This window comes from Colletes gigas, unplaced genomic scaffold, assembly GCF_013123115.1.
Source record: "Colletes gigas isolate AHSC1104 unplaced genomic scaffold, ASM1312311v1 Colletes_gigas_Sc00003, whole genome shotgun sequence".
Lineage (NCBI taxonomy): Eukaryota > Metazoa > Arthropoda > Insecta > Hymenoptera > Colletidae > Colletes > Colletes gigas.
In genome coordinates, this window is record NW_025106632.1 from 7,661,085 (window position 1) to 7,799,282 (window position 138,198).

The following is a 138,198-nucleotide window of genomic DNA, read 5'->3' on the forward strand; positions in this document are numbered from 1 at the left end:
ATGAAGCGTTATTTATAATTGTTTAGTATCTGCCCTTGTTCTGTATGCGTTCGATAATAAATCCTGTTTTCCTGAGATGTAGTATATGTATATAAACCTATTTTAAAAATATAGTACTGAGTTTTTAAACACTAAATTGATCTTCCCATTTTCTCTATGAACGCCTCCACTTACAAAAAAGCTATTAACATCAGAGTAACATCCCCCAAATACTAAGTGATGAGGCCTACTTTGAATGCTTCACTTGTTACGCTTATGAGGATTAATGTATTTTATTCTATATACCTTATTATTGCGAATTCCGATCGGGATCGCTAGATTTCGTACAAAGAGGGTGAGACTTTGCACTCGAAACTGGTTAGACTCAATCTGGCTGTTCAAACGGGTTTTTAATCACACAGCTGCTGTTCACTTGCGTCGACGCAACGGTCATTTGCGCTAAAGAAACATAAACAGTGGGGGTTGTAATTCCGTCCCAAGTGTTCCTAACACATATCGATTAACTAACTTTGAACCAACGATTGAAGAACTACAAGATAATTTGAAATTATAGACAAGATAATGAGCTGAATTATTGTATAATACCGAAGTTTAAACACGTCAGTCACCGAGTTGCTCTTGATTACTGGCCGTGTTGGATCAACGAATAGCTGGATTATAAAGACTGTACCGTATAAGATAAAATATCGAAATCGGTAAATTTCTGGCTACTTTCCCCTATTACAGATTTAATCCTATTCGTAATCAAAATATATAAATCAATAAATGTATACGTCGAGAAGGATTCCCAGAAAAGCGTCGATGCCAGACTCTGAAGGGGCGTTGCATAACTAGACTTCCGGTCTAAAGAAACAAACATGCACAATTTTCAGAATTAGTATGCGTATTATTACCAAATAAGGAATATTAACGATCAACGATACTAACGCTCATCGAAGCAATAATTTAAGCGAAACTATAATATGAGATGAAATATTTATCGATAGTTACTTTTTACTGAAATGTTTGTTACAATTAACAATTAACTACGTTTAAAAATAAATCGAAAAGAGGAATGAGAAATTGTTTTCAAGATAATAGAATTTAAAAATTTGTGGGATACGCGTGGAATCGAGTACGATTTGCCTGGCGCGTCTGTTCATTACCTACAGTTTCTACTTGTGCTGAAATCCAAGTCGTACTTTACTATTGTACGCGTACACGATGAATTTTCAAAGTCGATCGTCTCGTGCAACAAGAATTCGAACAAAAACGTGTTATTCTATTTCTTTAACTTATTTTTACACTTTGGATATAACCATCAAACGAGGTCCATTCACAGCATTCCAAATGTATTCAAATGCCATACGCAGTTAAATTAATTACAGATGATGTATGTATTATATTTCGAATTTTTTATATTTTTCTCTTTGTCTTTTCATTTGTCGCTTAAGTGACCACAATTGCTCGCATATGCATTAGCCAACAAAAGCAAACATTAAATATTTAAACCAAATATATTTATATTAAATGTAAATCCGTTCTTTATAATATAATTTACCACGCTGTACACCGGTTAAGTATCGGCTGCTGAACGCTCGAGTGCCGATGGTTGCATCGTTTGCGTACGGAAAATGACCATTTGAAAAAAAAATGCATCACATATGGACTTTACACATTTCCGCAAAACAGTATCTCATAAATGATGAAACATTGAGCGTGTAAAACATAACACTGGCAACATCTAAAAACATATGCCATGTTTTCCTCGGTTGTCTAGCAACGGAGGCCGGTTCGAGACTGCGGTTAACAATGCTACATGCCGTTTTACAATATTAACAATCATCGTCATTAGACTATTCCGCTTTGCTAGAGGATTCGTTCATAAGCGAAACGAATAAATCAATAAATCAGACAGTGAATAGGATGTTTGGAAGAATGTTTGTGGCAGTCAGTGACGGAGCGTCGCATAGCTGGACTTCCGGTCGGAAGAGGCGAGCATAGGATCGCGGAGGCGCGTATCCCGAGCGAGGCGGCGAAGGATGCCGGCTCGTCGCGTATCGAATAAGCGCGAGTCAGCGTGGTGCGCGAAGCGGCTGGCGTCCAGGCACGTCTATCATCCCCGCAGCTACGCCGTAAGGTGGCAACGTTGCTCTCGCGAGAGAGGTTTAGAGTAGGCGCAAGGGGCAATGCTACCGCTCGCGCGCCAACAACGCGCCGGGAGGGGAGGGTGTGGAGCGTTCTAGTAGCGTGTCAGCGCGTGGTGGGGGCGAGCCGCCAGCGCTAGACAGAGCTGCTCGTCACCGGTGGTGGGGAGACGAGTGATTCGGTCGAGGGTGGGGGTAACGACGGCGTGGAGCGAGCGGGAGAGCAACGGGTCGGAGCAGGAGAGACGTAGATGGCGGGGAGGGAGCGAGAGGCCGCCGAAAGCGCATAGCGGCCCATAATTCGGTGCGCCGCCCCGCAATCAGGTTCGTGCTCGATGTTTCTAACCGCCTCGCTCGTCGCAGCCGGGAGAGAGAGACGGTAGTGCACGTTTTTACGTTTGCTCGCGAGCTACATTGCCTAAGTACGGTCCCGGTTATCGGAACGCTGGTGCTCGCACGATCGCGCGCGCGGCCTCTTTTATTCGTATCTCGATCTCCTCGGCTGCCTCGCGCGTCCCGTTGTTGTTTATCTTCGGCAGCTGGCCGACAGACACCCCGGTCCGCGCGTCGCCACGTAAAAAGTTTCGTATACGCGCGGCCCGCGTACGAACCGGAAGGACCATCGGTGTCGACGTTACGGAAGGCACAAGAGTGTGAGGGAACAGCCTGAAACGGAAGCGGAGAAAATAAAAAGAAGGGAACGCCGCGGTGCCTCTTGACCGGCAGACTCGCGACAGGAGCGCGCGTCTGCCTAGTCGGTTAACCAGCCGACCATTCAGTCAGTCGGTCGATCGTTCGGTCAGTGCCGGCTTATACGCCACGGACCGCGCCGCACGTTTTCTGTTTACTCGCCACGAGTATTGTAATTCGACTCACGGTCCCGATGATCGTACCCGATCCAGTAAGTGAAGAGAATACTACGCCGGGCGTCCGATCTGGTGCTGTTACACGATTTGTGATCCACCTACGAGGCGAAATAGTCGCTCGTTCCTCGTGCAGGCCCAAGGGAAATGTGCTGCCACGGACACGGCCCCAGTGATTGATGAATTCGTGATACTTGCGTTGAATTCTTTACTATCTTTATTTTTTTTTTTTGTTGGTGATGATTGTGCTGGTTCGCTAATGTATATCTCGTCGCCATCGATAAGAGGGACCTCTCATCCGCTGTCGTACGTCGATCGTTAGAGCATCGTCGTTCTACCTCCCCGCTTGGTCCACGTCGTCACGTAAATATGAAATAAAACATGCATGCATGCCCGAAACCCGCGTCCCTCACACACGTGTGCGCACGTGCACGAACGGGAGAGCGCGTAGTCGCCGCCGTTACACGGCTCTGATTACCAACGAGTTATTACCGCGATACTAATTAAGTTTAATCGCAAGGCCGCCGTTCATTAAAGTTAATTGCACGATCGACCACGGCCCACGTCGTTAACTACGTCGTCGCCGCTCGCTTCGTGGCCGTGCTTTTATAGAAAATACGTGGGCTTGATCGAGAGGACGCGCGCGGTTAACCGTGATTCCTACGCGTTCGATTTTTCACCTGGCGTCGCCTGTCCGTTTCTGGTGGCTGAAAATTTCTCGATCGAGCGAATCGCGTGGAAATTCTTCGTCGGTTCACCGAATACTGCCCACCGTTCGTCCGGCTCTCGTAATTGCACATAGCCGTACGCCGGGTATTCGCAATTCGCGAGTCAATGGCGCGTTATTCGATTAGCAAAAAGACATCCACCCAAGACCAGAGACGAGCAAAATTTTATTCGAATAATAAGATCAACGATAATGGTTTCCTGACGTTGAACAGTTAAATTCTATTTCCTCGTTTTGAAATATTTCATTCAGCAATTGAAACGCGTATTTTTACTTCTCGGGTAACAAATACAGTGGTTTATCTTTCATTCATGATTCGAAATGTTTATCTCGATAAGGATTTTGCCCATCTCTCTGCCCAGGAAGAATAAGTTTCTTTCGTAGTTATATAAACATAGGTTTAAGTGTTTATTAAACGTTTCCACTTAAGAGGACGGAGAGGACTTAAATGTAACTGGTTGAAACATTTACTGAACGAATTAAACTATACTTGTATAGCTGTGAATTGTTTAGGCGCATTAACGAGCATTATTTATTACAAATATTAATATTATCGAATGAAAAATTTTGGAATACATCTGCGTACCTAGTATGTTTTTTAATTGGTATATTTACAAATTAAATTCGATCGATTGATTAGACCTTCGTGACTGGTAATTTAGCAAGTCGTTAACGATATCGCGATCGTCCGTAGTCAAGAGGTTAATTGGTATAAGAAACCTAAAAGTTAGAAAAGATTGTGAATAACATGAAAGAATGCTTCTCGTCTCGAAGAATATGACGAGAAAAACAATAGAAATGTACAATTGACATGCAAACGATAATTCCTTGTAAATTGTTAATAGAAATTGACAGCAAACCATAGGAGAATGTTTGAAATTATATGGCTACGTTTACAAATATCAGTAACAGAATGTGTCAACTGTGTTATCTATTTAGTAGATACTTAGATACTGACATTAACGTTTGCAAAGCAGAATTACTCGGTTTTACGCTTAGAAGGCTCAAAAGTTGTAAAATGAGACTGGATTTAAAAATGTTTTCCCATTTCCATTTTGTCTTGGAATCCATGTTAATATAGCGCGTCACTGTTTACGATAGCTTTAGGCTAGTGCTCTTTGCATCCTGATCGTTCCGTTGCTTCGCAGATACGTACGTTTCACTATACCATAATATTATAGCGACGAGTCGGATTCGATGTTCCGTGATGATCTTCGCGGCCGATCGCGATTGTAACGCTCGAACGATTTGACTGTTAATTTGTTCGTCGCCTCGAATTACTAGTCTCCATGCTCGCCGTGTCATTACACATAGTAATGTCCCCGTACGTCTGTGACTAATCTTGTTATTGATTAAATTAGTATTGGATACGAACTATTCGTTAAATTTAAATTCTATTGATCTTTGCTCGAGGATTGAATTCAGAGGCGCGTCAGGAAAGTATGAAAAATTTAATTGGTTTCGCGTTTGAAATTTCGATCTATCGACGGGGTCACGTTTGGGCGATAAATATACAAGTGAGAGTAATAGTATGGAAATAATGAAGTAGTTCCTTAACATTTACGTAAGTAGGCCTAATCTTACTTTACAAGAATGTGTCGTTAAAGAAATAAGTATGTAACTCGAAACATTGTTGACTAATTTACAATTATCTAGAGTACTTTACTATGTTATTATTATTAGTATATTGTTATATGTTACAAACTAGATAAAGTCATAATGTAGGAAATTCTAAAAGTAAACTGAAATTGTCGCAAAACGTTCTTAAAACGTTGATGCGCGACAGTGTATAACGTGTAGTCTTTCAACGATGGTAATGGAGTGTCGATTGAATCTGTGATTGAGAATATTTTCCAAGAGGTAAGATGGTTGAGAGGTATTTAGTGTACTATATGTGAAACATTCGAACAATACGAGTCTTCTATTTTTAGTGAGCAGCCATTCCAGATTTATTCTGTATTGAGAAATATGCACGTCCTTTGTACGGTCAGAAATAAACTGTGTGTACAGATACTGTATGCTCCTTCTAATTAAATACCTAATACCATTGCTGGATGATTTGTACAAACAAAATTGATACGCCATTCTTCAAATTTTGAAACCATCCAAAATCCAAGTGAAATGGTAATAATACTTTTTACATTAGATACGAGTATATATGTACATTATTTCTGAATTAGTGATATTATTATTTATGAAACAAACAAACGTAGAATTGCAATATAAGAATTAGTGGAAAAGCTGCGTTGATTCTTGTTAAGTTAGAAACCGAATTATGTCATTCTCATTCTCAGAAGCTCGATCGACGAATTCAGTTGATTCATACTTTCATAGATCCGTCTTTTCGCCAACTTTCGAATTGCTAATTGCTAATAAATTTTTCTTTCGCAATAATTTCTCTGTAGTTGATATTTTCGCGCATACGTTATTCCATTTTAGGATAGTTCAGTTATAATTACGCCATTTTTCGAACGTAACTGCCTACAGTGAAAATATTTCAATCGTGTTAGCCAGTTTTTCGTGTCTATAGCTTTTGGGATTTATTGTACGAGAAATATACGACAAGAAAAAAAATTTTTATTTCATTTGTATGCACTTGTATCTTTGATATGTATCGTACGCTGAATTGCTATGAAAATCAGAATCCTTGACGGGCGCCGCCAGAACTTGTGATAGGATCACCTAAACTGAAAAAATGAAAAAATTCTATCATTTTAGACGGATGGTTTCCGCCTTGTGCGCAACCATGTATTTTCAAATGCTCAATTTCATTTTATGGACATTTATTTTTTCACATTAAAAAAGCGAATAAAGCGATAGCCGACTACGTATACAAAATGAAAAAATTTTTGCGACGGATGAAAACTGAATTTTTATACTCTTCATTTTTAAGAGTAATTTATGAGTTTTAGATTAAGGTATCTGTGCAAAATTTTATCAAAATTCACACTTAATAATTCGTAGTTCTCTTGTCAGTTACGCGTTTATCCATACAGGAAGCCTTTGTGGATAGTGTAATCAGTATTGCGTATGTTTTGCAGTTGATAATTTCATTCTATAATTCGGAGTTTATACTTTTCATAACGGCCGGAAATTTATATTTGAAAAATAGTAAAATAGTATTCTTACACGTATTTTTAGAAGGAAACTGGTATAGTTCTGTTCATTATTTTCGTATCATAAATACTTTGCACATATTTCTAGAACTATTTAGAACAAATTCAAATATTTTGAAAAAAATTAATAGATAGAAGAAAGGATTAGAACTTAATTATTTGCGTGTTTAATAACACGTGTATATTATTTTTATCGGGTAAGCTAAATATGAAACATAAGATATAAAAAATATTTCTTCATTATCTTCTCCAGAATCGACATCGTTAATTAATTCCTTCGGAGTTATAGATGTATGCATACGCGAATGGTTCTGGTTTAATAGATAGAGAACGTAATGATAAAACCTCGGGAAGCAATTTAATTTTTTGCATCATCTTTCTTAAACTTTTGTTTGATGTAAGCGAATCCGTCGTTGCCATATTAATGTTAATCATAGCTTTTATTGTTCCGAGTATTACGTTCATTTTATTTTTCTCCCTACTTTACCCAATCTTCATACTCTACTCAAGGTTGTGTGCAATTCACTCGTGCACATAATCACAAAACGAGTAATTAAAACAAATCTCTATTACCTGGTGACACGTTGCAAAATCATTTACAGCGAAAGATACTTAATATCTGTGAAATTTCGAATAACCACTCGTATCAGGACGCTCTGAACCAATAGGCACCCTTGAACTATCGAATTTCTCTATTGTTAGAGTTATAATTTAAATATAACGTCTTCGATTGCAAAATTTAAAGTAGTTTCTATCAGTTTGGAGCAGAAATTTGTTAATGTTGTAGTCGAAAGAGCGTGTTTTGGTTACGAAACGTCGCTCTCCACCGTGAGTGGAAGAGGTATAGGCGAGCCCGTTTTCGATTCGACGTCGAGTCCTAGCTCCCTTCGATTTTATGGTAATGCTGGGTCGACTCTATGCACATGTCACTCCGAATCGTAGACGGAATTTGTTAAAGTTCGTAGGCCGTTGCGACACACACGCACGTACGCGTACTGCGTGCGACGCGTGTGATCAATAAATCGGGCTGTGCAGCTCGCACACGGTCTCACGATTCCCTGTACGCACGTGGGCTTCCAACACCATAGCAGGACGGCCTAAAACCGTAAGATCATTCCCCCGATGTGTACGAGCTGTGCAACATTGCATAGCAGGACGCGGGTCCCGCAGTTCGGGGCCGTTTCACGGTGCATAAAATTTCTACCGACAAAATCGACTTCGCTGACGCACGAATCCTACGTGCGACATTCACCGCGTAAAAGTTTCGACGATCGGGGGGCACGTTCAAGGCGAAAATTTCAATTGTTATCGCGTCAATTTTTTCGTCTCCCCGCGTCCTTGACATTTGAAATTATAACGCGGAAAAACATTAATATTCGCGATTTACCGACGCGTTTCGAAGATTTGAAGAATTTTACGCGAACTACAAATGATTTTTGGGAATTTCTTTAATCCAGATTAAAATTGCAATTTTTTTGTAATTTAATAGGGCGTTCAAGTCGCGTGACTGTCTTCGGATACATTTGCTTGCCTCTTGGCTTTTTCGAAGTGTACGAAAAACGAATAGCTTTCATTTCTGACCGTGAAGGTTTTATGTGGGTTACATAAGTATTTTTACTTTTTCTAAATTTCATATGATACAACTTATCTCGCGTTACGTAACCAAATCTACCACGTGTTCTGTTACGGACGGATTAACGCATTATTATGTTCAATCTATTGACTTCTTTCAAATTTGTTCTTCTATCTGATAGAGGAAATTATTTTGCGAAAGAAGAATTATTTTTATATTTATAACGTATTCCGTAAATAGAACATTGGCACAAAGAAATATTCATGAGTCCTCGAGTTACGCAGATTCGTAGATACGCGGTTATGCTCTCACTTATGTCCTTGCACATATTTTGTATGCATGTATTCGTATATTAACTGTTAATTAAATCTGTTTATCTTGAGTTAATTTTTAGTCTTCGAGAGGTTCGAAATTAAGAATGGATTTTTTTAATTCACCGTGCAAGTGGAGGATTTACCGTACATTGTAATAGTCAGATTTTTAGTTTCGAATTTTAAACGTGATATAACAATGTATGACCGTTACATTGTATTAAGAAAATTGTCGAAGAAAGCAAAACAAGCTACGGAATAATCTCAGAATATTGGAGTGTCGATCGAAACCCCGGAAGTCTTGGGGTTAAGGACGATTAGAAACGGCATTGTTCGGGTTATGGAGAATTTTTTGTGGAGATAACTAGTTGCCAGCTCGCTCACTTTCTCCTTGGCCTATCATCCTACAGGCTTCCCGTCGTGTTTTTGATAAACTCGATACGAAGCTTCCTGGACGCGAGAGACCGTGCGATGTCGGATACGTAATGAATGTATTACGCGCGTACATTATCTTGCATAATAATACGCGTGCACGCGCATCGGAAGGTCAAACAAGTTAACTTTTGCATTAAAACGGCGATACCCGTTTTGAAAATGTTCCATAGGTCGATGACACGTAAATGTCGAGGAGCTCCATGGGAATGGAGCTCGGAGCCGAAGAACTTCGCCATTTTGTCGAACGATCGAGGTGGTAGTCCGGTCTGGAGAGAGCAAATTTAAACTACCGTCGCGGGTTAACTATTTTGTAGCACAGTGATTCAAAGAACACACCTTTTACGACCCCTATTATGCAGGGGGGGGGGGGGACATTTAGTCTACATCGACAAATTAAAATAACCAGAAATACAGTTTAAGTTGCGACAGATGTTGATGTGAAACTTTCTACTGCAAAATTTTTGCCTCGAAGGGTCAACCATAAGCTTCTATTCGTTCAATGTGAAATATAATTTCGTATCCGGATAAAAAGTTTTCCCTTCTCGTTGAAATGTGGGAGTAAAATTCGAAATATGCATATTTTTGAAATATTATAGACATTTGTAAGAAAAAGGGATTGTCGGGCAAAATATGGGGTTTTCTCCAAATTGTAGAGAAAACTACCCCCGTCTGAGCGCGCGTCATGAGGATCCCTCGAGCCCGTGTCTTTCCACATGGCGGCCTATGGTTATTTGATCGATACGAGCCCTCTGCTCTTCGCTTCTCACCCTGAGCATCGCGACCCTTTTATTAATGACCGACTCGCACGCATCTCGATAAGCTGATAGTCATGAGGCAGTCGGGGATAGTCGGTAGGGCGGCATTTACGCACGCACGAAGGTCGTATCTTTCCGGGCGATTTATTAACGACAGTCGTCCCGGTGTCCCTTTTGATTCGCGCGATTCGATCGACCGGATTTCATGGCCAGCCGTATCAACCGAGCCAAGCAAAATTACTCCAAGCGAGAACGTCGCGGTAATAACTCAAGAAAACGAAGCCTCGAAAATGTTGGAAATTTGCACTTAAACCTATAACTTTACTCAAGCATATCTACATTCGCCACTTTGTATTCGCCATTTACTTTCGAAAGTATACGGTAGGGTGAATTATCGGTAGATAAAATAGAATTTACAAATCAACGTTCCGTCCCACATTTTACGGTAATGTCGTTGGAAGTATTTTTTTAAACCCTTTTAATTTTTACGTAAGCAAATTGTATCGAGTGTTCTATTTTTCTTTTTTTATCAATTCTCACGTGACACTAACAAACATTGTAGCATTTTATATTCCCCCCCGCTTCTTGGTTAAACTGTTCGGGTAAAAGTGGCATCACGGCCTTTTAGTTGAACACTCGAAAGTTATCAACTCGCTTCGAGATAAAAAATATCGCACAATATTAGTAACACTGGATGTCGAGTAATTGCTATTACCAAAATAGACTTTTTATCTCACAGAAAACAATTTCAGCACATTAGAGACCAATGATTCATGAACAACATCTTGTTCGTTTAACCCATGACGCACCGTGTAGGTCAGAACAGAATTGAGAAAATATTGACTAATGAAAATGGTAGATTTTACTAGAAAAATGTATGAAAAGTATGTACTGTAATAAAATGTACACTATGGATATGATACATATCAGCGTTGGACAAAATGTAACCTGATTTGTGATTACCGTGTAATCGAACCAATGATTAATGATTATGATTACTGGGTAATCGATAACCAGATTAATAAAAAATAACCGAAAGAAAAGTGGGAACTGGATAGCGTTTAATAAACATACACTATTTACAGCGTAATATTTACGTTGTAAATAGTGTATATTTATTAAACGCGGGAATGATCGAACGAATTAATTATAAAATGGAAACTAATGAATTATGAAACGGACGCAGAAGTATAATTTGCATTTAGTATAATTCTCATTTCGAACACTTCATCGGGCGAAAATATACCCGATATTATTAATATAAATATTAATATACTATCGAATACATACATTATTAATATTAATTTGTATCATTTATTTTTTTATTTGGTTTATTTTAATAGATAACTATCCGAATAAAAATTTAATTGAAAATGTAGATTTCATGTAGGTAAAAGTATAAGAATAAGTATTAATCATTTTTTTTTTTAATTCGTGAATGAGAAAGTTAATAGAAGAAATACTTATATCTAACTTGTTGTTGTTCTAATCTAATCTCAAAGGAGAAATGTGACGGAATCTTTTATTTCTAGATTTCTATATAAATATATATATACGGAACGGAATAAATGCTCGTTCGAGATTTTCAAATATTCGCTTATCACTCTCGATTATCGATCCACTAATTCACGCGCTTCGTAATCCTATCGTTATCGAGCCGATGGAACAAAAGAGTCACGCACCGAATGGAATGACGCGACCCGGGAATTAACGCCGCGGATCGTAATTGGAAATCTCGAGAATCTCGAAGAAATCGTCTCGCAGCTGCGATAACACGTAAATAAATTTGATCCACCGTGATCCATCTGTCGCAAATTTTTATCGTTCCCACGATCCGTGACAGATATTAATTGTCTGGCTTTTTCATTCATTCGAAACGGAACAACAATGACCGTAAAAATTCTTTCTTCTTTTTACCAAGGAACCACCCCTTTGCGTTACGCCAGTCCCGCGACGATTCCAACAATACTAACGAATAATGAGTACTTCAATTCAGGAATAGCGATACCGACAGAATTTTTCATTTTATTAAGTTATCAATCTCGATACTTCATTTTTTTCTAAAAATATTAAGACAATTAATCGCAAAAAATGATTGAATTTAGTTCAAATTTTAAAAAATTATTGTCAGAGGAGGAGCGCATTTTTTAAAAAATTTGCTTGAGGTTTGCGTCAATGGGCCGAATAACGAGAAAATACTATACATGTACGTGTGTTAGTCACGCGAATTAACCTCAAGTAATAATGAAGCTATACGTCGGATTATAAAAAAATATTATCAGCATGTTCCTTGAACCATTATCCGCAAAATGTATACTTCGAGGAAGTAGGGTAACTTGGAGAACTTCCGGAAGAGCATAATTTGATATGCGCGCTGCAAAGTATGTAGAATCAAAAGCCGAGTTTCCAACATCAAACATTCATTTTAACATTGTATAATATATTTGGTTGTATTTAGTTTTTTCTCAAATATAATTGAAGAAATATACATTTAATTGGTGATAGATCTCGTAAAATAAATATGTCGGGTTTTAATATTGAAGTCACCTGTCTTTGTACCGAATTTGCAAGTTTTATTTCTGCCCCCGATGTTCGTGAAGTCGTTTCACTCTCCCGAAGCACACACTTCGCGCAGAAATGTCCAAGGAATAGCGTGATATTTTTTACGGTACCGTGACATATTGTTTCACTTTTGTGCAATTGCGGTAACCGAACGATACATCTTAATTCACTTGGTAAACGCAGAATAAGAACGAACTTTTAAAATTTTTAGTAATTTAGAAACCCTTGGTATTCCTAGTATTTAGTATTATTTTTAGCAAGTCCTTTAATAATTCTTATTGCACACGCATTTATATTATGCACACGGTGTATCACAATTATTAGAAAAGTCTTGATCGTCTAATAATACTCACAAATACGAACAAAAGTATAAGTAAACATAGTTCAGCGAGGTAATTGTTTCCAAGGTTTTTAGCTTTTCATTTTCTTAGCTAAGTTCTTTGTACCATTACGTGTAGCGTAGAATGACGACCGTATTTGAAGTGTATGTTCAAACTGGCGACCATTCATTTTGCTTCATGCTTCAGTAAAGCATCTCGAGGTCTCCTATAATGAGTAACTCACACTCGAACACATCAAATATCAGGCATTGTACGGTACGTCTAACGGTACAAAGAACGTAGCATGGAAAATGAAAATCTAAAAAACGTGAAAACAGTTTGCAATTCATGTTTACATCAATTTTTTTGTTATTTCCGTGTTTTTCCATATGCCTGTCAGAATGTTGCAATAAGCTGGCGGTCTGTTAAACTACAAATCTATACAATTTCATTATAAAAATTTGATTCATATAAAAGATATGACAATGATAAAGAGAAGGAAGTTTTATAATTTGCATCGAATATTAAATTTCTTAATTTCGAAAAGTTGTTTTTAAATAAAGAGACCAGAGTCGTTCCACTCGAAAAATATTATACTCAAATTTAGTAAATTTAAAAAAATATTACCAATGCTACTCTATTTTTCATACCGTCTGTCATAATCCATTTTGACTATACTTTCAGTTTCGATACCCCCGTGCAAACGAATAGAAATAGATGAATATTACAAAACAAGGTGGATTCAGAAAATTGTATCCGTGTCTTAATTTGCATTTTCCAAACCGGACAAGCAGGTGTCCAGTGACTTACAAGGGTATTGTAGTCTAGACACGAAAAAAGCTGCGGCATTTTTGGAATGTTACAACATAAAAACTAGTTAAGATATTAGTTCGAAACTCAAGTTGCATATACTTTTTAACGCGACAGTACAGCGTAATAATTTATTCAGAAATAAAATACAACTCTGAACTTCGCTGATCGAGTTTCTACGAAGGAGAAACCGTGTTTCGGCGCGGGGGCGTGCGACTCGAGGATCACGCTGCGCTGCGTCGATCTACGCCTAATGCGCGCCTAGCGTACCCGCTATACCGTGTGATTACAGGGACAAAGAAAATCTAAATGTTTAGGAATCGCACGTACGCCGCGACAAAAACAGCGTAAATTATCCGAATTATGGAAGCGTCACGTTTGCTAATGATTTATGCGCGGCAATGGGTAGGTAATTGGCAGCGTGCACGCAGAGCGCAACGCGAGGGACCTGTCCGCCGATTAATTAATAAATTGACGAGCACGAGATTGCGGGCCCGAAATGATGTACATACATACATTCGTCACTGGGAGATGGTCAATTGTCGGCGACGTGCAAACATCGTCAAGTTACACGTGTATGATGAATCATAGAGTTACTTGAATTCGCTAAACAAAGCTTTTCTTTTCGTGAAACAGAACACAGTGGCGGCCATATACTTGAGATTAATAATTCCACTTTGGAAGATTAAATGAATTTCAGTAACTGGTAAACCTTCACTTTTCTATGTATGTTTAATGTATGGATAAAAAAAAAATATTAAGTTCGATTAAGTGTTCTTAAGTCTACGATCGCCATTGTGTATTGCAAGAGTGATTCGCGAACAAAATAAACAAAAAGGAAACTTGAAAAGGTTTTATTTGTAAAAGGTAAAAGAATCATATATACCTGAAATAATAATAGACATCATAATTTTTGCGTGCTTGTGTTCTTCTTCTGGCACAAAAAAGTGTTAATAATCGAGTATCGTAGAAATTCCAAATCGGTGGTCCCAATCATTATACACAGATTTAAAAATCTAATAATATTTTTAAACGTGTAACCATCGTTGCTGCAGAGAAATGAAAGGGTTGAAGCTTCTATGAGCTGATTGTACTTATACCGCGAGTTGTGACTTGCACGCGCGGGCATGAATTTCACAGTTTGCGATCGACGTGTTAATCGCCGCGAGTCTACTTGCCGGCACAGAGTGGGAATCGACGCGGAGAAATATCTAGCTCCGAGAACAGGAAGCGTATCCCGACCCGATATATCCGCCCGATCGAGCAGCGTGCCTTTCGATATAGAAAAAGGGAGAACAACAACGCGCGGTCGAACGGAGGCCAATAAACAAAGAGCCGTAACCGCGGCGATGATCGAACGACGCAGTAAAAACGTAATTACCGGAAAATGGAAACCGATAATAGGCCGGGGTATAAAATTTTGAACGATGCGCCCCGAACTCTGCGTGCCCCGGGTTTCCAGCGTCGCGGTGAAAATCGGTTTTTCGTTTGTTACAATCTTTGTCGTAATTTAAAACGAGCATCGAGGTTAACAGGAAAGGCGAAATTCCAGTGTGTAAAGATATTTTATTTCTAATTTACTTGAGCACCATTATGTATCTTTATGTGTAAAAAAATTGATTCAAAATAAAAAAAAAATTTCGCTCATCCTTTGCGGAGTTGAACTCGTGTCCTCCAAACCATTACATGGTAAAAATTCTGAACAGAATTGAATTTAAGAAATATCTCAAAAAAAAAAGGGGGCAAAATTCACCGTTTCGCAATGTTTGAATTAAGTCGGTGACCCCCAAGGTTTTGAAGTTTCTTTGCGAGATAAAAATGTTCGATTTAGGAATCACGTTCGGGTGTTCGTTTTAAAAATCGTTTGGAGCGAGTAGTGGAATTGTCTTAGAGCGTTCAAACGGCGAACCGCAACGAGATAAGAGAAATTAAGGGTTCCTGGGCCCGTGGTTACGTACCTGCGTGGAAATCATGCACGCGTACAACCACCCAGAGGGTTTCTAGCCCGCTTACGTGCATACCTGGCGAAAGAGAGGCCGGCGGGGCCTCCAGGGAACGTAGCAGCTGGCCCGATAATTGCGCCGGCGATATTATTAATGGTCCCAAGATTTGCTTCGGCCGGGACCCAGGTAGACGAGCGCATACACCGACGGATTGGTGCTGTACTTGTACGCCGTGCGTCCGCCTTAATCCTCGGCCACGTGAAAAAAGTGCAGGATGTAACGGGCCGGCACAATGATACTACGGGGATTGAAAGGAAACGCGCCGACCGAGCGTGCCTCGAAAATGCAATCTCTCTGCCCGGCACAAATCCTCCCTGGTTTTCCGGATCGACGGTCCACGTCTCTCAGATTTGCCCGAATTTTATTCCCAACTTTCTCGAAATCAAGTTTTTCCTCCTTTTAATCCATTTATTAACCGGTATATATTTTTAAGGTAATACGCTTTTCAATTTTGTTATTTAAAAGCGACCAGTTTTTTTACAACAGAAATATTCGATTATTAACGTAAATAACTTAGCTTCCCCTGAAATTTGATTTTACCTTCTGAGGAAACACAACAATATTATTGCTTTAAAGTGATTACGTAGGACAAGATACATAAGTAAATAATGTAAAAAAATACACGTTTGCTTGGAGTATTTGCTATCTATTTCGTAAAAAAACTGCGCTTGAATTAGTAGTAAGTGATACAAGAAAAGTCTTCTAGTCCAAAATGTCATTTAAAATGTGCAACTTCTAGGACGGGGCTGGAACTCAGTCTATTTTTAGTTAACGCTCTAGACGATAAATATATTAGTTTTAAGATAACAATTTCAATATTTTTAATAGCTCGGAAATTATCAGTTTGGGGATGGATAATCTTAATACTTCAATAGGCGTACCTTTTACATAATCTGTTGTTTCGGATATAATTCGTCGATGTTTCTTCCATGAAAATAATTTTACTGATAGTTTGTACAACGAAATATATATATGTACAGACATTTAATATTTGGATAGCGAATTTTAGTTTAGTGCTCTCTTCATGTTTGTTTTACAATCAACGAGGCTAGGTGTACGCAAGACAATCTTCGATAAATTTTTGTATCTTCAAAATTATTTATAATTTTTGATAATTGACTTTCAAAGTCACTAGATTCATGCGAAAATCCGTAACAGTAGTACTCCAATATAGAGATCAAAATATAGTTATAGAAATAACATGTGATTGCAGATAATAATATATGAATCGTGAGTTGCATTAAAATTAAACGCGATGAATGTGTTTGTGACTATTCTTATGAAATATGTATAAGATTAGATATGTTCCAGATAATCTTTGGCGAAGTTGAAAATATTATCAAATATTAAAAATAATTTTAAACTTCTACGATATATTAATATCGCTACAGTAACTTATGAAATATTTACCTCGTACGGTCGCGTTATTTTTCTAATCGACGATAAACTCCTAGAGCGTTCCCTATAATCGAGTTCAACTGTATTATCGTATTAACCGAATAAGTCGTATTAATTTCTCAATTTTACGATTCCCAAGCTGTTCTCGGAGATTTTTTCGCGTCTACTAAATCGTACATTCACGAAACGACACGTGCGAATTTTTAGATTTCAGGGATTTAGATGGAGAAAGGAAGACGAATTTCTCGGTCGGTTTTCTAAGAAGGGTCGGACGCGAGGGGCTGTGTGCGCGAGGGTGTTTATTTTCGGGTACGGACGGAATGGCTGCCGGGTGCTGCACACTTTCATTGCAGCCACGTGAAAAACTTTACGTTCTCGGGTCCTCTCTGTAACTCGAGCATGAGCTCTTCTCGTTGTATCTACAGGGTGAACCATACAACTTGCTCACCCCTATTGTTTTTCTCGTTAATGAACCGATTTAAATTTCGTATTTCATGATACGGCTATCCACCCCCTTTGTGAAGATTACGTTAGAATTTTTATGGGGCTTTGCAAGCCCTCGAGATCACATTTAATTCTGTTGTTCCCTAGAAAAATAATACATTAAATTGAGATACGCTTGTTTTGAAAGAAAAGACAAATAATTCAACATTAATAATTTATATAATACAGATATTTAAGATACATTCACCGCGTATATTGTTTCGCGATTCAAGGAATTTGTTCCATAGATTTTATTTTCGATACTGAATTTTTTCCCCGTTGCATGGTTGGTAATTTAACATTCACCCTGTATATTTTCTCGCTTTTGAAGCGGTCCTGAGCGCGTACGGGAGGCCTCGGTGAAAAGACGTCCGTAACAGGAGCCGCGTTATGGGATTTTCCCGCGTGGAACACGTGCGTTCGCGAACCGCGTTTACGACGGCACACCCGTCACGTGAAAATCCGTTTTCACTCTCGCGGCGTTCTCGGCAACAACTTTCACCGATAAATTCCAGCGACGGAAACGGAACGTCACCTCGGGAACACGAAATCAAGGACCTTCGTTGGCGGTTCATTCATCGCGCGTCCCCGTCGCTTCGTCCACCGATATTCCTCTTTAATATTTAAGATCTGACGTCAGATCGTTCACGAAGAAAATTGTAAGGCTCCTCCGTTCGCTTTTTCTTTTTTTCTCCCTCCAGTCGCGAATACATTTCAATATTTAGGGACGCGATGTCTTCCGACTGCAAAGTCTCGAGAGCGGAGGGCGCTTTGAATATTCTCGCGGGAAAATTCTACCCGACTTTATCCCCCGCGGAATCAATTTCGTATCGCGCGTATTCTTTTTTTCATACCGAATAATACTCTGGGTATTAAGTTGGACCAGTGTTTCTCAACGTTCGCCTTCCTGCGGACCCTCTACCGACAAAGAGACATTCTTTCGGAACCCCTCTAAGCACGCTGACTGCCAGACCAAACCCCTCGAATTGTCGACAGAAACGAGACTTTGCTTTTAGACGATTGGAAACGTAGATTGGGACGAAATTTTACTTTGGGATTTAAAACATATACACACGATATAATATATTGAAACAATAATACGTGAAATGATGTAATACCTCGCGGTGACTCACTTTTCTCACTTAGAATTAGTTCTTTCTCTTTACACAAAATACATACCCTATCATCTAGATACTCTAATTATCTAGAAACGAAATTTCTGGATTTGAAAAATATAACAAAAAATAAAATTTGTAGCTTACTACCTACATCTTAAAAAGTTATTTTCACCTTCAAATTCTTTTTCATTCGCCTTCCAAGAAAAACTGATCGTCGTCCCTTCGGTGACCTCCGGCATAAATCATTTCGCCGTTTGCTTTCTCTTGTTCTCTAGGCGGTACTTTCTTAGGTCGTCCTTGAACATCTCGTTGAACAATGAACTTGTCGAGCGAGGAAATGACTGTCGGCGATCGGGAGACGGGGATATCGAAAATGTCGTCGACGTCTCCCGTGGAATCGCTTCCACGACAGTCACACACGGTAGCGAGTAGGTCGTTGGGTGGAAGGTGGAGGAGGAAGCGCGTAGTATCCTTCGGAAGAGCGGGGCCTGGGGACTCGACTGCCACACCTCGAATTCGCGGCATTCCTGCAACGTATCCGATCTCTCGGCTCGTCTTGGTCCGTTCCCGTGACTATCGACGTCTCGTCTCGCGCGTATCGATATATCGATACGGACGGCGGGCACGCGCGCGCATCTCCGGTAAGCGAGCGTAAAAAGCGCGATGCGGTTTACATCCGGTCGGTCGTTGGCTCGTCGCGATCGGAGTTATCGATTCGAAGCTTCGATCGTTCGTATCAGACGTCCAAAAACAACAGTTTTTCGAAAACAAATCATAACACAAAATTTCTGTCGGTATTTATTTTTCTAACATTGCTAAAATACGCAGATCTTATTCACATTTATCTCTTTGAACATCTCAACTTTGGAATTCATTTTTTTAAGTTTTTGGACAATGATTTTATTGTAGACAATTTTCGGTAAATAATTTTTTTTTTTTAGAAAATGCGTTGAATTTCGAGGGTATGTTTATTCACCCAAAATGATTGAAATTGACCACCGCAACTAAAAATAATTTTTTCAGAACGATTTGAAATATTTTAATTTCGCCGAAATATTTCGTCGGTAGAAATAATTTTATCGTTTCTGTTTTGTCCTCATATTCGCAATCGGAGGATTAGGAGCAAATAGCAACCTTATAATTTAAGAATCAAAATAATATTCGATTGTTTTAATTAGTAATAATATAATACTTGCAAGGTGTTGAAGTACATATTTATTTTATTTGACTTTTTTGAAACATTTGAATTGAATTTGCTTTGAGCCTCTGCTCAAGTTGATAACGAAGAACAGTTAATGCAGTGTCATTTCGCCTAACCTTGAGAATAATAAAAAAAAAAGAAAACGTGAGAGATAAAATAAAATAAGAAGCTATTAGTCGCTAAGGTTATTACTTTTATATTTTTTCTTGCATCGAGCGTCGCTAATCCATGAATATTCACGAATTTTTGAATCAAAAGGCAAAGGTGGCCGCATTGTCGGCTTGCCTCTTCTTTGTGCGTCTCTTATTATATGGACGCGCCTGTACGCTTTTTCTCGTTGTTTTGTAAAAAGCAAAAAAAAAAACTGCTGCTTCAATAATCACGAACGATTACGTTTTACGAGATTACTCTTCGAGCCGGTCGCTATCGTATCAATGACGACCGCGCGTTTAATTGCGTTTTAGGTGGAACGTAGTTTACGCGAAGCCGGGCGCAATATTAACTCTTAATAAAAACAATTTTTTTTTTTCCCCAACGGGAAAAGGATTTCCTGGGAATTATGAGGCCGATGATTACGCGGTCGCGCGCACCGCGTCGCGAACCGAGAATTGCTCAACCGACGAAATTAGCCAGTCGCCTCACCTTGAAAATCGTAGCAAGTGCGATAAATTAAGGCGGGGAGGCGGGTTGGACGGACCAAAAGAAGGGAAAGAAAACGAATTTCGATCGTCGAAGGTGAACGTATTCGACGAGACGGCCAGCGCTTTTCTCACACACGCTGGCGATCGATCACGATTTCGGTTATCGTTTATCTGAGAGATTCGTTAATCCGTCGATAAACGCGCGCAGAGCTGGGCAAGTGGGGGGAAAGGCAATTATCTTCGCCGTTTATTAACGACGTATCGTCGTTTTATCCGGGCTTGGCTTTGCTTTTAGCTTATTTCCTCTAAAAAGTGTTCCTGGATTAACGCTCTCGGTATTCAGCGAGATTGTTATTAACCACCAATGTTATTTGAATGTTTTGCAGTGTTTCCATTCCATTTTTGAAACATTCGTATATCAGAAGAATTTGAAACGGAGATTGTAAAATGTTGTATTCAGGAAAACCTAAAAATAAGATGGAAAAGTCGATATAACATTGTACTTGCGTCGTTGAAAATTAAACAACTATAATGTAACGTATGAAGTATGCAATAGCTAACAAAGCAGACGACCATTGTTTAAATTACTCTATTAATTTAAAATGAATTTGGTAATTCTTGCACGCGATAGTGACGTTAAGCCGGAAATGTGTGGAGTTAACCACGGAAACAAAACATGCGATACGAAGTAGATAAATAGCCAAGTGACGAATACATTGTAAAATTAATAAAAATATACAGTATCGAGAAAATCGTTTGTATTATCCGAAGTAACGAAGAGTCTAATATATTGGGGTTCGTTTCTGGCAAATATGGCCGAAGTTTTATTCAAATAATAGATAACGAATCATAACATCGTAATGTGATTTATGGACGATGTTTATATGATCGAACAGTCGTATAGGTAAGGTTCGTTCGTTCAATGTGAAACGTACTTGTGTTCTGTTCCTTGAATTTTAATTTTCAACGAATTATTCGATCCCCGAAATTTCTATATAGATCACTGGCGTAGTAAATGAAACAAAAATGTATAGAAAACCCTCGTGGCACTCGAAACCGTGGTACAAGGAAAACTTCCAAGGATGAAACTTCATTGATCCAACAGACGCGTCGTTAGAAAGTTACAAAACTTTTTAGTCGTAAATAACAAGTACATTTTCATTCGAATAAACATCTTAAACGTGGCTTTCCCTCGTAAAATAATTGAAAACCATTAAATAGAATTAGTCATTGTCTTTGTATACGAAGTACCTGCATTACAACCGAGTCGATATTTAATTTCTTTCTAAGTAACGTCGTTGAAAATAAAACACCGTGTGCAATGCATTGTTTGCACCCGAATTCATATTTATCGTTATTCTCGGAATATTAGTAAAGCTCGTTCAGATAAAAAACCATTATCTATCAAATAAGGCATTATTCCCGCAAATATGTAATTCCTCGGGCGCAAACAATATTGTTAATTATTTCTATTCGTTATCAGTCCGGTTCGAACAATATTTCGTCCGCGTCTTTACTTTTGGTTCTCGTCTCGGCGCGATAAAGCTATGCTTTGCAGGTAAACACGAAAAAAGAAAACAAATAATCGAAATTTCCGTCTTAATTCCATCGCGTTAACGCGTATCTCACGTCTCGATGAAAAATCTTCGTAGGTGCTCTCGACGCGATGCGTAATCGATCTTAATCCCAATCTCTGGGGTATCTGCTACCACTACTCTTGCTCCTCGCCTCCTCTGCGCCCCTACCGCAACGAATCCCGTCGTTTCGTGATAAAAACGCAATATTCTGCAGTCGACGGCAAGATAACGCGTTCCATATTGCAGAGAGCCGACGAGATAACAACACTCGCGTTATTTACGTACGCGCGCGGAGCATTGTGCTGCATCACCGGCTTTTTCTGTTTTGCCCGGCTCTTCCGACTATTTGCGATTCTTTTTCTCTCTCCTTTCTCTCTCTCTGCACATACCTTTGCAGTCGATTCCACCATGAATCTAGGCGTGATTTATGCTCCCGATTAAATTCGAGTCGAACCTGTTTTAGTTTAAACACGAAATGCCAACGCGATGTCCTATGTTTCGTTGTTCTTCTGGAAACAGTGACCCTCTCATAACCGAGGAAATTTCATTTGCTAATAACGAATAGAAATTTTGGGTTTGTTCGTATGTTAATTATCCATGGTTGATATCTTTGGGTCACGGATGACTCTTTGCTTCTTTGACTTCAACACCTATACATGGGCGATAAAACTAGAAGAATTCATTCTCCAATTTAAATATTAACACTAGAACTACCGACAATTGTAGTGTATTTATTTGTACCAAAGTAATTAAAACGATAGATACGCGAAGAAATGTATAATGCGAAGGAAATAACTGTTTATTCATTCCTTTGTAGAAAATTGTGGTAAACTTTCAGAAATTCGGTCGAGTAAATTTTTTACAAATTTTATTGAAAAATATTAATGGGTCATTTTGACTGCTTTGGTAGATAAGTTTGGATAGAAATTGGTTACAAAAATAAGCACCAAAATAAATTTTCGATTATACAGAATAAAATGGTAATTTTGCTAAATATCGTAGGGTTTTGGTCCGGCCAGTTTACGAACGAATTTAAAATTTGCACTTGTCGTTCGTGAATAATATTCTTTGGAATGAATTTTGAAATTCGAAATTCGAAATATGACATTCCATGTAATTAACGTTTCGGTTACTAAATGTTTTCTGATTAGACGAGATCGGCGTCCAACCGCACAGTTATCGAAGGGTCATCAACCTGACTTGTAGAATGATCGAGGTAATACTTATAAACGCGACTCTATACACGCGTGCACGCGATTTGTTCGTGCTTTGTGTACAGATACGAATTCATCGATAGATAAGTCTGATCGTCTTGTGCGATTCCTCCTTTATTGCTACAATTTTTAGGAATGTGCTCAATTATTCGAACACTCTAATAGCTATTAGTCAGAAGTTTTTAAAATCACACAAAACATTGTTCAGTGTTTAACAGAAAAATTACTGTACTGCTCTTCCAAATACATAGGTCAATCTAAAAATCAAAGTAAGCGAACTAGCATAGCAGGTAGCTCATTGTTGTAAATTACCTCATACATTTCGACGCGTCGTTTAAATTTTCATGAGAATAGTGTATTTATAGATCGAGGAAGTTTACAAGAATCGAACTGAAACACAAGAATGGAACAGAAAGGAAGGAATTGCAATTTTCATTTTCATAAAGATGTAATGATAATTGTACAACGTTTGATGGTAAAAATGCGATACAAAAAATCGCGTGTTATGTCGCGAAAATGAAACGCTTGTTGAAGTAGCTAATTCCATACGAGCGACGCGCTCGCATTTCATCCTTTAAGCCACGTTCCCACGCACTGATTGTCAAGCAAATTCTGTAAAAAATTCCATCCCGAGTTTCTTAATGTTGTTCGTAAGATAATGTTTTGAATCGAAATATGCAATTGGACATATGTTCATATCTCTGTGTATTTAAATTTGTTATATATTATGAAATTCCACAATTAGCAATTTTCTGAAGTGACGTTATTCAATTTACGTTGCAGTGTCGAAGATTGATGATACGTTGCAGTCGTTCAACGACAATCGTGACTTTGTAACTAATTGCGCTATATTATTCATAAAGCGGATCAGGTCGATTCGTTCAAGGCCTAAGGCATTAATAAGGTTTTCTTTTTTTTGTCTCTTTATGCAAAATAACGACAGACAAACGGACCGCCGTTACTTCGTCAATTTTTTAAATTTCCACGTAGACTTTAAATTATTCCCAAAAATTTGAGTTTTGTAAATATTCTATAAAATCACTTCTTGGGTAAAATTTCATTCGAATAATAAATTTGTATATTTATCACTAGATCTACGGTACCCTTAAAGTTCCAGAACTCGTAAATATTATTAGGAAATTACGTTGACTTTGATCGATGCAACGATACGAGCCAATATTCTAATTAAAAGAGATTTTAGTCTCAACGTGTCGGCTTTCGATAAAAATAATATGCAATTACCGTCTGTAGATCTGGCGTTAACGATTATCGGTCCAAGCAGTTGTTTATCTCGCGTTCGTTGTCGGACATTTTTGTCCAGATAATAATTTTGCCGGTGTCTGTCCAAGGGTATTAGTCAGCTAAAAATTCACCGTGTCGCGCGCACGAAAACGCGGCTTTGCGCGTTGTGTGCATCGCCTTAGAATAATCAGCGTACGCGTTAAATTTCACGCGTCGCGGTAAAGCGGGGGTCCACCGTTTCGCGCGTTGGGCGCAATTACGTCGCTAGAAGCACGGGCCATCGATGTAATAATTGAACGACGATCGCCCGGATGGCATAATAATCAGCCCACCGTCGTCGAATAACACTTTCACCCGTTGTGGACGCGTACGCGCGAAACCGACGTTCATGGCGTCGGCGAACACGGCCGTGTAACCGATGTAAACTCGTGTTCGTCGGGTCTCGTAGGTATTTAGCGGCTTTCAGCGATGACACTTTCTTAAGACAACCGTTGTCGTACACTTTCTACGTGCACGATACACACGTTGTCGCCAAAGTACTTTCGCCCGTTAGGAAGCAACACGCGCGTTCCTCACTGCCATTCAGACAGACTTCCGTCTGAGAACGCGACAAAATTTATTGCAAAGTCTTTTACACGTAAAATTACAGTACAGTTCTCGATACAGACTGCAGTTCACTTGATCAAACGCAACAGTGTTTTTTCAATATTACCCCTGAACTCGATCTCGTATTAATATACACAGTTATTCGTATTCGTACAATGATTCACTATAAATGAAAATAAACTTGTTTTTTTATGAATTTTTTATTTTTAGCAAATGTTTTTATTACATGCTTTAACTTCTATTTATGAAGTAGTTCTTTTTGTCGATATTAACACAAGATTTACGGAAACCGTCAATTTGACGGGTGGTTGATTCTATATTTAAAATTGTAGAACGTGTAAATATTATTTTTTAACAACTTATGTTGAATTTGATGCACTGGCATGAATACGTATTCTAATTAAAAGAGAAATCGTATTGTAAGGTAATCGTCAACAGGAAAGGTATCAATAAATATACATGCGATCAATGCCCGTAAATAATCAATTACGAAACCGATAAAGAGATAAATAACAACAAATACGTGGTGTTTCAAATGCAGCTTCATTTTGGTGATCTGATGAGAATCGGTGTTTCTAAAGCGACAAAGTTGTTTTCTTTTTAATTTATTCAGTGGGAGTAACTGTATTCCATGTTTCTACGATGAGAGGCCCTCCATTTAATGAATCTACGCGCATTTGTTGTGGGTAATTATTTATTCAGGCGTATTCACGTTTTATAGACGAAGATACGAATGTGTTTGCGACACTCGAATAAACGCATAGTAAATAAAACAGAGAAAAGCAATATATTAATAACGAATATGCTTTGTTAATACTTCGTACGACAACCGTTTTTGTTTACTACTTGAAAAATAGGATTTGGCATTGATTTATACATTGCGTAAAGATAAGATTGTGGTACTTTTTTCTACTCAGCTTCAATAGCATTCGTAAGATCTTCCGGACAAGATTTTTTTTTTTTAGCAGCGATTATATCTGCTTTCGATGATCTCTATTATCTTCAGGCAGCCATTTTTTATACGTCAAGTTCGTTCGCTTATGTGCATCCTTCCTATTCGTTTAATACTATGTAATTAGTAAACAGAAGACTGGATAATCGAGATCTTTCTGTATTATTGTACAAATGATAGTTAGATCCGATAGAAAGTTGAAACATTACGATCAGGTTTTAGAGATCGATTTACGTAGCTTTTTATACATTTTCGTACCACTTTATTTACTTTTATATTCGTATCTTTGCATTTGAATAGAGGGCAGAGTGTATGCTCTTGTATCGTTTAACAGTTTTAAAAAATTGAACATTCTCATCATGGTTTCATATCTGATCTGGCATGGCATTGAATATTATTGTGTGCCATGTACTAGAAAAATTATGGCCTTCGTGCTCCTTATAAAAATACTCGTGCAATATTTTCACGGTTAAGTTTAAAAAATATATTAAGTTTAATATATAAAACAAAATTACACGTACATTTAGAACTATTTTTACGTTTGCCTCTATCGCGTAAAAATAATTGACGATCAACATTGGAAATATTTAGAAACGATACGATACAGTAACAAATATTTTAAGCGTACCGATAAAATTTGTCGCGTTTCGTAGCGCCGTATCGCGATCGACAAATCGAGAAACAGATCGCGACGTACGAGATACAGGAACAGTATAAAGAATTTCGAGGATACAGCTTGGCGTGTAGCTGAAGAAATAAAGAATTGCAAAATACTCTACGTGGCTGGAGTAACGCGATAGGCGTTGTTGGCCAGCGAAATTTAACGCGTATGCAAATCATTTCGTGATGTTAACGGGGAACCTTTCGAATCGATTTCTACATTTGCATACGTTCGAGAAAAGATTATCGGCCGTATTCTCTCGGAGATTAGACGGCGAATGTTTTTTTTAACGTCGACGGTTAACGATGCTTTGATTCTCGTTTCGATCGAGCGACGTTCGTAAACGCACGATAGGAACGTAAAAGGCTCTGTGGCGGTTATCAGAAATTGTTCGCGCGATTAAAAACAGTTTGATCGGTTCTGCAAGTGTGCGGCTCGGCGCGAACTCGACTCGAAAAACGCAATAGCGCAGCGGAATGGTGGTACCGCGAGGTTGAAACAATGCGATAGGCGTTGTTGATTCGCGATTATAACGCGTTGCGCCGCACTGCAATGAGGTTTGATGGATTGACGCGCGGAATACGTAACGATCCACCGATTCGAGGAAGTTGTGCACCGACGTCCTTGATATTCGGCGCGGCGAAATTTTTCGCGAATGAAATATTTAACGTGTATCTCCCGATCGTTGCGTCACGCGGCGAACACTCGAGAAAGAGAGACGGAGAGAAATTGCACGGTAGATTTGACCAATGTTGGGCGGAATGTAATCTAATTACATTTCCCACGATTACTGGTACAAAGGAATTGCACCGGTAATTGGATTGTAATTATACGGTAATTCCGGCGTAATTACGAAGTAATTATATTGTAATTACAATGTTAAAAAACAGTGTAATTGCGACGCGATTCCTTTGTGGAAGTAATCGTTGCGAATGTAATCTGATTACTTTTTAACCAATATTTGGTCGCTTTCGTGTGGCTTTTGGCGTTTCATTGTTGGCGAAACAAAAGAGAGTCAATAACGTTTTTCGATAGGCGTACAGATCCGGACAAAAGTCGTGGCACGGTACGATCGTTGCGATACAAATGCGTGTAACTGTTAATAAATTGGTTTAAAGAAAAGAAGAAGAAGTATTCTTATAATGGTAATTGACTATAAATGACAGAAAGCTTGTTGAAACTGGTGTGAGTGTATTTTTTCATACATTGAGACATTTGAGGGTTTGTGTTTAAATAAATTAAATGGGAGCAACTGTACTCCATGTATTATTTATTCTAGTTCACCACATAACAGAAGCAATAATATAATTAAAGTAATAGACAAAATAATGTCGAACAATATTATTTTAGAATACTATTCGTCTTTTGGAAATGGTAAACAGGAACCTTTCATCGATCATTTGTCACGAGCTCTCGATCAGCGAAAGAGTAAGGATGACTAATAACGCGAGAGAAACTACAACCGAAAAGAAAGCAATATTAAATTTATGCAACACGGATAATTAAAGTATCGAAAATCAGATTAAAACTGCTGGTTACCATTCAAGTCAACATTTGCATGTTCTAAAATTCTAATCGCGTCGATAATTTCAATTCTACGAAACTTGGGATAAGAAGTAAACGACGATACTTCTGATTTCTGGTTCGTTGAGTTAAGATTACTTCCAATCAAATAAATCGAATGAATGTCCTGATAAAATCGATAGAAAAATGTCTCGTTCGAATAAAAATCTTCCTGTCTGCGAGGTATTGGGTCGCGCCAATACTTTTGCCCCGCGTGTGCGGTTCGTTTTGTTTTTTCGTAATTAAAACGAGCAACGCGCGTAGCCAATCGCTAACCAGCGTGCATCGTGAAAAGATCGAAGTTATTCGAGCCGCTGGCACAAAAGCAACGATCGCTAATGATGTCGAGTTACAGCCGGTTCGGTCTCGTCGATCTCGCGGCTTCATAAATCACCGCCGCGGCAGATCTATGCAGATCGACGGTGCTTTTTGCGCCGAGCGAAACTTCTTTGTGCATATACAGCTTCTGGACCATAAAAATGACACCTCCTCGTCGAAGACGCGCGGTTTCCCAGGTGTAGATCGTCGAACGAGAACACCTGCGCGTCCTCGATCGTCGCGTTTTGGTATTCGACGGGGGATCGAGGGAAACGTTCGCATTGTTCGCGATACCGACGAACGCGAAAGTCGTTTCCAACGGGGAGAAAAGCGCGAACTTGGTCGATCGATCGTTCGTCAAAATATATTCAGGGACGCGTGCGACTCATTTATACGATATGTAATGAAACGCGTGTGCGGACAGCGTGCACGTGGAACGCGCGACGCTCTTCCATCGCGAGTTTGCGTGGACGAAAACCGCTCCCGGAACACCTGATCCGACAGATACAGGTCGTTTCAAAGTATACACTTGTCCCTCGGAGCACGCGATCTCTTCTGCCGCTACGAACGATGATTTTTTGCGACGTAGATCTTTGAAATCACTCGTTAAAAGGGGAAACCGTGATGGGTGAAAATAAAGGCAATATTCAAGAATTTTTTCAGAGTATCTATGAAACTTTTTCTGATAAATGTTTCATTTTCTCGAAAGTACATTTCTTGGACTACTACTTGGAAAAATTTCGTATAAAAATATTCATTATTATAGCCATATAGAGTAAATCTTCTGTAACTTTGTCATTTTTACGAATTTTAATATTTTAGGGGGTCATTCGTAAAGCCCCAAGCATTGAAAGGAGATATAAAAAAAAATATTTCAATTTTTTCAATCCGTTTCAGTGGTTTCTCCCGTTAAGGGGTGATACTCATGCAAAATGGTAAAACGAGAAGCGATATTTGACAATTTTTTTACAGTATAAGGGTTTGATGAAACTTCTCGCCACTTTTCACATATATTCTTTAACATTTCAAGATACAAATATATTTTTTTCGTTACGTTTTATCGACTTTGAATGAAATAATAAATGTTGTTCCATATGTCGATGACGTTGATCGGTGTACAGTCTAGCGTAGTTTCTTTATAAAAAAAATACCAAATAGAACATAACAAAATTGAAACAAACCGTGGAGTAAGAATTTTGAAAGAAATTGAAAAATATTATTTAAGAACTTGAATAATTAAATGCGAAATAAAATAAATGAAAAATTGGCCATCGGTGTTGAATTTCATTCGATAACGTAGAATTTAATTTTTAATATTTATCATTATATCTTTACAGCCGTATTATCGTTGGATTAGCATCTTTTCGCGGAAAATGAGAACAAAGGCGATCGTATTCGGATTATTTTTAATTATATATGTACATATGTGTTTGTTTTCCTTTCCTTGAAACATATAATTGTATATTTATAACGTTAATGTCCCGAGGACCGTCAATGTATAGTGAAACAGAGAACCACCCGAGGGGTTAATTATATCAATTTACTGTAAGAAAATTAGATACAGAATTTTCATCGACACACGGGGTGGATTGAGCGTGCAAAGGGTTTGGCCACTTCGCCGACGGGAAAATACGTATTTAATGTCGGTATTGAAATCGAGATAACTCGTGCTCGCGCTCTCCACGCCTCGTAACGCTTTCTAGGTATGTGCTTGCGAAATCCTCTTCTGGTCATTATGTCAGTTTCATATTGCGCGAGCAGTCCACACGGAGGCGTATGCATTCGTCGATCCCCGTCGCGCCGTGTATCATTTGCTCTCCAAGTTTTTCTTATTCCCTCTAGAATCGACGCCGAGGATCAATGGGTGAGAATTCACAGCGATAAGCAGACCTTGTGTAACATTCAATAATTAATTTCCTTAATTTAACCGCGAGTCGCGAGCATTGTTTTCATCCGTCTTGCTTAAACTGTCATGCTGATAATTTGTTACGAGATAAATTTCATCGTTATATTGTACTACAATTGGAGACGTTATTTTTCATTTGTTGTATAATTTAATCGCTCGCGTCGGCGATTCGAAGAAAAAGAATCCGCCTTGCTCAAGAATTGTAATCAATATCGCGCAAACAAAATAAAATACACCTTTTGGAAGCTAATTGGTCATGATTCTTGAGAACTATTACGATTCGTACGAATCATTAACATTTGGTTGACAAATTACTGTCCTCCCCTTGCAGTTTCTTTTTCTTTATTAGTCTTCGATTAATAAATACTTAACCACTTGTTATTAAAGTTTTCCTTTAATAGCAACCGCGGATTATTTGGAGGTGTTTCGCGGTTGTTTACAAAGCGTTGGCCCGAGGTGGGACACGATGAATCGGGTCCCCTCTCTTCGTTCGAGGCAAAAAACTTAATTACAGTCCGGCGAGATGGCTCGATATCTCGCCGCGTTCTCTAATATTTGCCGTGCACGCTGGAAGGTAAATTCGCGGAATCGTAAACAAGAACGATAGTCTTATCGTCGGGCGTCCTGATATTCGCACGCTCACGATTTCTTTTCGCTGGAATTGTTGTTTCGTTCCGCATCTATGTCTGCTCCGGATGACAAACGTGAAACGCATTACGTCTGATATCGAATCAAATCGAGACGCGAATGCCTCTTGTTGACAGACGACGTAAAAGATTTCGCGAGAGAATAGATTTCTGACTCACCGCGATCGACGTGTCTATTTCGAGGATAAATTATTCTGTCGTGGAAAATCGCGCTGATAAAAAGCTCACGATGCGTTGAATTCTCTCTCGAGTCTCCTGCGCTCGTTCGATGTTTGTGTATATATTTCTTTTTTTACAAGGTATAATTTCGTATACTGAATTTTCTGGTACTTTTGTTTCAGACGCTTTCGCGTGCAATAATGTCTCGATAAATTATATTTTGTATTAATTTGTCGACTATTTTTAGATCTCGATTTAAGTTCAAGGAAACAGAAAAAATTATAATCCCTGCAAATGGAAGATTAATTATTGGTAAACGACACCGCTAAATTACTTCGAAGCTGTTGGTCGTTCGTATAAAAAGATTCTCTCCGAGGGCAGGTAATGTCCAGCCTCGAATCGATTAGCTTCAGGCCCCGATAAGTCTGGATCCGCCTCTGAGTTCATTGTTAACTCCTATGATTCATAGCTCGAACGAGCGTAGAAAACTTCGTACGATGCCAGCAAGCAAATGGCCACGCTTTCTTCAGAGTGTCATTCAAGGTTTTCCCGCCTATAATGCGCATCGTTACGCGGAAGTAAACTCGTAACGATTTCTCGAAACTGCTCGTTTGAGCATTCACGAGCACCAGGAGAACGATGTGTAAGCCTCCTCGTTACTTCTTGCGTAGTTACAGGTTTCTGGTTTGATACTCGTTCAGGTATTCCGTTCGTTCTCTCTGAAAAATCTACGACTCTCGTATAATTTACTCGCAGATTGATCGACTTCGGTTACATTTTTTTTCTTTTTGACGTTACTTTAACGCCATTCGTAATGATCGAACGCTAGAAAAAACTTGAATTCTAGAACGATCCCATTAAACCATTTGCATTATTTAACGCCGTAACCTCAATTTCAGATATCACGGATGCGCCGAGATACAACAATCTAACGTTCAGATATCATATTCAGCAAGAATTCATTTAATATAAATATTTAGATATTCTTTCGAGTATAGGCGTGCCAGAATAAAATGTAAAGGTTATGTTAATTGCTCGTGTCACCTTGCGGCCGCATCGAATGGTAGTATAACTTCACCATGACACGAGTCGTAACATCCTCAGCGAAGAAAAGATCGTACCGATCTTTCTTTGCACTCGCATATAATGTCTCGCGTTTAAAATGGTGCCTAGTCGAGAAGATCGATCGAAACTCTCCTTGCGTTCGGCGCAGAGTTTTTTCAATTCCACGATTTCCCGCGACTCTTGGAGAATTCCTTGTCGATGGAACGAGGGACCGACTGACCGATCGTTAGTAATTACTCGCGAGGCACCGGCGTTCTCGCCGCGACTGTGGCGATATATAAATAAACGAGTAAAATCGTTGGAATGTCTCGATAAACGAGCGCCGTTACTCGTTTCATTTATAATCTCGTCCATTACCGTAGCCGCGACGAATCGCATATGCGAGCGCGTATTAACCTGGCCTTTTTGTCCGTTTCGCAGGAGAGGAGAGATCAAGGCGGCTGAAGCAGGAGGTGGAAGGAGAGGTCAGTGAAAAAGGAGCGAACAAGTGGGTAGCAGAGGTCGGGAAGGGCATGATAAGCAAGGACACGCGTGTTTCGCGAAAATCAGCTGACTTGGTGGACGATTCCCGACAGCCGGTCGTCCAAACACCGAGAAAGTATCGACAGACTTGTCGCCGCGCTTCTTCTCGACAACGGATGTCGGAATAACGCGTCCATCGAGCCGTGGCAGGGCAGAGGGTGCAAGGACTTCGTTAAACGGGTGAAAGTAATACACGTCGTGGTTTGTGCCCGAAGAAGTGGAAGAAGCGTGGACGGTGAAGGGAGAGACGAAAGGAACAAACACACGGGGATCGTTGAATTTTCTGCGCACCAGGTACGTCGATAACCTCTGAGACACTCGATGTTCGAAAATCGCCATTTTGGTACTCGTTGGGAGGTCCCCTAATATTGGACAATTAAGGTCTTTTTTAAATCATTAAAAAAATATAATATTTTATGCCTTCTATACTGTTTTATTTATAATATAACAATATTAGAAATTAATACACAAAACAAGTAATATTATTATAATAGTTAACTGAAACTTTGGTTGAACTTTGGTATAGAATTTGAACAGATTATTAGTTGTGTATATATTAGGGATTCTTATCGAATTAACAAAAACAATTATTATTTTGAACCTGCGGCCTCAGTAATCTGATTATGGGTCAAGTCTGACAAGGCGTCAGTTACAGCGTTGGCATCGTAAACATTTGTCCTACAATGTTCTACAGTGTCCTGCGTTCTGCAGTGTCCTAATGCGAATAACTTTATCAAGAAATTGCAGATTTAAAGCAGGTCGATGACCGTGTTATAAACGTTAGAAGCCACCGTCTTAGAACGGTACCAATTACCAAGAATACCAAAAATGGCTATTCTCGCACTCACGGTATCAAATCTTTATCTGTCGAGACGCGTTCGATGACGAAGTCGCAGAGTCCAGACGTTCCCGAACGCGTCAGATCCACCACGTGGAAATCTTCCGGGTGTTTTATCGATCGGTCTTAAAAAATGCCCGATAGGCCGTCACGTGTTGGCGAGCACGCGCTCACAATAGACATCGCATTGTTTTCAGAACCGATCGCGGGCTCGTCGTGTCAGCATTCTACCGACAACGGCGGATAACGTCCTCTCGTCGTTATCGCGATGTCGTCGTTACGAGATCCACCGTGCCGGTAAACACGAAATTTCCTTACGCCTGATCAGGCTAGCCGGGACCCCGGTTCGACGCGACGTTCATTCACGCCTGGACCCTAGGATCGATCGGACCAAAACTAAACGGAATCGAGAAACAGCACTGACGAGGGAGAACGAGACTACCAAAGAATTTTTCGTTCGAGAAACGTTTGAAAACTAGATCGAGGGAAGGTGGAAGGGTAACGAAAAATCGAACCTCGAGGAGACACGGTCGAACTTACGAGATCGTTTCGAGCGAGTCGGGTCAGAACAGTTGCACGAGGACGCGGTTCAGGCTGTGTTGACTAGCACGTGGTTGATAAGGATAGAGGGGTGCGTGGTGAAACGCGACGAGAGGGTGAAGTGAAGGTGTCCTCGTGGGGTGCCAGAGTGAGCACGATAGCACCTCTGGTGCCCTCGGCCGTGGGTCCCGAGGGGACGGACGCCATGGCGGCCTCTTCGTCCTCGTCGAGCGGCGAGCAACAGTACTCACTCAGGTGGAACGACTTCCACTCGAGCATCCTCAGCTCATTTCGTCATCTGAGGGACGAGGAGGATTTTGTGGACGTGACCCTGGCTTGCGACAGTAGCAGCTTCACCGCGCACAAGGTCGTCCTCTCTGCGTGCAGTCCTTATTTCCGGAGTCTTCTCAAGGTCAGTGTTTTTCACATCTCTACTACTTCCGCCTCGAATTTCGCCGCTTTCCCTTCGCTGTTCCCGTCGTTCTTTTCGCTGGCACTTTTTTTACCGTACGGTGGGTAGATTCGTTGGGATGGAACGGCGCTACCTTTTTCGGAAAATCGATCGATCGCGTATCTTTCGTAGAAAATTTAACGAGCGATCCACTCTTTTACTATACATCGACGGTCTTTAAAAAGGAAAATACAGTTTTGTCCATAATTGCATTCGTTCCTAAATAAATAAGAATGCTCTTGGGTAGAACAAGACCCGAACAGTGAATTCAGAAGCAGAACGCGTAGGAAAAACAGAGACTCGACTTCCTGATGTAAATCATGGTTGTAATTACTCGAGAATTATTGTACCTTAGGGATAATTACGGCTACGATATAAAAGCTACATTAATAGACTCTAACAAAATGTTAACTGTGATATACTTGTTGAATAGACATTCGGGAATATTTTACAATAAAATATTTCCTCTATTTTAGATCATGTACAAAATCGAAATATTTTCGAGTCAATATTACAGCAAGAGTTATTAGAATAACATGAAAAATATTACCTCTATTCTCATAGAATAATATCGACGTTTTTAAAATATTTGTCGCGCCGTAGGTGAGATGATTAATTTATGTATAAAATTCTTCTTATTTAGTTATTTTCTGAACTAAATTTTGTTCGAATGTATAAAATGCAAGCAATTTATCTACATACTACTATTTTATATTTATAAAAATATCAATAAATATAAATTTCAATAAGATATTATACATAAATTAAATGCATCTTTATACATGCTTTACACATCATAAATATTATTCTAGAAACTTTCGAGAATAGTTATTCGCGTTATTTTTTCGTCAACGTCCACGCGAGTGTCAATGCTTTCAGCCATGTGCAAGTATAACGTATTAAATAGGCCAATTGACTATTCTAAATAATGTGTCGCTGATATGCGACACTGGTCTATAGTTCACGCTTGATTGGCGTATACGGACACAAAATAAGAATCATCGCTGTCACGAACACGCGACGTTAGTTTCCAACGGGAATTAAGGGCATATCAAACTAAACAATAATAGTAAAGCAATTTCTACGTAGAAGGCCAAGTAACGCTCGTATCGAAATAAAACATAAACGTAGCTCGTTGTACTTTTTAATATTCACGATAACGCTGTCTTCCCTCGCGTGAATTTTCTCTTATCAAAAAATATTTACATTTCTCTTAGATCGCCGTTGGAATCTTTTGAGCAAACACGTTCGATTTCTATCGCAGATATTTTTGTTTTTTCTTTTCAATTTACAGCGAAGTGAAATCGATCTCGCAGCGTTCGCGCGCGAAATTTTTTACCGGTTCACCGTACACGGAATTTATTGCAAAAATATATCCCGTAATTTAATGCAACCGGTAGATTTTAATTATCCTTTGTCCGCGACGCTGGGCGCACGACAGTTACAAACATTTAACGTTCGTTTGAAGTTTGGTTTATTTAAAATTATGACTAAGAAATTATAACGAACGGTAGCTCGTTATATAGAGTATCATGTATAAATACATGCTGTTCGTTTGCCGATCACAGATGCTTCTTGTATCGTGTATCGAGGTATTTATTATTTATTCGCACTAGCTGCCATTCAAAGGGATTTAGGTTTAAATCCCGTGGCAATTGTAGTGCCTCTAAATCTGGCTTTAAATGGTTTAAACATACTAAACTATGCCATCTGTTATTTGACACAGATTTTTATTTATTTACTTATCGATTTATTTAACGACCTCGTCGCTCCGGATAAAATACTAATCGCTCCAAATATATAGCGTACGAATAGAGAGGAAAAAGTATACGTGTTCGAAGATAAAAATATTGTCGAGCATGTTGCCCAGATCAATATTGCCCACCTCTTTAAAGCGATAATGTATCGCGCGAGTGATTTCGTACGTCGGTAATATTATCCAAATAATTCGCCGCGAAATATAAAAGACGAGTTCGCGTTCGTGCACTTAATGCAAGTATAAAATTCGGACGAACGATCCCCGCGGCGGTTCGAGGAACGGAAGCGGGTAATTACCGGTCTGCAGCAGGAGTAAGAATCAGAAAGGACTTCCGGTTCGATTTGCATAACAACGTGCCGCCGACCAACCGTGGTCCTCCGCGGCCAAAGGACGATCGATCACTTCGATGTGTCGTCGCGATGTCGTCGATCGCGTCCACCTATCTCTTTTCACAAACCCGTTTCCTCGAGTTCCCCCTCGATCGACCCTCTCATCACCGCCTCCCGAGACGGAGGTTACGCTCTATAAATCGTCCTCCTAGATGAAACATTCTGGCGAGGTCAGTAGGATCAATAGATGGCGAGAAAAAGATTCGCCCGATCGTCGCTTCGTAAGCTTTTCGCTTTGGCGAACCGGTTGGTAACTGGGCCTCTTGTTTTCTGCGCGTTCGTGAGTTTCGATTGTTTTGCGGCTTGCAACGCGAGACAGACAAAATAGCACGCTTCGAAATTAATCGAATTTTTCTGCATTAAAAGTTTCCAGAACGTTTTTGTCGACATGTGTACGAAACGAGACTTTTTATTTAAAGAAATGGAATTATTAACATTCTGTGCTCAATACATTTGATAACTGGAATCATTTTTTTTCTGTTAAAATATTTTTATAAACATTTTCTTACTCCAGATTATCCCAGTTATCCTGAATGTACTGTTTTAAGTCGATGATGTTTTCAAATTATTTGCTACTTTGGTATACGTACATTTATTATTTTAAAATGTTTACCATTCGTGCGCCCTGTTCTAAATTTTATTTCCGTTTTAAGCCGAATCCAAATTAAAAAAGTATTATTTTTGTTTTGTACTATTATAACCGAAAATAGTTATATAACAATATTTATCTAACGTTAACGTAAATAAAGAATAAAATTCAGCGAGCTTCTTAAGTTTGGTATTTTTGAATAAAGAGAAAAGTCGAACGCGAGCGTTGCATCTTTCACGTATGTAATCTTTCGCAGAATCTGTTCCGCTGCATAATGCATATGCTTAAAAACCACATCCACCGCACCTGTGCCGCTATTCCCTATTATGCCTGAATTCACCACGGATGAAGCAATCATTTTTATTTTCGTTTTTGAGAATACCATCAATCTCGTCGCGCGTCGTTGGAAAGTTTTCGCATATCGATGCGTTCGTATTCAGGTTCAGAGTCTATATACATATACTTTAACATATTCTTCCCGCGATATTGTTGCTAGAATTTCGAAACGTTGTTTTCTACTCTAGTCTTGCGTTCCAAGATGGTTCGAAGCAAAGCAGCGTTCATAATTTCTGGGCGAATATCATTTCTCTTCCCTCTGCTAGCTATGGCAATTACACAATAATAATTCAGAATCATTACACGCTACGAGTATGCAAAATTAATTAAAATTGAAAAGTATGGAGCAGTTGACCATATCGCGTGAAACACAGTTCGATAGACACTGGACCATCGTTTAATTTCGTAGTGACGCGATTCTATTGTTTTCTAAGTAAAGTCTGAATGCTGCTCAAGTGAGTCTTATAACCTACATTGTGTACAGCGAGGTCAGGGATCAGTACGTAGATAGATAAATAGACTTTTATTGGCCTGGGATAATAATATCCCTTAAGGACATGGATGGTATTACTATACGATACAATAGCGTCAGCTAAAGCGCAAACTTAACAAAGATATTACTTAATAAAACTTACCGCGAGCATTGTTCTGAGCTTTTTACAAAATGTACGCTTTCAATACATACTTTTATGGGTGTGCAGTAAAATACACGGCAGTTTACGTTTGACATAATTCATAGTAGAACAAAAATTTAAAAACTTACTTTTATATACCTAGGTTTTACTCAAATGTAAATAATTAAATTTGATGAAAGAAACATTCTAATCTGCTCAACTTCACACGTCAATATTAATCAGTTGAATATTGTAACAACCAATAACAATTTGTTCTACGTCAAATAGTCGAAATGTACAAATTCTTGAATATACTATTGATGGAGTGGTGTTTGAAGTGTCTGGGCCAAGGTTGCCCAAGAAGCTAACCTCGCCATGGGCGTACCCAAAGCCATGGGAGGCAGCATCGGTCTTAGATCGGTAAAAAATTGCTAATATACTGGTCAATCAGTTTGGAGGCGGCATGTAACGGTTATTTTTAATAATTTTCCCTCGTTTGGGTTTTTCCGCGAGATTGCTACTGGCCCAGGTCAACGCTTGGTGCCCAGGTGTTTATGCGATACCTGACTCGCCATAAAACATGTGGCACTGGTTTTCGATGTTATTGCAGATAGTAAAGTCATAGAACGCTTGGATTTGAATCAATTTAACAATTAAATAGCCGCCTTAATGGCACTTGGTTATAGGCAAAACTTGATTGTACGAAAGGTCTGACTCTACATCCGCTGGTTTTATGAATTTACTGTTACACTGTCTATATCTGTATTTTTATACTAATGAGGTACAGTAATGATTCTTAAGATAATCATCGTTCCGGGGTTGGCACGTTCAACTTTCGTACAGCTCAATTGTGAAATGTTCAATTTACGAATCAGAGTAATGGTTTTTTCCCCCGGCTGAAAAGGGCCTAACGCGTTTGCTGTCATCATCATCGTACAATATAACAGTAAAATTAGATTTATACCAGCGTCTATTAAATCGTAATCCTATGTAAATAGAAATCTGGCATATATTTGCACAAATTTGAAAACTAAAGCTAGACCAGTAGTCTTTTTTGTTCTCCGTCGGCGTGTCAGCGAACGCGTTAACCCGTGTCTGCCGATATGTCACTGTCGTCGCCACTATAGTGAATCGCATCGAATGCATTTTCATCAATCCGTTGCGTTGGCCTCGTAGATAAAAGTTCTCTCGGTCGTCGTAGAAACGACGGGAGCGATTGTCCCGCTGCCAGCGAGAAATTGACGTTGGAAGATGCGACCGACTTTCTAATTGACGCGTAACGCTAATTGATTTTAAGTGTCGGGCACGGTATATAGGGTGTCCCGGTGAGCATAGTACGACCGAAAAGAGAGGTGATAAAATAAAAATTTTGTCTTTGAATATTGATTGATTACTGACGTGCAACAGGAGTACGATTCGGATATCGGTGTAAGTAGAAGAAGCAAGTAACAAACAGACATGCTAGATCGTATTCGATTGCATACGCGAACCACGAATGTTCGAAGAATAAATTTTATTTTACATTTTCGATTTACTTTATCACGTAGAGTGAGCCACGGTTACTGGGACACCCTGTGTATTCTAGTCGGGTTAATAACGCGCGAACGACGGACGATTCGTTCCCGTGCTTGCGTCACGACGCCATGCCAGACGACGCGGGTCCATCGGTGCCGTTTAAATATAAGTCACGTGGTCGACGCAATAAAAAGCGAGCATTTCGTGGCCAGGAAGGTGGAGTCTTCTGTACTCGTTAATATTCATGCCTTCTGCACTTTCACCGGCGTCCCAGCGACGCTGGAACGTTTCGTTTAATGCCCGTAGACGTCGCGGAGTTATTATTGCACTGTTTGCCCCGGACTGGTCGCGACGAGTCAACCGAGAAGGGTTGAAACGTTGAATTATCGCCTGCGCAATTGGCGAGGATTAATGGCAGAGACACGCGTTAAGCAGCGGGCCTGCAGTTTTTACCTTGCATATCGGCCCATTTTGTTGTACAATGCAAGCGCGTGTGAACGTACAACCGCACGTATTGGAAGTCGTTCACCTAACTTGCGTATCGGTGTATGTTAAATGTGAGTCACTTGAAGTTAGAATAGAAAATGTCTTCCTTTTAGCGTCACTGGACAATATTCTTCCGACAAAAGAATTATACACACATAGATGTTTGACTCGTCGCAACGTTGAATGTTTTAGCTTTCTTTCTTAGTTCAATATATATTTTTATACCTTTCTTAAAATAAAGAAATAGATATTCTCTACTCGTTACGTAACTTTAACATCCGTAGAGTGAAACTTATTAGCTTGCCTCTGTTTCAGATAGTCTCATTTGAACTTAGCGTTTTGCAGAATGTAGTATTCTCTGCTATTCTAGGTTCGGGTCAGTCGTTAATCGATGTGTCTAAATACTCTGTATAGTCACTGGGAATTCGCATCCATTTTGTGACACCTATTTTAACACGTTGATGATCATGTGTATCCAACTGAATACGCACCTATGTGGATCCAGGGCATCGCGTATATCCGTTTGAACACAACGCACACATGTACACACGTTTCCTATTTGTGTATGAAACGAGGACATTGCATTGACTTTGCATGCCATGTTACAAACTCTGACAAAATCTATAAACTTGGTCGAAGATTTTTCTTAAAAGAATATTCGATATTTCAAAATTTATTTTATGAAAGTTAGGCATACAATTATTGTGACGCCTTGACAAAACTGTTTGTCACAGGCTACGTTACAATCCTGGATATTTTTTTTTAGGTGCATAATTTAGGTGCAAAATGTATCTCTTATATCTTGAGATATATTGGTTTACACATTAAAATGCGACACTTTTAATAACACTTAAAAGATGTTAGTCTCTAAATTTAAACGAGTACCAAACAAACGAAATATTTTAAGAATTATTGAAATAACTTTATACTTATACGTTACATTTTATGATCAATAAAATGGAAAGGCAATAATAGTGGTCGATTATGAGTCTGAGTCACTGGCACGTCGAACCATTCAAATTGCAAAGCGGTCGTTAATTGTTTATATTTAAATTTCCACCATTCGTCGAATCGAGTTTCGGGCGAGCCAGTCGATATTGTCTGGCTAAAAACGAACCAACGGATAATTCACGTTAGACCTACTGTTTTAAATTAATTAAGGAGCCTATACTATGTAGATTAATGAACAAATCGATTAAGTTGACAATAGGCTAGGTCTAAAAGTTGGGTTTTCTACCATGTCATGATGTATCAATTTGAACAGTTCTGGCGCGATATAGCGGACTAAAATCTTTAATGAAAACACAGTTATCTTTTTATAAACATGTTTCATTTCAAACCAATTACTAGTAACGAGTTAATAATTTGTTATAATGACAGTACGTATCATCCCAATTTACCGTTACAAGATTAACAATAATTTTATTTATCAATTGGATTAATTTCAACTTGAATAATATTACCGTTACACAACCTAATTAATAATAATACCAGTAATCGTAGTTTAACGAGTTCGATTTCCATGAAATGTTTATTAACGATTCTCCCGTGCGTGGGAAAGAATGGTACAAGATGGCCGTTATGGATTGCGTTGCGTATCTACGCGTATTTGTATTACTACGATAACATTTTCTTTAAAAAAATAAAGCCAAAGGTTTATGAAATGATCCGATATTTTCGCGTGTTCGATATCACGCGCGTGACGTAACGATAACTGGTCTGCCTCGAACACCTGACAGCCGTGCACGCTTTGATTTATTCGTTAGTTGCACGGGTGTAACGATTTACGGCAACCCCGTTCATTCGACTATCGACCACGGGAGTCGATGACGAATCACAGAGTTATCGACTACGTCCGCAATGATATTCGCCAAAATACGAACCGGTGGGTTCTGTACACGGCGTTCCAGCAATAATAAATTTCGCTTCCGGATCGGTAATAAATCGGCCGCGGGCAATATGAAATTCACGAAAAAAGAAACAAAAAAAAATAAATCAAATCGAAACGGATCACCGGTGCTCGAATTAGATTATTTCGCGATTCTTTTTACCAACCTAATCTACGAATACCATTCTCGGCGCTGGCGATCGATACTTTCAACGGTTGCGGTAATTTCGATATATCGTGGCGCAAGCGTTACGCGGTTAATTGCGAGAAAGTCGAAATGCTAAACGCAATAAGTTCAATTTATGGTTTCGCGGCAGTTCTTTTTTTTTTCACGTTGACTTCAGAATTTACAGTTTTGCAACAATTTGGGAAATTTTTTATATTCCCGTGGACGAGGTAAAGTTTAATTCGCGCATCCATCACTGTAAATAACGCCCGGAATGGGCGATGTCGGTGGCTCTGAACGTCCAATGGTTTTTGTTCGGTCGATGGGCAAGAGTCATTAGACTAATCACCGATACAAAAATTCCGTGAAAGTAAGGGACAAGCCATGGACGAAGTAAGGTTGCGAAATGGGAATATTTATAAGCGACGGTTCCAAAAAGAAATTCGCTGGCATGTTAATAGCGTGCTCTGATTAAGCAATTGAATTAGTTACACAACGTGGTTGTTGACAGTTAATCGATAAATTAAAGATGAATGCGTTTCAGCGAAAGGTCGAGAAATATGAATATTCGAAAGGAAACATATCATGGAAAAAATGCAGGAAAGCGTCGGAAAATTACACTGCAAGCTTGAAGTGGCGCGATAATTGTTGTTGACTCGAGAGTACAACGCATTGCATGAAACTTAACGTGTATGCAAATGTACCTCGAGGTGTCGTTGAACGCCTTTCCAATCGATTTTGCATTTGCATACATTCTGGGAAACATTATCGCGCAGAGTTTTCGTACAACTTTCCTACGGACTTCATATTTATTAGATTGAATTTCTGTCGCTAAATGTTGGTTCACATTTTAACAGAATCTTAATAGTATTCAAATACAACCGTTAACGTAATTTTAAAAACTCAGTGTTGGATGGGCTGGATAAGTAAACGGTTACATTTTTTATACCACATAGGAGAAGTAATGGAAAATCAGCGACCAATTTAACAGAGTTAGAAAGTCAATGCTACCGCAGAGATCATTAGCATTATTGCATATTCAATAACAGTTGTTCTATTCGGTTTTCTATGGAGCTACAGTGAAAAGTTTAGTTTCCTTCTAACGTCAAACGAGCGTATAAAATATCTGCTAAAGTTTCGTGTTATATAGTTGTATTTAAACGGTCGACGTTTACGCAAGCAAGGTTACGGCGATTTTAATCGAATTTGTCGCGAGTCAAATCTTAGACGTACGCGATGTTGCTCTTCGCGAGGTATAATATGAAACGTTATAGCGGAAAGCTGCAATCTCCAGCGCGAAAGGGCGAGATTAAAACGCGCGTGTAATCGGCGTGTCACTCAAGCTCGCGCGGAATAAGCACAAGGTATGGCGACGACGTTAGGGTAATAGGAATGAAACTCCGCGGAGATTAATTCCTCTCAAGTGGTCATCACGTACTGGGACATTAATGCAGTTATCTCCGGGACCGTGACAGCCTCTGAAAGGCGTGTCCCGCCGATCGGCAGCAGCATCGATACCTGGAATATTACAGGGAACAGGCTCAACGAGTTCTCGTGGTTTATCAAGCGAGTTGCGTTCCGCTCGACGCCGATCGCGGCGATCGCGGCGATCGCTCAACGAAAATTCATTGATACGAGAAAACGTCGTGCAATCGAACCGGGACTATCACGCTTTAAATTGCTCTGATCCTTTCCGCCCGACGGCTCCGCGTAATCGCCGAGTTCGAATAAAAATGCTGAGATAAGGTACAAACAACCAGCTATTATACGAGCTGTACTTAAAAGATACGATCAAACATTTGGGGAAACAATACTTGCAACTATTGGGTTGTGCAATGAGTAATAAGTCTGTTCGCGTTTAATAAAAATATTAAATACTGGCAATTTCATATAAAATTTATTTCATCTCAAAACCGATATTCTAAAAATACTTTTGCAATAGCAATAAATTTTTTATAGTATATTAACTGTTTATTCCATTAAATTCGTAATTAAAAAATAAAATGGAAATTGAACATATTGAAATAGGTATGACTTGAAAAATGCTGGACACATCGAATACCGATACTTCTCGTTTAATTTAAAAAAAAAAGTAGTCATGACCGGAATTAAGAATTAGTAAAAGAAATCCATAGAAAGCCATGGCCTGTGTATGTTTGATTAGCTGTTCGTAAAAACATTTTATTCCGGAAATACTTTGAGAGAACGACTTTTTCCCGGTTTTTGAGTACAAATACTCCGCCGTGCGCTACCAGCGTTAATCGTGGATAATCTACGACGAAAACGCACCATGTGTCGCGAGAAAATAATACGTACGATGCGATGTAGGCACGAAAGTGGAGCGACGACTTATTTCGATGGCGGTAAAACAATATCGCTGCGACGTAAATTACAACGAGGCGAAGCGATGCGCCGCGGAGATCGGAGCTCGGCCAATCGGGGAAGTTAAAATAGAATGTACGATAATTTTTTTTTTAAAGTCCCATGATTTTTCGAAGTGGACAATGTTATTTATTTTTTCGTTCGCGATATCGAATAATAAAGTAGACATTATTATCGTCGATCTTAGAATAACAAAATAATTCGTTCTCGAAAGGTCGGAGTTTTTAGAAGAAAAGGATGTTATTTTTAGGTCAAAATATTGGATAATTACTATTAATGTTTCCCACAAAATTCTCAAAACGTACAGGATTCAATTCAAAGTCTAGGTTCCAGAGTCGCGATTAATTATTTATATTCGTTGAACGATATTATTCGCGAAATAAAAAAAGAAAAATGTATATACGAGAAGCTGCACCGTACGAGAGCCGTTATGCAACCTAAATCGAAATGATTGCCGTCGAAAAGCAAATAAAAGGAAGGTTTGCTTTGTTTCGAAAGAAAACAGGAAAATTGAAGAAAAAGGCACCGATACGAAACAACGAAAACATACGGGCGTCGATGATGCGACACGTGCTGAGTGCAGGGAACAGAAAATCACGCTTGCACAATACAACACACCCGCGTACGTCGCACCGTGTGGCGGGCAAAAGGTGCTCCATATTCTATATTTAAAGGCGCGTGCAGGGCAGTCGAGAGAGAGACACCACGTGCGTGTGCGTGAGTAACCACGCGCTCTCTTATCCTCGCATACAATATCGCTCAAAAGTTTGGGATCGTTCGTTCGATGCAAAGAAATCTTAGATTTCTCGTTAAAATATCAATTATCAGGCCATATATTTACTTCAAACTAATTTGCGTCCCTCGATTATTCACACCCCATTTTTTGAACAATTGGAAGAGGTGTTACCAAATAGAACGTTGTCGTCGTTTTTTAAATATCGTCTTTCGTGCTTCGTTCATTTTGAGAATCATCACTGCACTCGTATCGGAGTCGTATCCCCAACGCTTCGATTCTCGACACAAAAAGTTGGAAATCCCACTAAAAGTTAGTTATCTAATGGAAAGATTTATTATGGACCTTACGATACGATAAAATAACGTTAAAAAAGCAATAAAACATGATTGTTCGCTGGATTAATGGTCAGGCTTGACCATACGATGGGAAAAACCTCTAATAAATAGCTCGAGACAAGAATCTGTGAATCATACCAATCTTTATTTGTTTTTTTATCCATAAATCATACATATTATTAGCGATCCCATACTTTTGTGCGGTAGTGTATCGTATGTATTCGCGCGGTACTTGCGTTTCTCGTCACGACCGGTCGCATTTAAATTTATCAACGAGGCGCTCCGGCCAAAGCTCCGATTTTTTCTCCGATTCTTCGATTCATAAGGAAAAACAAGTTCCTCTTCACTCACAGTGAATCACCATTACAGTGTGCGAATACGCGTGGGAGTAACCGTATAGTATAAATATAGATTTTGTTGTATCTTTCCGCGTATATCCTTTCGTCGAGCAACTATCAAATGCTCAAATATTAAATTGGTTTAATTAAACGTTAGATCGTTTGACAGTGCCAACGTGGTCTCGATCTTCGTGCGTGCAATACTCCAGAGATACGTGTATATTTGGTGAGAGAAGTGGGAGGGAGAAAGCGCTGGAAATATACGGGACGACGCTTGATCTCGTTTGTTTCCGGCTGCGTGATTCGAAGCGCCGCTCTACGGTGAAGCTTCGCGCCGATGAGGGCTACAGGAGGCAGGGGGCGTGGGGGGAGGCGAGCCTCTACGGAAGAGATCGGTGGCGTCTATTTTCTACTCGAAGAACTCCGTGTCGTTCGGTTCAACCATAATACAGTCGAAATTTGACTCATTTCGAAATCCACGAGATAATTTATGAGCCAGTCAGCCGGGTTTAGTAGGAGGATGCGATGAGGTATGTCGGTGATATCCGTTTCTGTCCATGGACTGGCACAGCCAGCTGATACGTCCATTATTTCTGACGAGGCATCCGATATTTACTGGGTCGCGGTGAATTGTAATGGAAGGTTTTTTTAAAACGTCTTTTTAGACTCGATACCGAGCATTGCCCGGAGCGATGTTTTTGTAACTTTTACGACCTCCGCTTATTTGGACAAAGCACGTAATTTAGCGGGCGCGTATATTTCATTGTCGGATGAGAAACCACAAATACCGTGTAGAATTGCGGATTAACGGGCCACGCCGGTTATCGATAGCCTGGAACCGAGTCCAACTAAAAATTAAGTCCAATTAAAGTTGAATTCATGGCGTATTATTGTTCTACGCTCGTATTTGCCTGCAAGCAGAATTTGATCCGATCCGTGCGTGTCGTGTACCTGAATTCGAATAGACATTGTCGTTCGTGTCAAATAGTCGTTGCAGTTGACACGTTCCGACCTTTCGATTACTGTGAAAATGTCAAATAAATCAATTCAAATAACTTTTCCGTTGTTCTAACAATGGAAGGATGCGAATATTAAACAGTGATCGATAAGTTATTCTTGTGTTGTTTACTTACGTGTTATGAAAATGAAGCAAAATGTAATTCGTAATTTGAAGCTATACAGTCGTCGTAAGTATATTTGTAGGCCATTTACGATTGTTGGAAGATTCTGGACCTCTCCAGCTACGTAGGGGAACACGTTTGGGTTCGCGAAGTTTTAACAAACTCTATATCTATTGTTGGAGCCGCAAATCGCCACCCATGATGCTCGGTTGCGCTTTTAACGCGGCGGGTTCTCGGAACACGACCGATGCGGCGGATACACGTTCGCAAAAAACCAAAGACGCGAAGAACCAGCTCATGCTTCAACTCGCCCAGAAGCTTGACACGCAACGCTTAATAAATTGAAGCGCGTATATTACTATGTCACAATTATTAATTGCTGATACTCATCTTGACGGAGGAACCTTTCGCGTATTTTGTTTTTACGCGCTGAAATATCGAGGACCTCGTTATTTTGCCAATAACTCGTTAATACTCGCCGTTTTAGCATGCAAGGATTTAAATAGCTATTACTTTTACAACTATTTTTATTCTAACGTGCTGACAATATTATTTTTTTTAATAAGTAATATGAATCGACAGATTAATATAAATTTTTGCCTAAAAGAGTCCCAATTCGTATAACTGATCAAACCTCAACGAGATTCCAAACACAGACAGATTGCTCTGTGCTCGAGTAATTTGCAACGAAGTTTTTAGCATCGTCCAGTATCGCGAGATCTTGACAAAGTTGAAGCGCTGTGACTCAATGGACCTTTTCATTATGACACGATGAATTCGTCGAAAGCATCGGAAACAGATATCGCGTATCGATTACACGATAGCGATCTTTCGATAGAGTAATACGTGGAGTAAAATTGAAATGGACCGTACGGCACAAACTGTCAACAAATAAGTTTTTAACGTCAACGAGCTGCGAAATCAGCTTTCTATTCGGATGAAAATTTCGAGCAACAAATGAAACATTTATAAATAAACTTTAAAATTTTACAACGAATTTTATCTATTATTCCATCCAGCGGAATACCAGACGAGCAATCTACAAATCGTGCATAGTCACGAGCTGATTACGGGTAGGTTTCGTGAAATGTTAATATTTAAAGATCGATACTCGACTACCTCTTTTCCAAAACGAACGGTTTGCCTCCGTCGAAGTTGTTCGCGACGAAGCATCCGATATCTCGATCGGAGCTGAATGGCTACGGTTGAATGGAACTTTTTTGAATACCGTACGGTATCAAAGAAATTCTAACGAAGACCGGAAAAACACGTCGCTCGCGGGTTTATCGATGACGATCTGGCGATTGGAGACAATCGGTGTTGGTGGGGTCTCGTATCGCTCGATACGCCCGAAATGTTTTCCTCCTTTCCGTATTATTCTTGGAATCGACCGAGATAACCGAACGCACCAACGTCCAATCAAAGCTACGTTCTTCCGCCTCGTAACGTCACGGCTGTTTACGATTACGTGCGTCATGGCGTAGCGCACCCACGTACCGCCAGGCAAAAACCGAGTCGCATAATGGGAGAGGAGTAACGATTCGACGGAAACTTACGACCGCACGGTCCCCGCCTTAGCAGTCGAATATAACCGCGTAATTGTACGGTTCAACTGTTTCCACGCGTACACCATCTGTCGCTCGTTTAAAAAAGAAAAAACGCCTCGTTACTTATTGCGATCTACTTCGAACTTCCCCGCGTCTACCATCTCTCGTCGCTACCATATTCAGACCATGGCGATGAATCACGGGCGCGCGTCATTTAGCGCCGAACGTTTTGCTACCAGACGCGGCAAAATTTTGCTCGAGCAATACGCGATCTACAAAAACAACGTGGAGCAATTTATCTGCGACGATCGATCGAAATTTTTATTTTTATTCGACGAGCAACGGACCAACGGCAGAATCGATTAATACGTTCGTTCGGTTCGTTATTCCTCCGCATCATGATTGAATAATAATTGAAAATCGTTCGTAGTGATCTTGTAAATACGAGTAGATATAAAAGAAATTGATCCCTCGAGCGGTCAGCCTGCGACTGTCTTGTAGAAGCATGTTTTAGAGAAAGTTGTATATAAAGGATTCGAGATTATGTATTCTGCGTTTTAAAATATACGTAGTTTTCCTCGACTTTTAATCAGTGACCATTTACCCCTGGTATTTACGTGTTTTGCTTTAAGAATCTATCCAACGAATTTAGTCTCAAAAAAATTTTGTCAAAGTCGCGATTAAAGCGTTAAAACGCGACGACTCGAAAGATAAAAGAACGACGCGGAGGTGGCACGAGTAACGGTCGGAAATAAATTTGTTTACTGGCCGTCGAAAGGATCGCCGGAGAGAGAGAGAATTAAAGTACAAGGGTACTTCGATTATCCAATAATCGAGGACTCGTTGTTCGAACGATTCAACGGGTACGTGTACGTATCGCGAAGAACGATGGGTTCGTTATGTCGATAAACCTAGGAGCTACGAAAGCGGCCATTTGTAACTGCGCGATGGAAGGTCGACGTCTCTCGAACTTGCGTCGAGTGATTTCGTTTCTCGAACGCTCGAGAAACGTATCGATACGGTTCGAGACCCTGGTGGGGGATTGGCCCCCCATTCCCCCCTCATTGGCTGAACTCGTAAGAAACGCAAATGCGCCACGCATTAAGAGCGCGCGTGCCTTAATGTACGCGTACGTGCCGGGTAAGTGGTTCCGTACGAACGGCTGTAAAGGAAAACAAGCCACGATTTCATGACGTTGCCACGGATATACGGAGTCATTTAACCCCTCTAACCCGCGTACTTCCTTCGACGGAGAGTCCATTAATGGGCCGCGCCTAAGGCTCGACTCGACGTTCGGATTAGAAAGACGATAGACCTGGCTCTTGTCCTAATTTCTTGTCGTTCAGTTTTTTTTTTCTTCTTCTTCTCCTCCTCTCTTTCTTTTCTAGTCTGTTCGAATCAGCTCCACCTCTCGCGAGCCAGCGACGTGTTTGACGTACGGTCGGGTATCGAGATATACCGTTGCTGGAATTAATTAGAAATACGTGTAATCCGGTAACGAGTGGCTTTTTTTTAGTCGCGGTTAGATGTTGCGTGCGCGCGGTCGCGTCGGGATAACTGGAAATCGCGCGCGGTTCGTTAAGACGTCCGGCTGCATTCGATGATGAATAACTAGAATTTCTTTTCCCCCCGTCGGGCGTTCGGAGGCATTAAACGATTGTAAATTTTATGCGCGACCTTTGCTCGGCCGCCTTGGCTTCGCATTAAAAGTAAATTAAAGAAGCGAGATATCGAGAATGATATCGGATACGTGCCTTTCTATTCCGGTCCCGCGGAACGTGTAATTAGCAGTCGAAAAGAACTTTTACACGCGATTCCGTCGGTTTTAGCGTCGATATTATCGATATTGCTGGGAGTAATTGTTCGGTAACCGGATACTTAGCAAATAACATTGGAGCGTACAAATAGCTCGAATACCCGTACTTCGCATATTTCCATTCCCCACTCGACTATCGATTATTCGAGGTCAGGTTTAAAAGCGGCTTTTAGGGTGTATCGCGCATTTACGTAGTTACGCAATTATTCTGGTATGGCGTGCACGCCTTCTTCTGATTTACGTAATAAAATGTGTTGGGAATAAATATATTTTGAATTTCTCAATTACGATTTTTCTCTGCTCGACGTCGGTCCAGGACGGGTCTGTTGACCATTTGGCGAGGATTTAACCGAGCTTTTCTCCGTTTGGAGTCAGTTGTGCGACAACCCTGACCGCAGAGAAAGTCCTTCACATAGTTTTTCGCATCCGTGTCTTGTTATATATACTTTTTCAATAAACTATTCATTTCTTTTGCACGTAAGCGATTGAGTTCCATTTGTCATAACAATAGATCCTCAATAAAATAATCATAACACACGCATTTAACGGTAAACCAATCCTAAGGTATAGAGTTTGGTGTTAGGGTAGTTAATTCTACGTAAAAGAAAGAAAAAAAATTGTGCACCACATTTTTTTCATTTTTTTTTTTACGAATTACGCAGTGTTTTTCACGACCAGATAAGTTAAAAATGTACGATAACGTTTTTTATGCGATCCTTCGTTTACGAGGAAAACGATTTTAAACGTGTACAGGTGTAATTAACAAACTGTCCTCGGTGGCTATTTCTACGAATCATTTTTACGTTCTGATATAACAACTGTTGTATATATTACATTTGAGAAAGCAATTTAACACATACCAAGAATTTGCATCGTTGACTAAAATGTTAATGGAAACGTTCTTTTGCACGTCGACGCGTACGAAGTTTCGCTGGTATTATTCGACCTAATAGAGAAACATACCATTTCGCGATTAAGACAATTATTTGTTAACAGAAATATTTACTTTTCACACATTTTAATTCTCCGATCGCGGTAAACAAACTCGTTGGTATTCTGAAATTTTACATTACAAAAATACACGTTTTTCCCACATATTGGTGGACTGTAATGCTTCGACACATTCGTTTACATACTAAAATATTTCAACAATATCTCAGTATATCGTATATCGAATTTCACTCGTCACGTCCGACTATTAAATCGTTCGAATAATCTTCGTCGCCGACGCATCGCGTGTTTTCGAACTTTCTACTAATCGCGTAATTACAAGCGAGGCAAGCCCGCCCGACAGATACGCTCTACAGAAAGTCGAACACGCGTCAAAGTATCCGACCGCCATTGACTCATGAACAATCCGGAGCGACTTCCGTAATTGAGCGGCAAACGTTGCTCTGACACGATCTAGAAAAAAATCTCTACACGTAAAAACTACCAACGCGCATTAGATCTGGGTTAGTTTTTTTTCTACGACTATTCAAATTTTATAATAATAATAATAACACACGAAGAAGTGCTATATAAGGCGAGATTCTAACTTACGTTTATGTGTTTATAAAAGATATAATAATAACATTCGCGTGTTTTTCATTACTAAAATTGAGAGGTATAGCAGTTATCAGTTTGTACGATATACTAGCCTCTAATTAGACACAACAATCGATTGATTTTTTTAGCTGTGTACTAGAACATGGCGAAACTTGATCATTGTTCGTTCTATCCCTGCTATTGTTTATGTAAAATAACGCATTCACTGCCAGATCAAAACCGTATAATATTCTGCACAAGTAAAATTTTAATTTTAGGCCATTGTAAGCTACATAACCTGAAATTTGTTTCGGTACTTATTTTCGTAACCTTGTTAAAATTCACAAACTCTATTCAAATTTATTTCCCTCGACGTCTTAACTTGAGAATTAATTTTTCTGGTATCATAATGGTAAATCCTGTGACCCATATATGGGTGACGTAGCAGTCAAAGTGTTCAAGATATCGCTAATGTTCGGTTTTAGGGAAACTCCCCCTACGTATCGAAGATTGTTGACCGTCTTCCTGATTATTAAGTTGAACTTAAAATGGGGTCGTCGTTACTTTGTGTGTATCCAGGGAGCGTAATCCTAAGTGGCGTCGAATTTTTGTTCGAAACCGCAGCTCGTTGCCGCGTCAAATTTAGACAGCCATAGTACATCTGTCGACTATAATATCCATTGACTCGTCCCCGTAAGTACCCCGCGCCGGGTACGGGCGAAGAATATGCGTGTTGCTGCTCGCTAGTCTTAAAATAAGACCGGCCACCGCACCGTAATAAATTCTGCGTGCCTCCTTCCTCGCGCGTATCGTGCGTGCGTGTCTCGAAGTGTCAGCCAAGAAAGAGGGAAGAAGAACGACGGAGAAACAAAACGAAAAACAACGCACGGAGGGGTGTGGGGGAGGGCGAGAGAAGAGTAGAGAAAAGAATAAAGTGACTCAGACCGAGAGGGATCGAAAAGACACGTAGCCAACCCTATTGCTACGAGTGCGCACCAGAAGCACGCGCGCGTAACTTATAAATCCGCTCGCCAGAAGATGTTGCTATATATGTTACGATGTAATTCAAGAATTCGACTGCGCGGCTCCCCGATGACGACACTCCCCGACGAAAACGCGACATCCAGAGAAATCCTCGGCGACGCACGCACGCGGTTTCGCGTATTTTAATTCGTATTCTCATCGCGCGAATATGTACATCGTAAACCAGAAGGCTCGAGACGTTTATACGTCGATTTTGTTTCATTAATTCCCGTGAATTCGGGCGAATGATACTTTCGATTCGCCTTCGTTGGCAAAACGTTTTCTATCATGCATGAAAATGTTTATATTTTTATTTGTATTGAAAAGTCTTGGAAATAAAGAATTTTCTTCGTAAGGATCGACTTTGAATATTGATTGGATACGCGTGCAACGGAGTACGACTTTGACATCGACGCAAGTAGAAACAGTGAATAATGAACAGACGCGCCGAGCAAATCGTACTCGATCTCGCGCTTATCCGAGAAATTATCAAAATCAATTGTCTTGGAAACGAAGCGTCGTACGAAACAGTTTTATTCTACGTTTTCGATTAATTTTTTTCGTATTGAATCATCGCGGTTGTATCATGATTATCACTCTGTGCGTGAACATGTAAGTGGGAACAGAGTCACGTTAATGGAAGATTTTAAATAACCAAACATCGCAAAAACTTATATTTGTAATAAATGTCATGTTTTTCTTTGGTAGTATTGTGTCACGAAGTAGCATAATATATTCCAGTAAAATATTGTGCATGAGACGGGTGAACGAACTTGTAAAATCACTAATATTACAAAGAATAGTAAGCAAAGGCAACTTCATATCGATTAATTACAATATATTTCTGAAATACTTTGTCTTTTACAGCGAATAAATACCAGTGGTTTTGCGCGCAATGTTAACGTTGTTTTACTCGTATCCATGATTAGTTTCTCTGACGGAAAATCTTGATAGAACTCTTTGTTGTCTCGCGAAACGTTGTTCAATCGTGGCGTGCAATTATCGCCGGTGAACAAACGAGACCACCTTTATTCCAGGCTTTCTTCTGCCACTGAGTCACTTCTCTCAACTCGGTTCTTGGCGATATCCACGGCCGTCTACGCATCGAGAGTGTCAAGAATATTTTCCCCGCCATTAACTTCTTTTATTTTGTCGACTTTTTCCGGGAACGTTCGCATTACGCGGGACGTCGCGTCGGTTTGTCTATTTCACGATCCGTTTCCTCGGTTTCTGGAACCACGGCTGAATCACGTTCGTGATAACGGAACTGTTAGAAATTGTCTACCTTTAATTTATATATTATTCACTTTTTCGAAAAAGATTTCTGATCGAAATAATAATGAAAAAGATTAAGTAGTTCGATCAACGACTATTATTTCTTCTGACCCGCAACAAATTAACGCGGAGCGTTTTTGTCGAGAAAACGAAGTAGCGAGTTGTGTACAAATAAACGATTAAGGATTACCAGGGACGAACGATAAACGAAAGGGTTAATTTTACGAGTTTCATCTCATCTTCGACGTCATGATGGAACCCTGGTTGTCCAGCGTCGTTCGTCCCTTCTCGCGTTCGCGCATAGTGTTCGAGCGTTTCGCGCCGACCGGCGAATCGATCGTCGAACCGGTCGTCGTTTTTCATTCCGAGCCCGATTATTCATTCCCGAATGGTTAATACCGCCATTGCATCACGCGTTGCTCCTAGAACGGTCGGGACATCTTATCAGAAAATCTTATCGGAAGCGGCCGGAATTATACGCGGCTACGTTAAACGTAGTCTCTCGATTAAACCGTTCGGTTCTTATGCGATCGACGCGGATAAATCAAAGTTACCAGCTGCGCGTGTAACTCTAGGTTGTAAACTAATTATAGGATTTCTTGTCTAGACGAATGAACTGAATGTTACGAAGGAATGTATGCATGTACTGCTGCTCGTAAATAATTGCCCATCCGCGGTAAAAATGTCGAACGAGTTCCGTAGTTAATACTCGCACAAATTTTAGTTTATTTTTTTAAAAAATAATCGCACGATAGATTATTTCTTGGTTAGTCATACGGGGTACGAATTAATCGATACTCGAACAAAACGATTCTCCGGGGAGAAAAAGGTGTATTAAAATTCAATACTGCAAGTAGTTGATATAATTAACTATATCATGATTTTTATTTATTATTTTCTGTATCTAAAGCAGCCTTCGAATCGTTAATATTATTTGTTGAAAGAAGCTAGTTTATAACAGATCACCATTATACAGTGTACACGAGCGGGAATAACTGTATATATTACCCAAATTTCCGAATAACCCGATGTTTACATTGTTGCGTGAACAGCCACGATCGGCCCCCGAGGATGATTTCCACCGCACGATCAATTATTTTCAAGCAGCGTGGAATTAACGTACGCGTGTAATTATATTCCCGTCGACATCAGGAAACGATCTCGATCGTTTGAAAGCCAGAAAGAGTATCGACCGTTAACTGAAAACTCCTGCATTGTCGGTAACCGGTGAACCCAATAATTAGTTAAGGCGTGCCCGTGCGTTATTCCGTCGAAGATCGCGACATCCCGAATACCATGAATATTTTCACCGCAGAAGAAACCAGAAATACATATTTCAAATTTCTAATCTCTCGATATTCACAGCGCGCGGAGGCTCCGAGGTCGCCGTGTAATTGATAGTTACCGGCGGAACGTACTGTTATTTCAGTTATATCTGCCCGACCGATCTTCGCGCATTTTAAATTCACGCCGCCGCGGCGTATATCCATTTCGGATCGAGACGACGGTTCCGATTCGACCGTACGGGATAAATCACCGGTACGTTCTCCGTAATGGCGCACGTAGGTGCCACAGCGAGGGGTACCTAGTGTGCTGCCGCGTTTAAATACGGTACGGCCGTGATTCACGCATAGCTCGCGCTCGCGCGTTCACGCTTGCACACGCACTCGCCCAGAGAACTCGTTCTCTGCTCGGCGTCAGATGGAAATTACCGATCCGATATGCAAATAGCCGCGGTGACCACTAATGCGCGGTTAACGGTAACGTTATTAACGGATCGTTACACGATGTCCGTTCGATGTAGGTGTGCGCGGGCGTAATTATACGTGCACGCGTCCATTTCACGCTTGTCCACGGCGCGGGTGTCCAGACGCGAACGCCCGAGGAAATCGAGGGAAATTTATGAGGAAACGTGCTCGCCTAGCAGTTTCGTGCAGGGTTAAGGGAGGAAACCGCTGCGAGGGCTGAAAATAAAGGCAATTTTCAACAATTTTTTCAGAGTAACTATGAAACTTTTTCTTATAAATTTTTAATGTTTTCGAAGGTACATTTCTTGAAATTTCATGTAAAAATGATAATTATTATAGCCATAATAGGAACCAGAGAGGCCTCCGAAAATTTGACAGAAACGAGCGGACGTGGAATTTTTCACTGCAAGTTGTGGAACTAGAAATCATGCAATTTTCTTGAACTATAAGACAGTAGTTTCAGTTGCACGTGCAGAAATAAATTTCATTTGAATGCTTTCACTATTGTAGGAGTTATGGTCGGTTGAATATTGGACCAATTTTATCACTTTCCGGGGTTAATGAACAACTTTTCGAATAGTCTTGCAATTTCTATATATTCTTCACCTAAACACGCGTTGTTTGCCTTTTGAAACATTAAAATCCCCCAATCCGTTCAGGAGTTATGATTTTTTAAAGATACGCATGAAATTACAGGGTAACAGTCATGGTCAGACATTATATTTTCAGTAATGAATTTTTTTCTCGAAAATGCGTAGGATTTCAAGGGTATGTCTATTCACCAAAAATGGTTGTAATTGACCCCTGCAGCTAAAAATAATTTTTTCTGAACGATTTGAAATTGTTCAATTACGTGGAAAAATTTGACCACCTACTCGAATTTTTTTCTCGAAAGTCGGTAAGATTTTGGGGGTATGTCTATTCACCAAAAATGATTGTAATTGACCCCTGCAACTAAATTAATTTTTTAGAACGATTTGAAATTGTTTAATTTTGTCGAAAAATTTGTCCACCTACCCGAATTTTTTCCCCGAAACTGCGTAATATTTCGGAGGTATGTCTATTCACCAAAAATGGTTGTATTTGACCTCTGCAGCTAAAAATAATTTTTTTAGAACGATTTGAAATTGTTTAATTTTGTCGAAAAATTTGTCCACCTACTCGAATTTTTTCCCCGGAACTGCGTAGGATTTCGAGGGTATGTCTATTCACAAAAAATGGTTGTAATGGACCGCTGCAACTAAAATAATTTTTTTAGAACGATTTGAAATTGTTTAATTTTGTCGAAAAATTTGTCCACCTACTCGAATTTTTTCCCCGTAACTGCGTAATATTTCGGAGGTATGTCTATTCACCAAAAATGGTTGTAATGGACCCCTGCAGCTAAAAATAATTTTTCCTGAACGATTTGAAATTTTTTAATTTCGCCGAAAAATGTCGTACTTGCGTCGTTGTTTTGTGTTTTCAACATTGGAGTTAAATACTACATAATACGTTATCGTGCGTGCTCTAGATTCACCCTTCCAAGTACCACGAAAATGTTCGACAATTCCATACGTCACGCCGCGAGCGTCAAAATATTTTCCTCCGCCTTTCACCGTCTTCGAATTCATTATATTTGCGAAAGATCAAAGTTAGTGAAGCTAGTTAGGAGAACGAGCCAAGCCGTTTATAATAATAAATATGAATCACCGTTCAAAGGGGAAGTGTCGTCAAGATCATTTTGCCCCGTGGGCCCTCTACCGGGGCGGTCATTTTTAAATCACCGCCGACGAGCGTCTTCCTTTTTCCACGCTCCGAGCGATTCTTAATCCCACGTAATAACCGAATTTTACTTCCAGTTCACTGTCTCGAATGTGGATTGCATCCTCCTGCGGGTGCCTTCATATTTTAAAATATCTTGCCTCCCACCGGCTGGCTGGTACATCTAAATATATACTTACAGCGCGCGTTGGTGCTCGTGTCAATTTGCGGGGCAACACGGAATGCACAACGAGAACCGAACGAACGCTGGACTTTTCTCTTCGCGCGTGACACGCGACATCGGACGGACCCGCGACGAGTTTGCGCGACCGTATTTACTAGGTCATCCCCACAATGTTCACCCCCCACACAACAAAACTCTAAATAAAAAATTATCGTACTAGTTTGTGTCTTCGAACACTGTACAGGAATTCTTATTCTCCCGAGGCGAATCTTTTCATATTCCATTCTATACAACATTTGGAGCATTGTTGTTCGAAAAATCTATGCTGGTAATAAACAGTATGAAAATATATCCGAATTAAGAAACACAATTACAACAGTATGGGACTTTGGTACAAAATACGACAAAATCTAACAAGTCAACTAAACTGACAAAATCAACTAATTGAAATTCTTGAAAATAAGAGAGGGCCCTACACGTTACTACGTTATCGTTATAACATTAATTCAATCGTATCCTCAGCGCAACATTCGTATAATTTGCTTAATAAGAAACAAGAATAAATCAGCTTTCTGTAATTCTTCCTTCCTCTAGCTAATACAATTTATCCATTTTCGGCAGAGTATCGTTTTTTAACACAATTTTCTATTCTATTCTATATTTTTTGGGTGCGATAGTAGCACTATCGGCTTTGTAATAACACCATCATCTAAATTAATACAATTTTAAATATGATACACATTGCTTTTGGTTATTTTAACAACATAGCAAACTTGAAAATGTTAGAGTTGTTTTATAGTTAGTGCACGCAAGTGTATCATGTTTGCCCATCTCTGGTTAGGATCCCAGACACGTGCCGCTTCCGCCCCTGCCTTATCGCGGTTTTTCTGCTAATAAATCTTGGTATTCTCGTTTTTCGTTAATGCTGCGTCTATGCACACGGTGCACTCGCATTACGCTTAATGTCGCACGACCTGGCCCCAGCCCAGTCGGTCGCGGTCGCAGTCGCAGTCGCGCACATGCGGCCAGCAAATTATCGCCGGTATATTATTGTGCTGCGTACGCGTATAATGCGGCTCCTCGTCCTCTTTCGACGTTCGGTCTCTCTTCGCCCGGTTTTCCGCTCTGTCTTGTTTTTCTTCTTCTCTGTTTGCTCCCCTTCCTTTGGTCGCGTACAGACCCGAGCGAAATGACGACGATCGCGCGTGTACCGAGACACATTATACCTCCTGTGTATTTTTATCAACGGAAGTGCGTAGTTGTACGTGCGCGCATTCCTGCACAGTCTGCGCCTGGAAAAGCGACGCAAAAGAAGAGAGAGAGAGAGAGAGGAGAGCGTGAAACGCGGCGCAAGTACGTATATTTCTCGTTCCCGCCATTGTCGCCGACACGCGACGATTGAGGCATTACCGACCACGGAAACTTTTTCTTTGTTCCTTTTGGCCTTCGACTATGTTTTACAATCCTCGTCGCTTTTACGACTCGGCGTCGTCTCTGCTTCTTACGGGGCCCTTTTCTTGCCCGCTCGTTCGTTTCAGGGATCAGAAAATTTCTTCGAATCTTGAAACATTATAGCTCGACAATTTTTTATTGAAACGAAAGAAATTTTACAGAAAAAAATTTGGAAAGTCATAAAAATTCTTTCCTGGAACGCATTTTCTTTCTTATTAGGGATCGAAGGATCGGTGGGGATATTTTTGGCGGGCCGCTTAGAGCAATATGGAAAAGATAAAGTCGATGGTTTTAGGCCTAATGCGCAACGAAAATAAACGTCTGAAATTTCTATGCGCGAGTCTGGCTACTGGTGTCTCGGAATCCGTGGACCACGAGTCAAGAATCACCGACTTGGAATTCAAACATAACTTTATTGAAAGTACGTTGATCAAACTTAGAACGCAGAAGTCCTCGTTATTAAGCTTATTTACGATTCGTCTCTGTATAATGCACTTTGTTATTAGCGGGATTACTCATTTTGATGGATAAACACACTGCAGCGTAAGTGGAGAATAATTATAGCGTCGAATAAAAGAGAAATTAGAAGATGATTCAACTTTATGAATACAAACTGTACATGTGTGCGGTGACTCATGAACAGTCAATTAATGTACGCGTCATGTTGTATAGATAACGGTTAGCATGGAGTAACGAAGTTTACCATTACCCTCTAAAGGATTTTAATTTATCAAAACAAGCGTCGACAAGATTCATACACCGTCAAACTTGTCGGAAGTTGGACGCAGGTCGTTTCCTTAACCTCTTCGAAGTAAATTAAAACGTAGTCACGTTTAATTTTCAAGTTATTATAAACATCGCAACGTGAAGCCAATCGATTAAATTGTTAATAAACGAATAATTCACCTCCGAGTTCGTCTAATTCGGTCACGGTTGGAGCATAAACACTCGTTAACGCTAGGGTTTGGGGTCAAATTATAACGTTGTACATTGGACTCGAGAACTTGCAAAGAAGCGTGTCTTATAAATTCTCACTGTACTTTTTCTGAAAAAGAACGCAGTATTTATTGGAAACGTGGTTTGAAAACATACGTTTATTCGATTTCTTTGATGTTTATTACTTGCAACGTGCGCGGTACAAGTTTCCTGACTCATTATTCGAGTACCCACAGTATAGGTATACGAGTTTAATAAGATCCCTGAGGGGATGGCCTGACCGTGGCGGAGTAATTGGTAGGAATGAGCTCGAGCCACGAGACTATCGTCTATAGGTCTATAGCCTATCGAGGTATCATCTGATATTGTTTAGAAGAAGTAAGACTATAGAGGATAAGGATCTACATTGTATCGAATCCATCTGGGAATCCTAATTAATTTGTATGCCTCTACATTAGCTTTAAAGAAAGTTGTCCCCGCTACCACTAATGTGGTTTAGATGTGCAGACCAATGGCTAATAACAGATTCAATTATATTTGCATGTTATCTCTTATAAATGTGAACGCATCAGAGGACAGTTCCTTTTATCTGAAATCATTAATATTTGTCTCCACTGCCCTACAATATTAAAATCGGTTTGTTTCGATGCTTGCTTTGGGTTATCATGAACATTTTATTTCAAAATAAAATAGTCCAAACGCAGTTAAATTTAAAAGGTTAGTTTCGTTTAAACTGTTATGGATATTCGAAAGGAATAAGAGTTGCAAGTTCACGAATGAAAATTTATTAAAAAGTTGAGAATTTCGTCCTGTACGAAAAGATGTGCAAGACGAGTCCATCTTGGAACGATCGGAACCGCCAGAAATTTCAAGAAATATCGGAGCACCGATCGATTCGAGATTAACCGCCATTATCTGCTATCTTGGGGGGATTTTCTAAAGTCTATTTACTATGGTTAAGGAGGGGAAATGGTTGCGTCGGTAGCGCAGGGGGTTGGTTAGGCGGAGAAAGACACTGTAAAACCACGGCGGCAATGTTTGATCGATACTCGCTTCCTCGCCTCTTATCTCGCGATTTGACTGCTTAATGCGAGGAAAGCTTAAAACATGCGTCAGTAAAACATCAACTACCCAGATAAGCAGATAACAACGGCGTTGTGTGTACGCGCGAACCACTTGTCCGTGTTGTGTACACATCCGCGCGGTCGTTCCGCGTGTGTGCCGCTGCGGCTCGCACCACGGAACGGATATGTTTCGCGAAGCCATGACGGCCGCGCGTTCACTGCATAACCGGATCAGAAACCATGCAATCGTATCTACTTTTCTACTTACGCTTTAGTTGGGGTGCTTCGCCTACATGCGATCACGGTACAGGCCGCGACGCGCGATTATGAACACTTCTTCTGTTGTTTTTTTTTTCTTTTTCAAACACCTGGAGTTTGCCGAATTTTATATTCACGAGAAATGCAATGCAAAGTTTTAGAATCCATTAATTTGATTACACATCAGACAGAAAGGAGCATATATATAGGAATAGTCGAGTACTTGCGAGAGAGCGTAACCCTCTACTGGCGAGCGTGGGAAGCGTCGCTAGAAATTTTCAATATTTTTTCTGCAAGATCGGAATTTTGTTTTCGAACAATCGGAAACCGTATAATCTAAAATTTGTCGTAATATTTATCTTTGTAATTTCGTGAGTCCTGTCCAGATTTATTTTCTTTATCGTATCGAGCAGTATATGATTTCACTTTTTAAGAAAAGTTACATGACTCATCCTGTATACTTCGATGCAGAAGATAGTTGAGACTGTAGTGTTGCATGTTTCAACTTGTTTTTCGTAAGATCTGTACCTCGTTAACGATTCTTATCTCCGCTCGCCCTGATACTACCATCCTCGAGAATCGTCGATCTGGTGCCCCTTTTTAAAACTACCAATGGTCGTGTGAAATGTCCTCGGTTGAGAAAATCAATTTCTATGTACCTAGAATACCCTTGAGGAATAAACCGTTTATTCATGCCAAGTTTTAATAGATCCAAACTGGATCATCTTGATACCGCAACTAATTTAGAACTCTATTTTTACAGAAGGAAAACTATCGAACACCTGCTCTAACCTATGTAATATCTACTCCGATAACTATTATTAATGTGTAGACAAAGGTTGAAACGTGTAAACAGTACTGTTAGTCTTATCTCGAGTGAATCGCTAATTTTTTTTAGTAATCCGTTTAGGGTTAGGTTGCAAAACAGCAATTCGCTTTACTTCGCCCTTTCACTATACTTTCTCTACTCATTTTCCTATTATGACGAAGAAGTCTAATAAAAAAAGTTTCATGAATAGATTCGCATAGCCTTTCTCATCCACTTGATTCTCAATGTAGAAGTCTTTCTGATCTACGTTATTAAAGGAAGGTTTTTGATCAAACACTCTCGATAACTTCAATTATTTCATACTTGGGTATGTTTATTTAATCAATATTAATATTTTTTATTTCTAGACAGAAAATGAATTCGTTTTAATTAAAGAAAAGTATCGTTTTCGTGAGCAATTCGTGTTTGAGAATAGTCGATCGCGGGGGACGAATTCGCGTTAAGAAATTCAACGACACGCCATCGCGTCTCTGCACACAATTCCTCCTTATTCTTCCGCGTTGATTCTCATCCACTAGCGTTCGTCACGGAGTCGCGTTCGCGATGCGAGATACCGCGAAACGTGGGAAACCTCTCGCCCTCTTTATTACCGGGCTTTTGTAGTCACGCTCGCGGTACGAAAGAAATTTTCTTCGAAGCCGGGCTCCGTTCGTACACAGGCCTCCCGTGTATCACTCCGTCCGCCACGGCCATAATTTCCTAGCCACCTGTAAGCGATCACGGTGGAATCCAGAGCGTCCGCTTTCTAAAAACCGTAAGTAATGCAGGAAGATCGTTCGATCGATTAAAGAGCGCCGGTGGATCGGGGCTGGTTCTTGCCGCGGTTGCTCGTGATCCGACCGGCCCGATAATTGATTAATGGAAATAAAGGGTTGTATAAACGTACGGGACAATGAAGGCGAGCGCGATGGATAAAAGTTAAGCCACGGAATGTCCGTTTAAATAACCAATTATCCGTGTTTTTCTTGAAATCGCGACTCTCGATACGAGCAGAGCCACCGAAGAAAACCCGCGGCAGTTAAAATACTTCTAAACGAGAGGAGAGCGGGCAGCGATATCGCGGAATATTGCATCGACGATGGAATGTCTATTGAAATAACTAATTGCCGCTGCCTTCTTTAAAATCCCGATGTTCGATTTAGACGGCCGGTGAAAGGAAAAACGGGAGGCGCTCTTAATGAAAAGAAAATAACAGCGTCGTGATTCCCTTTTTTTGCGACCAGAGTTTTCTTGCAACTTCGGCGTTCGTAAGTTTTAAATGAATCCCGCGGTTCTCGAGGCAACGGAATTTATTTCAGTGCATTTTCATAATCAATACGATCTGTACACCGAGCTCTTAGACGAATTGCTAAACGTTGTATTTTGTTGTTGTTGTTTGAGGTTCGTTCCAAACATCGTTACTGTATAGATTGGAATCAAAAAATCCATGATAAAATGTCGTTACTCGCAGTGGTATATACTTAGAGTCGTGAAGGTGTCATTTAAATACCTTTCCTCATTGATACTGATACGCTGTAAGTAGTAATTTCAAGTTTTTGAAAGTTTTCGGGGAATTAGTAATAGCGTTAGGACTGCAATTAAAAATAATTGCCACGTTTGTTTTTAATTTTCTTGAACGTTGCTAAAATTGCTTTCAAGGTGCTTTTTCGATAATTGCGTCTCGCTCCTTTCAATAGTGACTTCCGTTTCGGTGCGAGTCTGAGAGGAAACTCGAAGTACTTTTAACGAGACGAGAATGGAATTAAAGTAATGTTTTTATGCATGAAATGTCTCGTGACCCTCTTACCCGCGATTTATTATAGATCGTGCTTGTAGAAATGAAACGGTTCACGATTCAAGATCTTCACGTAGCTTTGATCAAAGTATTTTAATCATTAAGACTAAAGTAAATATGAAGTTAAACATGATGTGCACCGTAAAGGGACATTTCTTTTGCACGTGTACAATTTTCAGCCCCATTTATTCCCAAGTTTTAGAATTCTACACTACTTCTCAAATGTTTGAAGTACGTAAAAGTACGGTTCAAAATACTCCGTAACATTATTTCCTCGAATATCAAAATAAAATTCCAAATAAAAGTTTACGATTGAAAAAAATAGGAGGAAGAAAATTGAGTTTAAATTTAATTCGAACATTTCGAGTCAACTTCGAGAAATATACAAACTTTTAAGTATAATTTAAATTTAATATTCTGCTGTTTCTTACAAGATTGAATGTTACGAAACGTGTAGAAGGAAATGATCGATCTTCTCGATATCGTAGGATCGTGATTATCCCCTTTCGGTACGAAATGTAACCGATTTCGAACGCGGTAACGATTATATCGTTCAAGTCGAAGGGACCTTCGGTGTTCGATGCGATAAAAAGACGACTATACGTATAATATTATACGAACGAGTTGTTGGTAGCAATATCGAACGACGTGCGCAGAAACGTATTTTTTCCTCGTTGTTGGCGGAATGCGTGCGCGAAATATAATTCCCTGGGCTTGAAGCGGCGTATTATTACGTGTCCGGCACCGACGTGTCTAATTACCATCGATTCAATTTCTAAATTACGGCTTCGTCGCGGTACCGTGGTACGTCGTTTCGAGGCGTGTACACGAAAAAAAAATAAACGAAGAAAATAATTCGTCTGCGAGGCGAATCGCAAACTCGACGGCCATTCGCCCGGTCGGCTGCGACGCACGACCGTCCATACAATTAATTATTGACCCGTTTTAATCGTGTTAGGTCTAATTAGTGGGGGGTAGTCCGTCTCAAAGTTGTTAATTAAATTGGTTAATGCGATAAAGGAGAGTCCATAGCGGGGTTCTCCGTTCCCTTTCTCTTCCCTCCTCTCTCGTCGTCGTACGTCCCTTTGCATCGCGAAGATACTTGCGTTTCACTGACCATTTGGGGGGGGATCAGTGCTAACAACTGGAACAGAGAAGTATATTTAAACACGCGTCCAATAAATCCAAACTTCGACGCGAGTACAATTCTCAGATGATCGAAGAACGTGTGAATATTTCTTTTCCTCCACCTCGATCACCAAATTTAAACCAAATTAAATACGCAAGGAATTATTTGGAGAGAGATATCAGGAAAAGGATACAACAAATAGGAAAGACTCGAGAAGGCTTTAGGGGAAAGAATGGAAGAGAATTTCATTAGGTTTTACTGAAAAATTGATTACACATTCTGCGTTCAGAAAGATGAGAATTTAAATAATAACACGTTCAAAATTTTAAAATACCATTATTTACGAATAAAATTGCAGTGCTCCTGTAACCACAAAGACTGATTCTCTCGATATAGAGGTTATTGAAAGTACGAATAGAACCTTTATTGCAGAGAATTTTGTAACAATTATCTTTTCCATAGAATCAACGATTCACAAGCGTTCTACGTAGATGTGTGAAACATTTATATTCAAGTTAAAAGTTGTTTTCCTGCGAATCCTAAGCTTTTTATTCGTTCGATGATACATCTTGAAAAACTTCTCTGAAAAATTTCAAAACTTTTCCCTTTCTTCATTTTGTTTCGGCTTCGTTGAGTGGGCTAAATTGGTCAGATCGAAATCGCCGTTCTGTTTCGAACGGTGTCGCCTCGACGAATAATAGACACGGCTGCGCGCCGTTCTATGTCGCAATGTTTACGCCGATATGTATCGTAATCCCATTGAGCTAGCGTTGCTATAATAAAAATTTCCATCGAACGGTTATTATAATGCCGTTATGCGTGTGTTTCCATGATTACGACAGTTACGCGGGGAATTGCCGCTGCATTCCTGGTCGGTTCGAAATCGTGTCTATGAATAATTGCTCCTTTAAAATAGAATCCTGCGACCGTTAACGGTTTGTATCGGTATCGCGATACAGTTAATAAGGAGAGGGGTGGGAGGGTACTCGTGTTTACAAAAACTCCTCGTGACTAATAACATTCTGAGTTCTTGAATCATTCTATTATTTTAGTCACGGATTTTTGCGTAATTTTCTACTTTTCTTTGACGTTTTATTTTTAAATTAAACTCTTAAATATCTCGGTGCAAACTCCATTCATAAGAAACAAGTTTCTTTTCAATTATAGTGTATCACCATTAAAGTGAATACGAATGGGAGTGACTGTATATTCACGTTCCAAGAAGTAGTAAGAATCGTTTCAATGATTCGACGTCGTGGACAAACCGTCGGGAAAAGTTACATAACCGCAACGTGTGTAATTTTTAACGGCTGTGTTAATTTCAAAATATGAATGTAGGATAACGTTTCGTAGCCTGAATGAGCTAGTAAATTACGAGAACGTTTAGAGTGGCCCTCCGGGCGTCTGCTGTAAAATTGGCATGGTGGTCAAAGTGTTAATACATCAACGGGGAACGTTACAATCTTCGTTTTGAAACTAACGTGAAAGATCTGGGTTAGGTACTTCGAGGGAGTGGAAAACGGTGTCTTGTATTAATGACGACACTATTTTTAAAACTATTGCTTTCGTCCGGACCCCTTTGATATAACGTTATGTTAGTTTTATTTCTAAATATCATAATTTAAATCGCGATTTACAAACGTAGAACAAATAATTAATTTATTTTAATTCAAACGTTATATTTCTGCACCATAATTTTGTTTTTTTTTTGTAGGGCGATCAAAAGTAGAGTTATCGCATCGATCATAGACACGAGCTTATTTGTAAATAATATTTTGTGTTTTAACTAAACAAACTGGTCAAAGGACGTCCCAAATTAATTCATATATTTTTTTTTCTCAAGATCAGACGTTAGATAGGACTCTTGAATTTTGTAAAAAGTTAGTTTCCAATTGTCTGAAAGCAGAGTTATCGTTTCCTTGGATAATTCGAGGGGTTCGGTACGGCAGTGAACGTGTTAAACGTACGCGTTAACGCGCAGAGAAAAAAAACGAACGATACTTATGGCGCGTTAATACAAGGAATCCGACTTCGAGAAAAATCTCACAGCCGACTATAAATATTCGCAAGATTGTACGTTCTGGCCGCACGAAACGTGCGTGCTGGTCTCTCCCGGCGAGCAGCCTCGGTTCGAAAGGGCGAAACTTATATTTTATTGTGATATTAACGCAATAAAATTTTCAGACCGAATCGCGTTGCGCCGCTGCCGCCGGAGCACACCTCCTTTCACGACGCGAAATATTAAGAAGAATAAAAGAAAAATAAAAAACCGTTCAACTCGATCGGCGGCATCGAGTTCCAACCGGTCAATACGCCGAGTCGATGTTACAAAACCGGGAACGATTATAACAGCGCGGGTAAGTCGATAGCGACCGACAATAATAAATATTCCCGCACGGCGGTGCTTTAGCCGTGTACCGACGATTTCGAGCGTATCGATAATCGAACGAAATCGACCGGGTTTTCGTCGAGAACCACCCGGTCACTAGCGTTTCGCGTGTTTCGTCGCGCGAAACGCACCGTTTACGCGTACGACACTTCCCTTCCCTCCCCCTCGTCATCGAAATAACCGTGATGGCGTTGTGGAAACCCCCGCGTCGTCGGTCATTAATAATAATTAATATCGGTGTCGATAATGGTAACCGGCGCTCCGTATATTGTCAGGACATAGATCGAGGTGAACGCCTCTCGCGTGTAAGTTGCGCGGCGTACGCGTCCATATAAATTTCCATCCGCTGTCGGGAGACGATCGTCCGTGGTTTGTGGGGCCGGGCGTTATGCGCGAGCAGTCAATTTGTAGCCGCTCGTCGGGGGTATATATTAAAAAGTAAAAGAATCCCGTGAGTGGTCCGCGGAGTCGTTAAAAGCGAGCGAAAGATATCGACGACGTGGATTGAATGTCGCTCGTTACGCGCGTCCAGGTTGTAAATCGTCGTTGTAGATCAATTGACCGGCTCTGGCCGGGGCGAGCCAGCTTGATAAATAGGATTAACTGATTTACATGAACGAGATATCCGTCCGGTCGGCATCGATCATAATCAACGCTGGACAGCGCAATCTAGAATTAATTCCAGTCGGTTCCCCGGTGACCGAGAGACACATTCCTCGAATCACCGGTTTCTTTTGCTTTCTCGCTGCAGGCCAACCCATGCCAACATCCGATCGTGATCCTGAGGGACGTCGCCTCCTCGGACATGGAGTCCTTGCTGCGATTCATGTACCACGGCGAGGTGCACGTGGGCCAGGAGCAGCTGGCAGCGTTCCTCAAGACGGCGCAGATGCTCCAGGTCCGAGGGTTAGCCGACGTCAACAGCGGCGCCGCCACCGCCAAGATCCCGCCTCCCTCGTCTTCCGGTGGTTACAACGGTAGCGCACCGGTGAGTTTTTTTATTCACATTTTCTAACGTTTAATACACTGATTTTGTTCGATTCGAGGCACGGATACGGTAATGATTCTTAAAATGAGCCCCTCCATACGCGATTCGTAAATTGAACGTTTCTATACACCCAACTTAAAGACCACAGTTTATTAACTCAACAATGTAGAAGTATACGATGAATGGACGAAAAATTGCACAGAGTCCTTTTCGAAACGAATACGCCAACCCCGAAGCGACGTTCATTTTAAGAATCATTGCTGTATCGCGTAGAGTTCCATTCGGATCGACGAATAGAGTTTTATCGTACGTGAATTATTGGAAAATGTTTGTGTACCGATAGGCGACGCCGCGTAATCCTTGGCAAGACAACGGCAGGGGAGAGTTGAACGAGAGCGGTTTGAGTCCACCGCTAGAGAAGAGACCTAGAAGCAACACTCCGCCGCTTGGTAACCACGTTGAACCGAAAACGGACCTTCAGGACTCGCTTCTGGGTCAGGCTTTGGAAGGAGGACCCACGTTACACACAACGCCCACCAACAACGTACAGGTAAGAGAGGAACGATCGATTAACGGTCTACGTTTACGAATATTCGTCGAAACCGAGTAAAAGAGGAAGCGTTATTGTTTATCGTAGGCACAGTCTACCGGCGAGGACTCGAATTCCATGTCGGACAACGAGGAGGATATGTCGAACAACGACAGCATTCTGAACTCTGTGAAAACCGAGCCGAGCGACATCCTGAACGACTCCATGGAGCATCATCGTAACTCGTTTCCCGCGGCACTTTTGGGATTACCAGGTAAATTTCAAGCCCAGTTCACCCGAAAGTTTTCCAACGATAATTTAATTCGTCTCAAAATCGTTCTTCTTCTTTGTCTTTTTGTCTTGACCGAACGCAGTAATGATTCTTAAAGCGAACATTGCTCGACGTGTCTTTCGTACGAATCGTTAGCTTGTATCGTTTCTTTTAACGTCGAGCTTTGCGTTTTGCTGGTTCCAAAGGCTCAATTTACGAATCACGTTCATTTTAAGAATCATTACCGTACCGTCGATTTAGAGTATCGGTTGATTTTCCAAACTGTCTTCGACGGTTCCCATAAACCACATAAATTGTACGGGACAGGCGATGATCGTGACTGTAATTGACAATTATAGGACTGATACCAGGACCGTCGGGGATCCACGCGGCGAATCAGGATCCAAATTACGGTAAGTGATCAGAGCAACGATTCGATTTCACAGTTTATACGATTTCGTAGCCCAGACTAGTTATCCTCCCGTCGATCCCTCAAGACTCTGGTCTCTCGTTGTTGCGTTGAATGCATGGAACTCTCGTACCTCTTACAACCCCGCATCCCCTTGCCCAACTTACCCCCGTTGAATAAAATGAAAAAAAAAGAATATCACGGTGAGTAACGCATCGCGGAGCCGCGTCTCCCGACGGCTCTTCGAGTTCGTTCGCCGGAATTATCGATTTCCTCCGCAAACGCTGCAGTCGCTAGAACGTTGTTAGGGTTGCCATGCAAAGCCTAGCTTGACTCTTTACTCGAATTCTTAACGACCCTTCGAACCTTGCCGAGGCTAAACGAGTTAATTGGTCGCTCTCGGTTCACGAGGTACAAATATACGATCGACCGACGAAACTGTTTATGGAAAAGACGGTGGAAGTACGGACTGGCAATGAAGAAGGACAGAGTACACGTTACCGCATTAAAAAACTATAAAAAAAAAAAAAAAAAATAAGAAAACGTAATAAAATTGTTGCCACGAAATTGGGGGAGGGATAAAACCGGACTGTTGCTCGGACTAAAACCGAAAAAAACCGGATATAAGAAAGAAATACCGGCTGCGAATCGAAAGAAAACGAAGGGCTGTGGGAGGAAAAAAATTGAATAGTGTTTAAGGTGATCGTACGAGGTTGGCTGAGGACTGACATTGGCTGGTGGTTCCAGGGCGATGGCAGCCCTCCGGAGGGGACGGTTCAAGTTCGAGTTCCGGTTGGTTGCCGGCAACGTCCTCCGCGAGGAACGACCACGCGGCGTCTGGAACATACCAGAGCGGAGCTCACAACTCGAAAGGCCAGGATCTATCGTCTCTCCTCCAGCATCATCATCATCACCTCCACGCCACCAGCCAACCGTCGCAGCAACAAGCGCTCAATGCCTTGAACTCCCTGAACAGTCTGAATACCGAGCAGCTGACGATCATGCACCAAAAGCTACAGAACAATCTGCAGAGCTTGCAGCAACAACAACAACAATCCACCTCCACGGCGAAGAGCGAACTGAACTTGATGCTTCAATCGTGCGCGAAGGACAAAATCGAGAGCATGGCGTTGTTCCATCAGCGTCGTTTTCAGCAGCAGCAGCAACAGCAACACCAGTCGGACAGCATCAATCAGTCCGGTAAACCGAAGTGTCCCGAGTGCGGTAAAATTTACTCGAACAACTCGAACCTGAAGCAGCATATCGTGAACGTGCACACCGTTCAGACCGAGTTCGTGTCCTGTCACGTGTGCAGCAAGCAGTTCAAAACGAAGCAGTACCTGCAGATACATTTGTTGTCGATGCACGGGATCAGGAAACGGAAGAGTTATCCGTTGTATCAGATACAGACGCACACGCAGGTTCAGCAGCAATCCGGTTCCCAATCTTCCAGCGGTCAACAGTCTCAGCAACAGTACCCAGCGCCCGATAGATGGTCCGAGGATAAACAGTGACTCGAACCCGTATCGTTGATCGATCGAACAATCGACGAGAGAATCGTCCAGCCCCTCGACGATGTTCGGGGGTTGAAAGAGGGTCGATAAAGGCGGATGCTGGCAATCTGCATTCGTATTCGACCCCTCCGGTAGACTCCAAAAAAAAAAAAAAGTAGCTCGGGACAGACGGATCGAACGCTAAACGAAACCTCGCAATAAATATTCGTAGTTGTTGTACATACGATGTAAAGTTGCAAATAGGATAGTTAAGGGAGTGCGTTGCACCGAACGTTCGATAGATATTTCTTACGTTTTTCTTTTTTTCTGATAGTTAGGAATTAAAGGGCGGAGGTGGCGAATAGGCAAAGAGGTGGCGAAAGAGGATGCTGATACGAGGATTGGCCGACCTATTTTCGTATTGTACCGCAGTGCGCAGCCAATCCTTCGAGGCTGCGATAAGTAAGCCTCCGCGATTGGCCAAGAGAGACAGAGAGAGAGAGAGAGAGAGTTCTTGAAGCGCTCCTTGCGGAATTCTTATCGGCACAAGTGGCACAATCAGAAAGAGAGATGCGTCGGCCTCGTTCCGCGAAAGAAAGTCATTCGCGGGAAACGTCGATAAGGGCGGCATTCATCCCTTTCGTGGACTCGTTTCATCGGCGAGAGGGGCGAGAGAGGGGGGCGGAGATGAATAAAGAATCAGAACGAAGGAGCAGAAGCGTCGAAAATAATTTTCTCTTTCGGCCGCTTAGGCGGAGAGGCGCGACGGGAAACGAAACGGAAATGCAATTGGTTGGAATCGCGGTTACACGCGGCACGGAAACGGGGCGAATTATTTTCGAGCACGAAAAGCAACCCGCGAACTAAATTCGCGATTCGGGGCACAGCGGTTCTGGCTACGTTTGCCTTTAAACGTTACCCTTTTGTATAGGCTGCTTTTAAAATATCGACGCGTGCGCTAAAACCGGTGGTCGGGAAGCGCGCGTGTTTCATTTGCTCCGTCTTGACACGTCGCATTTCCGTGCATTCGCGTGTGTACTTTGCGACGTGCACATGTGTGGCGGACTGTACACACACGCGCACGGCCGTGTACACGCGCACATTTAGGCTCACGGAATTACGAGGCAGAAAGAGATAGAGTAGGTTGTATTGATCTCGAGGATTCAACAAACAGCACCTAGTGCCTCCCGCTCTCCTTCCTTTCCGACTTCACCTTACCACCCCGCGCTTCTCTCCCTCTCTTGTTCATTCTCTCCGCATATTCGACTCGCCTCGTGGATAGAGTTTGACGAGGGCGAGCAACCCTCTCCGATAGTTCTGTGCCATCTTATCGTCGGATATGGGTTGCCACCGTCTCTCTTCGGTCGCTTTATGCGTCGCATAACCCATTGTCGATATTCCTTCGCTTCTTTGCTCGCGAATAATTGAACGATCGGAGAAATCGTTGTTGCGGAGAATCGCTCGAAATTGTACGTCTCGGACGAACGTGAAAGAAAAAGTTGTCATTCGGATGACCTATCGATCCCTGGTTACCGATCTACATCGGTATCGTCTACAAACCATTTTCTATTCTTGGAAGTCGAAAGTTTACAGTAACGATTCGTAAGATGAACTTCGGGGGTTGGTCATCTTTCGTAGGATATTTATACATAGCAATATCGTTGAGGGATAGAAACGTTCTACTTACGAATCACATCTGCGGGTCATTTTAAGAATCATTACTCCGACGAATATGTCCCAAATTTTGTGTACATTCTATTCATTGGTTTCTGGACGTTTGCCCCCATGCGGTAGTAGTAAAATTTTATCAATTTTACTAAACGTATTAAAGTACGTCGAACACAAATATGAGCGTGATCGTTTCTATTCGTAGCTACGATAAGCTTTCGAGATTTATTTATTCGCGGTGGATGGAAAAGTTCCGATCAAAGCCCCGTTTGGAAGTTTCTTACGTACGCTCAATCCGATCCATAGATCCAATTATCCGCCGTTAACGGGGTGAGTGTCTGTCTCGCATCATCGGGTCCCTGTTCCTCGAGGGTGAACGGAAGAAAGTTGCACGAGACACGCGATACACCCGCGCCCCTATGAGCATCGATCACGCGATGTGCTTGCTCACGATCGGCCTATCACCCTCATTGCGAACCCCTGGCAAAACAAACCCTGCGCCGGCTTATCCAATTCCACGGTATTTCCACGAATCTCTTCCATCTCCTGTCTTCCGTGCTACCCAACCCTGACGTTCGTAGTTCCCGACGTAATGGAGGCGGAGGTTCGCATTTGTTCCCGGCACCCTCTCGTTCTAACCCTTCCCCGTCTCCCGCGCCCTTCGTTTTTGCTCGACCGTTTCTTCTGCTTTCTTCGTTTTTACCTTCGCCCTGCAATCCCTGCCATTCAACCGCTCGGTTCGGCCCGCCATGTTCTCCTTATTTGGCGTGAAACTACGTCGCCTCTGAAAGCTAGACGCCCGCCACTAAAAGCATTCGAGAGAACCACCTCGGGTTTCCGTGCGAAAACCAAGAAACTGTTTCCGTTCTTTCGAGGGGGACGGAGATGGAGAGGGGAGCACAACCTGCCGCGTAAAATACTGTATTTGAATAACAGTTCTTTCGTACTTTGACTTGTCGTGTCACTTATGACCCAGGGTGTCGCGACACAACATTTTCGAAACAATTCCACGGTGCGAATTTCTTTGCCTTGAGGAAACGTAATAAGAAGAAATTGAAAGAACATCACCGAGTGAAAATGAAATGTTTAATTGTTGCTAAAATTGTGTGGAGTATAGTGTGCGTATAGTTGTTCATGAATTTTATAGTGTTTTTCGAAACGAACTGGATGTTTTAGAATGCAAGGGGGAAAAGGATTTTTTCATACAGAAAAACTTAGATAATTGAAGTCTATTTCTATTAATGGATTGATAGAAATGACTATGAAAGTATATTTCTCTGCATAATTTTGATTTTATGTAAAGTAAACTGAATTGCTGACTGATATTGACCCGCGATATCGATTAATATTGCGATCATTGGGCAATTTAAATATGATATATTTATTTGCAGTTGTAGTGGTTGTTCCAATGTCGCAATACTTAAATCAACTTAAAAACCAAAAGTACATGTATATATTTTCTATTATCTTCAAGAGGTTATATAGTATTTAAATGCCGCCTCCATTTTTATATTTCAGTCGAAGAAATCTACACAAATATGTTACTTTCTGTTTTGTATCGCGTTATTTGCCAACATTAAACTTAATTTGCTTTGTTCGATAAGTTAAATATTCGTTCCATAAAAATTAACATCATTTTAAATGAATTAAAATAGAAGTAAAATTAATTTTGTGTTTATAGATTCCAAATGCAAAATTTTGTATAATTTATACGGTTGAAGGTATATCCCCCAAAACGTATTTTGACAATAATATAATGACAAACAAATAGAAACTGTATAAAAGGAAAGAGTTTATATATTATTGAGTAATCAGAAAGGTGAACTAAATATTACAAACGTTAGAGTGTATATGCGATACACTACCATTATTACAAGTACAGTATTATTAATATACTAAATTATTAGATCATTAGTGCTCTGAGTAAATAATTAAGCAGTTAAGCGGGTCACATGCCTGCCACAATGCTTTGAACGAGAACGACGCGATCGACCAGCAAAAATAGATATTAGAGGTATGCAAGGGTTTCCATCGATTGAATATAGGTAATTCTCCATGTTGATTTCTGTACAGTCCTAGTTAGATTTTTGAAGTTTAGCTGTTGAAGTAGAAAACACTCTATTTGGCGAGACATCCATATTATGAGTTGTTAAATTCAGACTAAAATGTCATAGCAGCTGTATATAAACAACAACTTCAAAAATTAAGTGAAACATTGATAAAGAAATTCTAAAAAATGTTGTGTAATTTCCATTTGCTCAGAAACTAAGGATTTCTAAAAACATTGGAAACATTTGCATGCACCTAATATAAATTAATTGTTATAACAGTACAAAATTTGTTATTCTTTTACAAATATTTATTATGTTATGCCAATGTTTGGTCTATAAGCTTAGCGAATTATAGTTTCGTTTCCAATAATGGTGCAAAATCAGTACACTTACAAGATACCAGTTTTCAAACAACAGATCTTCAACATATATATACTCAACTTAACAAGACTGCTATCGTTTCGTCGGTAAAAAAAATATTCAACGCAAGAGTTATTCTTCACATTGCCTTTCCGCGAAAAGAACTTCCCACGAAACGGCCGAAATTGGTTTCAGTGGATGTGTAGGATCGCCGGAACCGGGCGTGCCTCAGATTTTAGACAGGCCTGGCCGTTTTAGAGAGGAAGTCTTGAAAGTTTTCGAGAACTTCTAGCCCCGTGGGCTGTCGTGTATTTTTCGTCGAGGTTCCGGATGTCGACGAAATTGCAGCGTTTCCGGGCCGATGGCCCGTGGCGAGGCGGTTCCTCTCGTCTACGAAACACTGCGCGAGGATGGGAACGAAGTTTCCAGTCGAAACTCCCGCGAACGATGAGGGTCCTCGGAAAAGTTTCTTCTTCCACGCGGAGCCGGGGTCTAATTTTCCGACGAATAAATTTCGCGTACGTTCTTGAAATTAAGGGACTTTTAATTCCCCGTTGTTCGTTTCGTCGAAATTCAAGTCGTCGAATTACCGATCGTCTCTCGATCCGATTCGGTTCGCTCAGCGGATTAGAGTCATCCGTCACCCGGATTCGATCCCGATAACTTTGTCGTTTCGGGCCCCCCCGACCAGATGCTTATCGTCCTGACGAGTTTTTCCCGACGAAGAGCGTCTTCTTTCACCGTACATGTCCGGCGTTCCTTCGTGTACGCAATATCCTCGGTGGCCGCGTAGGGTGGAACTCGGAGTGGACGGGGCTGAAAGTATTTCGGGAGCAGGACACGAACGATTGCGTGAGCGTCGTTCGCCGAGGAGAAGGTGATCTTCCGAGCTTATCCACGGAATACGTGTCACGTAGTCCGGGGAAACTTGCGGGAAATAACTTTTTTGTTCGTGGAATTGCTATCGGGCACACCTCTTTCGTCTTGTTTCTACCTTCTGCGCGAAACGTGCATGGTACGATGGGGAAAGGTGCCCTTCCGAATCCGCCATTGTAATATTTTCCGTTGGAGGACGTTTTTCGATTCACGGGAGGCGAAAGAAAATGTGTGCTACGGAAAAACGTGATTACATTTTTTAGCAGAGTTTAAGTCTTCGATAACCATAATGGAGAATATGATATTTTCGTAAAGCAACGCAACTATGTGGGGATAAGTTGCTGTTCGTGTTTATCGCTTTGCTCGTATTGGACATTTTTAGATTTCTTATGAATAGTTAAAAGCTAAACGTACTTGTACGTGTCAATATTAGAAGAGATTGTATAGAAATAGTATAATATTCGTGGTTTTTTGTTTTGAATGACGTTATTTTCGGTATAAAATGTAGTAATTGTATCTTTATTAGTAGCGCGAACGTGTTGGAAGCACTCAGTTTGGCCAGATGCTGTCCTTAAATAATCTGTCACATTCAATCAGTAGGAAGTCCCACGAATCAACATGTATAAGAATAACTTAATTATTCAATAATTTAATTGAACGCACGGAAATGATTTTTCCATATATTTTGGACACAGAAATTCTCTCTCGTTTTAGGGGATAATTTCCAAAAATATTCGAAAACCATTGCCCTTTTACATAATGCGACCAACTCGGAACCTAATAAAAGCAGTTTATATAATGTTCGTCGAGGAAATAATACGGGAATTATGTTTGACGTTTCCTCATTGAAACATTTGACGACTGTACAAATTTACCTGTTCGTTATTTAGGTTGAGTATTAATTATTTCACGTGTGGATAAATAAAATATATATAACGGAAGCTTAGGAAGGGGTAACGGGGGCGAAATAAAGTAAAAATATCCAGGTGGAATGGTATCAAAAAAATAATCAAAGGTGTCGAAGTTCGATATAATTTTAGTCAATAAATTTATCTTCTTCATTAGACATTTAAACACCCCCAATCTTTCGTTTGTATTCTGAATCCTAATCGTATGAAATCAAACCAGAAAAATAGTATTGAACCGTGATTGTATTTATTTTTGTCGATGTTTACGTTTATGGTGCGTTCTATCACAAAATTTAAGACATGTTCAACGCTTTTAATTTTAATAAAACCGAGTCCTGGGTTCGGTTTGTTTTCGAGATACGTATGGGGGATTGAAAATTGTAGATGAATTGGGCGACCAAGCGTGAAAGTATGGTCGACCGTTCCCTGAAAATGGAATACGCCTTGGAAAGTCGACAGAAGGCGAAGCAGAGACAAAGAAGTAGGAAGAGCAGGAAATGAGATGGGACGTGGGATATTGTGGCCCAGTTTGACGGCGACGATCAGATATATCGGTGGTTTTAGGGTTGGTCGAGAAAAATGGCTGTTTATAGAACACGTGGAAGATTCGGTGGAAGAATAAAAATGGGATTTTTCGCGATAAGCGGATGAACGCGCAATGTCGAGTTAAAATGTTGGACGGTCAGGTTTTTTTTTGCTTTCGCTATTCCGTCTCACGCGGTCCACCTTATCCTGATTCCGGTGTCCTCTTTGTTTCTTGCCTCCTTAATGTTCTGGAATCCCCCTTTTTCCTCGCTGTTACCCTCGTGGAACCCACGTGTTGGTTTTCTGCGCGAGGGATGGAGGTCGGTCGACTGGAAGGTCGGTTCCATCGTATATTGCGTCGTCCGTACAAATGACAATTGCAATTCCCTTTTGGAATCCGTCGCATTAGTCTCCCGGTTGTACGTTAAATTGTTAGACTGATGCTCAGGACTGCCTATTTTCATCCCAAATACGTTCATTCGACGAGACAACTATGTATGGCAAATAATTTCACGCGAAAAAGTAATTGGAAAATTTGATGTTCGGTTTAAGAATCATTACTGTACTCGGTATCGAAAACACGCGCGTCTGCTTCGCGTCCAAAATGTTTATTCTCTTTCTTTTTATGGAATTTTTCGCGAATAATGGTCTACTTCCAGATGCGACGTATCGTTGCATCCTGTACGGGCGTGAAAAGATTAGAGCGTGCCAAGAACGTTCCGCATGCTATGAATAAATATCGACATAAGCGGCACTAAAAAAAGAAAGAAAACAGAAAAAATTGAAAGGTTACAAGCGTTCATAGTCTCACAGTCTAGTTTTTACGAGCGGTTCCTCGCGACAACGTCAGGACGTGGCACGAAATTACGAAAGTTGAACGCGCCATCAAGAAAAATGACTAATCGTGTCACGTAGTACGAGAGTTAGTATTCCGTTGTTGTGCGTTTTATATATCCGTGTTCGTTTTATTTTCATATTATTGATTAGTTTGGGTACGATACGAACAATAGAGGACAGCAGGGGTGGATTCGAGAAGTTTTTAGAAACAAAAGATACATAGGGGGTAGTTCGGTCTAAAGAGCGCGAAATTAGGCTTCCTTTGAGTGTTAATTTTAAAACTGAAGTTAAACCTAGGGATTTTTAATTTTTTACAAATGTTTTTATGTGATTGCCGCCTATCCTAAGAAGAAGGTTTTATTTTCGACTAAAATTTAAAGTCATAACATAGCAAAATCTAAAGCACTGTAGGAAGTATTATTTTCAATTACTATCCAAAGTATGAATTGAAATTTGTTCTCTATTACTACATACATTATTTACTCAAAATATTCTTTCGAATGATATCTTTTATTTTTAGCAAATTTTATCCCATACGTTTCGGTCAATCTGACACATGCGCGTATTCGCACACGTATTGAAAATCCTCGTACAATGTTTTTATACTTATCCACGTTATGATCACACAACGTATAATGTAATATTTTCGCAGTTTAATGAGGAAAAATTTCCGACAAGAAACCACACACGAGTTGAAACGTAAAAAGTTAATTAGTTATTTCCTTTGCATCTGCTGTGCCATTGTTAGTCCTGTCGTTTCATCAAGCCTGCAGATGTTTAATATTTACGATTTATAAACGTACTTTACATGATACTCTACGAAAACATTATTATCGAAATTGTGGTTGCGTAGTGCTCGTAAAATATTGTAGTCTTTTCCTTATTAATTTTTGCTTCTTTTTTCTTAATAACAAAAAATCCACGTTCGACTAAACATCGATGAAATATAAAATTAAAATCTCCTTACAGTTGGCAGGCTAAGTAAGCAATGTTCCGGTGAAAAACAAACGATATAATTAACATGCATTTCGTTTCCCTTTGTAGTAGATGCTTTTGAACGAGAAAATATGAACTTATATTAAAATTGATCGAGGGCAAAATTCTACGTAACGTTTACTATAGAAATTTCGTAGGCTTTGAGGATGATGGTTTCTTTTAGGGACATCTAATAAAATTAAGCAAATTTTATTTTCGAATAATAAATAGAAACTGTTGATTCATTCGTAAACTAGTTATTACCTGCGACTTAACCCGGATACTGATTTAAAAAGAGAATACAACTTATAATTTGAATCTACGAATGGAATGCAAATGGAAGCTAGTTCACGAACGAATCTAAAATTTATATAATTCGTAAATAAAATTTCTACAACATATTGTGCACGGCATGGAACGTTCAGAAATTGAGTAGCTTGACGGGATTCACAAATTCGCCGTTGTAATCGACTCGTTAGAGGAATCGAATCCACCGTGCGGCGCCAGCCTTAATTAAATTACTTTTCAATTAAAGAACAACCGTTTTTCATCCCCCCCTCTTCGTTCGCAGCAACGTCTCTCGAACGTCTCTGAAATTCCTGTGTTTCACGGGGCGACGTGCAGGCATCACGAATGCTCGTTTCGCCCTGGAGCTTATCGATTGTTCCACGTCGAACGTAGGGAACGATAGAACGAGATTGGGTTTCACGGTTGCACTAGCGACGGATCGAGGGGGTGGCGGTGGTGCAGCACACTTTACCAGGAAGATTGATTAAGCTGCCGCAGCCACCGCCGCCCACGCGAGGTATATTAAAGACGTGACCCGACATAAAGGATCTCTCCCCGTCTTCGAGTTCCATCCGTCTCTTTCTCTCGCGCCATCCTCCCTATCTGCTCTGACCACATTGATTTTCCGCGGTGCTGCAGCCACCCCATGGCCCCGTCGCCGTCAGTTTCTTCCTTCTTGCCGGTAATTTTCTCTCCGCAAACTCCTCCTCCTGTTCCTCCTCCGTCTCCGTCTCCGTCTCCGGAGTACAAACAAGTACGGAGGAAACGTTCGCGTTTTCTTCGTTCGTTGTTATCGTCCCGTGGCTCCGTGGTTCGCGGTCTACGCGGACTCGTTGTTTACTCGGCCGTAAGCTCCGGGGTGCCACTCCACGAAGAGGGAGAACAGCGACGAGAGTTAACCTGGCCCGCGAGAAAGCTTTGCAAGTTTGATTGAATTCCGACGAGTGGACGGTACCAGGAAATGGACAAGTTGCTTCGAGGTCTCTCGTCTCTTCTCCGTTTCATTCTTTCTGTCTCTTCTTTTTTTATTCTCTTTTTTTTTTTTTTAATCCCATCCCCCCGTTACACTGTCTGCTAGGAAAGCTTTTAGCCTTTCTATCCCTGGAGCACTCGAGTTTTGGTACCCGACGGGTTATTTTCGGTTCTCACGTCCGGCTGGAGGGATTAGAGGGAACGCGAGGGATTACAGAGTTTCGTTATTGCCGCGCTAAATGTCCGGTTCCCGTTGTAGTTTCTCAATTGAACGCGACCGACGGCCCTAGGAGCTTTTATTAAAACCTAGCGCGCCGGCAGTTTTCGAGCCCACGAATTTGAAATTAAAATAGAGTTTGAAATTAAAACGGCGACGCAGACAGGAACGAAAGAGGGGCAGAGGGGAATAGATATTTTATTCCGACGGAGTATTTATTTCCAGACGCTCCTTTGTCCCTGACGTTCTATTTTTCTCGTGACGTCTTGTCGACGGGGTTCCCCGTTCCCGGGCGCAGATTGCATTTTTCATGAAGATCCCGTTAAGCGTTTTGTCACGAAATTTTCGACGCAGCTCGGATCCCCGAGGTAACCAAGGTCCTTTTGCTCTCTACAACAACAGCTTCTCATCAATTTCACGGAAAGTGACCCGTCCGTTTTCCCTTCTTCGACCGCGTTACTACCTAACGCCAGCCTTTTGTCCATCCGAAATACCCGTTTTCCTTGGAATTCCCTCGGGTGTAGAGCTTTTCATACGAACCCGGTCGCTGGCCAACGATTTACAGATTCTTTTTTAAAGAAATTCGCTCGAGATCACGGTGATATTTTCTGCAGTTTGCTCATTGTCTCGCTCCGAGATTCATTTTACGAACGATCCCACCCTTTGGTCGATCATTTTTGTAAAGGAGAACAACAGGCGTCCACCCACTCTCGACGACGATCCACCCCACGCGCTGAATTATCTCTTATATCGATGTTTTTCTTTCTTTGATGTTTGACGTTTACTCGTTCTATCGATTTCGTTGCCCCCCTGCTTTCACTTCCTGCATTTTGTGGCGCTCGGCTGTTGTGTGACTTTATGGATCAATTGTCCACCGTACCGCTTTCTTCATCGTTTCCTCTGTCTTTTATATTTTTCGCTGACACGGCTTTCCGGAAGTATGCAAAGAAAAACATACGAAGAAAAAGCAATACGATATTCATAAATATTCATATCTCCGCTACTTTTTCGAATTTCACTACGAGTCTCGGTGGAAAATGCTCTTGGAAACTTCATTTTCTTTTAATCAATTAACGGTGCACATATAGTATACGCGAGAGAAAATTTCTACAGAAATATAAGGGTGGATTCGATTAAAAACGACGCAGCAATATTTTTATAATAATGTTTTTAAGACTCGAAAGATTAAAGTGCGAATAGAAATCGATGTTTCGATCCGAGGCGACTAGACTGCCTCGCTGTATCGAGGAGCAAGTAACAGCCAAGAACGTGGAGATCGCGTCGACGCAACAAATGTCCCCTAAAGGCACGATAAAACCGAATTTCCGCGTAGTCGGCGAGCGACGCGCAAAAGCCACCGGACGTTTCACGGAACGCGTAAGAGGGACGAGTTGTGAGAAGGCGAGAGACGATTAGGTGGGCCAATAGAGGGAAAGGACGAAGCGAGAGACAGAAGAGAGCGAAAGAAGGGGTGAGAGAGGCCGCACTTCCCCCCCGAGGGTCCTGGGATCGATCCCTGTGCAATTTCCCGCACATGTCCGCATTGATCTGCCCTCACTTGCCCCCAGCACCCACCCTTGCCACGCTCAACCACCGCCGCCCCCGCTGACGCCGTCATCGACGCCGCCGCCGCCGCCGCCACACACCACCGACCGCCCTTAGTTTCTTCGGGACTTCCTGCGATCGTCCGAACGGCCCAATCCGTTGTCCAAACTTCTCTCCACCCCTCCAGTTTTTTCCCTAATGTGTCTTGAAAGGAAAGGACCCAATCTGTACTCTTCCGTAGAGTGCTAGAGCGCGTGTTCCTATTGCTATATCTAAAACATTGGATGCAGATACTCGGAAATTTTTTAAATAAAATACCTATTTTTATTTACAACTGCATCATCGATGAATTTATATTACTTGCAAAAATTAACAAGAAACAGATTACGTAATGATATTTGGATCAACTAAATATTTTCTATTTACGAGAGAAACTCTGTTTACCAACGATTTATATTTATAAAATTACCGAGTTTCTACGCTTAATATTATAACAGAGACCCGAATTCTATCATCCTGCAAAAACGCTTTGACGCTAGATTTACGGAAGCCGTAAATTTATATAAATTTTTATCTTTTACATTTTAATATCGTATTTTAATGTAAGCGTTAACGCAAAAGGTTTTCGACGAGAGTACGCGTCCGTGAATCTATCGTTGGTATCGAAGGGGGGCTAATGTGGGGTGTGCTTGGCACATTAGGCGTCCGCGTCGCGACGCAACGCGCATGTATCGCGACGCGTGACACACGCCTCGCGGCGTACACGGTTCTTCAATTCGAGAAGAGAGAGTCTGGTCTGATAGTGATTGACGCAGGTTCCTCCGTGTCCGAGGGTTGTCACAGCCTGTCGGAGGGGTGTCTCTCCTCGCGGAGGTTTCGTGTGTACCCGGCTTTGATGCCGTAAATAACGTCGGTCTTTCGTAGGGTAATTCCGGGATGGGGACGCGGGGCGTTAATTAAAAAGGCAACGACAGACGGAGAAGGAAAGCTCGCGCTCTCGAAATATCGAAATTACGTTCGCGCCCGTGGATCCGGCTGGCACAGGACGCGCCGACGAGCAGAGACGGGGCGATAGGACAAAAGTTATTTCGCCACCGTCGCGGCGGTGCTGCCTCCCACTATCTTCCCTCCAACTTTCTCCGCTGTTCCTCCTCTCGCCCCCTATGGTAGCGCGCGGAGGTTCACGAGGAGCTCGTAAAAACTTGGCGAGGGGTCGACGCGACGCGGACGTGGATGTGCGCGAGGGCCACGAGTTCGTAGGCAACAACGTGGGCTACCTAAATTAAACTTTTCCCCCTTCCCGTTCGCCGACCCCCATACATCAAGCGGCCTGTCATAAGCCTAAGCCGTGCCAAGCGCGTTCGATGTAACCAATCGTTAAGGAAATCGGTACTCGGAAGCCCAGGTGCGCTCCTTCCGACGGCAACACGCGTTGAAAAGTTCGGGGTACGCGATAGGTAAAGCGCGCTGCGTGTTATTGATCGTTGAAGAATTGTTCCGAGTTTCGATGAAATATGAACGCGGAAGATTATGGGCGAAAGAGACGAGAGTCGAATCGTTCGAGGTACGCTGTAACGGCGCGTAAAATGGCCACGGGGTGGATAGAGCTGTTATACCGGAACCCGAGAGAACCCGTAATAGTTGGTTGCGCTTTGGGGTACTTTGAGCCTTACTGTGTTACACGCACTCAACTGGCCGTTTAAGGTCGCTTTCTCCCTTGGAAAACATTTCTCGTTTGCGCCATGGCAGTTTGCCGCTTTGTTCGGGGATCAGAGAGAACTTGTGACCTGGCCATTAACCCCTTGTGGCACAAGAATTTGAGTATGTTCGAGATTGTGGCGGTTTTCTGTATGGAGAAAGCGGGAAGACAAAAAACGAAATGAAAGGCTAGCAGACCCTGTCTTAGACACAGGAGCAGTCAATGGGTGGTTGAGGAGTGTATATATAGGAGTAGGGGGTCTATCGAGTATTTGTGAGAAAGGTGTTGAACGTAGCCCTCTGGTGGCGAGTGCCGGAAGTATCGCCACGAGATCTTTTGTGTACAGAGAGCGTGGCGGAAACGGTGGCTAGCGAGGATAACCACTGTGTAAATGTGGTACCGTTGCAAAGTGGTGAAGTAGTCACTGGAGCTTCCATAAGTATTTCCTAGGTAGTCAACCACGTACTAGCCACTGTGTTCTCAGTTTCATTCGATCTCTGCAAATGGTTAACACGTTTATTACCCTCATTCAGTTAGAAACTGTTCGTCACGGACTACGATTCGTAATGCAGTACTGCCTCGTAAAATTTCATATGGAGAGGCTTGGACGAGACTCGAGCCTCGGAACTAGTCAAACTCAAACAGCCCGCGGAAATGAGTTTTTAATTGCACGGCTACCGGCTACTCAAATCGACGGTGCTCGTACCAAAGAAATGTAAACAGTGGTAGAAGCGATTCCGTTGCAAGTATCTCTAACGTAGATTGACGCAAAACGCGAGACATTATCGACGACTTGAGAGAACTTCTCTGACTTATGTTTCAATATAGTTGTTGTATCATGGTTTTAACTACTGCAAATTTATTTTACTGTGAGGAACTTCAACAAAATCATGACTCCGTTTAAACTTATTAAATAGACATTTGAGAATGCCTTTAGGTAAATTTAGTCGCAACTGTTATGCTTTTCTAATAGTTACAACGTGGTGGTTAGGTTACTGAACCATAATGCTATAATTCATGTTATAATTTGAAGAAGAAAGAATCGGTAAGGGAAGAGAACCGGTGGTCAACGTGTTAACCATTAGCAAACTATATTTAAACACCTTGTTCCCCATGCAAAGGATGAAAAATGCATAGAATAGAAGTATGTAGTGGTGTGTGGGTAGTCGAACAGTATGGAGTAGCGACGTTTTCTCGCTGACCCTGAGCGACCATTTGATTCTGTCTCGACCGTTCAGAATTCAACCTCTGTTGACTCTCGACGCTCAGATATGCCGATAACTTCGCGCCTCGCGATTCTTGCGACTTGGCTGCATCCCTTTGATACACGGTACAGTAGTTTTCAGACGGAACAGATGGAAAAATTTCAATAGACCGACTTTTGTGTCGCCTTTGTGATTCGTGGTGGCCATACCTGGCGTGATTAGATTCCCAGAGGGAACCGGGCCGACGCGATTGAAAGGGCCGTGACTTCGATCCGCGTCAGAAAGCTCGGCTCGTCGTGCAGGCGGCCGTATCTCATTTCGAATCGCTCGAGGAAATAGAAATTGCGGCTCCGTCGATATCCTCCTCCTCGTTTGTGAGATATTTCATTGCTTAAGAGGAGGCAGACGCCGAAGAACTTTCCCGGAAACCCGAACACATCGATCTTCGGCTTCCCTTCAGCCAATCAGCGTGCTGACTGCTTCTTGAGAAGCAGGTCCCTCGTTAATGCAACGCAATTCGTCGGAGCGGCGCCGCTAATGGACTGGTGCAATCATCCCGGCCTTCGCTACTGAATCTTCCTTCCTCGTCAACAACGGTTCCTTCCTTCCCTCCTGTCTCGTCTACGTTCGTTCCATTTTCTGCATTCATTTCATAACTCTGTCATTTCGTATTTCGTCCCCCTTATCTACCCGCCGTGTTCTTCGTATCGGTCACTCGTCGCGTTTCTCTCGCTTTTCCATTCGCCGAACTATTGGGTACCCATCTTCCGTTTTCACAGTAGAACATCGTTGTTTGCGTTCTTATTCTCTGTTCTACCAGTTACTTTCGAGTTTCTCTTTTTTCGATGTCGTCGTCTCTCGTTATATTCATTGCAAATATGCCAAATTTCATTAAAAGCGGCAGGAGCCTGAAACTTCCCTTGTAAGTGGGATAAAAGAGAGTGCGAGAGTCCTAAAAATTTTAGAATTCTTCAAAATAGCAATTGATATTCGAGTAAAGCCTTCAAAGTTGCGCGAGGTGGAATGAACAAGCCCCCAAACTCCCATTGTAGTTTGAAGTATAAAAATTCGCAACATTCGAATCCCAGAAAATATTGTGCGTATCGAAACCTTAATTTATTGAGCGATATTTACAACAGAACATTTTTTTACAATAGTACTAATGGTAATAATACTGATTCTTTGGATGCAATAAAATCATCATTGTTGAATATGGATAGAGAAAATGCTTGACGATACACGGCATGACTTATAGCTCAAAAGTTTGTTGCAACTTATTCTAAAAATAAAAGAAACAAAGACTGAAAATACAGACAAATGTAAGATATGTTTTTGTAATCGGAATAGAAATAGTTTACCAAATGTGTTTCATGTTTAAAAGCAATATTTTCTGGGAAACCCTAATGTAATAGGATCTTACTATTTAGGAACAAGGTTAAGATATTACTAACAAATAGGATAAACATCAGTGAAGGTAGATTTGAACCGTGTGGTATTTAAATTTTACGCGATAGGTGGTTGTTGAATTTAGTCCTGAAGTTCCTTTCATATGTTTAAGCATTTGAAATATTGAATTCAAAGTTGTAAGAGATTTTGTATTCGAAGTATATTACATCGAGTCGTTTTTTGAATTGTAAATTAATGGCTACTAACATTTGTTTGTTTATTTTGATGATTATCGACACCCTTAAATGTATCAAAGTATGTATCTACATAGGTGGTAGACATTTTGGTGACACCAAATTTTTATTTGTGACTCGGAGACTGTTAAGTTTTAAATCTATGTTCACTAATATACTTGCTTCTTTCGATAAGTACCATACGTAACCAAAGTTTTTGACAATCAATATTAATACAAACACGCGAAGATAGATTGAAATTCGTTGAACCTAAAAGTGATGCGATCGAAATAATAATCTCGTGTATTCATCCATGTTGCCATAAATTTCCATATTCGACCTGACAGTTTTAAAGGCTTCCTTAAAGTCAGTGAATCCTGTGTCTACCTGATTGTTGGCTTCTGACGCATTTACTGTGAAGCTACCGCATAAGCTCAGATTAGTGGGCCTACCTTGAACAAGCACCTATTACAGGATATAACCTTCCACAATTGCATTAAAAAACTCTCAGAGTACCTCGAATTGTTCGACAATCGTCCATAATCTTCTACGATAAAATGGTAAATTAACGATCTTAGCGTGCAATCGATAGTTAATTTGTACGAGACATTCTCGAGCTTAAAGTTGCCGAACATTTCAGTGAAATCGTTCGATGGGAACCATTGTCTCGCACCATTTTTTCCCACTGCTACGGCGAGTAAAACACGCTCCTAAAGTTAGATGGCTCATTCTAGGAGCACCCTATATTTTATCGCCTCTTTTCGCGTCTATATCCTGTGCCGTACTCGTGATCCTTCCGCCACATGACCACCATTCCTCTTCCCGCTCTCTAGGATATTTTCTCTTCCGGTTGGACGTCTCCCCTCCACCTTGCACCCCTCCTCCCTCGACGTTCTATCATTCTCTTCCGACCGATCGGTTCGGAGGCTCGTTGTAATCAAGCTCGCACGTACACTTTCCAACCTCCGATCGATCGAACTCGCTGGTACAATTACTCACCCGACTGTCTTACGTGATTACATCCAACGGAGAAAAACTTGCTCTCGAAGTATTCGACTTCCGCGTGATCGACCGACAATTTTTCCTTCCTCCCCCAACCCCGTAACGAGATTTTCTTTCCAACGGATAAAAGACGAGCGATTTACGGTTAACGACAAAATTTGATTCGATCCGAGCCTCGGACGGTTCGTCTGATAAATAACTGGATTGGCGCTATAAAAAAAAATGAAACAATTACCGTATTTGGTATAAATCTTCTTTTTTACTAGAAGAATGTTATCCTCTTACGCTGGAACCACAAATGTGCAATTCGATTAATACTTGAATTCGAAGTTCCGGCGTTGCTGAACCGGATAATAACTCGCAATCGCGAATAAAAGCTTCGAGTATAATCGCCGTTGTTATCCAACGTACGCATTTATGGTTTTGACGTTCAGCTGTTCGTAATACATATCGACTAGAAAAGTTTTCATACTCGCGAAAGGTTTGACGTAAACGGGGACGATATGTTACTTTTTATTTCACTACGATTTCGACATCGTCTTGCCACGATGACGATATCGGTCACCTCTCATCGACGTTTTCTTTTTCAGAAATAAAAAATAATCTCATCGCCAATCCTCTGCCATTATTAGTTACGTCAATGTTCAAATACTCTTTGATGAGTTCATACCACTCGGATATTCTTGTACGATATACAGTCACTCCCCACTCGTATTCGTACACTGCAATGGCGATTCGCTATAAATGAAGAGAAACTTGTTTCTTACAAATTCGTTCAAGTTTTATTTTTAATTAATTCAAACGCAAACTTACACCAATTCGTACAAAACAAGTTTTTTTCATTTATAGTTTACCACCATTGCAGTGTACGAACACGAGCGAGAGTAAAACTTCCCTCAACGTTCAAAGCATGCAGAAGGACATTATCTCAAGATTAAAACAACATATAACTCTTTGCTGTTTCGTATTTTCGTGACAGAGTATACCAAAGTACTGGCACTAAAATATCGATAATTTTTGTTGAAATTTCAAGAGGCGATAGCTCGAACGCGCGACTATCGAAACGAAATAACGCTCGCTAGATAACGCTCATATTGCGTGGGTAATAGAAATTCAGTTCAGTTGTTTATCAGATAGATTGCGTATAAAACGTTTTACCCTCCCCCTCGCTGGCTCTAGCAGGTGTTGCTTTATTGACCACCGACGGGTTTTACTTTCACAGCCGATAACGGGCGAAAAATTCGAACGGAAAGGATCGCGGCCTCCCAGTCGCGCGACCTTAATTCGCGCGGATTCCGGCGCGGCCGAGTCGATGCATAAATCATCGCTGAATACGGTCTGCCGTTCGCGTTCTATGTACCGGTTGTGTAATTCTAATAAATTGGTTGTTCGTCCGGCGCTGTAAATCAGACTGCGGTCTCACCACCCTGTTCCACGCTCCCCCGCCCCCCGCGTTCCCCTCTCACACGACGTCATTCTTAGTCGAACTATAAATTCACCGAAGGACCGAGCAAAAATTAATCCTTGAACCGAGAGAGTCGCCTAAATTAAACGCGTTCTCACCCCTCCTTCCTCGATCGCGGTGGGTCGAGTATGACCCTCACGATCGTACCCCTGCTTCCTGAAATAAATTCCAACGACGACGACAAAATATCAGAGGGGGAGGCTGTCGTACGTGAAAGGACTATTTCGAAAGCGAACGACGATACCTGTCACCCCGTAACCTGCACATCCTTGCTTCCCCTTTTACGTAATGAGACGCGCACGAAACTGGGAGAGGCTTTTTGCTTAGAGATTCGTAGGAAAGATAATCGTAACGAGGCGTAGAGGGTAGATCAATACCAGGGTTCTTACGTAGCACGCCTACTGTCTCTGTCCCTCCGTATCTCTTCGTCCTTTCTCCGAACTCCGCCCCTGTCTTCCGCCTTCGCTTTATCTCTTTCTTACATCGGGAACTCCCTTTCTCGTCTCGATCACTTTGTCTGTTTCTTTTTTTCTCTCTCTGTCTGTCTGCTGTCTATTCTCATTTTCTCGCTCTCAATCTCTGTCTCTCTCTTTCTCTCTCCGATCCACGGGGAGACTTTCGAAACGCACGAGGACGAAGGTGGCGACGATGCTCATCGGGGAGATCGTTTCCGTTTGTTGCTTGAATTCTGGCCGTCGCGTCCCGGAAGCCCGCGAAGACGATATCCGGTGACCGTATCGGTGACTGTAACGGGGTGGCCACGACGGAAAAAATAAAAAAAAATGGGATTCACGGCTAATTTGTAAAGAACAACGACGAGGTTCGAGCTATATACGTACGAGGCTTTCGGACAGATCCTAGAATCTCGAGGAAAATGGAAAGACACACGCGGGTGCGTACTTTGGTAGCCACCACCGGCGCGATCGATGCGTTTCTCCACGAATCGAGCGTACGTTTTATACGAGAGCAACGCTGACGAGCACAACTACAACAACAACAACAACACACCAAACATCCTACAACCGGGCATGCCCTGAGAGTACGAGAGTAGCCTGCGCGAGTGTGTATTACGTTTGCACAGGTATGAACAACCCGCGTGCGTGTGTGTGTATGCGTGTCTGTGTGTGTGTGTGTCCGTTTGTATAGGAACGATAGTATGTTTGCGTGTACGTATTTCTGTGTGTATGCACGTGCACGAAGACGGCGAGAGAAAGATAGATCGTTCGATAGTGTGTGCTCGAGGGTGCGGAACGGATCGAAAGTGAGAGCGAAGAGACGAGAACTGGCGAGGGATGGAGAGTGTGCGAAAGAGAAAAAGAGCATGTATGTGACTGGCCACATGTTACGCGGGCGCGCGCGCGCACGTTGTGACTGTGGGAGTGTGTGTACACAACACGCGTTGACCCCCGTGTGTGTACGTGCGCGCGTGCGAGAGAAAGAAGGGCGCGCAAGAGACGATTGTGTGCGCCTGTGAAAGAAAGAGAAGAGCACGAATGGTGGTAGTGGCTGTGCGAGCTAGAAAAAGTACGAACGAGCAAGTAAGGTGGGATGTGTTGCGATGGGGGGAGTGGTTGGGTGGGGGAGAGAAAGGGAGAAAAGCGAGAGTAAGAGACGACAGAATCAACTGACGGGCACGTCCTGGTTGTAGGATCGGTGATGCCGAAGAGGGAGGAACCCGCGATGGCGGCGGTGGCCGCGGCCACCAACGAAACTACGCAAGCCGTGGAGAATTTCGCGAGACTCTACACGGCACTGCGCCACGACGATGCTAGACCTCTCTGTCGTTACTGCGGCAGAAGCTACTCGTCGCCGAGCAACCTTCGGCAACACGTGAAAAATGTCCACTCGAATTGGCCGCCGCCGGAGACGTGGCCGCAGTGCAACGTGTGCGGGAAGCGGTGCAAGACCAAGCATTACCTGATCAATCATCAGCTTCAGGCGCACGGGATACACCAACGGCCTAGCATGAACAATCCCAATCAGCAGCATCAGTCGCCCTCCTCGTCCTCCTCGTTGCCATGAGTACGGTCCTCCTCGTCTGTCGTCGCGTTGTCGCACGACGACACCCACGAAAAACGATTCGCGACGAGATGAAGTCGGGGGTCGTTGCTCGACGCTCGTCGATACAGCGCGGTCCGCATAATTGTCCGATCGTCGCGCGATTCGGCGTCGAGCTGCTTTACAATTCTGACAGTTGGCCACCCCGTCGTATACGTGGCCGGCGAAATAATTCATCGACATGTGTCTTTTTTTTAAATTTGACCGATATTTTCGCGGTGGTAATTCGGCCGCGAGAACAAGACGCGATATATCTGGGCTGCGGCCTGATTTGTATATAAATACACATAAAGTCGATGAGGAAATGTTCGAGACAGTCCTGGCGTGATCGTTGACGGAGTGTGGAGCGGCTGTATCTGCGAGATTCCTATTTTTTTGTAGACTCGAACACCGATGGCAGACGAGACCCGATAGATTGTCTCGAGAAATCGTCCGGCTGTATAGCGTACATTACATCCAGACGAGACGCGCCCTTAATGTTTCGCGATCACGATAACGGATAGTTATACGCACGGTATGGAGAGCCGGTCGTGAGATCCGTATCCACGTTCGAACGCATGGCACGGAACCCTTTATCGAGACCAAACCCCCGACTGCTTACGTTTGCAAATGGTAATTTTATGAAATGTGTAATAAGGAACGCTTACACACCTCCGCCACCTTCGAGCCAACAAGAGAGGTTTAGCCGTGTTTAGATCTCCTTCGACGGGGAGCGTGTTCAACCGCCGTCAGAGGCAAACGCTTTCATAATAATCTGGCACGTGAGATTCAGCCCCGGACACGTTCGAGTGCCTCGCTTCAGTATTCGATTTACGCGATGATTGCGCGGATTCCGTACGGTCCTGTCTGCCAATTGCGCGCGATATCGAGCAGAGAGAGCAATTAGCGATCCGCCAGATACCAGCAACCAGCAACCATTTGTGGGATGTAACCCCCACCCCTAGATAGTCCGCATGTACCAGGGGAACTGGGGTATGGGGGGAAGGGGGAAGGGGGGGGGGAGGGAGGAGGGAGGGAGGCAGCTTTGGTAGTCTGTTTTTATTAGGGGGTTGGGGTTGGGTTTATGGTGTTGGTGGCTGGTGGTAACGTTGGTGTGGTGGTGGTTGCAGATCACGGGCTCGATGAGGCAGAGGGCGCGGCTTACCACCACCACCACAGCGATCACCAGCAACATGATCGGCATCGTCATCATCATCCACCATCCGTTCCTCCTCCTCACCATCACCATCATCAGGCGCTACAGGAAGACGAGCAAGACCAGCCGGCTGCAACCGTTACCATACCGAGCACCACGACCACCAAGTATCAACGTAGTCAACCGGACTTCAGACAGCAGAAGATGATGCGCGATCGTCATCAGCAGCACGGTTACAGATGTCCCCTTTGTTGTAGGACGTTGCAGGACATCAGCACTATGAGAGCTCACTTGGAGCATCATTATCCGCGCGATTCGTCCACCTGTCCCGTTGCCTCTTGCGCGAAAACCTTTTGTCACCCTAACAGCGTGCGGAACCACATGCGGTTGAAGCATTCCGATCAGTGGGATCAGATCAAGATGCTCAGATGGACCTACGTCTGATAAAGAGGCAATGAGCGACGCTGGGAATCCTTCGCTGGGTGATTGCAGACCTTGCTGGAATACTTTTTCGTAGTAGTCTTTTGTAGCTGTTTGATTTGGTATTATCGATGCGTTGAACGGTCATTTTCTTCTCTCGTCCCCTACCTCCCTTACGCTCCTTCTCCCTTTCTCGTCGTTGTAACGATTGCACGCGACTCGATATCGTTTCTTGGATGGTGGAGGGTGCGTTTTTAACGGAAAGGTCTCGCGTGCCAGAGTCTATTAAACGTTTCTAAAGGTTAGACGCGAAATTACGAGGTAGTTAGGGAGTAAGTATATACACACAGAGGGTAAAGAACGACTTTCGAACGGATAAACCGTTTGAAAATTGTTCGTACGTGCTTTATTCTTGAAACGCCGCACAAGCATCCACCTCTCCTGAAACCTGTACCCCATTTGAGAAGCGCACACTTTGTAAATATTTGGAAGATTATATTAAAGAAAAAAAGAAGGAATATATTATATATATATATATATATAAATATATATAAATTAATAGAGAGAGAGTATATATATGAAGAGTAAATCTATATATACAGATAGAGAAAGAGAAAGAGTTGATTTTGTATAAAATTGTACGAAACAGTATTTCCAAGTAGAGCCTGAGAGAACGGGAAACGTAGTCACAACCATAGGTAACGTGTAATAATAACGTCGACGTTGAACATAAGACTACGATGTTGATGACGATGATGACATAACGGTTAGGTTACGTATCTTACAAGAGAAAACAATGTTCCTCTAAGCTGAGTAAGCCAGCCTTACGTTAAAGAAGGTAGTTTTAAGATCGTAGAAGGGAGTCGAAAAATATTAAGTGCGAGCGGAACGCGTCGTCGGATTCGAGACAGATACGCGCGCGCGCGCGCGCGAGCGTGCGGGTTCAACAAACTTCATCAAACGCGAAAGATTGTTCGTATCGGTATCGAGAATAACTTCGTAATGCTTCCGTAATTGTTATCCGAGGAAACGCGAGACGCAATATTAGGCATATATTTACACGAACACACACGCATACACACGCGTAGAGAAACATATAAACGGCAGATGTAATCGCGCGAATCGGACGTCGAAAGGGGGTCGATCAAACCACCGTACCGACAGTCGACCCGACACAGCGCCTAGCCTTATTTTTCTACAATTTTGTGTTTCGTCAGTATTCCCTAGGTGAAGAATTCTCCGGGCAGATTAAATTTTCGACACACGTGTACGATAGTTACTAGCGATACGCTACGAATAAATACGGGGAAAAAATATATATTCGCGTGCGCGAGTTGTTGGTCGCGCAAGCGGCTCGAAGATCTATCTCGATGTAACGATTACGACTATAATCTCTGATCCACGGATATCATGATTTACGCGAAACGTGCGTGCGCAAAAAGAATGAAAAAAAAACAATACGGGAACGATCGTTTTCTACAATAGTTTCGATGAACCGTAGTTGCTCCGTTAAATCGCTTTCGCGACTGACATCTCGTGACACGAACAATGTATAGAGCATCATACGCACTATTTTAGCAGATACTAGCGTTACATAAGATTATACATACGACACACGAAATGAAGTATAATACTATTTAAGTAATGCTTTGTACAATAAAAGGTATTCAAAGAAGCTGACGTGGCTCATCAATCTTCGTTCCATGGATTCACCTCCACTTCTATTCTTTATTTTTTTAAACGCTTTCCACTCGACCGCGCGATCGATTACGGAACCAGTCGACGCGGTTCCTAGTACCGAGATTAAAACGCTGATCGATGAATTTTCTCTTTCGTTCGCGCCGTTGTATTTACGTTTCTGACCCGGGACATTTTCTTTATCGCTTATCGCGGCCAGGCCATTCAAACGCGAAGCACGTTTCACTTCATCAGTCTTTTGTTTATCTTCTTTTTCAGTCGCCCGACGCGGTTTGGACATGACGCGGGTTCGCGCCACAGATCCACGACCCTGCCCGAAATGCGGCAAGATCTATCGATCTGCCCACACGTTGCGCACCCATCTGGAAGATAAGCACACGATCTGTCCGGGGTATCGGTGCGTGTTGTGCGGGACAGTGGCCAAGTCGAGGAATTCGTTGCACTCTCACATGTCGCGACAGCATCGCGGCATAAGTACCAAGGATCTGCCGGTACTACCGATGCCTAGCCCGTTCGATCCCGACCTAGCCTCGCGTCTGCTGGCCAAGGCGGGCGTCAAGGTGAGCCCAGCGGAATTGCGGGCCCGCGCCAGTCCCACGGGACCCAGAAGAGGCGACATGAGACTGGAGATACCTCGAGGAGGCGCCCCGTCCGAGGCGGGCAGCAGCATCTGCGGCGGCGACGACCCGGAGGACCTCACGTTGCCGCTGAGCTTGAGGTACGGCTCGCCCACGCCCAACAACAACACTGTGATCACCAAAGTAAGCGGCAGCAACAGCAGCAGCGGCGCCAAGAACTCGACGGCGACGGCGATAGCGGCCAAGTCGATGGACACGATGCACGGCAGCCGCGAGCCCAACATGGCACCCCTTCATCCACCCGGTCACCTTCATCCGAGCCATCACAACACCAGCGCGACGGGATCCGCGATTCTGGACACTTATCTGCAATTCATCGCGGAGAATTCCGGATTGGCGACGATGGGGCTGAGTCCCGAGCAAGCCGCCGCGGTTGCGGCCACCCACGCTGCCAAAATGGCGCACATGAGCGGCATGGACAAGCTGAGTGGCCGCGGTATCGAGGACTACCCGATGATCGGCAGAGACGAGGGTCGAGGAATGAGCGTGGTGCACGACGAGCGTCAGGACCTGATGCAGGACAGGCACGCCGTGCTGATGGACGAGGGTGACTCGTCCGCCGGCGAGGACGACGACTTCAGCGAGAACGAGGATCCGGAAATCGTTAAGGCCGACTAGGAGCCGAAACCTGTGACCTGTTCGTAGCACGTGACCCGACTAGGAAATGCTTAGAGGCCGTGCAACAACACGGCCATCGTTCACAGTCAAATCCATCCACTACCTCAGTAGAGACTCCTGTTTTGCTTTTGTTGCGAGAGATACAATTTCCAAAGAAGAAGGAAGAAGACGCCGCAACGTAATTATACACCGATCAACCGACTCCAAACCTAGTTTGGTCAGAGAACGGAATCATCCCTCCTTCGCTAAAAAAAAAAAAAGAAAACGCGCTCGAATCGAACTACGGGCGTTTCGTTGTCCACGTCGACGCGCGTATATACAATTTTTATCCACGTTAAAATATTCCATCTGTCTACCTCAGTGAACACGATAAACGATAAGTGATAGGACAGACCAAGACGAATCTCATGGACGAAGAAAACGAAGAGGACGACGCGAGGACGGAGTGCCCGTCGCTCTGCGACCGGTACGACGCACGGTCGCGCGTCGCGACGGTAAAAAAAAAAATATCGTCGTTCACGGTTTTACGGAATTTCTATTGGTCGAAGCAAGCGACGCTTCGCGGGGCGCGCTCGCGCGGAGAAAAAGAGATAGAGAAATGGGAAACGAGAAGCCAGGCGACGCCCAGGGCAACTGTTTATTCTTTTCATTTTCTAAAGGTTTAAAAAACGGTGCCCGTCGCGAGCATGCGACGCCCGAGAAGATATTATTATTATATTATATTATATTATATTATTATTATTATTATATATGAATGTTGAGGAAAAAATATATTGTCTAGATTTATAGTGAAGTTAGTGTACCGCGAGACGTATGTACACAATTTAAAACACACACACACACACACGACACACATGCTAAGTAACAGTAGAGATGATACGTGTAGCGCTAGGGTTAGCACCCCATATTTTTTAGAAACGCGTGCATTTCGGTAACACATGACATTACGGTATATGATACACTACACACGACGCCATTTTGTTCTATTTTCGAGAGATGAACGTACACGTACATACACGAGAATACGGAGAAGGATAGCAAGTTACACTGATACGCGTGAGATCTCGCGTCGTGTCTCACTGACGAAGGTTCGCGTTAGGAGCGCGACGATTATCGCGATTGTTAATTGTCTATTCGTTTTATCGTAGGGAATGAGGCGGGATGGATGCAAACAGAACAAACGCTGGATAACGCACCGTGTCTATCAGCGAGCAGGAAAAGTGTCCGGGCATTCGAAGGTTGAAAAGAAAACGGGGTTAATTATTTTTCCGAACGAACAGTTTCGCTAAGCCGCGCGTAAAACGCAGAACAGGAAACGTCGGGAAATGGCCGCTTCTTAACTGTCGAGTCTACGAAAAGTATTCTTACAGTGCGTCGAAATCGCTGGAACGATATTCTCGTTGATATCAAGTTCGCGATTTCGCGATTTACAATTTATCTGTTTGTAAGTTTCTGGTTTTTTTCGACTTGAAAATTGCAAACGATAAAGTCGCGGTGATTGAAGTTTAAACGGTGCTGGGGATAAGATGCGTCGTCTCGAATTGTTTTGCGCCGCGCGTTGCATACGTGGCGATATGGCTGAAAAACTGGTTCGTGTTTGCTGCTCGAAACGGTGCTTTATACGGTCCTGAAAACGGAATAGGCGAAGTGGCGCGCGGACTGCGATAAATCCCTCGAATCAAAAAAATCCGAGGGTCGTGCTACGTGACTGACGCTCCTTCATTTTTGGCGTTCCTTTTTGTTCTTCCATTCGATTGCACTTCTCGTACGATCGGGCTCAAAACATCCCCGAGTTTGCCATGACTTTTTAGTACTTAAGTTTTTTCAACATCGACCCTCGAAATGACACGACTACCCTTGGACACGGAATCTTCGTTAACCGATTAGTTGCTCGTTTTATCGGAAGAAAATTTCATTTTTCTATTTCTAACGAAGGTAAAGAAACGTTTTGCCAAAAGGGAACGATAAATATATACAACGAAGCGAGAATCTCGGTCGACTTTCCCTCGTTTCTTTTATTATTTTCTAGAGCGTCGATCGAAGACCTTCCGCATTCTTCGACGTGTCGTTGATTCCGACTCGTTTCGATCAACGCCCCAATCCCCTTTCGCGTTACTTCGCGCTACGTTATATTTTTATTTTCTTCTTTTTTTAATTCTTTTACACCAGTCGGCGAAAGAAATGCGGTTGGTCTTGCCATGTCGTTTCGTGTTCGCTTCAGGCGTGAATACTCGATCGTCCGAGTCGACGATAATAAGGATGATAAATAGACGAGCTGATGCGCCTAGTAGATCGCAGATGCGCGCGCGATTTCGCGTCCAGGCTCGAGGATAAATCTTTGAAATGGTTCCTACTAATAATACATACACGAGCTACTTTGTTTTTGCGATATACCTTCGTAGCCTATACATATATATACATATGGAAAATACATATTATATATATATACATAAACACGTTAGACACACCTAGGGAAAAGAGAATTTTAGCAATATTGTAGTGGCGAGGCGCGGTTCGAACGAAGGATCATATTCGGTTTCATTTTATTTTATTGTACGTGTTTCTCGTTCTTGCGAGCATGCGTGGAGAGTGAGTGACAGCGAAAATATGAGAGAATTATTATGGCTGACGACTTAACGAGTTTCAGGTTTAGACTATTACCTAGATAAGTAGGTTGTACACAATACTCGGAGTATACTTAACCCCCGTAGGCTGTAAGAGCATTTTATCGATGAACGCGGAGAAGTCTCTCAGTGACCTTGCGAGCCACTGACCAAGCGCGACGATGTCTCGTCGAGGAGAACTTATATCGCGCGCAAACGACGATACGTCCAATAAAGAGAAAAAAAAAATTTTAAAAAAAGAAAAAAAAAATGTAGAATTCGGGGATATTGAAACGAACGATCGACCGTGGATCGCGCGCGAGTCGAGTCGAACGCTCGTCCCTTTTTAATGTATTTCTGCAATATTTTGTCAACGACCGGGAACGTAGCACACGCAAAATGTAATTTTATCCAAGACAATAATAGTACGAACGTATCTGAAGCAAACGGATCGGGCGAACGCGTTAAAATTATCGGGAAATTGTCGGGTTAGGACGGCGAATTCGACATGAAAACGCGCGAGATTTTCAAATTTTTTAAACTTTATATTGTACATATACGAAGACGTTTGTATACGATTGGAACATTTGTATACGAATCGACGCGAAATACGACGAGATCGGCTTACGGGGATCCTCGACGAACGAAATTTGTTCGCGACTCGATTCGTTCCCCGAAAGCCCTTTTCCAGCGTGTAATTTTAAATACTTGTTACTCGGAACAGTGAAATTTTTGATCGTCGCGCGTTCCTCGCGACCGGATCCACGGGTCGATCCGTCAACGCCGCGAAGTAAACGGCGAAGCTTCGTAGATAGACGTTTTTATCGTGGGAGAGAATGCGGGAATGATCGATCGAGACGCGAGTCCAGGTCTAATCGGTACAAAGGAATCACTTCTTGCCTTGAAGCTCTCTATATGTTACGGATCAGGCGATCGTGTCCCGAGACGAACGTAAGGGTAAAGAAGAAGAAGAAGATGCAAAAAAGAGAGAAATTCAGTGAAACAAAAAAGAAAAAAAAAGGAATCTTCCAGAGTACAAATTTATCCGCGGTGTTCGCCGAGGAGGAGAATTAAAAAAAAAAAAAAAAGAAAATGTAAAAACGGTCGAAAAGAGATACGATCGAAGGAGGGAAGTTAGAAACTGTCCGAACGTCGGACGAAGGGAGGAAATCGAAATCGAATTGGTGTTTCTTTTGTTCTCGTGCCATTATTTTTTTCCAAGAATCGATCCAACTCGAAACTTCAAACCTTCTTTCGTTTCTCTTTCTTTGCCGCGGTCCGTCTTGTTCGTGAGTGAAAATCGTTCGAATGATAGACGAGTGCGTAAAAAGTGTGTATATTCGCTTCGTAAAAATACCCCATGACGATCGTCAACGTTCGAATCGTTGACGGAAAACAACAGTGATCTCGTCGATAGACTTTCTTCTTCTTTGTTTTTGTTTCGTTTTTTTTTTTTTTTCTTTAACTATAAATAGGGGCGACGATCTCATCGATTGTCGCGTGATACGCGTACATACACGTACATACACACACGTCCACACTTGCAAACGCAAACAGACTCTCGTTGAATTCTAAGAAAGGGACACTGACACAGAGACACGTACACACACGTTAAGAGTTGCATATAATAACAGGGTTGGCGGGGTACGTTCGTTTCCCCTTTGGAGAAGAGACAAGCAGATATTCACGCTCCCCCCTTCCTACAGATCATAGTTTTTTACGACAGTATTTATATAGTTATATATATATATATATATACATACATACATCATATATGTATACAGACAAAAGCATTATATGTGTATACCGAATGTACATATACATATGAATATTTTTACACAAAGACCCCCGTGAGAGACCCCGCCACCCACCGCCGGGTGTTGCATCACCACGTTATAAAGTAATAGTCCGTTGAACATAGTTCGCAATAGTCACTTGGAATGATACCACCAACTACAGTATTGCAATAGTTGTTAGAGAGACAATCGTGTTTGCGTGAAACGCTCCCGTCCGAAACGATCTCGTCCGATCTCGCGTGCGCGCACGCGCCAACGTTTCGATCCTTGAAATTTAACAAAGAAGTATATACAAAATCGAGACAGCCAGAGTCTACGTATTCAACGATCACAGGCGACACGACGCGACGAAAAATTTTTAAAGCAACAGCGAAAACGCGCGGCGGAACGCGGCGAGGAACGGCGGCTCTCGGTACCGACAATAATAAACGCCGAGGCTCGCGAAGGCCGAATCGACCCGAACGTGCTCGCCTCCTTGCGCTTTACGGTGATTATAAAGGCGGATTAACGACGCCGTAAACGCGGTAAGCCTTTCGCGAATTGTCTGCCAGCCGGCGTACCGAACGGTTGCTTCGTATCCTCGAGGAGAATGCAAATCAACCCGACCGAGGGGGCGAATAGACCTGACTTAACGAAACTCTCGCGCCTAAAATAAAAACAAGTCTGTTCGAAAGACGATGGACGATCTCGTGGATATCGACTGGGTCAAAGATTTCGTTGCATTATGAAGCACCGAGAGCTGTCGAGAAACTTTGTATAATTTTTGTCCGCAATGCATTCCGCCGAATATTTCCGAACGTTCTCCGATGGAAATTGGTGCCCTCGATCCAAATTCTGCGCGCGAAACGCACCGTGGACGCGCGTCGTCGCGGAAGGGAGCGAATTGCCGTCTCAGGTACTTCGTAAACCGGCACGATTTAATAACGCATTATGTAAATGTAATAACAAACTCAGGAAATCTGAAGCAGCCAGGCCGTGATACTATACTTATAGAAACTACTACTACCACTACGATTAACTACTACGACAGGTGTGATTCTTGCGTTAATCGGACGCTCGGGCGACGATCAGCGTTTCGGCGTCTATTCTGTTTTGTTTCGTTTGTTTGTTTGTTTCTTGTTTGTTACGAGATTTTACACTGGCGAGTGGCGAGGCGTGTGCACATCGTATTTCTACATCGACGCGCGCCGGATGAAATTTATTCGAGCCGTTCTGCGTTCTGTTCCTTTCGACAGGATATCGTCACCATTTCAGGCGCGTTTCTCGAATCATTGCGAACGAAAAAGGTCCTATACGTCGTGAGTATATTTCTGACCGTTATAGAGGTACGCGTTATTTCGTTGCGGTGATGTCTATGCACCTTGATATCTTCTTTCTGACGTAACTTGATAACGAATGGATCTAAACTCATGGTATACGTGACGTTTTTTGTCAGAATAATTTGGAAACGCTTTATAAATTACAAGATTGCCATCAAACGAGCCACGATTTTATTTTCAGTAAATTATTGGTCTCTCTAGTTTAATAGGATCTAGGATTTTTGTATCCTTTCAGCGCTCTACGGCTCGAACGAACGTCGTGCGACGCGTTACGGTTAAAGATAACAAAAAAAAGAGAAAGAGAAATGATTGTGAAAAATCACCACAGCTACCTCCATGTTATTAAATATCAGTCTTCTTCTCGCGCTATACTCACACTCATATTACCTAAAGCATATGTTATTTTACGATGTTCGGCCGTCAATCGGACCGGAACCACATCTCTGTAGCGAGTATATATTATATATAATTATGTATACACAATATTTACACATAGTCAGAGCGCGAGGTAATATAGCTTCTACGGATTATAGGTTTAAGAATTTGCCTTCCTGCGCGAAACAGTCGAGCTAGCGCGAGACACATTAAACACGTAAGATTGAAAGGACGAAAGGGAAGAAGGAGCAATCGACGGAGTCCGCAAAGAAAAAGAGTCGCGCCTCCGATACTCTTTGACTGAAATTTAAACAAAATCGCGACCGTACCGTTCGAAACAATTGCCGATTCGCACGATTCTGAATAGTTCCACGCGACTGACAACACTGTGTCTTTAATACAGAAATATTTTTATTATATTCCAAGCATGTATCGCAGTTTCGAACGAAATAATCATTTCGTGTACGGAAACCTAAGTTTCAATTTCATCGTGTTATTTTTATCGTTGAACCATCTTCGCGAACAAACATTAGGAGACATTATTCCCAAGAAAATCGCGATACGTTCTTCGAATTCTACGCAGCGATCACCAAATATCACATTCATATATTTTTACTGAATATTTAATTACGTAATAGTAGAAGATGACCGGAAAGACTGGTCGACTCCGGTCGTAAGAATTTCGCGGGGTCGAAGTAGAATCAACTGGTCGTTCAAGGCCATCGACGACCTATCCCCTCCACGACAGAGTTAGGCTATCCCTGGCAGTTCTAATTGTTTCGAGCGGTACGGGAACTCGAAGAAGAGGCGCGCGACTCTGTAATCACGCCGTAAGAAACAAAATACAATGGAGCTACCTCACTTTAACGATAGATTTACGAGAGCTGGATATTTATATAGCTGTACGTATTCGCGTTGCATTTTCTCGACAAAGTGGAAAAACCTGTTCACTGCCAAGCGCGCGCGGCTCGACTGTTCCGCGATCGACAGTGCTGAATTCCAAAATCACAATGCAATACGTTGTACTTACAGTCGTTTTTACGCGTTGACTCGTCAATATATACCGGTTAGTGATTTTACTGCTGCATCGAGAGCGACCGAGAGTGAGAGAGACGCAAACCGCAAGAGAAACGATAATGTCGCCTGTTTGTGTGCGTGTATGACGACGTGTGAAAGGGGGACAGAATAAATGTTAGATTTTAAAACGTTTTAGAATTAGCGAACGCGAGAGAGAGAATCGAATAAACGATCGGATGGCCTCCTACTATACGCATATATTATACATTATTAGAAAGTGAGAAAAAGAGAAAAAATATAAAATATACCTATCTGCGTGATATTTTACAGAGAACATAATCAGGGACGCGACGTAACCTTAGGCATATATATATATTACATATATATATAGAATCTTTCTAGTGATAGAAACCATAACTCCTAACTTATTTTGTAACTCATGTCGGATCTGAGAAACACGGTCGCGCGGCGGAACCAATGAGCGTGCAATCTCGACGTACGGCGTGGCTAATGGTATTTTAAAACGTAAAAAAAAGGAAGATGGTATTCAAGACGGCCACAGTTTCCTCGGAAATTGTAAACCAGGAACGAGCCGCGCGGAGGAAACGCGAAAATTAAATCGCTCGTAAGATTTACGGGACGAAAATCGAATCTTCTTCTCTGCTCGACGCCATATTGGTTTCAGACGACGATGGCGCGAAGAACGATTTTCGTCGGCGTGTCTGTCTTCGTTGCGACGCGAGTCTTTTCTCTCGTCCAAGAAGAAAGAGAAGCAACGTTTCTTTTTGCAATTGTTTTACGATCGCGACATCCTCCGGGCGGCTCCGTGCGTTTCTTCGCCGCGTAATTTCGATTTCGTCGGCACATCGGGAGACCAGGCGAAATTCCACACGCCGTCTGTCCGTGCGAAACATATTTATCGATCTGCTTGTTATATCGTTATCGGCGCCTTCCTACCGGCGCGATTCTCTCATTATCGTATCGCTAGCCGACGATGCGGTTTGCATATTGATCGCAGAGAGCGGAAGAGCGGCCGAACGAAAGCGAGAACGAAACGCGCGGAAAATTGCGAACTCGCGAGCGTTTTTCCACCCTCCCTCTCCGAGGTGCCGACGGCAAATTTCGACAACGCCGCGCGGAAACGACAAAAAAAAAGGAAAGAGAAATTGATAAAAACCGATCGAGTAAGAGAGAGATACATCGCGTTATCGAGAGACACAGCCACCTCGTTCTTTACTTTACGGATAAAAAACTATCATTTAAGGTGCTTCAATATTGTTACGTTACGTTTTTTTCCTTTTCTTTTTTATTACCATCATTTATAATAATTAATGTTATTATTATCATTATCATTTCATTATTAATTAGCTTCGCTAGATCGCGTTAGAAGGAAGTACGTCTGTCTCCTAGCAGGGAATCGAGACTATACACGAGCGTTTTCGTCTTTTCATTTTTTTTTTTTTATTACGTGACAATTGTAAAAGCATAAGAAGCGTGCACATAGTATTCGAATCGAAAAAAGAGTGATTTTTAACCTGGAATTTGTTGTTATTTTCTTTCTGCGTGTTTTAATGAATCCTTTGGCAAACGTTTCTCACCTACGAGACAGAGGCAGACTTCGAGTCTTGCTGTACGTGAACGAGCCAGTACGTCAGGTATAATGTCCTGTCTTTCCTTCCTCGAGTCTACGTTTCTCGCCCTCTCCCCCCATCCTCTCTTTTATTTTGTACATATCATATAGTCTATTTATCTATTATTAAACCCGCTCCCGGTCCACGACATCTCCTACGTTCATTTTGTTTCTTTTTCTACTTTTGTTTTTGTAATCCTCCTTGTATCATTCTGTTCTTTTGCTCCCCTCGCACGTACTATGTTACTACTTATGTTCTTTACGTTGCCATTCTTAGCATGTAAGCCATCCAACTTGCCAATACGATTACAATAAATATGTTTAGAAAGAAGAGACAAGTGAGATGCGTTTAGTTTTTACGCCCATTTATTTCAGTTCCTTCTGTTCGCTCGTTCGTTCGTTCGAACGTAAGTATTTCTACGGTGTATTTTTTTTTTTGCGGTTTTCGAAGCGCGGTGATGGTCTTTTGGAGTTTTTTTTTTAGGTAGAACTCGATCCACCGTGCGCTATAGAATCGAGACAATTTTATTCAATTTTTTATATCGCATCGAAACGAGCCAGGCACACCTGTCAAAATTTAACATATTTATTCGCTATTTGCGAGTAAAATTATCCCGATTCTAGTTGGAAATAAGGAGCATAAGACGAGTGATAAATTGTTACAGACACGTTTCGCTCTCCTAAAATCATTTATTGATAAAACGTTACAAATATGTCGATACCAAAATCTAAAAAACCAGTAGATGCAAAACATTTTATTCGAACTGGTTCGACTTTCGGATCGATACTCGTGCGCCACGTTTCATTTCATTCTTTCTCGCGAACGCTATTCATCGTCACAGTTTTGTTAAATGTTTCCCCGTGTCTGTGCTCCGAGAGAAGACAACAAATTGTTGTTTTCTCCGCTCGTCGGTGCGAATACAATTCGAAAGACACACGCTGTACGTCGAATTGTTGTCTCCATCGCGTGGAAACCCCGATCCAAGGGATCCACCGAACTGCAATCGACGTTTCGGTCAAAGTACAAAATTATCCGTAACTAGATTAATATTATGGTAGAACTTGGGCGCAAGGTTCAAGATCCGAAAGCTTCTAAAGAAAGGTGACGGCAAATCTCGGATATGACGTTTCGAGCTACAATAACGATTCTTAAAATGAACGTGTCTCGTAAGTTGAACGTCCATATCCATCCCATCTGGGAAGAGATCCCTCTTCGAGCCAACGAAGCGCGAAAGACAATATTTAAAAAACAGATTCGATAAAATGACAATTTGTATAAAAAACAAAAGATAAAGACAATTCGGAGACGATATTGGTGTCGAATTTCGTCTCCGTTGTACGAAAAATGATGTTCATTTTAAGAATCATTACTGAATCGAGGTGAACCGAGAAGAAGAAGAAATCTGGTGAGACTGTACGATCGGGGAAAAAAAGGATTTCGAATAGTTGGTTCGTGGCGATTCGCGCGTAGCGGCTGATCATCGCGGCGAACGTAGCCAATGCGTTTTATCGCCGTTTATTATTTATCGAGGCTGGTCGCGTCCATGGAATAATGGACGAGACAGGAAATTGCCTCTAATGCGTTCGAGAGCGTGAAACCGACGCGACCATGCCGCGGCGCGGCGTATTTAAGGTACGAAAAACGAGATTGAAAGGGTGGTAGTGAAAGAGTAGCTTCGGCCAGATTCCTTGCATAAAGTTAATGTTAACTGGGTCCGATATATGTATATGTGTATCCAGTTGATCGCGAGATTAACCGTGACGACCGTGGAGGATAGGAAAGCGATCGTAAAACCGAGGAGACTCCCGCGCGGCGATGTAAATTACGCGTTGCGTCTTTTTACTGACGTTCGTTCGTTATCGTTGCACAAAATACGCAGAATGTATTGGCTTACCGCTGGGATACTCGATTCGAAATTTGGTACAGCCGAGCTTCCATTATTCGAATGGAAAAACTGCTCGAATAATAAATTATTCGCGTTTTCGACGTTGATCGTTTTTAAAATTTCGCGCGAAAACTTGCGGTTGAAAAGAAAATGGACCCTTTGTCTGGTCTTGGCGCAAGGGGTTGAGCAAATGAAATCCAAATTTAAAAGTTCGAACTATTCGTGAAGTAAACGAAAAAGAATTTATTTAAATTGGGATACGCCTATTTTCTTATATTATTGATTACACTTGTCCTTAGAGTATATTTTTAATTTTTTCTAATTGTACGTATTTTCTTATTTTTCGTTCACTTGGATCGAAAATAACTCGAGACGGAACGTTTAAATTCTGTTTTATCTACCGCTTGCGTTGATACTAAACAAAGAGTCCGTTAATCATTCTACATTTAGAATAAAGTAACAATGATAATAAGGATCGAACGATTTTTTTAAAAAGTTCACAAGGCAAAAATTCACATCTGAAGAGAAATTTCGAACAACGAATGAAAGGCGAACTTTATCCATTACTCGTTAAATAAAAATTTGGATTTGCGTTAGAGTTTTGAACTATTATTTGAATAGTTTTTCTTATTATTCATATTAAATTATTACGATAATTAATTTTCATCGTTAAATGAACGATTGCACATTCGACTAGCGGGAGTTTGTGTAATGGAGCTTCTGTACTCGATGCTCGAATAATTTACGTGTACACTTCCAACAAAGAATAATAAGATTCCTTACAACATCGGACACACGATATTCTCTCTTCTGGAGTCACTGTACACTATCTCCCGGATAATCGACCACATTTTTCCCCCGATAATTAATTTCAGGAGTTATCCTTCCGGTTTTTGTCTTCACAGCACGAGCAACCGACAACAATGAAAATTAAAATTTTTATATCTTTTGAAGAATATTACTCACGAATAAATAAAACAATTTATTCGCGATAGGAACGAACACGTATATAACAAAATCGGACATTTATGCATGCAGCTACTCTCTCTCTTTCTCTTGATTATCCACCTTTCATAAACGTAAGCATCATAACATATTCATGCTCTCTAAATGGCAGTCGGACACGCAACAATTACACCATAAACACTACATTATTACAGGCTAGGAACTCTCCCTCATAAAACCAACTCTCACATCTCTTATTCGAGTTTGTGAAATTAAATTCAGAGAAAATAGTAAAAATAGTATTAAAAATTTGTGCGATAATTATTATATTTCGTATTGAAGCAAACGAGGTACTATGGTTTCAGTGTTTTCTTTCACTTTCTTAAATATTGTGTGAATTTGCTGCGTTGCAAGGAAGGAATCTTTTATGAGTCACTTTACCGGAATTCTTCCTTAAAATATCTTTTAATTTGCATACTCATACATAAGTAAATTGAACAGTACCGAGACAAAGACACAAAGGCGCTATTGAGAATAAAATAACAAGCATACAAGTGCACATATATCCCCTTGTTAAAGAGTTTTTCGACAAGAAAATGTGAATGCTTCTATTTTCCTCGTTAATCATTTGCAAATGTAATCGGTAAATTATTGCCCGCGAGGTGAAAATGATTTTTAAATGAATGTTATGACAGAAACAAAATTGCTATTTCGGTATTCATAATATTCATAGAATAGTATTAATGCAACGCAGCCATTAGTTTGCGTATTGTCGTGGACGTATCTACGTGGATTCGTTTCATTATTTGGCATTACCTATTTCGGTGAAAAAATTATATTCATCTGTTCAATTGTTCTCATCTTATCTTCATCAGTTGTGACGTGATATTTTCGCAAAATTTTTAAACATTTTTCGTGTTAAAAAAATTGTATAAATTTAAATTTTTCTACACATTCACCGAGCTCTGGTTGAAAGCAATCCACATTCAGAGTTAATGGAACATAATCTACTGAAAAACAAGAATGAATGGAATATTATTCGATCAGAGATAAATAAAAACTCTGTACAGCGATTTATTTACAACGTTCCTTTGATTAAACAGTGATTCAAACAAACTTTTCCCCACTTAATGTGTAACACATGTGTAATTTTTATTCAACGAATAATGCATCAAGAGTTGTTCATTATTTCTTATATCTGGATGAAAATTTTACCCATCTCTGGACAAAAGTGTTACGAAACACTACCAGTACTTATATACATATTTTTCATCTATAACAATATTTTTAGAGACAACGAAATAAGAAAATAAATACACGGTTTGATACACATTTTCTGTATTTCCATCCAGAAACGAAGCACCAGAACTTTAAACCGCTACTAAAAGTATTTTACATTCGATCGATAGAAAATCTACCAAAATTTTTTTTACGTATTTCCGTTTGATTGTTGCGTGTGTCAATAATTTGCGGAATCGTCGCATTTCCTTCCGAATCGCCGCGTTATTCGCGCGGCATTTAATCGATCGAAAGTAATAACGTTCTTGGGAAAGAGTCGTTTAAAGCACGCCTGACCGATGAGATCCGTGAATTTAGGGTCGGATCGTCGTTCCCGAGGAGAAAAGCTCGGCTTTAATACGGATGCGCGCGACGTTTCCATCGATTCGACGCCGCGTATTTTACAGCGCGACGCGACCGACCGTTTCCTCCGTGGAAACGAATCGTCCTGAATCGTCGTCGCGACGATTCGCGAAAAGATAAGGCCGAGGGCGGCGATTTTTCCTCGACGCGGCGCGTCGCGTCGCGTCTCCGAAGACGAACTCGTTAACTTAACGAGAGGTTTTCTTCCAACGACGGACGCTCTCGTCGCGACGCAAGTTTCTTTTTCTTTTTTTTTTTATCATAGGGTCGCGGACCTTCCTCCCCGTGGTCGTCCCCGAGGATTCAGGAGCTCGTGCATTTGCGTTGCTCGGTGCCTTCTTGCGGCCTGTTTGTACGCAAACTGCACCAAAAATTCGTCCAAACGCTTCAAAAGATTTTAATTTTATACGTTTCAGACCGTAGAATTGTTCCGATAACGATGGGACTGACATTGTATCGATTCTGTTCATTTTTCGTCGAGGTGATGCTTCCATGAAAATATCGATACGCGTCGATTTTCGATATCAATCTGTTGACCATGAGCGTTACGATTTTTTCTCGATACGACCGTCCAAATGAAAATCGTGACAATGCCGTGGGGCTTTTCGTAAGATTTCTCGTACGTATATAAAAAGTAAAAGACGAAGTCTAATTGGCGCGAAGCGAGTAGTTAATTGAACAGGTATAATTTCAAGTAATTGCCTCTACCGATTAGAGTTTCTAATTACTCGATATTGTGTTTGTTTTTCTTGCACTGCTTATTTCCCATCGATTGTGTTTCCTACGTGTAATATATTTACAATGTAATATCAAGTACCTAATATTTCGACCATTCCCATTAAGTACTTTGGTACCGAGTTACTTGATTATTATCAACATGTCATTATCGTTCGATTACTTTTATTCGACTAAAGTGTTTACTAAAATGAAGTAAATACATCGATATATGAATTTACGTTTGAAAATGATATTCTTGTATCTAACTATACCAGAGAATGAGATCAAACGTTCCGAGACACGTGACTATCGTAACGAATACTATTAATGGCATTACATTCGATACCTGTTTAATTACATTCGCGACACGTCAGAAATAAGAGAATCGAGCATCAAAAGTAATTAGTGGCTTCTTAAGCTTAGGATCTGATCAATTTTCCGTTGTTATTTAACTCTGTTACGCTAAATCTTTCGATCTCGATACAATGAAACGAATGTAACACATACGAGAATGACAATAATAATTGTACTGAAATAATGAGTCGTAAACAAAAGTAATTGAATATTTTGAAAATTAACTGTTGCAGCGCACAATGATCCACAAATCTGATAATCACCAAGAAATCTTAACTAGTACGTCTTATCAATGCCAATGATAATTTACTTCGTTTGTTTGATTTGTCAACGTAATGTTTGGGAATTGATACGTATCGGTATTAATGTGTATATTATTGGATTGGTCTCATCGCTATCGTTGAACGCTTAGGGACGTTAGGCAAATATGCTCTACATATGCTTCTATAGGATTTTTTCAGACAGAGTATGATAAACGTTCGAATCTTAGCACCGAAATAATCATTTAAATCACTGACTGTCGACGTTATATTTACGAACGACATCTGAGTTTCAATTTTCAGGTATTTATGAAGCACAGTATAGGGTTTCATTTAAAAATTGGTCCATAATTGAACTATTAAGTTATGTTAATGTCACTGTTATTATTATGCTAACGTCTTTATCACGTAAATTGAAAAAAAGTACAAATGTCATACCAAGTAAAAGCTTATTTACAATTCACGTTGTAATAGCAAAAAAATAAGGAGATTTCAATATTTCATTCGGGCATGAAATTAACTATAAAATTGTACGATTCATTGACCTTTCAGAGTGGAATATTGAATATTGTATAGATTACTTTTATATTAGGATTTTTTATTCTGGTGTACGTTGCAATTTATTGGACAATAATGGAAATTCAACATTTTATACCTGAAAATATCTTATACTTATTTTCGAAGTTTATAAATTGAGTCCCCCCCTTGGATTATGTTTGTTAATGAAATTAAATCAAATCGATTATAATCGACTTATCCCACGTGACATACAGTGCACTACAATTTTTCCTGGAACGGGGAGTTGAATATTAATCTATAAATATCTATTATGTTCGAAGCTTTTATGTTAGGTCTTTCTAAGAATTGTCCAATGGAATACGGAGGTTTCCAGTCGGTTTAGCTTTAACTGTCCCGTCATAACTGTTATCATTGTGTGGGCTCTGACTGTTGCTTTCATCTCTTGCAAACGAACGAAATGAATGCAGCCCGACTTCTTTCGCGTCGTAGATGAGAAGATCTGTTCTTAAGTATCTCACGTGTCTCAAAACAAAATAGAGAAAATGATTCTTAATGCTGCTATGGTGTCTCGAAATTCCACGCTGAAAGGTATTTATTATGAAAGTTTAATCAAAATTAAAGTAGCCTTGCACGTCTGCCCAAATTCATTGAAACTGTTAATATCGTCGAACATGCAAAGTAAATCAAATAGAATAACGATAGATCGTACAGTGGATAATTTGATACTCGAATTGTACGATGGATAAAAATGATAAAAGCAATCGTCTGAGAATTCGTATTTTGTATAAAAGAAATCCGTATGATATCAAAACACATTCGAAGCGAGGACGAATCAGGTACATCAGGCGATCACAGTTCCTATTTTACTCGCTGTAAATTTAATGTAAGGTATATATATAGTACATAATGTATATGAATAAAGAAAAAAGTCTATCTGGTTAAGCTTTGGTGACTATACGATAAAAGTATAGATTATTATACGTGTATTGTAATGAGAATCTACGGTATGTTAAAGTAAACTGTAATATGTATACAGGTGTGACGAGCACGCAGTTAATTGTGCGGACAAATGTTCGTATTTTATAACTGATTATCACGATACGCGAAGCGTTTTATATCTGTGAAAAAACAAACAACAGATATGAAAACGCGCAAAAACATAATTTTGGTGCCAGACGTTATTCCCTATCCGACGTTTTTAGGTTCGATTTCCTTAGTATTGGAAGATCATTTACTGTTAATTGAAGTGCTTTATGATTGTTGATTGGTCCCCGCAACGTCAGCTATTCGTAGAAGCTTACGAATCTTTTTTTACACACCTTTTTGTTAAATACCTCTTGTTCGTTCGCGTAGTACGATAGGTTGACCTTTGTATATATGCAAGCTGTAGCAAAACTATAATAAAAATTCGTAAAAGATATTCCGTGTTCGCTTATTAATCGAGAATCGTGATTAATTCTTTCGTATGGACACTAATTTTGAAGAGGAAAATTCATCTTCGGATCTGGATCTCTAATCAGATAAGTAAACATGTTTTTCTTGGTTTAAAATTGATCAATGTGATCATCTGATGCAAGACAATGCTTCACGACTCGGAGGATATGCTCTTTACCATTCTTATGTCGCAACCGACGTTATCGACTTAGGATAGAATAAGCCCATAGCGCTATTAGTAGCAACAATTAAGGCGTAAAGGATAAAAAATATTCTACCTCGTTCCATCGCAGGCGAAGTAGATAGACCAACGATTTGGTAGAAATAGATTTACGATTATGATTATCGTGCAATTACCGTCTAATTACAGCGCAATTACACTGTAATTATCGCGTAATTACAGTATAATTACTGTTTAATAGTCGTGTAATTACAGTGCAATTATGGCGTAATTACCGTATAATTATAGAATGATTACTATGTAATTATAATCGTAAATCATTAATCATATTAGCACGGACGAGGCACAAAATATGTAGACCTATCACTCGATGCATTTTTTTGTGTACCAAATTTTAGAAGTTCAGGAATCCCCGAACCATTGTAGTGTGATTTTCAACGTTATCGACTCAGCACAGAATTAGATCGTAACAATTGTAGTGGCTAGAATTAAAATTAAAGTTTAATATAAAATTGCTTGAAGTTTCATTCAATACTACAAATAAATGCTATTACAAATAAAAATTATACCAACGCAATATATTAACTGTAAACATACAAGTTTCTAGAAAATCTTTTCAAGCGAAATCAAATATATAATAGAAAAAGCAACTGTAAAACAATACTAAAAATATAGTTTTATTTAAAAGACAGCATTGGTATACTAAAATCTTCTACAAAAATACAGGTATTTGATTAATTATAACAGACATTTTTAATTTTGTTGACCTTACCAACATCGATGATTGAGTTGAATATAATTCCCGTACCGACCGCTCTAAATTGTAGAGAGCACGAAAGTCCTCTGCACAGACGAGATATATGTCCTATACCTCGTCTGTGGTCCTCTGATATGTGTATAACGCGATCGGTATTTCAGAACATAGGAACATGATCCTATAATATGTTAGGTATATTTTGTACCTCGTCCGTGATATTATATATTACCTAATATTTAGTGAAAATTACGCCTTACAGATTGAAGCACTGACCTTGTGAAAAATTAATAATTGTTTAGCGTACTCTACGTTTAAAGACGACGACTCCCCGAACCCCATCAAACAGAACCACCGCAGTCGGTAAAGGTGAAAACTTCGTTGTTGTATCACAGACGAATTATACGAGTAGACCTTTCACCTAATGTATTTTTTCGGCCCGTTTCTCTGGAGTCCCGGGACCCATTAGCATTTTCGTGTCACTCGCAACGTTACCAACAGATTCAGAAATGAATTTTAATCCCTTCCATAGTCAACTCACATGCATTTACACAAAACTACAGCTCTTTGCCTATCACTACTAATTCAGTGAATGGTTTCTCAACTGACCGCCATCCATGAGAAGAGGACGGTAAAATCACCTCCGAATTTTTCGCTCACGTATGGCAATTGTTGGAACTGACGTACAAAAAGACAAAAATTAACGAGACACACTCTACCAAAGTGGAACAAAATGTTAAATAGATCATGCATCAAATTGTAAGGGAATCCTCGTAAGAAGGCTCTAATCTTCGTAATGGTTTTAATGGGTCGATGATCAACAATGACTAGCTTATGGTCACTGGTGGTCAACAGTGAGGTGGACATCAAGGTCAGCGGTCCAGTGAAGATCCAGAAATGGTCAAGAGGTGGGACCAATCGAAATAGTTTCTTTGTAGACACGACAGTCTTACCTGTTATCTTCAACTTTGGCTCTGACTGGTCTCCCCACCCTTTCATCACCTTAGGCATATAAGCAGGGTCACTGCGAAGATTTCTTCAGTCGCGTCGCGAATTCGGGAGTGTACAAATGGCCAGAGGAGAACCGGGGACCGCTGCTGACCTCTGCTGGCCGCTGCTGACCACTACTGGCCAGCGCTGACCACAGCTGGCCATGGCTGACCACTACTGACCACTACTGACCAGTGATGATTCGCGTTCCTGCCACTACTGACCACTACTGACCAGTGCCGGACGGTGATGACCAACGGTAAGAACTGTTTAAAAATTCTCTCCCCTCTTCTATTCTATCATTTGATGCCAATTTTGCTTCAATGAACTGATTTTGCCTTGTTTGTCTAACCGATGTTGCTATAATATGAATATTTTCTTACTTTACAGCTGGCCCTTATGGTAACTACCCTATGTACTGACAACAAGTAGTAAGTCCACTCCACTTATTTATATTTTATTATTTTCATTTGTTTGTTTGATGTGAATTCAACTGTATTTATCTATCTGATTTTATTTGGTTATTACGAATGTTCCTTTTCTATGTTTCTACTTTTACATTGTTTGTCGAATTTATGTGATTGCTTTGATATGTATAGTATTGCAGGATATAATAATGTAGTATTGTTTTCAATCATATACTATATTCGTTTCTACACGATTCCATGAATTTTTATTTTTACCTTCTTGCTCGAATTCTCGTAATATTCTGCGGGGGTACTTTCTTTGATTCTTCCATTTCGTTTGATTGTTTGGTGTTGATTCAATTTGGTGTCTCGATCCAAGTTCCTATCGTTGTTACGAATGGTCGTTTCGAGTTGTATCACATTGTGTCGATGTATATACTGTATTCGTTTCGATGATACTGATCATTAGAAGAATGTTCGTTTTGATACGTAAAACATGGTGTCGATGGATATGCCATATTTGTTTCGATGGCACTGATCAATATAAGATTTCTGTTTTTACGTTTAGCCCCTTTAGCTAGGTGATAGATCATTTTAAAGTGTTTATTAAATTTCCTACCATATCTCACTAATATACATATGAGTTTTGATTTCAGTTTAAATTTGGGTTAATCGCAAGGGCATCGAGGGAGAACGCCACATACCGCCGAGGGACCTTTAATTGCAAGTTGATTAGTCTTAAGCTTCGTCGCGAGTATTAAAATTAACGTCGAAGCCTTCTTTATTATACGTATCTCCGCGTCCTACCAAGCAATTATTCAATAAGTAGCTTGTCTCTCGCTCGTTCCCTCGTTCCTAGCTTCGGTCACCGCTGTTTCATCGATTGAAACATGTGATCGGCCGTGTAGCTGATCCGAAAGATCTAATCGCCTTCCCATTGGTAGCTAGATCCAGGGAAAATGGTACTTTGCTGGAAGGTGTGGAGTTTCCGTATCCTGCGGAAACGCATACCTTCCAGCGGAAGTCGACACTGAAACAGAGGTACTCTCTCTTTGTCAGACAACTTGAGTCGGGTCCTTCGGGCTCCCGGCGGGTTGCGTTGGAGCAATGGAGACCTTAGATTCGGAGTCGCAGCCGTCCGTTATCCTGTAGAGATCTAGTTAGCAAGGGCAGTAGGTTCGATCCTCGGATCCGCTGCACGGTTCAGCTTCGCGTCGCGTCGTGTCGCGTCGCGTGTCCCTCAAATTAACTTCGTCCCTCTTTTTAACCAAATAATTGCTTGGTACATCCAAGGAACTTTGTTTCCTTCTATCGTCCGAATTTTAGTTTCAACTTGACCAGACTTGAGCTTCGACGTTAATTTTAAGTCCCTATCGTACGCGTCTCCCAATATTTCCAAGTAATTATTTAACAAGTAGCTTCTCTCGACTCGTTCTCTGGTTCCTAGCTTCGATCACCGCTGTTTCATCGATCGAAACATGTGATCGGCCGTCCAGTTTGTCCGAAAGATCTAGTCGCCTACCCATGATAGATCGATTGCTAGAAATAGGAATCAATCTACCAAGGGCAGTGTTGATTCGATCCGAAGATCTGCCGCACGGTTCAGCATCGCGTCGCGTCGCGTATCCCACAATATAGCTTCACCCCTTTTCAAACGAAATAATTACTTGGTACAACTAAACTAGAAGATCGAAGGAACATTGCTTCCTTCTATTTCTCTAGTTTAGTAATCCAGCTAAGCTTAGCTAAAAGGAAGATCGATGGAACTTTGATTCCATCCATCTCCCTTCGGGTCTCCACTCGCAGCAACCTCCACGTGGTGAGACCTGGGTAATATTATTTAGCGTTTAATTAATAATCTTATCACTCTTAGCTGGGTAATGCAATTATTAATTAAAAACTAAATAATATTAGCAAATTGGCTGCGATCCGCTTTGCATAGGTCATCATAAATATAGAGCTTCTTCGCTAGGTTAGTTTCGATTCTCATTGATTCATCAAAGATTCTAGAGTATTGTCAGAGACGAGGTATACGAGTAGATTTTTCTCCCAATGTATTTTTTAAGCCCATTTTTCTTAGCACTATTTTCATGTCACTCGCAATATTACCAACAGGTTGCAGAAATGAATACAAGAGGAAGTGAGACAGAAAAATGAAATTACTATATTTTAGGTAATGAATTTTTTTTCTCGAAAGTGCGTAGGATTTCGTGTTAAATGCTCGACGTCTAAAATATTGTTGCAAAAATTATAGAATGTTAAGAAAGGTTCTCGTGTTGCTTTTTTAATTTTCTTTACTTATACAGTCAATGTATGCGCACTACCAAAACTTTTCATCCTATGCACATTATTAGAAACTAGTTTCTTCATTGCGAGTGTCGATCGTTGATTTTAACACGGTAAAATAACTCATAGCTGTCTGAATAATCTAAAAATATATTTTCAAAAAATGTAATAAAAGTATTTAAAATATGCAAACTTAACAATGAATATTTTTTTTACCATGATAAATGTTTCCATTGTCAACGGTACCACTTTTAAAGCTGTTAATTTGCTAGATACTAAACTTCTGACGAGCAAAAATTTGTACAAAGATATTGACTTTTTAGAAAGTTTGTACCACATTATTTCGCATCTAAAGGTATACGTATTCATTAATTTCTTCGTGCAAAAGTTAGTTTACACAATAACTCACTTATACACAAGTGCATCGAACGTGGATAAAAATGTAAAATGTATCAAGTTACCCGATCACAACAATGTTTTACATATATTCTTACGTAGCAGTATATATTTCTTTGCTGTGATCCACCAGCCTTTGTCCAGGAAAGCAGAGCGAGAATATATAAAATACTTGTGCAAATGCGAATGTACCATTCCTTATCACGGCGCTTACGTTGTTCAAATTCAGTACAGTCTAAAAACAAGAACATTCAAGAATTCTATATTCAATAAAATTTCACGGTTTTCAGCTATTCGGAACAAATTATGTACCAATTTTCCGGTTTCAATTGCTACATACTTCCAAAATGCAAGATCTATTTATTTCAGTCAGAAAATACTTACGTAAATGCCTGTAGTACTGAGACATAGCACACTGAAGAACAGTTGAAAGATCATTAATTTCGTGAATAACGATTCAAGAAAATATGAATACCTGATAGAAAAAGCTACATAATTATTTCTTTGTTTCGGTAAAGAAAGAAAACGTTTAAAAAAAATATTGTCGAATGCAAAGTACGCAAAGTATACTAACTTTAAGGCGTTTTTATGCCCCTGTATACAGGCAAACAACTTATCGTGTAACTTTTCATATTCCTCTAGTGTGAACTTTGTACGTTTGTATTTCTCAAACGAACGATCGTCTTCTACGTTTATTAAATTACTTTTATGGGAAGTGTGTACAGTTCTCAATTGATAACTGGGAAGAACAATATATTTGCACTAGAATGTAATTAATATGCAATGTTGTTGCTTAATCGTGCACATGCAGTTGTTACTTATTTCCACACATCCAATACATTGCCCAAAATAATTGGGCTAATAAATAAAATAAATATAAAATCTAATTATTTTGGGCAATGTATATTGATTTTTTTTTTCTGTAATTATTAACTAAATGTTTAGAGCATCTAAACCCTCACCTCACAATTGCAAACAACGCGTAGGCATGTTGGGCATACATCACGAACATGGTATAACAAGAAACAAGCAAATGACATACTATAGCAGTTCCTATATACGAGTGTATGGTTAAATAATAGAAATATTGCTGACTATTTACGCCATAGTCCAATTCAAAAAGAAAACCATGGGATCGATTTGTCGGCGAAACAATGTCAATTACAAGATGTATTGTTGGTATTAATATGTAGACGAGTAGCGTCACATAAATGTATGCTTAAACGACAAAATATATAACAACAGTATAATAATATGATTCTTAAGATTCTGCAGTCTTAAAATTTAATTATCAAATGATTTTCGAAAGAATAAGAATGCTTATGCAAAGGTACCTTTAACAGTTCAAACTACAAATAGTAAACATTTTAAACGAAATAAAATGACTGTCAAATGTAAACAAAATGAAGAAAGCACTTACACGCGTAGTAAATCATGAATTTTTTTCCTTGCATTGTATAATTGTGTAGAATTGCATTTTCAGGGTAATTTTTATAGCGGTTAAAATCTTTTTTAATAGATAAAAGTATGTTCCTGACCTGCAATATATAACACATCGTTTGACTAAATTTAAGAACGGTGTAATTGACAAAAAAAGAAGAAATCGTTTTATCGAATCGTATTTTCATCGAAGCATGCCATTATCAATTGGTACTATAGTCTCACGATTTCATTCCGATTAAAAACAGTTTGAGAGAAAGAAATTTCATTTTTAGAAAATTGTTCCTTAAAAAGGGGTGGTTAATTGGCAAAAATGCGTTGTTTTCCCTAATCTTGAAGAGGTACCTTGTTTGCATTAAAAATTCCGTTAAAGTACATCGATAAACCAAGGAACATGGCTGCGATCGGTGGAATACCCCCTATTACAGCATCATAATCAACTCCCCACAAACCGCAAATCGCATTAAGCTGAAAAAAATGCAAACTGTAAAAATCCTCACAGTTGCAAAAGCTGCGTTGCATGCAAATACAATTAAAGCTACAAAGATTAAGAAAACACGTAAGAGCTCGACAAAAGAAGCTTCCAATTTTGTAATTGCTTAGTGTAAAAATAGAGAAGTTTTATTCCATGCCAAATTATCGAATCCTCAAATCTGGTTTGTCAGATTTCTTTATACTTCCGATCTTTCTTGATAAGAATGTTAATCTTCACAATATGTTTGTATTATTGTATTATTAATACAGAAGGACGTGTCCGTGATGTTTCTCATTATGGAGGTTAGGTACTTACGTGGAACGTACGATCTTAATAAAATCAAAGTTGGTCTCCCGACACACTTATTAAAAAAACATTATATTTTCATCGCAATATGTATTGCAGAAAGCTTTGTCATTTTATTGTCAGGTATTTGTATATACCATCAAAGAAGTATTTCAAAGTACACACAGAATACAGTATAAATTATAATATATCGGTATATTAATTGAATAGAAAATGAGACGTCCGTTAAAATGTAATTTGTTAGACTTTTCGAAAATGGTAAATACTTGGAAATACACGTCACTCGATCACCATATTGGGGTAGGTTAGCACGGTGCACGAGCGAGAGAGAGAAGTGAAAAAATTGCGCCTTTCTTTAGACGACGATATTTCCAAAAGGAAAAGTAGAATCGATATAAAATACAAACCATTTCAAGGAGAAAACACGCATAGCTTGTTCTTTTTTCTAACTACATACCCACCTACGTGGAACAAAAATTCAACCTTTCTTTGATAATTGAATCCCAGAAGATCTATCTTTTATACAACAATTTATATAACAAATGTTTCATGAAGAAAAACATGTAAAACGTCAGACCTGACCGTGCAACATTTTCATATACCAATGGTTTCTGCATTCACTAAGAAACTCATAGGTTCAACCAATGTATAGAATCACGAATTAATATATGTATGTAAATAAAAAATCGCGTAAAGATAAATGTCACAAGTTCATCATCGAGGTTTTACTAAGTCGGTTCTACTCGGTCCGTTGTATCGCGAAGACACCACAAATTGCACGATTCCTTTCGTGATGAAAATCGTTCTCGCACTGCGACATAATGAAACGTAAACGTAAAAGGTAATCAGTATTCGACGCTTGCAATAACGCTATAGTGAGAGACTGACTAATTAAACCATATGTCTCGAATAAAACGCCGCCGAGGGATTCTTCTTTGATTAGCGGTCATTTTCTAGACACAGATAATAGTGATAGAATAGAATTTGAAATTGCAACTAATTTGCCTCGCTGTCTTTTCTGCACCTGTTCGTGTGACTTATTAATGATTAAACGATCGATTTTTCGTTGCTCGACTGGCTAGCGTCGTCAGTCGCTATCAGTTCTTCTTTGGCTTTTCTTGCGATCGCGATGGAAAGAAACGGACAAAGTACGGAAACGGTCAATATGGATTTCTTCAACCAGCCTGAGTACGTGTTGAACAAGCGTTTTTTAGCCTCCATTGGTATATGGCCGTTTCAAAGGACTTGCGTGAGAAATTTCAACCGAGGCGTTACGCTATTTTTCTGCCTAAGCCTTTTGGCAGCCGAGGTAATCGATAACATTTTGTGTAACGAACGCTTGTATGTAAAATAATCGATGGAGCTTGTTTGAAAACGCTACGCGAAAGCATGACAACCTTTGCGCCCGAAAAGCAATGTTTTACAACATTTCGAAACTCTATCACCTTTGTATTAGCGTAACATTGTGCAACTGAATTAAAAATATATTTGTTTTTAACGAATATCCACGTCAGATCAAAATAATACAATTTTGTTAATGAAATATTCCATGCCAAATCATCATGAATTCTAGACAGATTTCCGATTTTTGCGTAGAGGGGAATAACAATGTGATTGCTTTAGTTCTCCATGAAAATATATTCCTTTTAATGAGAAGATTATCGAAATTTCGAACGCGTGTTATTTATTCCATTTTTTTTAGGGCGAAAATCTACGAGTACAAAGTGTAAGTATCATTCTACTTTATTTCATGAACGTTTAGTAAAAAGTAATACTTTCAAATTTTGCGAAATATTAAAAATTTTCTAAATTATCAAAAACCTGTAATTAAATTTGAACACAGTATCATTTATATTAAATTATGTCTGTAGTTTTCACGGTAGGTTATAATTATTTTCTTGTGATTTATAGTTTTTAAATCTCGTCCTTACATCTTGGAAGTCAGTAGGACCATGCAGATGATTTCACTGATGTATTTCACTGGGCAGCAGCATCGTCATCGAGCCGTCGAAAGATATTGCTTTATCATAGTCAACGATCGGTAAGTCGCATTCGATTTTTATTCATCCAGTTTCCAATTAAGCGAAGGCTATATTTTATTCTTGAGTATAAACGTGAAGTATAAATTATCTGGTAAAATTATCCTGTAATTTCATTTCCCACCATAGCTGGCGCTTTGTTCGTTTTCTATTGCTTGTTGGTAATGTTGCGGGTGATACCGAAATGATAATATGGCTCTAGACTGTGGTGTCCCCATGTAATTGTTCGTAAAATTACATTGAATGTAACAGCTATTTGTACATCTCATCTAGTGTGGTATATCGTCTTTTCACGCAGAGAATACTTTACCCATCGATTGGTTCTGTATCAAGGTCCGGTAACTTCTCTGAACTTTTTACCAACGGTTCTCTGACGACCATTAGAAGATTCTGTCTCGTTAACAAGGCCACTGGTCCGTGACGTAACAATACTCCGATCAGCGGAGCACGCGTATTCACAATAGGTAACGCGGGCTATCACGTGCATGACAAACGATCATAAAGCGTATGCACTTTGACTTTCAAAGCGGCGGGCCAGAACGGCGCTGGAAAACGCAACGTTTCTCTCGCTAAGAATAATGATCACGTAGATGCAAATCTCAGCCCACTTAAAAGTCGATAACTCTTCGTGGTGAGATGCGTGAAAGCATCGCCGACCCGCGATGGTGAAGTTAGGGCCGGTTTATCAAGTCCGCGCGATCAACCAACCGCTTTGAAAGATTGGGTGAAATCGCGGCTGGCGATTCGACTTATTATTTCAGAGTCGTACAATGTCTTTGTTCTCCCGATATTATCGTTGCTTGGCTAGGGTGAGAAAGGGGGGAAGGGGTGGATCATTGTGAGGCAGAGAAGTGGCGACGCGTCGTCGGGCAGCAAACTCTAGCTTGCAATTTTGGCGAGGAAGTTCACGCTCCGTTTCACTCCTCGATTCCGGTTAGAATAAAATTGAAGAATCGATTATAACGAACGACAAATACCGCTTCTTGGCCCTTTGTGGCGTTCAACCATGAACAAACTCAAAAGGAAGAAAAAACCCCGCCGGTACACGGCATTCCTGCTTGGCTTTCGAGTACCTGCTAATGAACGTAACCGGAGCTGGAACTTCGGTGCACTTTAGGTACGGCCGCTACGCTAATGCCTAAACAAATGGCCGGCCTCGTGAAAAACTCGACTTTTGTGCGCTGCCTTTACGTATGTGTGTGTTTCCTCGGCGTTGCACTAGAAATCTCGCCAGAGTGCTCTTCACCCTTGAAAGCTGCCTCCTGAAAGAGTAATCTGTTCCACGTTCACGAGAGCTGTACGACCGTTGATTACTTCTCCTTCTCGCAAGGTCAGGTCGAAAAAGCTTTTCTCTTTTCTTAGAATTAACTGTAGGATTTAATTGAATTCTTAACGAAGCGTACCTCTTTCAATGTTATAGAAGTTCTTCTTTGTCCGGTCGCAAACGGTGCGAATGAATTGAAACGAGGCGAGATAAAGACGAACGTAATTTACAAATGCTCTCTGGTCACGATTGTGTAAAGGAATAAATAACAATTTAAGGGCATTTTCACTTTTAATGAAGGTTAAGACTATTTCCAGAACAATAGTGTTTCTTTTTGTTAGGTTTTACCAGATTTTAAGATTAAAATTCTTCAACTTTACATTGAACTTGGAGAGCTCTATCAGCTGCTTAGTTATTATTCGGTTTCGAGCGTTCGCGATCTCTATTTTAAGATCATTCATGTCGTTGAATAGTTAGCAATTATTATACACATTGTATACCAATTGGGTCCATAAGATTTCTATAGGATTAAGGTCTGAGGGCCTTGATGTCCACGTTAATATCGCCACGATTTGCTCATTTAATTATTGTTTAGTGCTTGCGGTTGCACGAACGAAGGCGTTATCGTGCAGAAAATTCAGACTAGCGGTCGGAAAACGGCGAATGTAGGGCAAGAGATGTGTATCCAAGAACGTGTTACACTTTCGAGAATTTAATCCAGCCTCGATAGAATTATAATTTTTTTTTTTGAGAAAAAAATAATTCATCCCAAAAGAGGTTGACCGTTTCGGGAGCCTTAAATTTCAATTTGATTCTCCGGTCTTTCGTTCCGAACAATAATACTGGCGAAGGGTGAGAATCTACCCGACGAAAGGTGGGGAGAGAAATTTATTTCGAAGCCGATACAATACTTCGTTATTTGTACCCGTCGAGTTTGCTCGCAGCTCTCCGCTCGCCATCAATATGCAGCCATTAGCGAACACGTGTGTACACATGTGCGTTGTAGTTACCTGTCTCTCGCTGCTTGCAGATACCGCCTTTCCGTGGTACGTGCACCGTGTGGAAAGCCAACGTTCAGCCCTGTTAAATTTACAAAGGCACGCGTATCGATTTTTGTCATTTATTATTGTCGGGGGGAAAATGTTCGATCGAACACGATGGTTCCCGAATTTTCCCCTCCCTCCCCCCCCCCATTTTTACATGTGGTACAAAAAGACTCGTAACGCGGGGGGAAAAATGTGAAAGGAAGGCTCGTCGGTTTTTTTTCCTTCTTCTTCCTCTTCTTTTTAAAGGAGCTCCGCAAATATTTGTCATCCGTTGCGGTGCGTGGCACGCCGTTTAACGTGCGCCGAGTGTCGCAAAAGCAACAACATAAATCTTTAATGGCGGAACTGTTACGAAAGCGTCAAGAATTTCTTCCCCGCGGTCAGCGTGCGCGAACACGGTGAAAAATGGGTCGGTTGTCGATGTCATGGCTGACTGGCATTCGCGTAATTGCCAGTGACGACGCGTTTCCGCGGCGGACAAAGCCGCGGACGGCGCGTTCGGTGTTCGCACGCAGGGAATCCCAGTCAATGGTACTGAAAGTGACGAATTTTCTTGGAAACGGCATCAAGGAAATTGCTGTTTGTAATTAGATGGGGTCCCACCGCGATGACGAGGGCTAGGATGCGTACGAAATTGGACGAGGGCCGTCCCTTCCGTTTACAAGTTGTTAATTGCGCGTCGGTCAAGGTTCCAAGAAAACGATATAATTACGCGAGGGGCGTTTGAAATGTTCACTATCTCGCGCGAATAAAAATTATTCTTATTTTTTAATACAATTCATTTTTAAAAAATCAAACTGAGTATGTAGAAACTGAGCCCAGAATATCGCGAAAATTAGCATTAAATATTAAAGTTTGTCTTTTATTTGGAATTATAGATCTGGATGAAAATATTGGATTTAGGGTTATAGGTTGTGCTAGAACGGGCGTGGGTTTTATTTAAAGCAACGGGAATAACAAAATTTCAATTAAAAGCAAATATCGTTTCGGAGACGAGCCGTTGTCAGATAGAATGTCAATATGTATCCCCGAATGTTTCGAGTACCTCTACTCCGGTATAGCTCGCGATCCATTTCCACGAGCGTTGGTGTTCGAACGAATCAGCTTCCTTTTAGAAAATCAATCTCACCTCGCCCCCAGACGCAAACCGTTGCAGTTCCCAGGGTCTGGTTCTTTCCTAGAAGATCCATCAAACCCTTCACGATCAATTACCGTCGCATTGTGCCGCGTTGGGGCTCGTGTGCGCATTATGTCGCGGCCAATTTTTCCGCGAGCGTTCCGTAAACGGTCCTATCCCTTTCCGCGCGTAACTTCCGGTCCCTCTCCTCCTTTTCCGTGCCCGTAACAGTAGAGAGCGATATATACAGAGTGTTAAAAAAATAATCGTTCACATTCATACGGTAAAACCACTTTAGTAAACATAGGTCGAAAACACAACCGGTTTTCAGATATAAACATTTTTCTACGTTAGGAGGTGTTTCGCATATTTCCTTTTTATCTCTATGGAATTATTTAACCAGCATCATTTCGGTCTCCGTAATTCTTCCAAGTTAATTATCAGCGAAGAGTACACTATGCTTTTCAAATACTTAATAGGAGGCCAAAGAGATTTTGTTTACTCGGTAAGCGTACATTATTTGCCATCCAAATGCTCAATGGTTTTTTTTAACACCGTGTACGTGTAGGCAGATAAATCGTTTAAAGAGAGAAAAAAAAGGATTGTCGTTGAAAGGCTCAGGTCGTGCGTGTCACCAGCCCCGCGAATTAAAGTACGGTCAAATGGCCGCCATTTTACAACGAACCTTTGACGGTAGAAAGACGTTGTTAAATTTATTTTCAACGGTAAATATCTAATATGTAACAAATTATTGTACGTGCATGAAAGGCGATCGTTGAAAAGAACGGTGTGCGAGCAATTACGTTAATTGAGTTCGGTCGGTTAATTGAGTGATGTACCTAGTAGACAACAAGCTTTTGCGCAACAAAAGGATCGCGCGACAGACTGTTCCGGGGCAAGAGGGGTGGGTCTCGAGACACGGTGTTTGCTCCATTTACTATACTTAATATATCTAGTGACTTTAACGCGGGTGACTCAACGATCCGCGATCGCGATTCCCGCATAGCAAGGACGTGGCACGCGTTTGCGGACGAGCGGCCGATTACCTATGGCCGTCGTCCAAGAAATCGCGACGATTGGCGCCCGGATGACTCACGGTTCGGCTTCGTGCCGCGCCCGGTCGTATATTTTCGCCACCCCATAGATCGTGGCGATCGTCGTCTCGCAGTGGGTGCCCTCGCCGCGTGCGCCGCGCAAACAATAACGATAATGACTTTAACAGGCCCATCTGCCGGAGCACGGAGAAGGGTGCGGGTCTGATGGAAGTCGCCGTCGAAGACTCTAAACGGTAATGGAAATCAATCTAATCCATTGCACCTACGCTCCTCGGCCTGGCCACGCAACGCTGAAGTTCTGCGTCTAGTTAATTGTTTTTCCAGCGGTCAGGCCGCTCAGTATCGCGTGAGTCAATTTTGTCGAGGCTTTTCTTCCTCGACGACACGGCCAAACTTACGTCCAACAGACCTCCACTCGTTGGGCTATTAATGAACACAGCAATGCGTTAATCGAATGCGTAATTCTCGCTGGAGCGTGAACGTTAGATATTCGTCGATACTTTTTTTGCCCGATCCAGGTGTCGGTAAACTTTTTACCGAAAGGGTTAAATAGAAAACGGTTGGTTAAAATTATTTATATAAAATACTTTATTTGGCTTTGTGGGCCGACGAGTATACTCGAGTGTACGCTGTTACACAGATTTCTTATCGAAAAGTATAGAATTTAGTGTAATTTATATTCGTAATGAAAACAGTGGAAAGGAGCCAAAATCATTATTTTGTTAATCGGGTGTTGGCAACCAAGTAGTATAACTTCTTTAGAATAGTGCCACAGAGCAATAGGATCACGGCCATGGGTATCTTATTCAGCATCAGCGATTTTCTTAAAATAGTTTTATTTACGTATTTATATCGTGTTTGTCCCGCAAGACCTCAGTGTATACTAAAACAGAGTCAGAGGGTTAATTTTCCATTTTTCACATTTTTTTTTACCGTAGCTCTCTCTCTCTATGACATTGCGAAGCAACGTTAGGCTCCACCTTTCCCACTACTGTAGGCTTACTTTCTTTTTTTTTCACGGCATAATAAAAATATTATTTTCGACAACACGTCCGAGTGATTAATAGCCGATCGATCGCCGGAGTTTACGATCGACGTCCCATTATTCAAACCCGACCGCTTTGAAAATTCGCTAATAGCCGAAATTCAGGTCATCCCCGATCCTGCTACCTCCTGTCTCCAGTTCATTCGCATCGGAGACAACGCGCATTCCGTGAAAGTAGGCTCGATAGAAGTGGAGCAAAGTGTATTCGAACAAAGCGTGAAAACGGACAATGCCAAAGGTGGTGGCCGTCTGGTACGTGCGTCGACGCGATAGATTCAGCTACGCTACGCCTAACTGTTCCTTTTTCTCGGTTCGCCGTATCGGGCACGCAAATAGCGCTGATTGGCATGCGATGGGAGATTCACGCCCGCTCGCGACAGCGGAAGCGAACTGTTTCGTCGTGTAAGGGTTGGTCCCTGACATTGATTGCTTGATTGTCTCTAGCTAGGCCCAAACGTGGCGATCTAGCGCGATGATCTAACGCGGCGATGACCGTTCATTGACCCTATCGAGATATCGTTTACCTCGACTCGGGTTGTTTCTGCTGTTCCTCTGTCACGAATCACAGCACCGACGCCGTGTTGTCGCAACCTTGGTCGATCCAAGTTGAACAAACTTTATTCGCGAACGACTTCCGGTCAAGTTTCGTTCGGAAAACCGAATCCATCGACGCAGTTTTTAGACCAAAAGTTTGATTTCTTGTTGACGATTTCAAACAATATGCAGGATCTTGTTAAAAACTGAGAGTTACGCGTACGGAGTTCTCTTTGGGAGCGATCGTCGCTGGACGAGGATATTGCTTGGTTCTGCGAACCAATGGGGATAACTCCGCGACAACTTGACAGGGAATACACCGTATTTCGATCGGGGGTCTCCGAAATGTCGCATTTCACGCGCCGGAACGCGGTTTCAATGGAACTGCGCTTCGTCCGTTATTGCTCTAGCTCGTTCTCCGTTCGATGTTATTGATATTTTCCGTTGCAAAATGCGTGGGCGGGTGCTATCGAGGATTTAAAGTCCTGGTTCAGGTCCAGCGCGACGCGTTTTCTCGCGATCTCTCTCTTCTTTATCGCCAGGCTCGGGCTGGATAGAATCGCGACGCTTGTCATAATCAGAAATACGTTCGATAAATAAGCGTGTATCACCGGAGGCCGGAGGTTTCGCACACACGGCGCTATTTACGCGCTAGACAGCTTCGCAGTCACGTCTATTTCGACCGTCGACGCCGCCGGCGTGGGCCGTGGAACTCGAAGAAATTAATTCCTGCGAGATGGCTGGCGTGGGACGGAAGCAGGCGAAATAACGGTGATCCCGTCATTTTCTTTCATTTTTTTCCGTTTGGACGAAGCCACGACTTTTAATGCATAAATATTAGTCGATTGTATAACAGTACCCTTTTGTTCGTTTCGCGTTCAACTCTGGAATGGCAAAATTTCTTTTATAAGACATGCACAGGAAATCATAGTACAACCGTGCTGAGGGTGATCCTATGCAAAAAAAATTTAATATAGGAACTCCGTCTTCTAGAAAATCGACTTTAAAGTTTGTTCAACTTCGTACTCGTTTCGATTGAATTTACTCGAGAAAAAAGCTTTACCAATCACAGCGTTTGTCTTATTCGCAATTTAGTCGGGTCGCGAGTATTCCATCCCTCTGTTTAACGTCCATCGTTCGCAGAGTCCACGGCGCCGCTACCGGGACACGTTGCGATTTTAACGACGACTCTATTGAATTTCAACTGGACTCGAAGTTGCCGTAAAGTTACAGTTAGACGACGTATGAGTCTAGTCTGTCGGTCGTCGAGGAACGGGGGGGATGAACGAGTGATTCCGCATGATGAATAAAAAGCGGTTTCGTCGATCGTACGCCGCTGAGAGGACACGGAACGATTTCTCCGACGTGAAGCTTGATAATAACTCTGACCGAGTCGGACAACCTATATATGCCCAATTAACCCCTTCCACGTCCGACAGCTCGATACTGGTTTTGGATCTCGCATTTTCCCGCAAAATCTATAAATATATCATAATAATCCTCTTTCGAAAATGTTTTCCAAGTCGTTGTTTCAAAAAGGCTTAATAAATTCTGCCGTTCAGTGTTTCCGTTCGATTTTTTTGGTTGCCAGTCGCAAGCCCCGGGGGTAAAAATTTCACGGAGTAAATCTTCGTCGCAAGACTAACGTGCTCGAGCACCGAAGCGCACCCGAGGTAATTGCTTTCCAGAATACAGCAATCTCTTACCACCGTGCCTCTAATTCTCTTGCTTCGTTCCGTCGTTGTTTATTTTCTATCATGGTGCCCTCGTCCCATTAAAAATTCCATCATCTGATTAAATTCCCGTGGAGCCGGCCGTCCCGATGCTCGAATATCTTATCCCGTTCAAGTTTCCTCTGTTCTATTATGGCGGAAGATAATTGAAGAGGTCAGTTGCCTTTAAGACGATTAATAACGATGATACGATTTGTTTATACAACGTACTCGAAGCTTTGTGCAAGGAACTGCGCTATTCTACAGCTGGTACGCTTCTAGCAATTGGGATTTACGATTCAGCCGAATAGTAATTGATTCTTTTTTATCACTGTTTTTTAAATACCTGATAGATTCCTAATAAATACATACTTAATAGCAGTACAACTTTGATCTCACAATTATTCGTACGTGAAACTTCTATGTCGTTGGTTGACTTTATTCTCTTTTTAAAATGTATCTTTGTATTGTACTCGTAAGATACAACTTTCGGAGCGTTGGACATGACGTTTATCATGCTGAAACTGTGTTCGTAAGACCTGAAAACCTTATTAACATAGAGGTACGGTATTGTCGGAACGAATGGAATAGAAATTCTTTCGGAGCGTATGTAATACTCGACACATCGTAAAGTACGACGAGCGTTATTATGAAAGGCGTGTCGTTGGCACTACAAGATGCTACGTAGAATTCCTCTGGTTATGAACGATGTCTATAATGTGAGAAAAATTCGTATTGTTATCTATAAAATAACTTATCTTTTCTCAAATATTCTGATCGCTAAATTTGATTTTCGTTTAGGGACGTTTTTCTCAGCTTTCTTACTTTTTGAGTAAATCACAATATGAAAGTCTCGTTGACTAGAATTTTCAGAAAATGTACAGTAGTAAAATCAAATTTTTAATCGAATTATTCTCATAGCTTTATCGTCACACTTCGTAACTCTATTGGTTAAATCTCACCAATAATATTTTCCAAAACCGTGCAAAGTTTGGTAACAGACGTTTAACGAAACCACGCGTCGGACGTTGGAATCGACCGGTACAATGTGAAACAAGACGATGACGAGGGTCCTTGGGGTTGTCACGAAACAAAATCGATGTCTTTTAAAAGGTGTATCGATGAAACGACAGAGGGTGCGCAGATGTCCCGGGGGGCAGGAAGTCCAGGTGCGAAGGATGGCACGCGACTCCGTGTTGGTTGTCAAAAATGCATTAAAGCGCGGTCTGATACTTCAGGATGAACGAACAAACCGAATGAATGGGATGAGCTGGCTGTCCACCGAAGTAAAGCTGTTGCTCGACGGATACGCGATAGGTCTACCGAGCAGAGAAGAGAAACTTCGTCCCCTAGACGTTTCGGTGCTCTTCCCCGAGACTTTTCACCGTTCACGCTTTCAGAAATACGGACAAAGCGTTCCATCTTATCGCGGGAAAGAGATCACTCCTTTCTACGGCCGTTAATTGGGTGAAATGGAATTTTCGTATTTAAATAGTTAAGCGCAAAAGTGTTACTCGACACGGCTCGCTATCGATCGAAACGTGCAAATTCCTCGTAATGAATTTAAGTGGGGACCAGAAAGTAATTGCTAGGAATAAGTGGCGGTGGTAAGTACCGGTATTAGACGTAAGTAAGGAACACCTGCTAAGAGCGTAGTTAGGAACGTAATTTGCGTTTGAGCCAACGAGGAAGAACGCCGTTTCGAATTTCGCTCGCTGTTATTGCTACGAACCAGGTTAAACCGAATCGGTTGGTATTACTGCCGCGTTCGACAGATTCCGGGTTACAAGCGTTCGTTATAAGCGAACGCTATTGAGGGATTATCGGTCGCGTCGATACACAAGAATTATTTAAACAGCGTTATGCGGGTGAATACGTTACCCCGTGATTATAGTTTCCCTCGTCGATGGGAAACACTGCGGTACCTTTCGGTATACGATAGTCGTGCGTTAAGGTCAGGGTGTGGTCGAAAATTATGTGAAAATTACATAGACGTACTCGACAACGCAAAGCCAAGGTTGTTCATTTATTTATTGGCAAAGTTGATCTTTACAATCTGGAAAATATCTTTGCAATAATATACCAACTTTTTATTTTTTAATTAAATGGTTCAAGGGAACAAACTGTTTATTATTTTGTTTTAAAAACGTTGAAGGTTCGATTGCACGAACACCGTGGATATTCGCGCGAATAGAAAACAAACTTTCCGAGTTCTCGCGCGGAGAAGCGATTTTTCTCACGCACTGCCACGAAGCGATTTTACTTTTACGGCTGCTTTGGCGGCCAAGATCGCGTAACGTTTGCGGCCGTATAAAGGCCCGCGAATGGTCCCGTGACACCGTATATTATAAATTCTTATAAGTCGCTGAGGATGGCCTATAAAACGGCTGTTCTGTCTGCACTCGTCCGCCATTAATACGGCGCCGTTCTCCGCATTAAACGCATTCTCGCGTTAGCCACCGTTACGCGCGTTCTTTACATCTTCATCAAATGATAAATTAGACACGACTCCGGAGACGCGTAACAACATTAATTTTATACGAGCATCCACTCTGCATGCTGGATCCTACACTGTCGTATCTCTATCTTCTCGGTGTTTTCTGAAACGCTTTGAACAGAATCTTGGTAAAAAAAAATCTTGATCGAAGCGTCGAAATGTTGGGATACCGTGTGCACTAGTTTCCGAATCTTCTTTAAATTCACGTAACATCGCGGGGGAAATGTTGCGCAGCGTCTGGGTGTTACGTCAATGAGTAGCCTATCGCGGAGCAGAGAAAAATCGACCGGATGCTGAGCTTAATTTGTAACTCGCGTAACCAGCTCACGCTTCCCCGGACTAGGAGGCGACGTTCTTCCTTCCGAGAAGGAAAAGGTCCCCCGGGGCGGCACCGTGAATTTTGACACTAGCGTGGAATCCCGACAGGAATAACGGGAATCGAGTTTTGTACCGCGCCATGAGGCACACACGACCGGCCTTATGGTTTCTGTGACACGTGACACCATAACGTTCGCGCTCATATGTATGTATATCCCTTGCTCTACGTTGTTTATCCCACGGTTCTGTTACCGGTTCGCGGCAAGACGCGACAGTCGCCTACGACATACTAATGATACGTTCGGTTTTGCGGCCGGTTCGGTTTCTTTTCGACTCTACGAACGGAAACCGCCATTCCGCATCGCCCTTTTGATCGACGGGCGTTTGTTCGTAACTACGAAAAATTAGTTCACGATAGTAAATACTGAGATTGCTTTTTTTTTTAAATTCTTCGATTATACGTAGTTCGAGTACTTGAAACTCAAAGCAAGACAAAACTCATTTTTTTTGTAGCTAGGAAAAGTTTCAACAATTCTGAGATATTTGAGAATTACTATAATGTAACAAATTAGCAATTATAGTACGTGTTAAATTCAACATCGAGAAATCGATCGCCCCTGAGAAGGCCCGGTGTGGCTGTAAAAGAATGATTTCGTGAATTCTACTTTCGTAAAAATAACACGGTATGGATATTTATTTATCCTCCATTGGGGTCTTCGTATAATTACGTTAAATACACGATCGACGAGCTGTTTTATCCGTTCGATATACGAAGTCGTCGATTCGCGTTATTTACTCTCATCGATTAATCCGCTGTGTAATTTAACCGCCTCGACTCGTTTAATCTCCACGTTTTCGACTTAACCTTTCGCGTCAGTTAGTAAAATCGCGTCGGAATCGTTATCGTGTTTATTATCGCGCGCACGATTCTACGGTTGGGAGCTTTTTCTGGAGGTGTGCGGTCTCGTTACCAGTTCGTGACATAATAATGACACGCTTGATTAACACCCTGAATCGCGAGACGGTTTTTTGAATTCGAGTCGTGCCGTTTCGCGCGCTCGAGCGCGTTCGTTCTTAGCGTACCTACCATCGGAGAGCTAGGAGGAATGTTTCACCGTAAATAGGAGTTTAATTACACGGACGCCGCCGCTTAATTGCACTCGGGGCACGTTCATTGTAGTCTTTGATTACTGCGGTCGCAGCGAGTGTTGGTGGCCTCTCCCAGGATGCGAAAGTCGCTGGTCAATTTTTTTTTGAGTACTTCATAAAACTGCCACGCGAATACTCGAGGCGTGTAATCTCAAAATGATGCCCGTATTAAAGGATTTTTGAAATTCGAGGGCGATTCAGTACGAACAGGGAAAATTTGACGGAACGTAATACTCTGAAGAATTTAAATTACAGTACGAAGATAATGATAAATTATTAAATATGACCAGTTTTTGATAGTAAAACTTTTTAAGATTCAACTAGTAATTACAAATTTTCTTTTTCCATCCCCACACACTTTGAAAAACACATTCACACTAAAATTTTCTGAACATACATTACACCGCCAATACCCTTCGAATCCCTGACATTTCTAATGCGTACTGTTAAACGCATTCAGGATCGATGCATATCGAGGCTTATATACATACAATGCATTAGCATTGTTTAGCATGGAATTTCGTTTCAGCTGCATGGTCTCTGCATTGCATTAACTATTATCATAATCAATTGGAGAAGATTCAATACAAATTTATGAGATGTAACATATGGAAATTACAGATGTTACGTTAAACTGACTATTTATTCTTAGAAGAAACCATCACCAATTAGAATATTCAAAAAATTATGAAACTTTAGGGATATGTACGTATGCAATGCGCAATTTTTAGCGATACAAAAAATTAGAACTATTCATGGGTGGACGAAGTATAAATAAAGACCAAGTTTCTGAACCATCTTTTTAATTTTCTGATCGATCAATGTGTTTCTTATCTCGTCCATAAAGTTCGCGGACGCTTTAATTCGTTCGTTTCGAACAGTCTACCGAAATCAGATACACTGGTCTAGTTTGCAACGAAAATTATCGAAACACGAAACTTGCACGAATCTGTGCCGTGTATCTATTCGCAAAGTTACGCCAACTTCTTGAGGTGTACCTTGTGTATAGAACAAGCAAACGTATCCTACTGTAATTCTCAATTAAGGCAAGAAGTTTATTCAGGACAAGGAATGTGTGATAGTGGTGCGATATGTGTGATACAACTACGCTAACTCAACGGGTACCGAACGGAGACTGCGAAATGGCGATTGCTTCCATTTGAAGAGAACTCGAGGACAAAAAGACAGAAGTTAAGGGAAACAATTCGCGATTGCGTAAACACTAAATCCTATCACGATGCGATAAAAAAGAGTTGGCGATACTGTCAACCGCAAGATTTATTGTCGCTGCAGAATGTATGTCGACTGGGTAAAAAAAGAGCATATTTTAAATTTAATCCGCTTCGTTACATTAATTGTGGAACACGTGTTTTACCTAATTTTTCCATTACATTGTTACATAATTGGAGCTTTCTGTTTCATTAATTTACTTTACTTTTTTTTTTTAAACGCACGATTTTGGTAGCCAGTCGAAATCTTCTTCTTGTGAAATTATGCATCCGTTGAAATGTTCCAAAATTCAAAAATACATTGCTGGGAAAATTACTGTATTTAGGGGGGGGGGGGAGAACAGCTTATTAACAGGTACGATTTAGGGTTAAAAATTGTAAGGAATCTAGATAACTCGGCAAAAATACTTTTCTTAAGTTTGTTACTATAGAAGTCGCAAAAGGTGCAAATATTTCTCGAGTTATCCATAAATTTAAAACGATTGAGGGGGTTGGTATTCGAAAAATACGAAAGAGGCCTTCCGCGAACGTTTCTTACGGGTTCCCGTTTCCTGCCCACGCGATTCGAGCCGCGAATCGCTTCGGGCGGAAAGACGAGGAGAGAAGAGGAAAGATATCGCGATCGCGTACACGCCGGAAACGCGTAAACCAACGTGAGCATCATCATCCGCGCCGATGAGCTCAGTTTTATCGTTACCTTTGTCTCCGTTTCTCTTATGGCTGTCGAAAAGGGAAGAGGAGAAGAGTTTGAAAAAAAAAAATATTTGAGAACCGACAAATGGAATTGTTACACCCTTCCACGAGCAACGATTTCCAGCTACTATTCCCCAGAATCCGCGATTATTTCGTGCTGATAAAAACGCCGTGCAACTTTGAAAATTGATACTTTAGGTAAGAGAGTTTCTCGAGTCCTGATGGGTGCGAATGGGATGGTTAGAAAATAAGGATTGGAGAAGCGAGTGCCCTGAATGCAATGTGCTCGCGCGTGTGTGGGGTTGAAAGCATTCGCCGGGGTACAAAGGATAGCGAGAAAGTGGGGCAGATAGTATAGTAAACGCGGAGACTGAAATTTTTCCGTTTTTGATTTTTTTCTCCGCTGCGTCGGAATTTAAATAATAATAACGGTATTAATGCGTCAGATTTGTACGCGATATAAATTGGAGGATTATACAAAGAATGTAGAAACGGAGACAAATACGTAGTTGGAACAATATACAAGACATGCTTTTATTAATCTAACCTAAATGTACAAAATCATTCATGTAAATATATGACTGTCATATTTCTTTTTACTTGAATATTTTTTTTTCATTTAGAAGAGGATTAATATAGACTGTTTCATAAAATAAATAAAATTTCATAATAAATCAAAAATTTGTCGAGGTACTAAAAGGAAACTTGCAGAAGATAACACAATATTCTCAGGTTGACTTTGCGCGCGATGCAAAGTGGCACGCGATCCAACACGTAATTTTCGTGACTGGCGTCGAAACGTATGTATCTACAAGTCGTGCATTAACAATCCGGGAACATCGCGAGAGAGTCGAAAAGATCCGAGTAGTCCAAGCAAATTTATTGGGTGGGTGGTATAAGTTATCATTACCAAATATAGAACGTTGAATTTTAAGACTTTTGTCCATTTTCGAAGAAATTTTTACTGTACGTTTTAGATTCAGTTTCTACCGTAGAATTATCTTTTTGCCAATTTGACTACTCACTGTACTCACGCGTACATGATCAAAATGTAAAAGCTTGATTATTATTCCGAGGAATTGGTTTGAACACCAAAGAAACGTCTTCGAAAGTTGCATCGAATGCAAGAAAAAAATAAATTTGCAAAGAATGGAAACCTTTTAAAATCGCCGCGCACGGTATCGCGTGATCCCCGCGCTAGAGAAAATGGCTCCGTTTTCATCCAGCCATTTCTCTTCGTCGCTCTTGCAGGAGCCCGGACGAAAAAATTCCAGGGCTGGACGAGAGAAACGAGGGAAGAAGCAAGCTGGAAAATATTTGCGAACCGCCTCCTGCCGGAAGCTTTCCGCCTGCCGCGAACAACGATTTTCAGAGACCGTTTCCGCATTCGCTGCCGGATCCGGGGATTATTTCGCGGACACAGTCGAGAACGGAGCCGCGGAGCGGGCTAGTGCTTTTGACGGTGAAATACGCGGCACGTGAAATCGATTTTCGGGCGTAAAATCCAGCCGCGAACGGCCACTGGGGGATGGTTTTCGAAATTACGAGGGCTTGCTCGAATTCGAGTTAACTCTTTGTTACCGTATATCCCGTTACCTATGCGCGGATTGGTGAACAATTACCCTAGAACGATTTCCACCGGAGCCACGTTATTAATCGGAATTAACAAAGGAGACATTTATCTCCTCGATCGTTTCGGGCTATTATTATTAATTCTTTTTTTTTTTAATTTCCGCGCTGTAATTGACCGTCGAAGCGGTGAGTTATCGGCCATAAATTCGCCCCAGCGTATTTTCCATCGAATATGCATATCGCCTTTCATAAATCTTGCGGCTCCCGAGGTTCTGTTTTGAAACGCCACCGTGGATCGCTACCAAATCGAGCGCGTTTCTATTTACAAAAGAGGAGAAAATCGCTACCAGCGACGATTCGTATCGCGGCGATCTTCGATCTCGGTGCCCGCTGATTCCACGCGTTCGATACGCGTCTTGGGAACGATACGCCTCGACATTATGCTCGCATTTCACGCCGGCATACCGTTGTTAAACTTCTCGGTATGCCGGCAACACGATTAAACGTTTGTGCAGACGTAGTTCGGAGGCGTAACGACGGTTTCCGGAGCCACGTGGTACGGTTACGAATATTGTTATTGTTACTGTACGGAATCGCGGGTAATGTGCCTGGGAACTTTTCTTCTCAGGTATTACGACATGCGAGAAAAGACTACTTCACTTGCAGAGGGATGTTTC

General features: G+C 41.2%; 2 protein-coding genes across 9 annotated transcripts; one reads left to right on the forward strand and one right to left on the reverse strand.

Annotated features, from left to right (window-relative positions):
* Positions 1 to 2,342: 2,342 nt before the first annotated feature.
* Positions 2,343 to 97,217, forward strand: LOC122404713 (protein abrupt). Of its 8 annotated transcripts, XM_043408928.1 has the most exons (9): positions 2,442 to 3,352; positions 32,773 to 33,168; positions 33,910 to 34,664; positions 68,803 to 69,039; positions 69,383 to 69,589; positions 69,677 to 69,842; positions 70,199 to 70,252; positions 91,602 to 91,975; positions 93,121 to 93,228. In XM_043408928.1, exons 3-8 carry the CDS (start codon positions 34,458 to 34,460, stop codon positions 91,973 to 91,975), a joined length of 1,245 nt encoding a protein of 414 aa, XP_043264863.1. In that variant the 5' UTR covers positions 2,442 to 3,352; positions 32,773 to 33,168; positions 33,910 to 34,457; the 3' UTR covers positions 93,121 to 93,228. The 8 variants fall into 8 exon arrangements, with proteins under 8 accessions (XP_043264859.1, XP_043264863.1, XP_043264856.1 ...); XM_043408924.1 differs by lacking the exons at positions 91,602 to 91,975; positions 93,121 to 93,228 and adding an exon at positions 95,523 to 97,214 and having other exon boundaries at positions 2,343 to 2,450; XM_043408921.1 differs by lacking the exons at positions 91,602 to 91,975; positions 93,121 to 93,228 and adding an exon at positions 95,523 to 97,214.
* A 20,430-nt stretch (positions 97,218 to 117,647) lies between these two features.
* Positions 117,648 to 120,240, reverse strand: LOC122404771 (odorant receptor 67c-like). The gene is made up of 7 exons (XM_043408994.1): positions 120,213 to 120,240; positions 118,993 to 119,248; positions 118,605 to 118,769; positions 118,415 to 118,505; positions 118,129 to 118,265; positions 117,851 to 117,983; positions 117,648 to 117,776 (listed from the first exon to the last, which is right to left on the reverse strand). The coding sequence occupies exons 1-7, from the start codon at positions 120,238 to 120,240 to the stop codon at positions 117,699 to 117,701; spliced, it is 888 nt and encodes a 295-aa protein (XP_043264929.1). The 3' UTR covers positions 117,648 to 117,698.
* Between the last annotated feature and the right edge of the window lie 17,958 nt (positions 120,241 to 138,198).

Excerpts from the sequence above, each read along its gene's own strand:
- LOC122404771 (XM_043408994.1), bottom strand. The coding sequence starts at position 120,240 with ATGAGAAACATCACGGACACGTCCTTCT. Across the intron at positions 118,770-118,992 it reads GCGTTGTTTGCAATTGTGAG|TTATCAATTGAGAACTGTAC; the intron begins GTGAGGGTTTAG and ends TGTTCTTCCCAG. Across the intron at positions 117,777-117,850 it reads CAATGGAAACATTTATCATG|ATTATTCAGACAGCTATGAG; the intron begins GTAAAAAAAATA and ends ATATATTTTTAG.
- LOC122404713 (XM_043408924.1), top strand. The coding sequence starts at position 34,458 with ATGGCGGCCTCTTCGTCCTCGTCGAGCGGCGAGCAACAGTACTCACTC. Across the intron at positions 69,040-69,382 it reads GTTACAACGGTAGCGCACCG|GCGACGCCGCGTAATCCTTG; the intron begins GTGAGTTTTTTT and ends GTGTACCGATAG. Across the intron at positions 70,253-95,522 it reads GAATCAGGATCCAAATTACG|TCGCCCGACGCGGTTTGGAC; the intron begins GTAAGTGATCAG and ends CTTCTTTTTCAG.